At 41.1% G+C, this 140004-nt stretch overlaps 11 protein-coding genes and 1 long non-coding RNA gene across 22 annotated transcripts in view; 4 read left to right on the top strand and 8 right to left on the bottom strand.

The window, feature by feature from the left end:
* LOC146553902 (polyamine-transporting ATPase 13A3-like) overlaps window positions 1-34623 on the bottom strand; it is a 36825-nt gene extending 2202 nt beyond the window's left edge. Inside the window, exons 1-33 of one of the 3 annotated variants that reach the window (XM_085255230.1) lie at window positions 34276-34623; window positions 31319-31388; window positions 23707-23880; window positions 23394-23573; window positions 23206-23276; window positions 22377-22460; window positions 22188-22257; window positions 21965-22099; window positions 21776-21848; window positions 21536-21667; window positions 18008-18175; window positions 17735-17892; window positions 17473-17661; window positions 16604-16665; window positions 14377-14527; window positions 14102-14224; window positions 13993-14010; window positions 13599-13776; window positions 13318-13438; window positions 12551-12675; window positions 12296-12459; window positions 9170-9298; window positions 8995-9074; window positions 8876-8918; window positions 8311-8420; window positions 8111-8207; window positions 7704-7776; window positions 7425-7602; window positions 6916-7097; window positions 6657-6745; window positions 6401-6481; window positions 6048-6143; window positions 1-5432 (exon numbers count right to left, since the gene is read on the bottom strand). The exon at window positions 1-5432 is cut by the window's left edge and continues 2202 nt beyond it. In XM_085255230.1, coding sequence (XP_085111356.1) covers window positions 5193-5432; window positions 6048-6143; window positions 6401-6481; window positions 6657-6745; window positions 6916-7097; window positions 7425-7602; window positions 7704-7776; window positions 8111-8207; window positions 8311-8420; window positions 8876-8918; window positions 8995-9074; window positions 9170-9298; window positions 12296-12459; window positions 12551-12675; window positions 13318-13438; window positions 13599-13776; window positions 13993-14010; window positions 14102-14224; window positions 14377-14527; window positions 16604-16665; window positions 17473-17661; window positions 17735-17892; window positions 18008-18175; window positions 21536-21667; window positions 21776-21848; window positions 21965-22099; window positions 22188-22257; window positions 22377-22460; window positions 23206-23276; window positions 23394-23573; window positions 23707-23880; window positions 31319-31388; window positions 34276-34334 — 3903 coding nt within the window. In that variant the 5' untranslated portion in view covers window positions 34335-34623 and the 3' untranslated portion in view covers window positions 1-5192. The remainder of the gene's footprint in view (window positions 5433-6047; window positions 6144-6400; window positions 6482-6656; window positions 6746-6915; window positions 7098-7424; window positions 7603-7703; window positions 7777-8110; window positions 8208-8310; window positions 8421-8875; window positions 8919-8994; window positions 9075-9169; window positions 9299-12295; window positions 12460-12550; window positions 12676-13317; window positions 13439-13598; window positions 13777-13992; window positions 14011-14101; window positions 14225-14376; window positions 14528-16603; window positions 16666-17472; window positions 17662-17734; window positions 17893-18007; window positions 18176-21535; window positions 21668-21775; window positions 21849-21964; window positions 22100-22187; window positions 22258-22376; window positions 22461-23205; window positions 23277-23393; window positions 23574-23706; window positions 23881-31318; window positions 31389-34275) is intronic. The other 2 variants (XM_085255231.1, XM_085255232.1) reach the window with 2 other exon arrangements.
* LOC146553901 (uncharacterized) lies at window positions 34134-37257 on the top strand. Its single transcript, XR_014889563.1, has 3 exons — window positions 34134-34493; window positions 34693-34813; window positions 35059-37257. It is a non-coding gene; the product is annotated as an uncharacterized LOC146553901 (long non-coding RNA).
* On the bottom strand, window positions 37187-47232 carry LOC146553900 (nucleolin-like). The gene is made up of 14 exons (XM_085255235.1): window positions 47090-47232; window positions 45778-45835; window positions 43255-43407; window positions 42522-42584; window positions 42311-42434; window positions 41440-41597; window positions 39884-39955; window positions 39674-39797; window positions 39412-39569; window positions 38982-39108; window positions 38304-38464; window positions 38132-38221; window positions 37891-38014; window positions 37187-37796 (listed from the first exon to the last, which is right to left on the bottom strand). The coding sequence occupies exons 1-14, from the start codon at window positions 47108-47110 to the stop codon at window positions 37661-37663; spliced, it is 1569 nt and encodes a 522-aa protein (XP_085111361.1). The 5' UTR covers window positions 47111-47232; the 3' UTR covers window positions 37187-37660.
* gk5 (glycerol kinase 5) lies at window positions 46302-59409 on the top strand. 2 transcript variants are annotated; one of them, XM_085255234.1, is made up of 17 exons: window positions 46302-46423; window positions 46752-47049; window positions 47136-47229; window positions 49432-49507; window positions 49615-49708; window positions 49899-50030; window positions 51962-52037; window positions 52432-52493; window positions 52584-52657; window positions 53683-53743; window positions 53976-54102; window positions 54173-54277; window positions 54435-54529; window positions 54904-55007; window positions 56462-56521; window positions 56816-56949; window positions 57542-59409. In XM_085255234.1, the coding sequence occupies exons 2-17, from the start codon at window positions 46924-46926 to the stop codon at window positions 57712-57714; spliced, it is 1593 nt and encodes a 530-aa protein (XP_085111360.1). In that variant the 5' UTR covers window positions 46302-46423; window positions 46752-46923; the 3' UTR covers window positions 57715-59409. The 2 variants fall into 2 exon arrangements, with proteins under 2 accessions (XP_085111360.1, XP_085111359.1); XM_085255233.1 differs by lacking the exon at window positions 46302-46423 and having other exon boundaries at window positions 46438-47049.
* Window positions 59410-67433: 8024 nt separating this feature from the next.
* Window positions 67434-73987, top strand: atp1b3a (ATPase Na+/K+ transporting subunit beta 3a). 2 transcript variants are annotated; one of them, XM_085254508.1, is made up of 8 exons: window positions 67434-67795; window positions 69015-69143; window positions 70980-71078; window positions 71237-71427; window positions 71604-71654; window positions 72198-72284; window positions 72375-72524; window positions 73142-73987. In XM_085254508.1, the coding sequence occupies exons 1-8, from the start codon at window positions 67684-67686 to the stop codon at window positions 73211-73213; spliced, it is 891 nt and encodes a 296-aa protein (XP_085110634.1). In that variant the 5' UTR covers window positions 67434-67683; the 3' UTR covers window positions 73214-73987. The 2 variants fall into 2 exon arrangements, with proteins under 2 accessions (XP_085110634.1, XP_085110633.1); XM_085254507.1 differs by having other exon boundaries at window positions 67440-67795; window positions 72375-73987.
* Window positions 73988-76510: 2523 nt separating this feature from the next.
* Window positions 76511-83443, bottom strand: grk7a (G protein-coupled receptor kinase 7a). Its single transcript, XM_085254602.1, has 4 exons — window positions 82689-83443; window positions 80766-81221; window positions 78241-78521; window positions 76511-78086 (listed from the first exon to the last, which is right to left on the bottom strand). The coding sequence occupies exons 1-4, from the start codon at window positions 83283-83285 to the stop codon at window positions 77747-77749; spliced, it is 1674 nt and encodes a 557-aa protein (XP_085110728.1). The 5' UTR covers window positions 83286-83443; the 3' UTR covers window positions 76511-77746.
* Window positions 83444-88151: 4708 nt separating this feature from the next.
* fbxo36b (F-box protein 36b) lies at window positions 88152-91226 on the bottom strand. The gene is given in 5 exon segments (XM_085254530.1): window positions 88152-88343; window positions 88346-88469; window positions 89115-89287; window positions 89998-90106; window positions 91065-91226. Coding segments are annotated over 5 exon segments (555 nt in total). The 5' UTR covers window positions 91161-91226; the 3' UTR covers window positions 88152-88290.
* A 208-nt stretch (window positions 91227-91434) lies between these two features.
* On the bottom strand, window positions 91435-102182 carry agfg1b (ArfGAP with FG repeats 1b). 4 transcript variants are annotated; one of them, XM_085254526.1, is made up of 12 exons: window positions 101781-102181; window positions 98595-98688; window positions 98214-98329; window positions 97419-97557; window positions 97109-97262; window positions 96805-96915; window positions 94589-94733; window positions 94242-94321; window positions 94045-94137; window positions 93684-93842; window positions 93042-93136; window positions 91435-92922 (listed from the first exon to the last, which is right to left on the bottom strand). In XM_085254526.1, the coding sequence occupies exons 1-12, from the start codon at window positions 102155-102157 to the stop codon at window positions 92863-92865; spliced, it is 1623 nt and encodes a 540-aa protein (XP_085110652.1). In that variant the 5' UTR covers window positions 102158-102181; the 3' UTR covers window positions 91435-92862. The 4 variants fall into 4 exon arrangements, with proteins under 4 accessions (XP_085110652.1, XP_085110653.1, XP_085110655.1 ...); XM_085254527.1 differs by having other exon boundaries at window positions 96805-96912; XM_085254529.1 differs by lacking the exon at window positions 93684-93842 and having other exon boundaries at window positions 101781-102182.
* A 126-nt stretch (window positions 102183-102308) lies between these two features.
* LOC146553894 (putative flap endonuclease 1 homolog) lies at window positions 102309-107917 on the bottom strand. Of its 2 annotated transcripts, none has more exons than XM_085253393.1 (11): window positions 107630-107917; window positions 106834-106900; window positions 105914-106016; window positions 105668-105722; window positions 105496-105557; window positions 105262-105398; window positions 103950-104010; window positions 103693-103779; window positions 103460-103605; window positions 103185-103329; window positions 102309-103075 (listed from the first exon to the last, which is right to left on the bottom strand). In XM_085253393.1, the coding sequence occupies exons 1-11, from the start codon at window positions 107709-107711 to the stop codon at window positions 103019-103021; spliced, it is 1002 nt and encodes a 333-aa protein (XP_085109519.1). In that variant the 5' UTR covers window positions 107712-107917; the 3' UTR covers window positions 102309-103018. The 2 variants fall into 2 exon arrangements, with proteins under 2 accessions (XP_085109519.1, XP_085109518.1); XM_085253392.1 differs by having other exon boundaries at window positions 103693-103824; window positions 107630-107914.
* A 56-nt stretch (window positions 107918-107973) lies between these two features.
* Window positions 107974-119362, bottom strand: LOC146553893 (mitochondrial fission factor homolog A-like). 2 transcript variants are annotated; one of them, XM_085253394.1, is made up of 7 exons: window positions 119206-119362; window positions 118392-118612; window positions 118123-118301; window positions 115562-115653; window positions 115256-115426; window positions 109816-109891; window positions 107974-109374 (listed from the first exon to the last, which is right to left on the bottom strand). In XM_085253394.1, the coding sequence occupies exons 2-7, from the start codon at window positions 118606-118608 to the stop codon at window positions 109243-109245; spliced, it is 867 nt and encodes a 288-aa protein (XP_085109520.1). In that variant the 5' UTR covers window positions 118609-118612; window positions 119206-119362; the 3' UTR covers window positions 107974-109242. The 2 variants fall into 2 exon arrangements, with proteins under 2 accessions (XP_085109520.1, XP_085109521.1); XM_085253395.1 differs by having other exon boundaries at window positions 118392-118574; window positions 119206-119347.
* A 1143-nt stretch (window positions 119363-120505) lies between these two features.
* Window positions 120506-126172, top strand: stk25b (serine/threonine kinase 25b). The gene is made up of 11 exons (XM_085253391.1): window positions 120506-120935; window positions 121640-121870; window positions 121969-122025; window positions 122142-122250; window positions 123572-123729; window positions 123856-124041; window positions 124458-124603; window positions 124717-124822; window positions 124903-124974; window positions 125600-125736; window positions 125831-126172. Exons 1-11 carry the CDS (start codon window positions 120906-120908, stop codon window positions 125868-125870), a joined length of 1272 nt encoding a protein of 423 aa, XP_085109517.1. The 5' UTR covers window positions 120506-120905; the 3' UTR covers window positions 125871-126172.
* A 3678-nt stretch (window positions 126173-129850) lies between these two features.
* Window positions 129851-138733, bottom strand: septin2 (septin 2). Of its 2 annotated transcripts, none has more exons than XM_085253792.1 (13): window positions 138596-138733; window positions 137753-137795; window positions 136966-137080; window positions 134759-134845; window positions 134540-134663; window positions 134216-134350; window positions 133978-134095; window positions 133616-133717; window positions 132927-133072; window positions 132642-132764; window positions 131567-131627; window positions 131077-131171; window positions 129851-130945 (listed from the first exon to the last, which is right to left on the bottom strand). In XM_085253792.1, the coding sequence occupies exons 2-12, from the start codon at window positions 137774-137776 to the stop codon at window positions 131085-131087; spliced, it is 1122 nt and encodes a 373-aa protein (XP_085109918.1). In that variant the 5' UTR covers window positions 137777-137795; window positions 138596-138733; the 3' UTR covers window positions 129851-130945; window positions 131077-131084. The 2 variants fall into 2 exon arrangements, with proteins under 2 accessions (XP_085109918.1, XP_085109919.1); XM_085253793.1 differs by having other exon boundaries at window positions 132681-132764; window positions 138596-138732.
* Window positions 138734-140004: the final 1271 nt, after the last annotated feature.

Below are 140004 nucleotides of genomic sequence, written 5' to 3'. Positions count from 1 at the left end.
GCGGCTTCTCCGGGATGGGAAATAACCGGTTGTCATGGTGATGTGCTGAATCAAAAATATGGCTGAATTTAGCAGATTTAGCAGAGGCAGAGATGTAAAAAGAGGGAGAGGGCATCAGATTAAACCCTGCGTGAGATAAGAGAAGGCTGCAAACAGAGGTTTAGTTTTTTTGGTGTATTCAGCCCTGTTTATACGGCAATAAAGAGCAGATAAAGGACCAGGAGATTAGCAGACTCATCTAGGCTCATGTTTGTCAACAACAACCTGAGCAGTTTCAAGTCAGCTTATTCCAAGTCAGTACACCAGCTTCTGATGGGATGCTTAGCTATGGCAAGTGAAGCTGCGGAGGAAAAGGGGGAGCATAGCAACTGGTATTTCAGCACAACAACCTGCCATCTGTTACCTAACATAGGGTTTCTTCTTCTTCTCATAAAAGAAAAAGGCATCATTTAGATCTTCAACTTGAAGCCAAAGGCAAGGAGACTGAAGTCTTATTGAAATCTGGGTCTCCCCCTTTGAAAGGGAAACCCAGTCATCGCCTTATCCCTCATCAAATTGAAAACCGCTTTGAGAAATTCTAAGAGAGGCCTCACATTTAATTTTTAAAACCCAGACATGAAAGTGTTGCCTAAACCACATTCAGCAGTGGAAACTCTTTAAAGCGCTAGTTAGCATGTAGATTATATGCATTTCAGTGCATTGTCAAAGTATCTAAGTGTATTTACATGTTAATATGTTCAGGGATACCACCGTCTTGAAAAGGTACTGGGGGTAGATTGGTGAACTGTTTTCTCTCCGTGGAATCTTTGGGAATGTGATTTCTTTGTGCCATCATGGTTCAAACACATTCCTGTAAGGCCATTGATATGATGAGCGCTGATTCGCTGCAGTAAAGCAACTTGTGAACCTTCTGATCCTGCCTAGAAAAAGAGCGTCTTGTCTATAAATATACCGTAAAATAAACTTAGCTAGGGGTTAAACTGGATCTTTTTTTGTTCTGTTTGTGTGTTGAGTGATCTGTTCTTTTAATATTTGCAACAATCAAAAAGCGTCCCTCAAGAAGAGCCCTGATGATGTCCCACCATGTGGCGCTTATCCTCACCCAAGCTTAGTCTATATCCATGAGTGTGTTTGTGTTGGGATTTATGAATGTGAAGATGCCCCATTCTTGCCACTCAAGATGACTCACAAGACCAGCGTTTTGGCCACTTATGCTGTGAAAGCAGCCTGGGGGATGCCCTTTCAGCACTCGAGGACCTCTGGCTGAGTCCCCTTCACACAGCAGATCAGCCTCACTTGGCAAAAAAAAAGTCCCTGCTCTTTACAGAGGGAGCCGTCCTGAGGGATGGCCCGCTCCTTGTCCCCGGGCCTCCCTTCTTCACCTGCCGGCTTAGCACTCATCACTTATGCACATAATCCCTGGTTAGTGCATGTGATCCACCAGCCCAGGCCCAGGCCCCTGGCCCCCGAGTCTCCCCTGCTCACATGCTTGCTGGGTGGCTCCTGGGTGGCCATGGCAACTCTCATCTTCTCATGACAGTTAGGCCTCAGTCATGCCTCTAAGTCCCTCTTCAGTCACAGTGCGTCTTTTTCTGTCCACTGTTTTCTGTCTCCTAAAGCCCTCCACTGTTTGTGTCTTGCTCCATCTATGGCTCTCTGTCTCCCTTTTCTCCCGTTTGTGTCTGTTCCCATGCTTCGGCCCAGCTGAGCCTGAGAAAACGGCCATAACTCAGCAACACTGTGGCACCTTCAGGGGCCACTGAAATGCATTGGTTCCATTCTAGTCCAAATTTAAATAGTTTCACCGTAAATGAAGGCCTGACCTCTTTTTGCTCTCAGTCAGATCTGTAAATGGAGATTGTAAGATACACTTGTGCGCTCCTTTTCAGTTTGGCCACCGCAGGCCTCCGAGTGCAGATCATCTTACCCCAGTGCAACTCTGCAGCCTCTAACCATTAGTTTGTTTAAAGCGCCCTCAGGGAGAGCAACCCCGGCAAATGTTGTGCGGCCTCACTCTAACAAGTGTCGCAGTGATCCGAACCGGTCCTCCCCCTGTGTGAAGGCCATGTGAGAGGCGGCTCCATCCATGCCCCTGCCACCTCCGCACAAGGCCCTCCATTGACTTCTAACCTGATGAGAGACCACAGGAGACAAAGGGCCGTGGGGCGGGGCCCTTCCCTCCGACAAGCCTGTGAACAAACGTTAACACGGCTGCAACTGTCCACCCCCTGAATCACTGAATTTATTGACCAACCACAGAGCCCATTCAGGCCTGGAAGGACTGATAAAGGAAGGGGGGACAGGAACGCCACCAAGGCCCAGTGAGGGAACCCATGCTTAGGTGACATGAGGGAGGAGAAGGGCTTTGTGACCGTCTGGTGGGTCACGGACCTTTTACCGAACATGGGAGCCTTTGTGTCATCTGTAAAATGAGGCCAGGCGTAAGTAAGCGAGCATCAGGTTGGCCTTGTGTCCCGAGTATTAATCAAGGGTCTTAAGGGGGGTCCAACAACGTTGAAGAAGCTGCAGGACAGTGATGTGCAAAAACATGCGTAACACCTAAAAGAACAACGTATGGTGGAGAAAAGTGTGCCTTTGGGGGCCGTTACTATGCAAAATATCCTGAGCAGACACTGTTACAATCAGCAGACAGACTGTGCACCACGGGCCCACGTCTTGGAAATACACAACACCAAAAGAAAAAGAAAAAAAAAACCAAAACATGTGGGCGGGGGGGGGGGAGAAAAAGTCTAAAATGCTTGAAATAGCGCACGTCTGAGTGCAAGCTTGAGAAAACCTTTTTCAGCGAGTAGCTAGCTGTGAGGAAGAAAGACTGTGTGTTTTAGCTTCTTTATGTCCTTCTACCACTCTCCATCTGTTCCTCTACTGATACAAAAGGAATACAGCAGAGAGTACACAAAAACCCATATTGCTTTGTGGAGAGGCAACACTATCCACGAAACTACATCGCAAACACAGACAGAAAGCACGACATCCTGGCTCTGTGGACATCGTGTTTACCGAAAAGATGATCCGCGGGATTCACAGACACACATGAATTCATGATGCCTCCTCATCCTCATCATGAATATTCCCAAAAAGGCTCTTCCCCTGATCTGTGGGAGATTCTTTTCTCTTTTTTTTTGGTACAAGCGAGGACCCCCTTCTCTCATTCACAGTCTCCTCTAAATCCACCCATTCACTGCCTATAGGCCCTGATCTCCACATGAAATGATACCCCTCTTTCTCCTCCACTCTGGCGCCTTTAAGCACCCATATGCCAGGCAGCGAGGAGGCTGGGAAAGCCCATAATTGATCAGTAAGTCTAGGCTGAAAAAGTGTGACCAAGGTCAGCCCCCCACGAAGCACGCAAGAGTGGCTTCAGATACAGATTTATTGCAAATTGAAATGGAAGTTCTGCAGAGCAAACACAAAACTTTTTTTTTTTTTTGCATGATCCAGATAAGAAAGAAAGCACAAACATGTTACAGTTTCTGTTAAAAATGTTCTGTTTTGCATTAAGAAAGAACATTTCATCACATAATTTAAAATTACATTTTAAAACTGCTTAAAATATATATATTTGTTTACAAAATTAGACATTAAAATTAGCTGTTAAAACATTTTATAGCAGCAAGTGTTTTAATGATTGGGTTTGATTAATTAATCAAAACATTATTACTCTTCAGTACCTTTGTGATGTTAAATGGTGAAATGCGCAATAAAAAGAATTTCAACTGATATTTTTCTGCTTTTCACTTCCACAGGAAGAAATTCAGGCAAAGCAACTAAAAAAAAAAAAAAAAAAAAGACTAAGAATCCAACAGTGGAATGTTTTCTGCCTCAGAAATCGGAAAGTACCATTTACGCCCATGAACAGGCGTTAAATCTCTCACGTTTCTTTGAAAGTTTCTTTGAATTTGTACAGCTTTGAAGTTCTACCAGCAGCAATGTAACTGAATGGTAAAAACAGCAGGAGGGCAGTGTATCCATGTGATAGAGCTGATCTTTTGTTCAGTGTCAGACTTTCAGATATTTCAAAGAGTGGGGCATAATGAAAAAACTCAAAACAATGGAAAGATTAATCTGACCATTCCCAGTGTCTAGTGTCCAGAGCAGTACTTGATTTTCTTTTAAGCTACTAACGGTTGGCACTACAAGACAATACCAGTACCATGCCTGCACAGCAACCAGCAATTAATATTAGCTTAACACCAAGTGTAGCAACAAGAGGGAATGCCTATTAGAGCCTAGCTTTGCACAGAGACAGGATGCCCAACAAAAAAATGCCACCATGTGAGTCCATAGTGGGCAGATTTGAGTGAACTGTGCTGTGTGGGCAGGAAAAACCACACATGCATGTTTTGAGCTTCCTTAAAGAAAGCCTAAGTGCAGCCCATAGCAGTTTTCCCTTTTGGGTCTCCATAAGGGTCTTCTCTGGTAACACATAGCCCATATAAAACTCTGGTAGTTCAAAGGCAAAATTGCAATGGCTGGATGTTGTTGATATGGAATGGACTTCAGGAAAGTCGTGTAAAAATCTGCCAAATTAAATATGAGCAGCTGCCTGTTGTGGTGACCCCCTAAGTAGTTTGTTGTTTTTTGTTTGAGTGACATTCTGGTCCACTCTTCACTCCAGTTTGATGCATGTGAGGTGGAAAATATGTACTCAATGAGCTATAATTATATCATATCTCAGTATCTGATAGAGCACATAGGGGCCCAGTTTTGCAGCCTACCTTGGGACTCACACGAAATGCATGGCTTAAACCTGCACTGTCAGGTACAGTTAGGCCCCAGTGGGGCAGCCAGTACTATGTGCAGAGAGGAACCAACTGTGTGGCCCATTACAGGCCTGCAGTGAGTAAGCCCACACTCTGCTCTACAGTTCGGGGCCCCGATGCGTCCTACATTTCATACTGGTTCTCAGACACTGTGGCCCATGTGACTGCCCACAGTAACCCCTCATGGGGCCCAAGGTAGCATGTTTGCTAAGGTAGCTATTCCCCCCAGTTTCCAGGCTTGGTGCTAGGCTAAATTTAATGAGACATTGAACATTGACCGAGAAAACAAATAATGCCAAGCTTTTCCTTTAATAATCCTCTGGCTCAAGTTTCAGTAGCGAGATACGACAGTACGGCTACGATAGAAGTACAGGGTGTTTGCCCATTTTGAGGAGGTGAATTAAACCATCATACAAGCTTTAGGGAAGCTTCAGGTTTAGCCTGTGTTGAGTTTTGGTTGGCAGTCACATTGAGGTCAGAGATGCTGGATTTTAGGTCACTGGCATAGGTGACAGCGGAGGGTTGGGGGGGCCACTCACTGCCTTCCTGCAGCTCCAGAGCCAGCTGCATATACAGCGCCCTTGGTGCCTTGTGTCTCCGACAGAACAACCAGGAGAGGACGGACGAAGCCCAGCGGTCATTGGCCACCTGAACATGTAAGGTGGAAAATATGGTAAATGGTAAATGGCCTGCATTTGTATAGCGCTTTTCTAGTCCATAGGACCCCAAAGCGCTTTACACTACATTCAGTCATTCACCCATTCACACACACATTCACACACTGGTGATGGCAAGCTACATTGTAGCCACAGCTGCCCTGGGGCACACTGACAGAGGCGAGGCTGCCGGACACTGGCGCCACCGGGCCCTCTGACCACCACCATCTCCAATGCGTCATTTTCTGTCACTTTTTTGTGAATTTATGGATTTAATCATGGATTAAAATTGTTGTTTTTGGCTGTTTGAATATTACCAACACTCCCAGCCCCATATTTATGTATCTAAGCCTACAATGGCCCCAATAAGACATTATAACCATTGGTGACTGAAAAAAAGAGCTTGAAGCTGATGGGTTCATAGAATGAGCTAGACTTGGTCATTCATGACCTGCTCAATGGTGTAAATGTTAACTTTTTTTTGGCTATGTAATCCGTGTTATTGTTGTAAAATGAGAAGAAAAAAAGCAGGAGAATCGAGGTTAAGGATAACATGCTACTGTCTACACAGTGAAAGAACAGAAAGTGTAGTGAAAAGCTTCCCAACCTGCGGCGTGTGAGCAGAGGAGGACTCTGCGGGGCGACTTGCCCTGTGATTGCCTCTGAAAACTAGCCTCCACAAGATGATGTCAAGGATCAAAATCTATGGAAGATTTCAGGAACTTGAGAATCAGCTGATTATGAAAATCAGAAAGTCGAAAACATCTTAAATTGAGAAAAAAATGATTCACTGATTTCATTACTTAGCAGTGATGCACCACCGACACTTACTCGGTAAGAAAGAAAGCAAGAAATCACATGCAAAATAAACTAAATTAAAGCATGCAAATCACAGTTTGCAATTTTAAAAGGAGCTCAATCACAGCAAGCAGGCAGGGTGTGGTGGTTTCTGAGCCGTACCTCCAACAAGAAAGAAGCAGCCGCATTCCCGATCATAATGATCACCAGAGTGACACGCCAGTCATGGGGAACACACACGATCTGGGGAGGCAGGAGAGGATGGAGAGCGGTGAGTGCGGCACCTCTGAGCCAATGCAACATCTCAGATATTCACGCTTTTGCGCAGATGTTTCTCTTTTTCGGTCCCAACACGAGGCAACTTAAAGCCTGTGGTGTGACAGTAACACGCGGAGAAAATGAGAGAAACAACGTTTACCTGCAGGAAGTTGTCAACAGCAGGGAAGGGATGCAGCATGATGAGGAGGAGAAAAGTGTACAGACCGATGCAGGTCAGCATGAACAGCCCTCGTGGAAGAAAAGTTACAATCTTTATCAATTTATATGTGGGATACGGGGAAATTCCTAAGTTGTGACTGTTTTTACACTCCTTTTCTGTCTTTTTAAAGCTTAAAAGTGTATTTGTGTTTCCTTAAAATTTGAAACACGCATCGCTGACAAAACAGTCTTAGCCTTACAGTTCTTGTAGCTTGGTTGTCTGAAGGGTTTTCCCTTGGAAAAAACGATCGCCACAGCTAAATACTGGAAGGTGGAGATGTAGAAGAGGGACGTGTTCTCATAGTTCCTGATGTTTTTATGGTTTTGAGGATCAGTTACGTTAACTCCGAGAGAGAAGATGGACCTGGAAACATTACAAGCGCTGCAGGAAAAGAGAAAAATGCAGAAAATGAGGACAAATGTCTCCTTTTACAAACAAAGAATGCAAAAATCAAACACGATAAAGGCAAGTGAAAAGCAAACGTTTCAAACGTCTCTGTTCTTTTACTGATATTAAACAGCACGCCGCCAACTTGAGCAGTAAATAAAGAGCTTCACATAACAACTGTTAGAGAAATCGGTTTATGTTTAGTGTGTCTGAAAGAAATATTGGGCAGATTTTTTCTTTTTAAGCACGTGCCATCACCACATTAATAATCCTAACAGACCACAGATATGTTAAAAAAATAAATAAATCTACATCACTCACTCTGACTCAGGCGTCCATGTCTCGTACCAGCTCTGCTGTCGTACCAGGAGAAAAGCCAGGACCTGGAAGACCAGGCAGGTGAGGATCTGGGTCAGGACTGAGCAGAGGAGCTGGCCTGAGATCAGACTGGACGGCGGGCGACGCCACACCAGCTCCTTCCAGGCTGGGTTCAGACTCACTGACAGAGAGGATATAGTCATTAGAGAGCTGTTTTTTGAACACTGACTGGAAAAAAAATATTTTTTTTTAAAAATTGGTGCTCGTCGCCACGCTGCTCACTTGTAAAGGCAATGGTGAGAATGATGATGAGGTCAATGAAGAGAAACTGGAAGTCTCCCAAGTTGCTGAGAACCTAAAATATCAAAAGATCACACAGCGACAAATTAATGGCTCTATAATCTCAGCTGACACTCGCTGACTTTAGAGCTAACCTACATTCCTGTGTCACACTGTGTCATTGTCATCCTTTTCCCAGCAGCGGCGCGTCACTTTGCTGTCACGTTCCTTTGTTTCACCTAAACTTCTTTTTAAAGACGCAACTTGTGGGAACCGTATCAAAGTTTGATATGGTATACATTCCTATTTGGGACCCTTCCCCCCATTTTATTCATGGTGTCTCAAATGACACAATGTTTTCCCAGCAGGTGACAAAGAGAAAAAATTTGGAAGGACAAATATCTATTCACCGAGTAGAGCAGGATGACACTGATGAACTGGATGATGCTGTAGAGAGCCATGAACTTAAACACGCAGAACGATGTTATGAGGGCGGCCCGTCCCTCCCTTTAGAAGGAAACACAGGATTTAGAGTTCAAATCAAAGCTGTTCTCAGCTGAAGATGCTCTCGGAGTGTGAATAAAGCTGTGAGATACATTTACTCCTTTACCTGATTAGGTTGGGGACGCAGGAGATGTTTGAGGTAGAGGAGGTGAAGGGTGACGCAACTGACGCCTCCAGCTCTGACAGAGAAATCCCGCTGTGAGCTCTCTTCAGCGCCTGAGAGGGAGAGAGGACTAAATTAATATAACTCACTTTGGGTTTGAGTAACGCTGCAAAACCAGAGGTAAAACACTCAGTTTGATAAGAGTAACTTATTCATCAATACATCAAATAGATCAATTACTGTTTGTCAGTACATAAAATATTTAAGGAAACTACAGCTGTGGGCACCGAGGGAACAGAGAAAAAAAAAAAAAAAAAAAAAAAACACCACAAAGTCAAAAGGAACCATGACTGCAAGTAAAATGTAAACCTACATAAATGCTTTTAAAGCATGCATACATGTGGTTTACTTTACACTTAGTCCAAGTATGTGATATGCAGGTTGCTTTATACCACCTGTAGCCTCTTGTTCAGCTTTAAGAGGCTACAGTGTTTCAGTTTGTTTTTGCAAAAAAGCATAAGAGACGATGAAAAATATCATTTTTATTATAAAGCTGACTCAGACTTACTCCACAGTCATTAGCACCATCACCACACATCCCAACGGTGTAACTGGAAGATAAATAAAACACGTGAAGACACATGAAACGGATTAAACGCAAAACCACAAAACAGAGGAGCGACTCACTCCATGCTCTGCAGGACTTCCACCAGCTGAGTCTTCTGGTCTGGAGCCATGCGAGCAAACACGGTGGCTCTCAGCACAAGCTGCAGTGCCACCATGAGGGGAAAAGGAGAATTACACAGCTTTACACATGTTCAAAGCTAACGTGGACCAAGTAACAGACAAAGAGTACGTGTACCTTCTTGACCAGCTGGGGAAAGTATTCAATAATGACAGCGAAGGCCTTGCCGCTTACAGCGAAGTGATAACTTTGCTCCTGAGAAACCTCCCCATCCCAGGTCCCTTCATCCAGCTCGATCTCCACAATCTGAAGGAGTAAAGATGAGCCAGTCATACCATGGTACTATTTTATGTGGAGAATAAAATATCAGATTTAAGCCAAACAAACCTTTTTACTCCCCCTTTTTTTTTTTTTTTTTTTTTTTACCTAAAGTGATTCATGCAACTGAACGACTGAAAAATATATAAATGTATAAAACGAGCTGTGCACTGACAAATGCTTCAGTTCTTGCATTCTATATGAACTCAAAGGCAAAAATACTGTAAAAGTAAAGAGATGCCTCAACATGTAGGTGTCAAACCTACTGCAAACAGCAGAGTGGTTGAACAGGATTTGGAACAGTATTTAAAAACCAGCCTTAACAAGAGAAGGTAAATCATCTGTCCAGGCATGTGTTGTTTTCCTTGAATTACAGTACCATGAAAGTGTCTCGACACACACGTCAATGCTTTTAATGGTTGCTTCCAAGGAGCCAGACCTTCCTGTAATATTCGTATCTTGAGGCACTTTGTTACCAACAGCCTGTCACAAAAACACATTTGTTCCCATTTCTTGTGTTCAATCTATGAAAAATGCCAACGAAAACACAGTTTGACAGGCGTAAAATTGTATTTTTGCACTAACCAAAAATGAATGCCAAAGAGCTAATAGCTGAAAGCTTTTAATGTCTCAGAATGGTGTGCAGTGTGTCCCTAAAACAGGGGTGTCAACATAAGGCCTGGGGGCCAGAATCAGCCCAGCAAAGCCTTCAGCCGGCCCTCTGGAAGGCTTTGGAAAAGTAGTTAAGGATAAAAAGATACTTTCCTACTATATAAATGTGTTAAAAACTTAAAACTTAACTTATATTAAAATATCTAAAATACATTATATATAAATACATACATTTTGTCACATTATAGCCACAAACATGAATCAGTTTTATTGGAATTCCACGTGAAAGACCAACACAAAGTGGTGCACACGTGAGAAGTAGAACCAAAATCATACATGATACCAAACATTTTTTACAAATAAATAACTGAAAAGTGGGGTGTGCCTAATTATTCAGCCCCCTGAGTCAATGCTTTGTAGAACCACCTTTTGCTGCAATTACAGCTGCCTGTCTTTTAGGGTCGGTCTCTACCAGCTTTGACTCGGCCATTCTAACACATGGATATGTTTTGTTTTAAAACAAACCATTGTTGCCCTGGCTTTATGTTTAGGGTCGTTGTCCTGCTGGAAGGTGAACCTCCGCCCCAGTCTCAAGTCTTTTGCAGACTCCAAGAGGTTTTCTTCCAAGATTGCCCTGTATTTGGCTCCATCCATCTTCCCATCAACTTCCCTGTCCCTGCTGAAGAGAAGCACCCCCAGAGCATGATGCTGCCACCACCATATTTGACAGTGGGGATGGTGTGTTCAGAGTGATGTGCAGTGTTAGTTTTCCACCACACATAGCATTTTGCATTTTGGCCAAAAAGTTCCATTTTGGTCTCATCTGACCAGAGCACCTTCTTCCACATGTTTGCTGTGTCCCCCACATGGCTTGTGGCAAACTGCAAACAGGACTTCTTATGGGTTTCTGTTAACAATGGCTTTCTTCTTGCCAATCTTCCATAAAGGCCAACTTTGTGCAGTGCACGGCTAATAGTTGTCCTATGGACAGATTCCCCCACCTGAGCTGTAGATCTCTGCAGCTCGTCCAGAGTCACCATGGGCCTCTTGGCTGCATTTCTGATCAGCGCTCTCCTTGTTCAGCCTGTGAGTTTAGGTGGACGTCCTTGTCTTGGTAGGTTTACAGTTGTGCCATACTCCTTCCATTTCTGAATGATCGCTTGAACAGTGCTCCGTGGGATGTTCAAGGCTTGGGAAATCTCTTTGTAGCCTAAGCCTGCTTTAAATTTCTCAATAACTTTATCCCTGACCTGTCTGGTGTCTAAATCCAATTGAGAATCTGTGGCAAGATCTGAAAACTACTGTTCACAAACGCTGAAGAATGGGCAAGGACTTCAGTCTCTAGATGTGCAAAGCTGGTAGAGACATACCCTAAAAGAAGACTGGCAGCTGTAATTGCAGCAAAAGGTGGTTCTACAAAGTATTGACTCAGGGGGCTGAATAATTACGCACACCCCACTTTTCAGTTATTTATTTGTAAAAAATGTTTGGTATCATGTATGATTTTTGCTCCACTTCTCACATGTACACCACTTTGTGTTGGTCTTTCACGTGGAATTCCAATAAAACTGATTCATGTTTGTGGCTGTAATGTGACAAAATGTGGAAAAGTTCAAGGGGGCCGAATACTTTTGCAAGCAGCTGTCTTTACACAGACAGAAAGGGCAGTTTTACTGGTCTAGACCACATAAGATGGGCTGTATGTAAATGAGTTTGATATTCCTGCCTTAAGATTTGAGGAAAGAGAAGAAGAAATAGCAGCAATCAACATATCTGATGGAGAGATCATTCAAACTTTAATGAAGCAGAGAAAGGAACAAAAGGCAGTCAACATCCAACGAAGAGCTCTGGAACATCCTTCAAGAAGTCTGGAGAACTACAAGGGCTGGCTCAAACCTTCTTCCTTTGTTTTCCTTTAGGGGTTTGAAGATGAAGGATAATTATATACCTTGTTTAAGATTCGGAATTTAAGAAAGCATGGTTTTATTTAATTATTCTATACCTATTTATGGTAAATGGCCTGTATTTGTATAGCGCTTTACTAGTCCCTAAGGCGCTTTACACATCCAGTCATCCACCCATTCACACACACTGGTGATGGCAAGCTACATTGTAGCCACAGCCACCCTGGGGCGCACTGACAGAGGCGAGGCTGCCGGACACTGGTGCCACCGGGCCCTCTGACCACCACCAGTAGGAAACGGGTCAAGTGTCTTGCCCAAGGACACAACAACCGATACTGTCCAAGCCGGGGCTCGAACCGGCAACCGTCCGATTACAAGGCGAACTCCCAACTCTTGAGCCACGATCGCCCACGATCAAACCTTCTTCCCAGTACCGTCCACTAACCGGGGATTACTCGGTGGTTCTTACCTCGTTGTCCTTAACAGCCTGAGCTTGGTTTTCAGTGTAATGCCACGTGATACTCGCAGGCTGGAAATCTTTGGGAGGCCCAGCATCTGCTATTATGACCTTCTCGCATGGACGGACCATTCCACAGTCTCGAGCCACCGATATGGCCGTCAACATATTGTCGCCTATAAGATACAGAGGAGAAGAGGGAAATGAGAGGCACAAACATTTGAATTTGCGTCGCAAATAAAAGACAAATTGACTGAGCTGCATTACCCGTGACCATCAATGTGCGTATGTTGGCTCGCTGTAATTCACATAAAACACCAGCAGTCTCTGGTTTGATTTTGTTCTGCATAATGATCAGACCGAGGAACTCCATGTTGGTCTCTATTACGTCCCTATGAGAGAAAAATCATAGACTTCTATAAATTGTGCTGCCATTTTTTAAGGAATCCACAAAAAGTCACATTTAGAGAAAAACAGATATCAGGATGAATCTGGGACACACGGTGACTTCTGACTTTTAGACATCATAAATCTGAGGTTATCGCTGCATCAAAGCAGTTTAAGAGCTCAGCTCACTTACATAACATTCTTCCTGTTTTTAAGTTTAGTTAATGATTTCCTACTTTTATCACACTGACCCCAAACACCCGGAAACAAACACTAATATGCTGCTGTACAGCGAGCACGTCTTTGAGCATAGAGTCACTTAATAAATCATTCATATTGCAGTCGCCTCAAACAGTTTTGTGCCTTTTGGCAGCACGACATTGTGGCAGATGACAAAACTGCTAGTCATTTCAAATACTTCCAATATAAAAGCTCTCAAACAAGCCTTCCTCCTCATGTTTCACTTAGCAAGGACATTTTCTGCCCTGCAATAGAAGGACTTTGAGCTAAGTTACTCTAAGAGCAGCTTCGAGCTTCTAAAAGCGTCATCAGCAAGATAAGAAACCACATTACAAGCATTTTCTTCAGGGTGGGAGTATCCACATGCACTGTGGGCAGTATTATCTGAGGATACGGGCGTACAGTACCTGCTGAGGCTCTGGACTTTGTGCCAGGAGAGTTTGGACTCTAGCTGACGATGTGCCAGGGCAATAACCCTGAAGCCCTGCCTGGTGTAGGCCTCCAGAGTCTCTGTGAACGTCTGTGGGACTAAACAGAAGGTCAGAGCTATGTTGGTGTGACCTTATTATATAACATGAGACAAGATAAGAAATGATTTTGTGGGACAGGGAGGACATATTTTATTCATTTGTATTTCTTTACAGCAAAGTCAAATTAAAAGGGAGGAAATAACCATCCCATGTCTGACTTGTGTGCTGTCTGCAGAGGCTGGCCACCACCTCCGGTGCCCCTTTTAAGAAGGCGTCCATGTGTTTTGCCCCAAGCCTCCTGACCACCACACTCATCCTCTGCAGCGCCGAGGAGAAGGGGAACTGACGCACAATGCCCATCTCACAGGCCTGAGGAGCAAAAGTCACATGTTTGAACTGGGGGGGGAAAAAAAAAAAAAAAAATTGCTCCGATTCTAAAAATGTGTTGATTTATTCTCTTCATAACAAGTGATTCAAAGACAGTTTGACAGCTGCTTCCAGGCTTCATGCTAGGCTATAATTTTCAGTTAGCTACGTCAGATTTACAAGATTTAACACTGAGTAACAAAGTGAATACAAAAACATTGATGTTTTCATGAAGTGGCAACTTACAGATAATTCAGAAAGCTCCTGAAAAAGAAAAAACAAAACAAAATGTGTCATATTAGGAAAATCCGGCATTGATTTATAGTCATCAATGAACATACGGAGGTCACGGTACCATGCTCTGAGGTAGTGGATTGCTCTGATGGGCTTCAGGGGCGATGTGCTTTGGAGGGCGTACTACTGTGGGCATTATGGGATTGTGGAGCGCGGTTTCTTCCTCTGTGGGTTCTTCTACGATCTAAAACAAAAACATCACCTTTCTGCCTTGAATCACTGAGTCAAGGCTGCTGTAAATAAAGGTATTTTTTTTTCCCTGGAGCTTGGAGCTGGAGATTTCACTTACAGGCTATCAGTAACTAACCACGCTAAACACTCAAAATCTCTGCTTACCCAGCCTGTAGCGCTGAACATCTTGAGGTCCAAAGGGTCTCCAGAGAGCTCTCCTTCTATTTTGGTCAGTGAGTGGCAGGTTGCCATGCAGGCCACGAATGTAGTGTTTACAAGACTGACTTTAGCAGCCTCAGACTCAGGTGAACAAAAGCTGCAGTGAAGAGAGAAGGTCTGACTCAACGACTCGATTCTTTGTAGGTGCGAAAGAAGCAAATCGTGACTCTATATAACTGTGTGAGAAAACAACCCAAAGTTTCTGTGACATTTCCAAATCTGTTAATAGAAGCCCTGATAGTAAAGGTCTAAATTTCTCTGTCCAGTGTTTCATAGAGGCAAAGTTAAAGACTGTACATAAAAGATGGAACTATTGGTTCACAGGCTACTAATGTAAGCGCGGACGTTGTTTGGTTGGTTTTCTGAAATCAGAAGAAATTAGCATCGAGTGGATTCAACCGAGAAACAGTCCTCAGGATGTTTACTGTAGCAACATGTTAGCCACACCCTAAAGCATACGCGGCTTTACTCCAAAGAAAGATTTTCTAAAAAAAAAAAACAAAAACAAAAAAACAACAAAAAAAAAAAAAAAAAAACAGACTTTTTATATATTTAACAAGATTTAAAATAATTGACTTTGCCCATAAACTCATCAACAAAAGATTGGGCAAGGTCAAAATCAAAAGTGAGTACGACTGTCACGACTGTGAGTACGAAAGCCTCAGACTTTCACGATCAGATACGCCCTCTGCTTGCCATCTACTATGTACAGTTTGGGGTGATCGTGGCTCAAGAGTTGGGCGTTCGCCTTGTAATTGAAAGGTTGCCGGTTTGAGCCCCGGCTTGGACAGTCTCGGTCGTTGTGTCCTTGGGCAAGACACTTCACCCGTTGCCTACTGGTGGTGGTCAGAGGGCCCGGTGGCACCAGTGTCCGGCAGCCTCACCTCTGTCAGTGCGCCCCAGGGTGGCTGTGGCTACAATGTAGCTGCCATCACCAGTGTGTGAATGTGTGTGTGGATGGTTCAAGGTTCAAGGTTCTTTATTTGTCACATGCATAGTTATACAAGTATAACACACAGTGAAATGTAACCGGAGCGGAGCGGTCAGGAAGGCGTCTGGACGTGGCCGCGCCATCTTGTTATCATGGGTGGATGACTGGATATTGTTACGGATTCAATATATTGGGGATGGATACAAGAGGAAAAGCCAAAAGAACAACACTGGTCCAGCCGGGTTGAGTCAAACGATGATTTTAATGATCACACGCGTGGGAGATGGACACCGTACGCAGACAGCATCAGATCTCAAAATGGTGGAGCATTGATCAAACTCTTATAGCCTCTAGTGGCCCCCACCTAATCATAAAAGCCTAAACATTCACATTCTTTCTCTCACACAGCGCCTAAGCTACGACCTTGGCTCCCTGTTTATCTGCTCCTGCTGAGATGGGGCAGAAAACTCCAGTATGTTCTGTTCTCTTCTAATCAGACAAATAAGGCGATGACTTTCTGCGAACAGTATTTCTTATAACTCAGCAGTATAATGCATCATAAAACAATATCATTCATTCACAATAAATCAGCAGTCTAATGTAATGCAAATCAGTTTAACAAATGCAATAGTTATCACCTTCTTCTAATTCAGGAGAATAATGCAAACTAAAACTACATAATAATTCACAATCTTTAATTAGGGGTCTAACATGGCATAAAATAATATTATAATCCCACAATATGTAAAGCGCTTTGGGATCCTTAGGGACTAGTAAAGCGCTATATAAATACAGGCCATTTACCATTTTACAGTCTATGACCAAAGAAGACACAATTACTTTTCCTTCAGATGTGTCAGGACAAAATTATTAGAGAAACTGTTAGCGGACAGCAGTAAAATACAGATGCATTCTTTGTTATTCAATAAATCAACAAGCCGCTAAATGAAGCATTTTAAAGCTATGATGCAGTGATGCAATACCGTTTTGTATGTGCCGTCTTTATTTTGAGAGAACTTTACAGAGACTAGACAGTAAAGCATGGATGGAGTGGGGGGGAGCAATATGCAGGAAATGACTGAGGGGCAAGTTGAACTAAGGCACCTGCAGTTGCCTTTGGCATATTTGCTACTTGCACAAAGAGGTGAGCTATAGCAGTTCCTATTTGTTTCTGGTTATACTCGGAGATCTGATCTTAATATGCACACGAATGGCAATAAACCCAAAGTTGCCACTTCCTACCTGCCATCCTCAGCCCTGTGAATGGCCCACAGGTCCAAACCGTCCTCGGTCAGAGTACCAGTCTGAGGGAAAACAAAAACTGCACATTATTACGAAGCTACCAACTCAGGCCTCGTACATCTCATCAGCAAGAGCAGGAAATCAATCTGAACAGCCCATAATTCTAGACAGTGGAACGGAACAAGACTAAGCAGCTTCCTCAAAGGACAAAACAAGGACAAAGATGTGACCCAGCATGTCTGTGTGGAAGCATTTAGCTGTTTAGTACATAATCTTTCTACCAACTGAGGTCAGTGTTAAAAATAAATAAATAAAACCAACAACAACAACCTTTAGCTCCTTTACAACCAAACAAACTATGAATAAAGTCTGTGTCTTTTTATTTTCAGAACTGATGAATTTGTTCCTTCTCTTAATGAATTATACAATCTAGAAAATGTTGGAAAATGCCTGGAAAAACAGACTTCACTGAATAATGAATCAAATTTATCAACTTTGAATGCTTTACTCAAACTAACAACATTACAACCCGTTTCTCATTGTGCTCACTGGGTGCTCGTGATAACAAAAGGAAAATTACATGTCAAGCACAGCCTGCTTAGATACGTCTAAGTCCTTATAAACTTGTACAGCATCACTCTTTTGAGTGCATAAAGCTCGGTGCTATGAACAAACAGCATATTTGCACGACCACAGCTCTGCCTCGAGACATTTACGGTCATTAAATCATGCACTCACTCTCAAAAAAAGAACTTGTGCTTGAACTGGAAGTGGGTTTGAATGTGTTGAAAACCAATTTCCATGCATTTTGTCTGAGGACTGATTTCTGAGCTACTTCAGATCCTCAGCTTCTACATTTTCTAACTCACCTTGTCAAAGCAAACCACGTTAAGCTGACCGCACATGTTGATCCTCTGTGGACTGATGCAGAAGATGCCGACGCGCTTCAGACGCCGCTGTGCGTAAACGATGCCGGCCGTCATGGCGGCCGGTAAGGCCGGGGGCACGGTAATGGTCACGATGTCCAGAGATTCAATAATGATGGTTTTAGCTGGGACCTGGAGAGAACAGACAGCAACTGTGATTCAGCTCACTGAAGACCTTCATAAGCCTCTTAAAGAGCAGTAATACCTTGTTCATGATGCTCAGGACGATGGTATAGATGAAGCCGATGCCTGCCACCCCAACAAGACACAACAGGAACAGGTATGCGTCGTGGTACAGCTTGAAGTCAGTGGGTTTAGGGTAAAGAATAGAACGCACAAGTTGGCCTTTCTCTGTGCTAAAGCCTGTGGAGACACACAAGTAATACTCTCTGATTATTTTCTTCCTTTTGAGGGTGCTCAGTCTAAAGCAGAAGCTAAACCACCACAGTGGGTCCCAGTCCGTCTCTCTCCAGTTTACCTGTTCTCACCACAACAGCTTTCACCAGTTCTCCGGTGTAGAAGCGGGTCTGGATGACGTGGGTACCACAGTAGAGGGTGTGTTTTTTATGCTCATCTATATTGTAGCTCCTGGCTCCTTCCTCGCCAGCACTGGGCAGACTGGTCTTGGTGACTGGCACACTCTCTCCTAAAAGAGATTTTTTTTATAATCAAAAGAAAATATCAAAAAGAACAGATGCAGAAATGAAGACCAGAACACCAGAATGGCTTTTACTGAAATATTGCAGAAGAATCCCAGCAAAATATTTATTCAATTAACCACCAGGGCATCACATATTGTGACCTACAGGAGGGGAAAAAACAAATGGTGCCAAAAACCATGGCTACCAGGACATCACAATATGTGGACAGGATCCAGCTTTCAACATACAGTCACGTGAAAAACAAAGTCTGCATTTCACCTTGTCTGGTGCATATCAGCACAGAGAGCTCAAACAAACTGTCAACCACGGCGGTAGAGGCGTGATGATTCGGGTTTGTTTTACATCCACACGACCTGGCACCCTGCAGTTATTGAGTCGACCATAAACTCGTGATAAGTCAAATGTGATATCATCTGTCTAACAACTAGTCATTGAACAGGACAACGATCCCAAACACAGCAGCAAATCTGCATCAAGATGTCTTAAAAAGAAGAGAATTGGGGTGTTGCGAATGCCTTGGCAAAGTCCAGACCGCAAACTTACTGAAATGCTGCGGCAGGACTTTAACAGGAGAACTGTGCATATCTCGATGCCCAAAAACGTTAAAAAGCTAAACACTGTGAAATAAGTGGCCCAAAATCCCCCATAATGATGTAAGACACACGTGTCATACATAAGTTATTGCTGCCAAAAGTGGTTCTACAGGCTAATGAATCATAGTGTATTCTTAGTTTTTCAAAGGACCGTTTACAGTCATGTGAAAAACGTTCTTCACATGACTGTACTTAATTACATGGGATATTTACTTATGACAAATAGTCATAAAACAAAAACAACACCTAGCAATACAACGAGGCAGACATAAATAAAAGGAACAAACGTCAAATATAAAAATTCTATGATGTAAAAAATGTTATTATCAGATGATAGGCAAACAGATGACTGCCCTCACGCAGCTCCAGCTATTTCTTGACAATAACAATCTCTATGAGAAGTTCCAGTCTGGTTTTAGAGCTCGGCATAGCACAGAAACCGCCCTTCTGAGAGTTTTTAATGATTTGCTTTTAACTGTTGACTCTGGTTGTGCTGCTGTCTTAGTAACCCTGGACCTGACAGCAGCCTTCGACACTGTTGATCACAACATACTGCTATCCCGCCTTCAACATTGTGTCGGTTTAAAGGGCACTGTCTTAAAGTTTTTCCAGTCCTATTTGAATAATAGGAGTTTTTCTGTTCACCTTGGTGAACTGTCATCTCCCAGAGCTCCTTTAACCTGTGGCGTACCTCAGGGGTCCATACTAGGCCCCCTGTTGTTTATTCTGTACTTGCTCCCTCTGGGCGATGTGCTCCGTAAACATAATGTGTCCTTCCACATCTTTGCCGATGATATTCAGATCTACCTCCCTCTGAGGTTGAACTGCAATGTTTCTTTGCAGCCGCTACTCTCCTGCTTGTCTGACATTAAGACTTGGATGACTCTTAACTTCTTACACCTTAATGAAAGCAAAACTGAAGTCATTGTGTTTGGGCTTCCTAAAGATCCCAACTTCTCTCTTGACTTTTTGGGACCCCTAACCTCCGATTGCACTTCTTCCATTAAGAGTCTTGGTGTTATTTTTGACAATGCTTTTAAACTTGATAAACAAATCAGCTCTGTAGTTAAGGGATCTTTTTATCATTTGCGGATTTTAGCCAAAGTCAAGTCTTACCTTTGCAGGAACGATCTAGAAAGAGTGGTCCATGCTTTTATTACTTCACGGCTAGACTACTGCAATTCCCTCTATGCTGGCCTAGATCGTTCCTGTCTACATCGCCTTCAACTGGTGCAGAACGCTGCCGCTCGCCTGTTGACCGGTTCAAAAAAAAGAGACCACATCACTCCGGTTCTCTGCTCTCTCCACTGGCTCCCAGTTGCCTTTAGGATTGATTTTAAAATCTTATTGCTGGCTTTTAAGGTTTTAAATGGCACTGCACCTTCTTACCTGTCAGAACTCCTTAGAACTTATCGCCCCAGGAGATCTTTGAGGTCAGCCGACCTGATGCTTTTAGATGTTCCCAGGTATAAATTAAAGACAAAGGGAGAGAGGGCGTTTGCTGTGGCTGCACCCAGACTGTGGAACAGTTTACCTCCTCACGTCAGACTCTCCAAAAGCCTAGAAACTTTTAAAACCGCTCTTAAAACTCACCTCTTTTCATTGGCTTTTAGAAAGGTTTAATTTATTTGTTTTATATATTTTTATTTTATTTTTATCAGCGAGGTGTTATTACGAAATTGTGTTCTATTGTATTTTTATCTGTATTTACTGTACAGCACTTTGGTCAGCCTTGGTTGTTTTTAAATGTGCTCTATAAATAAACTTGACTTGACTTTTAAAATGAGAACACTAGAGATGCAGAAAATAAAACATCTCAGAGCTCGCATCATTCCCATTCACATATAGGCAGGCTTCAGCGTCCACCTGGCTTCAAGTCACCTCGCTGGACAGCTTTGGAAAATGTGAAGAAGGAAGGCATTTTGAACTTTTGTAATTTTTCCAAACCATGAATCGTAGCGCTAATTAAAGACTGGACGATGCTTTTAGTTTACTCACTGGTTGGGGTGGAAAAAGTCCAATTTCAAAGTATATTAGCGTGTTTTCCTTTAGTTGGTAAACAATAATGTGCAAATGTTAGAAGATGCTTGCCTTGGATCCAGGTACATCTGGGTCCATGTTTTCAGGACGAGCTTCTACGTTCTAATGTGACTACTGCAAAGCCCCGCCCACATGCTCTTAAAAACCTCCTGTTTGTGAACGCCAGCCAATCAGAGTAAAATTATCTTAAACTGAGCAAAGTGTGAGGTGCCTTAACAGCTTTCTAACTGAGAGCAAAAGGTCAGAGAAGGATATGATGTCCAAATCTATGGATTCATTCAAGGAAAGCAGATGAACTTTGCATAAGTTAGAGCCTGCTGAACTTGTTTTAAAGGACCAGTGATGATACAATAAAGTAATGTATGACAATGTGGGCAAAAAAAAAAAAGAAGAAAAAAAAAAATGTAATGATGACATAATAGCTCATCAGGTTATTCCCTGTAAAGTGACAAATGTGACCTAAGTTCTTCTGAACTGTGGACGGGCAAAGAACGCCTCGCCGTGGCATAAGCTAATCAGTCCTTCAGCTAGACGAGCTAAAAATCAAAGCCAGCTTAATCTTTGATATATTGTAGCAGTGACGGAAGTACCAGCTGCCTCTCACGAACAGTCATAAAGTGTAAAGAGATAAGTGACGAGAGATAACCACTGATTCCTGGAAGAACGGTAGTAACTTTTCTCCACGGCGAGCGCGGCGAAGAGCAGTCTCACCTGTCAGCATGCTCTCGTTCACAATGCAGGTTCCGCAGACGAGCACTGCGTCGCACGGCATTATCATCCCATTCGCTGGAATGGCGATGACATCGCCGGGCACGAGCTCCGTTGACATGGCCTGTTCAATATCTGTGGTCAAGATCATGAAAGAAGACTTTGGATACACACTGTCTCTGTAGCCAGTCACAAGGCAAAGCAGCTATTAGCTGTGTGTCATGATCAGAGATGAAAACATGCCTTTATTCCCTCTGCACACAGAAACACGAACCACGCTGTGGGCTGCCACCATGTCGTGCAGCATGACGTATTGCTGAAAGGAGAAGAAAAACAGCTCTTGAAAGGCACCAGAACATTACAACCAGTCACCAGTCGGTCACCAGTTGAAAACGGGTGACCGAGAGCAGAGCCGTCTCAGGCATGACCCACCTTTTTAATGGTGTACAGTGAGGTAGCGATAGAAATGATGGACATTAAAACAATGGCTGAGGCATAATAATAATAATCTTCAAAGCTCCAGAGAATAATGCTGAAGAGCTGGAAGATGTAAAATGGGTTCAAGACCTGAAAAAAAAACATGCAAACAGGGGGAATTAGAAGAAATGATAGATGTGCTGTAAGAAAATATGTTATGCAAGAGCTTGAAACTCACCTCCTTTACCAGAAGCTTTAACAGAGAGGGCACTCTCACTGCAATCTCATTCTCCCCAAAAAACAGCCTCCTGATAAAGAAGAATCCAATTTGTCCATCATGAAAAATCCATCTGCTGCTTCTTCATTTTTTTTTTTTAAATGAGCAAATAACTTAAGAAAACAGCCTGTAAGAAAGCCCAGCATGTACCTGTAGTCTTGTAATGTTTTAGAAAGCCCAGAGCTGTGCTCAGAGTGAAGGCTTGCACAGCTCACATTCACATCCTCCAGGCCTCTAGAAAATGAATACAATTCATGTCAACTGCAGCTGAGCAGAGCAACACACACACCGACCGGGCATAACATTATGAGCACTGACAGGTGAAGTGAATAACACTGATTATCTCTTCATCGTGGCAGCTGTGAGTGGGTGGGATGTATTAGGAAGCAAGTGAACATTTTGTCCTCAAAGGTGATGTGTTACAAGCTGGAAAATCTGGGAAGTGTGAAGATTTAAGAGTCTGACGAGGGCCAAATTGTGATGGCTGGGCAACTGAGTCAGAGCATCTCCAAAGCTGCAGCTATCGTGGGGCGTTCTCGGTCTGCAGGGGTCACTGCTTCATGTATGCAGGATGTGCAGGAGAAACAAGTCGGACCCATGGACACCCCACCTCCTAACTTACATGACCTAAAGGATCCATTGTTTGGTGGGGGCTGTTTTGGCAGCAAAAGGGGGACCAACACAATATTAGGCAGGTGGTCATAATGTTATGCCTTATCGGTGTGTATCTGATCATGCAGAACCTGGCAAAAACTATGCAATCAACAAAAAAAACTATTCTGTTACACCTCCTCACGCTTTTACGTTTAAAGCATATATAATATATATAGCATATATAATTTATATATATATATAAATTTATATATTCATATAATTTAACTGAATTTGTAAAAAAAAAAAAAAAAAAGCTGTAATACATGTAGCACATCAAATATTCTGAACACAAGACTACAGCACACATACTCAGTGGGATGCTTACTTGTATAATTCAAAGTTCTGCATCACATCATTCCAGTAGTATCGAGCGCTGTGGTGGACGAAATAGTGAACCTGAGAGGGGGAGAGGGGAGAATCCAAACACTTAGTCTGTGAAACAGATTTGTTTAAAATGGGTTAGTTAGAAAACTATCAAATGGTAACAGGAGACACGGCTTCATACTAAAGTACCTGAACCAGCTGCCTGTGAGAAAACTGTCCGTAGCAGTCTTCGTGTACAGCGCTGACACCAAGGTCTCCGTCTCCATTTGTTACCTGGCTTTCAGGCTGGGAAGCCAAACTGTCAAAGGGCTTCTTCCCAGGAGCCAACATCACATGCACTTTGGCTCGAAACCACTGTCTGAACTCATCCTGAGGTAACAATATAAAGCAGCACAGTTTTCCTGTTCGTGAGGCCACACCAAATTTATCAGACACAGTATGGAACAGTATGTGTGCCACAGAAATAAAATGCTTCATTTCAATATTAAACTACAGCACATACCGTTGTCCTGAGCAGCACTGTGTGTGCGTCCTTCAGCGTGGTGTGAGTACAGGTGCTCTTCACACCCCACTCAGGTAACCAGTAGAGGAGCAGCAGCAGGAGACCACCAGAGCAAATAACACCTGCGCCCACCAGGATCATCTTCCACAGACAGGGTCTGTAACCCGACACCTCCTGCACAGATACGCTAACATGTTAACATGGCTGCGTAGTTGTCTCTTGTCTGTAAAACACCTGGTAATATGCTGGATTCAAGGACTTATTTCAGCCACAGATTAATTAATAGACAAGTGATTCTCTACTAAGTATTTCCCAAAGCAGGTGGATGGTGTGCACTGGAATGCATCAGGAATGGCATCCTTCTTGCAATCCACCCTTTTATCTGTGATTGGGACCGGCACAAGGAGCTCGCTAGCTTGTGACCCCCCCCCCCCTGAAGCTGGTGCCTCCCCCCAGTCTCAAACCAGGGATGGACGGACAAAACCTGCATTATTTCATCTAACTGAAACTGAATTTGAAATCAAAGATATTCAGTGTAATAAATACTAAGAGAATTGGAAAAACATATTAGTGACTTATCCTAATCTGGAGTCTAACACCGATTTACATCTTATATGTTAATGCACAGCTAGCTAGAGGTGGGACTCAGTAGACAACCCACAATACAATATTACTGTGATTATTAACATTGTGTGACCTGCTGAGCACTGCAGTGACATATGTTGTTCAACTACAAATTATGTCCTCAAAGTTAAACTTTATCAGTATCTGTTTTGTTGCAATACGATAACGTTATCTCACGTCAGTTATTTTTTGGCTGCAAAATGAGATCATCAAGCATACCAACACTGTCCTTAAAACCTGCTTTAAATGTAAGACAGTCTGCTATCAGTCTGTGAATGAATGGTAATTACGTGCAATCTGTTTCTGATAATACACCAATTAACTGCGACAAATCACTGAAAAAAAAAAAAAAAAAAAAAGAACATCAATGCTGTCTACATAAAAAGAAATTCACATTTAACAGTAATTCATACACTCAACAAAAATATAAACGCAACACCTTTGTTACTGCTCCCATTCCCCATGGGATGGACGTAGAGACCTAAAATTCATTCCAGATACACAATATAACCATCCCTCCCAAACAGTGGTCACAAATCAGTCCAAATGTGTGGTAGTGGGCACATCTGCCATATTGAGATAATCCATCCCACCTCACAGGTGTGCCACATCAGGATGCTGATCTGACATCATGAGTAGTGCACAGGTGTACCTCAGACTGCCCACAACAAAAGGCCACCCTGGAATGTGCAGTTTTGTCTCACAGCAAAATGCCACAGATGCCACAAGCAATGAGGGAGCGTGCAATTGGCATGCTGACAGCAGGAATGTCAACCAGATCTGTCGCCCGTGCATTGAATGTTCATTTCTCAACCATAAGCCGTCTCCACAGGCGTTTCAGAGAATATGGCAGCACATCCAACCGGCCTCACAACCGCAGACCTCGTGTAACCACACCAGCCCAGGACCTCCACATCCAGCAGGTTCACCTCCAAGATCGTCTGAGACCAGCCACCCAGACAGCTGCTGGAACAATTGGTTTGCACAACCAAACAATTTCTGCACAAACTGTCAGAAACCGTCTCAGGGACGCTCAACTGCATGCCCGTCGTCCTCATCGGGGTCTTGACCTGACTCCAGCTCGTCGCCGTAACAGACTTGTGTGGGCAAATGCTCACATTCGATGGCGTCCACAGGCCACAATTGACAATCTGATAGACTCCATGCGACGATGTGTTGCACTGCATGAGGCAAATGGTGGTCACACCAGATACTGACCGGTTCTGGGTCCCCAGACCCCCAATAGCGCAAAAAAACTGCACATTCCAGGGTGGCCTTTTGTTGTGGGCAGTCTGAGGTACACCTGTGCACTACTCATGATGTCAGATCAGCATCCTGATGTGGCACACCTGTGAGGTGGGATGGATTATCTCAATATAGCAGATGTGCCCACTACCACACATTTGGACTGATTTGTGGCCACTGTTTGGGAGGGATGGTTATATTGTGTATCTGGAATGAATTTTAGGTCTCTACGTCCATCCCATGGGGAATGGGAGCAGTAACAAAGGTGTTGCGTTTATATTTTTGTTGAGTGTGTTTAATTATCAGAGTTTAAGTTTGTAGTTTTTCCATCGTATTTTAATTAATTTAACAAAAAAAAAAATTTTTGGTGTCTATATCGATACAATATCGCAACACAAAATGCAGCTATGCTGTATCAATTACCCCCCACCCCATTACTAGTTACCTTTTTTAAGAAGGATGCATACTTAATTGCTCCCAGTATAAAGAAATTGTTAATACTACCGTAATCATAGGGGTGGGAAGTAACGAAGTACAAATACTTTTTAAGTGTACTTAAGTAGAAATTTCAGGTATCTATGGAAGCCCATTTCCGCAAGTAAAAAAAAAATAAATAAATAAATAAATAAATAAATCCATAACTTGAAATTTTGAGTTATTTTTTAAAATTTCAACTTATTAACTCAAAATTTTGAGAAAAGTAACTCGAAATTTCAAGTTAGCTCTGCCAATCAGTAATCTATGTGAATGATGTCATTTCCTTGTTACCCGGAAGCTGAAACCTTCAGCTACAAATGCTACAGCTAAGCTACCAGTATTACATCCAGTCATGAATCCACAGATTGCTGAGTATTTTCAGCGTGGCTTCAAAAATGATGAAATCCTTGTGTTATTAGCTGAATCACATGGCGTTACTATCAGCAAACGTACTCGCGAAAGAGCCAATTTGTTGCGATCCGGTTATAGTGCGCGTTACTCTGCGCCATATGCTTCCAGGTAACAAGAAAGTGACCTCATTCACCTAGATTACTGATTGGCAGAGCTAACACGAAATTTCGAGAAAATAACTCGAAATTTTGACCTATGGATACTTGTTTTTTTTGGGGGGGGGGGGGGGGGGGGGTTTAGTGGCGGAAACGGGCTTCCATAGGTATCTGTACTTTACTTGAGTTTTTTTTTTTTTTTTAAACAACTTTTTATTTTTACGCTCTACGTTTTTAAACAAATATCTGTACTTTCTAATCCTTATATTTTCAAAACAGACTCATTACCTTAGGTTTAAGGCATTTGAGGAGAGTTATTATTTCATGACTTTCAGATATCAAACCGACTTGAGCCTAAACAGTAACACATGAAAGGCCATCCTGTTCCAGTACTATTCGGCAAGTGATGTGCCATAAAAAGAGATTAAAGATGTAAAAAAAACTGCCTGGTAAAGTTAAAGGGATTAAAGTGAGGCGTGTTTTCTTTTTTTTTTGGTACAGTACCAGAATGACTGCAGGTGTCCAGAAGTTGCAGTACTTCAGCATCTAGCTAGCCCCACGAAAGATGAGCGAGCATAAAGGCAGTAATGTTTTGTAAATGGCAGCTAATTTCAAATACAGCATTTCTATCAGCAAACACACAAACAGTTTGTGTGCAGTTTATCTGCTAACTAAAGGTCGAGCTGCTGGTTTTCACAAGGAGAGAAAAGAAAGAGAGCCAACTTCACTCAGAGATGGAGAAAGATGACAAAGACAGGAAAGGAAGAGAGGTTAGATTTAAAGGTAAGGATGGCTCATTGGTGTTTGACTAACTGGAAATGTAAATCTTACATGTAAGTCCCCTTTTTTAAATCAGATACTGGGTCTGTACATGTCACATTATGATGTTTTGCAGCAGGTTGCACAATATGAAAAACAAACTGAGGTAGACTAACTGTGCTATTTAAAGGATACACGAAAATCCTCTGCAAGTTAGCACAGGATAAACAGGTTTGTTTGCTGCACTGTGATGAGTTTAAAGTAAAGAACAGTGTGTGACCGGTGCACAGTGGCTAAGGTTTCATGGTCAGAGTTAGGTTACATGAAGGGTGGCAGAGATGATGATGCTGAGATCCATTCACTGAATTCACCTTCATACCAACTTTATAGTGTCTAATATAAAGACAGCATAAACTGTGTACTGTATCGAGGATGGAAATCAGTAACATCTGCTGACATCTGGTTGAATAAAGTTGTGTATTTTGAATTTATTGTGGTTGTGGTTAAATTCATATTCTATTAAACAGATTCAGGCTGACTACAATTAGAACTACAAAAATTTGCATTTCCTGCGAAAATGCTGTGTGGATGCCTTAATGCTGAAAAAAAGCTGAAAAGGTTGAAAAGTTGCAAAAAGTTGCATGGCGGTGAAGAAACTGAAAATTCTGCTGAAAACAGGTGAAGAAGCAGAAATGTTTTGCTGAAAAGTGGTGAAAATCAAAAAATTCTACTGAAAGGGGTAAAGACGGAGAAATTTTTTCTGAAAAGTGTTGAAATTTTTTTTTTGCCGTGAGCAGGATTCGAACCTGGCCCTTCTGGTCTCACGGCAGCTACTCAGCTCACTGAGCCAAACTCATTCTCACAAAGAAGAGGTGGAGAGACTGACAATTCTGCTGAAATGAGCAGAAGCTGCTGAGATTTGTGCTGATAAGAGGTGAAAAGGCTAAAAATTTTGCTGAAAAGAGTTTAATGAGCAGAATTTCTGCAGAAAAGATGGAAAGAAGCAGAACGTTGCGCTGAAAAGAGGTGAATGAGCAGAATTTCTGCTGAAAAGTGTTTAAAAAAAAAGTTTAACTGTTAACTGAAAGAAATGTTGCCATAAGCGGGATTTGAACCCGGGCCTCGCAGTCTGAGAACGGCTGCTCATCTCACTGAGCTAAAACACAGCTCAAACCGGCAAGGAAAATCAGTGACCACACTGATAATGTGGAAGAAATGGGCAAAAAATAAAAATTAAACTGAAAACTTTGCATGAAACAGCTGGCAGAAAGGTTCTTCAAAGAGCTACTTTCTTACTCCGAGTACATTTCAGAGCCTGTACTTTTTCACTTATACTTGAGTAAAGAAGTTGAATCAGTACTTCAACTTTTACTAGAGTATTTTTAAACAGTATCTGTACTTCTACTTAAATACAAAATCTCTGTACTTTTGCCACCTCTGCTAATCACTACATTCCTTTTGCATTACTCGCACTCTCACATAATTACCAGTTAACAACATAAGCTTTAGTTTCCAGTAGAGATGGACCGATCCGATATTATGTATCGGTATCGGTCCGATACTGACCTAAATTACTGGATCGGATATCGGAGAAAAATAAAAAATGTAATCCGATCCATTAAATATCACGAAAGCACCTCACAAAACTTGCAACACGCTGTAACTCACCTCAGAACGTTAGCACGTCGGAGCAGTATGCATCACGTGATAGAGCGGCTGTGGCATGCGGGACCTGTCGGTGGTCTGGATAGCATTTGGAGCTTCGCTAGCAACCCGGCATTTCATCTCCGACAAAGTTATCCCGAGAGAAGTAAAGCAAGTGTGTAAGTCCATCTCTGAATGTTTGTAAACCATTCCTGCGTTAAGCTTAACAAGCGATATATGGAGCGACTGCCTCTTCTCGCTGCTACTTCAATCATGAAACTGCTTAACTATCAGCTGATCGGCTTTTCTGTCGCGAGTTCGTCTCTCTTGTTTGCTTTTGGCCCACTTTGCACCAGAAAGAGGAAACCAGCGGCTGAACAACAGCAGCACGTTTAAGCTTGATCAGCTGTTGTTAGAATGTATTTAATATTACTTTCTACTCGAGGATCTTTTTCTACGTAGCTGACGCTGGTAACTGTGCAGGGGCGCATCTAGCAAAGTTTAGCCAGGGGGGCCGATAGGGCATGAACAGGGAAAAGGGGGCACAAAGACATACTTTTCTTTCTTATTCTCATTTAAAATGTCGAGCTTTTAATTATTTAATATTTATCTGAATCTTACACCCAAAGTTTTAATCTGATGTAAAATGTATAGAAGTCCATTACTGCATATAGTAACTGTTAAGTCTAATATACCCTAGTAAGCTATAGTACTTTTTCCTTTGGGAAGGTACCATCTGTGCAGTCTGCAATTTTGTTGAAGAAAGATGTTGAATCTATTTAATATTTCTTGAAAAATAATTGATTTCTGTGCATTTTTTTCACACTGCATCAAATTAAGGTTGATTACGTCGATTAAGCATCATGAGGTGGAGCGTGAGGGGTGGTTCCCTATTTTTTATTTATTTATTTTTGTTGTTGCTGGGAGTTGGAACCCTATTAGTTAGGTTGCTTAATATTTATGCTAAGTACTCTTTAAAATACCAGAATAGGGAGGATGGTGTAGGTTTAAGTTTATTAGATTGATCAGTATTGCTGAACTATGAAATTTTTTTTTTTGCATACAGGTTTAACAGAATAGCTTTAGTGTAGTTGTTGTTTTAAACTTGAGTATGAACTTGCAGCAAGATATTTAAAAAACAGTTTTGTTGATTAAAAAACACTATATTGGATTCATATCGATATCGGCAGATATCCAAACTTATGATATCGGTATCGGTATCGGACATAAAAAAAGTGGTATCGTGCCATCTCTAGTTTCCAGTCACACACACACACACACACACACACACGCGCACACGCACACGATCCTTGAACACAAAGCAATAATGTAAACCAGCCCAAAGAATCTTGAAAGCGATCACTATGGTGATTCTACCTCAGAAACACGTACAGGTAGGAATGGATGCTACATTTATATTTCAAAAATAGCGATAATCACTGCTTTTGTTACCTGTTGAGGTTCAGGCGGCTGCTGGTTTTGGCGTAGGCAAACATTCAGCGTTAACACTCTGGGTTCTTAGCTAGCTCTGTGTTAGCATGCTGTCTAATGTTTGCAAGGAGCTGATGATGTCAGTATAATGCGACTGTTTCTGCATCGTGTTCTTGTTCCCTCATGCAAAGAAAAAAGGTAATGCCCAAATTTCCACTCTTTAAATGTTGTACACCACTCCGGTTTTCCAGCTCTCTGCACATTAACTGAAATCAGCTGACTGTAGCCCAGCAGACAAAAATGATACACAAAATATGCCGTTTTAGTTCTACCTGCCTGACGTGCAGATAACTGGAGAGCCTTTGTAATTTAAGTACCGGCATAATTGCAACTTTAATACAGTAATCACATTGCATTCAGTTAGTGCATTACCAAAAAACATGTTACTTTGTAGCGAGTTACAACTATCAGTATATTGGATTAATGCAATGGCCTGCCAAATAATACTGTCTGCTTAGTGGTTCAGACCATCCAAGTATTTATTGGTCTGTTACTGAACGCCAGTTAGCCATGTCCATGCGTTTTGCCCATAGTTTATGGCTTCCTAGTGTTAGGTGATAACTTAGCTCTCCACCCACATGTCTAAATATTATAACTTCTGGATCTAGTAAACCAACGGGCCAACAGTAACACAGTTGAGGCTTTAACACGCCAAGTCCACAGACCATTGGCTGATGTCCATCTGTAGTAAACACAACCTGCTTCCTTTAGAACAACAACAACAACAAAAAACAAAAAACAGTTGTACCCATCTGACTGAAACTCACTCTTCTTTTACACAATACTTACACACACTGGTGCATTTACATGCCAAAAGTAGATGATATGAGAAAACCAAAAAGTGAAATAACTGAAATGATACTCACCATCTCATCCTCCAGGCCTGGGCTGATGAGCTTCACCTCGTTCGCCTTCATTTTCTCAGAAGTCCCGAAACTACGAAGAAATGCAAAAAAGTATAACTTGTCACCACTGTATACCCCGCAGGTGTGTCATCACTAGTGGAAGCTCTTCAGCTATCAAGGATCTCTTCAACTCTGTGTAGTCGATAAAGGTCCTTCAATAGCAGTCAAGGGCATAAAATGACTTCATTTTATAGTCTCTCAAGAGATAGCAACCTAAACTAATAATGAAGTCAGCCATTTATTATTTATTTATTTTTTCCTATTTGGCTTTTCATCATTGGAGATGAAAATAAAGTTAGATACAAGTCAAACAACATCACGACAAGGACAAAAATCTTATCCGTGAGATAACCGATGAGGTGTCTGTGTGGAAGAAAGATCTGTCACCGAACCCGCCTGAACTGAAAAATGCTCCAACGTATTCCAAGCCTCTTGTGATTCTTCTGCAAACATCTACCTTCATTAAGTCCTGACAGTTCATTCTTAATGTTGCCGATTTTCAAGTTTGCCGGAACAGTATTGTTGATGCACTCAATATGACTCGAAGCACTTTATACACTTGCTTTATTTATCTATCAAATCAATAATCAGGAATGTAATAAAAACAGACAGTGTGTAATCTGCACATCATAATCCTACTCACTCTGCATGACCCCAGTCCAAACACATCTGTTAATTACTTATAATAAATATAAGAATAATATTAAGCAACAATCAGTGCATGATAGGCCGCAATATACACAGAAACCTTTGCACTATTGTTAAGTTCAAAAACAGTCACAGCTGCAGTTTTGTGTGCGTCATCCGCCTGACCTGGCCCATCAAGAGCTCCATGTCTGTAATACGGTACTTAATATTTAAAATGTACTTTTTCATTTAGCACTCTTTGCAATTTTGATTTAAAGGTTTAACATTAAAGTGCATTTTTTATTCCATGGAAAATTTTAATTAAAAAAAAAAAAAAAAAGGAAAACAAATAGACCTCAGCTTTGATCAGCTCTGATCAGATGCATCTCAAAAACTCACAATATCTTTGGAAAAATTCAAAGTTTTCTCTCAGTTATTTAAGAAAGTGAAATTGTTACGTATTCTAGACTCGCTATACAGAAACTGCAATGTGATAACTCAGAGTTTACAGCTCAAAGAATTATTGAATGAAAAGTATTCAAAGATTTCATTTGGGGTTTGGGTGAATAATACTGTGTACCTCTTGGTCTAATTCAGTACACGCAACCACAATCATGGGGAAGCCGGCTGACTTCCCAGTTGCCCAGATGATGATCATCAACATCCTCCACGAGCAGGGTGAACCACAGGAGGTCACAGCTGAAAAGGCTGGCTGTTCTCAGAGTGCGGTATAGAAGCACATCAACAGAAAGCTGACTGGAAGGGAAAAGGCGCACAAGCACCTTCAGCCTTAAGGTGACTGTGAAGAAAAGTTAATTCAAGAACTTGGGAGAGCTTCAAGAGGAGTGAACTTAGACTGGTGTCTGCATCTACAGCCACCGGGAACAGAGGTCCTCAGGAAAGGAGCGACGAGAGTCATAATAGGAAGCCACACCTGAACCAGGGATTCAGAAATGTCTTACCTGAGCTAACGAGAAAACGAACTGCTCAGCGGTCCAAAATCCTCTTTTAAAACAGAAGTAAATTTGGCATAGAGTCTGGATGAAGAGCAGAGAGGCAAAGAACCCGAGGTGTTTGTAATCCAGTGTAAAGTTTCTGCAGTCTGTGATCTGCTGGCATCGGTGGTGGTTGGTCCACTTTATTTTTTATCAGATTCAAGGTCAACACAGCCATCTACTATTAGAGCTTGATTGGCCAGCCAACTCACCTGATTCAAACACCACAAAGAATCTATAGAAGAAGGTGAGACAACCCAAAAACAAGGGGAGCTGGAGCCCACTATCAAAGCAACCTGGGCTTCAGTAACACCTCAGCACTGCCACAGACTGAACTCACACATGCACAAATTCATGGTAAAGGAGCAGAAACCAAGTAGAGTGCATAAATGAAGACGATAAGAGATGAGATTGGTCTCTTCCAGATTTGATAAGGATAGAAATCATAAACTACACCCTTCATAGTTATCAGATCTGATATGAGACAATATCTTTTAGCTAAAGTTGTTAATTCCTCCAGTGGAGCTTGTGGACAACCAGCAGATGTGCATAAAAGCAGTTCTGTCCAAACACCTTACCAACAGCCTTTATATTGGCTTTTCCTTTAACTTTCCCTTTATCTGTATATAAAACCACTTTATCACCATTAAAAAGTCACTAAAAGTGAACACACGGTGCTTCTCTGTGCCAGGAAAACTTGTAGGGGCAGATATGAAATAAATAAAACTGAAACACTGCTGCACTCTGCAAGAATCTGACACTCTATGTAAGCAATGGCTTCCCAACAGCTTGATCTTAAATATATTGGAGTGTCCAAATCAAATCAAAGACAGTCCTGAATGTGTAGCAGGGATTTAGCCAAGCTGTTCAAGTACACATGTGCAACATGACAGCTTAAACCCTTCAGCACATGCAGGCCACACAGACCCAGGTGTGTGAATCCTCTAAAAGGTGTCTCCACCACATGCCAGCCCCACTTGAGCCATATTTAACAAATCCGACAACCAAAGCGATAAACGCGCTGCTTTAAATGCGAAAATTTCAACTGTTGATGTTTGAGTGTAAGAGCAGAAAAAACACAGATTTCCACGGTTTTAATCACAGCCTATCGGGCATGATCAGTGGACGCAAAGCACTTTCCAGTCTCTCTAACTTTCACCAACATGGCTCAAAGTCGTCAAAAAGTTTCGCAAGCTGTCGCTAAACTGAGATTTGGCGCATTTTTTGCTGAAAGCGTCCAAAAACGTTACAATCATCGCGTAAACGAGCGTGGATTCATGCGAGCTGCCGACTTACCGATGCCTCCACTCTCTCTGCTGGATCAGATCAGCCCCTGCATGGTGGAGCTGCTGCATTAAAGTTTGCTTGGATGCCCTCTGCAGCCCGCAAACACTGCGGATCGTGCAGCGAGTGTCTGGAGAAACGCGCGGTGGACACAGCAAGAGATCCACGCTGCGAGGCGACCCGGACCGTCCCAAACCGGTCCATTTACAAGGAAGTGGGGAAAACAGGATGTGAGGTCACTGAAGGACACCGCTTTTGGGGCGAATTTCTGCAAGTTGCAACGAATCGTGTGCAAGGCTGACTCGCAGTATTCAGACTGGTTATTCGTGGTTTGATATTGGGGCACGTTTAGCCGTGAGGGTGGTGTTGTTTCAGGACGGAGGCCGCTAAGAAGTTTCACCAAGTTAACCTTTTATCTCTTTATTGCAGATGTTAAAAATAAAACACACCCGCTTCACACCCTGGAGGACGGGGCTGTGGCCCCCCCACACTCCCTAGCTGATCATTACATGGAGAAACCTTTGGAATGCAAGCATGCTGATCCACACAGGTATGCACACATGGGTATTCACAGACGCGGACTAAAGCTTTCTTGGCTGCTGCCTCAAAGCACACTGTGCGCTGTCTATCTTGCGTGCTGCACAATATCGTTTATTACTTAGTAAATACTGATATCTATGACTAGCTAGTTTATTGTGATGGTGCTTTGTTTTCTCTATTATTATGTTGCTCTTTGTTGTTTGCTGTCTCCTCTGTTTGTTTTTTTTGTTTGTTTGTTTTTTTTTCTCCATACAGGTGACCCAGGAGTTCTTTTTTTTTCTCTCTCTTCCCCCCCCCTTCTCACCGTCTCTTCTCCCCTTTGGTTTTCTTTCTTTCTCTCCCCCTCTTTCTCTCATTCATTCCCCCTGTCCTATTTATTAAAAAAAAAAAAAAAAAAAAATGACAAAGGATGAACTGAAGCTCTGCCATCACGTAATGTCGCATACTGCTGTTTCTGATGTCATTTAGAAAAAATAAATAAATAAATAAAAAAATAAAAAATAAAACACACACACAAAAAAACTTGGTTTTGTTTCAAAAATCTATTTCATCATCTTATCAAATCGTAATAAACGTTTTGACATGAAGTCAAAGGAGCTTGGAAAGAAGCTCCTTTGCTTGGAAATAGCTCCTTTGACTACGATGACCTGGATGACTGAGAACCTTCACAGACGTTTTGACATGAAATGACGTTACATGAGTGCCAACAAGGCGGGCTTCTTTCATGAGTTTTTATATATTTATAAGATGAACGGTTTAAAGTGCAAAATATGACAACTGAATTTAAAGCTGTCAGATGCACGAGTATTGACCATTTTACAGAAACACACAGGCTTCACATTAAATCAAGAGAAAAGAAGTCATATATGCAAAGTTCAGCATCCTGCGATCCACCTCTGCGTCCTTTTCCTGAAACAAACATATACATTAACTTAGTTTCCATTTGATCTGAATCAAAGCTAAATAGCCAATTAAAATTTAGGTCAAAGCACAAAATGATAAAAAAGTAAACTCCAAATTAAATCCTTATCTGGACAGGTTTTAGTTTAAGTTTAATAATAGCTGAATTAAATAGCTGAATAGCTGAACAGTCTTAGTCTGTTGTCTTGAATATATCTACATATGATTCTGCAGATTTGTAGTACTGCAAGCTTTCCATTTGTAGTCTGGCACATGTTGTGCAATGTCATTTTTCACTGTGCCACAGCAGTCTGTCCCAGCACCAAGCAAAGTGCAAGCTAGGCACAGCTCAGTCATGTAGCTTGTTGCGGGTCAGCAATGTGTGTAAACAGCTTAAATTTGTTAGTGTTACTCCAAAAAGCTCTGCAGATCTACTAAAGCTCTGCCTGCTTTGCTCTATTCTTCCCTCAGAATGCCGAACCCAGCAGCAGTTAAAACCTGCAAAAGTCATGTCTAAAAATGATTGTCTAAAACAAAGTCGGTCCATAGTGAGCACCAAGTGCAAAATGATGTCATTTTGAGTTTTATGGGAGTTTTATGTTTTAAAAGCGTTGGAACAGGGCAACAAGAGGCTAAAAGATTAAGCGGTACTAAAAAGAAACACCTGGAGGAACAATTTAAAATGAATTGTGTTAATCAGCAGCAGGTCAGTAACGTGATTTGGTTTAAAAAGAGTATCTTAGAGAGGCAGAAGTTCTCAGACGTAAAGACGGGCAGAGGTTCACCGTTCTGAAATTCTCTATTCTTTAAATATCTCATCATCTACAGTACATAATATCTTCAAAATAATCTGGAGAAATCTGTGTGTGTGCAAACTATAATACACCATCTGCGAATGGACCTCAGGCGGCACTACTGTCGTCTTCTCTCAGCTAAGTTCAGCTCTGATGGTATGGGGGTGCATTAGTGCTCTGGAACTGCCAGATTGCACATCAGGAAAAGCACCATCAATGCTGAAAGCTATATACAGGTATTAGAGCAACATATGCTCCAATCCAGAAGACGTGTTTTTCAGGGAAAGTCTTGCATACTTAAGCAGGATAATGTTAAAGCGCGTGCTGCATCTATTACAGCAGCGCAGCTCCATAGTGACGATCTGGACTGGCCTGTTGAGCAGCTACAATCACCGAGACAACAATAGGACGACATTCTTCTCCCAAATTCAGCAGCTGGTCTCCTCAGTTCCCAGATGTTTATGCGCTGTTGCTTAAAGAAGACGGGATGCTACACAGTGGTAAACACGAACATGTCACGTTGCTGCCGTCAAACTCAAACAGATTTTTCTTTCTTAAAATGATAAATGTCTTCAGTTTAAATATTTGACAGGTTTTCTATGTTCTTTTTCTGTGTTGTTATTTGGCGATATATAAAAATAAAAATGAACTGAATTGTTCTACTCTGAATAAAATATAGATTTACGAGATTTGAAAATCACTGGATTTTATTTTTTTGCTTACATTTTACACAGTGGCCCAACTTTTTTGGTACTGGAATTGAATTAGGTACATTATTCTTTACATACTTTTCATGTCGGTGTAGAAAATCTAACCCAAAGTGAAGATAGCATCATCAAGTTGTACTCACTAACAAACAAGAAGAAAAACTCTGTGGACTACAGTGGATTTAATTCAGGGTTTGAGCAAAGAAGCAAAACAAAAACAAAACAATGAAGTAAAAGACAGTAAAGCGCTACAGTGAAGCTAAAGGGGACTTCATCCCTCTGTGTGTGATCACACAGTCTACACTATAGTCTGCTGACCTCTCCATAATGAGCATTTTATGAGGCAGTAGGTTACGTCTTTCCTCCTGTCCTCGCTCTTCCACCTGTCAACTTTCTTCCTTCTTTGCCAGCTTACAGACCTGCAGACTTTCCATCGGGATCCCCCTCCAAGCCTCCTTAGGCTCGCCGACTTTTTTTACCCTTGGGATATGCATAAGCGATAGTCACTTTGCAGCCATCTAGCTCGCAGTCCTCCATAGCCTCTTTAGCAGCTTTGCAACTTTCATCGCTGCCAAAGTTCACAAAGCCGAACCTGACGAAAATGAAATGTAAAATGCATCCAAGTGAGAATCGTGAACTCAGTTTAAGCAGTTAACACAGTAAAGAGACAGCTTCGCACTACAGACCTCTTTGAAACGTCTTTCTTATTTACAGTGACTCTTGCGTTGACGGCTCCTTCAAAGACACTTTTGAGCATCTCTGGACTCGTCTTCTCAGCGAGGCCCATGACGATCAGTGTTTTTGACAGGACTAGAAAAGAAACATTTAATAATTTAACGCCGCTGTTTTACTCAAACTGACATCACAAACGCCACACTTCTGTAATCAAGCAGCCAATCTGAAAACATCAAGATAATGAGATGATACCCTTTGCTTTCTCTGGCTTTTCACACGATTCTTCTTTGGCTTCTTTTTTGCCGGCCTCAATATTTTGGGATGACTGCAAGGCCTTTTTATCTGTAAGGAGGTCAGAACATGCAAAGTCCACATTAAATTTACTAAAAAAGAATATTCAAACAGCTTCACTGATTTCACTTACCTTTTTTCCTTTTGTTTTCCACATCAGCTTTAGTGACTCTACAAGCACCTTTTTCTCCTACACAGTTCAAAATCAAAACCCTCTTTTGGATCGTCACTCCTTGTTTTTGCTTCTGTACCTTCCTAGCAATGCTTGTGTTTTTGAACTCCAAAAAGGCAATTCTGTTGAAAAATAAAGACATTTCACTTGTTATAAACAATCTTTAAAAATGCACCTATTATATTAATTTTCAGCTTAATATCTTTAATGTTATCTCTTTGAACTCTCGTAGAAAGCTTTGCCTGATTCCCTTTTAAAAATACCATTAATGATCTAATACTAAGCCTTAGCGCATTCACTAACAGCCTTTATGCTAACCTGGTTCTGATTGGCTCTTCGTCATAAACAAAAGGATTAAACAGCAGGTGGGTGGGGCTTTTGCCATAGCCATTGCAAGAGGACCATATAAGGATATCCCCTCTTGGTGGCGTCATCATACTACGAGTTTAAAGCAGATTCAAGCTTCAACTTTTAGCTCACAGGGATTACTTGTACACATTATGACCTCATCATTAGAATCTCAGCTTTAATATAAACTTCCACCATTCTAACATGAAAGCATAATAGGTCCCCCTTTCAAAGCATAAACAAGTAATGAATGACTTCCTCATCTGACAACTTCCTGTTCAAAACTCTCACCCTTGGGTTGGGCCTTCAGTTCCACCAGGAAACCGGATGGCGATGGCCTTGTGGAAGACCTTCAGAATGTCTTCCTTCGTTACGTTGTAAGGCAAGTTCTTTACAAACAAACATCTGGCATCTCTGGCTGCAAAAATACAGGAAAGTTCCACTTTTTTTAAATATATAAAGCTTATATTACTATTTTGATCCTCACAATGTTTTATATTTTAAACTCACTAAGAAAGTGTTTACAAAGGTTCCTGCTAATGACCATTGCCACAGATTCCTATAGGACTGGAAGGCTCAAGGAACTTCCACATTGGTTTTTCACTACCAGAGGCCAGATCCATCTCTTATACTATGTGACAAATGCACATTCTTAAAGTTCGATAAGAAGTTCATTAATTTAATCAACGCACATTAAACAAATCTATTTGGTCATTTTTACCTTGCTTTTTTAGTTCAGGAGATTTCACCTTCACTTTTTTTGCACTTTTGATCTTTGCTTTGGCGATCTTCATTGGTTTATCGAGCAGCACCTCCCCATTTGATGTCAAGGCTTTAGTCAGGTCCATTTCTGAGAGCAAATCTACAAATGCATGTTTCCTGTAACAGCAGAAAATCACTTTATGTACTTTATGTAGCAGCAATAAATAAATAAATAAAATGAAAATAAAAAAATAAAGCATAAATTAAGAAAACATACTCACCTGGATTGGTCCAATCTGATGTCTTTGAACAGAAGATTTTGTGACATGAGATATTTTTCTAGTGACTCTTTCAGTTCTTCAGAATTTTTAGAGCTGTTGAGGTTTCCAACGAAAAGACAAAATCCTAAAGAGGAATAAAGCAGCGAGATGTGTAAAGGCGTCTTCAGGATCACTGGATATCTTACAAGACAAGCAGTAATGAGTTCATACCATCATTGATGCGCTTTGCTTTCTTTGATGGGGAATCCTCAATGACAGTTTCTGCCTTCCTTTTACCATTTACTGCAAGAGATAGAAAATGTGGTAACCGCCATCGTCCTGGGTTTTGGTCAAGGTTTTTCAGCTTATGGACTTTGTATTCTTGTTTATTTATTTTTTCATCTTCTATTCCTTTAGTAATTTGAGTCCTGATTTTTGGATTAAGTTTACTTTTTTCTTTGATGGAATTTGTGAGGATGTTGTCATTTTCTTTGGACAACCCACCTCACCAATACAGCGGTGCTTTCTTTTTACTAAGGCTACGTCCACACGTACACGGGTATTTTTGAAAACGGAGATTTTCTGTTTTCGTTTTAAAAAATAATCCTGTCCACACGTAAACGCAGAAATGAAGGAAAACGCTGCTAGGAACATGCCAAAGCAGCAGGTGGCGCTATATTCCTATCCGTGTAGAAATGTTGGCCAATCAGAAGTCAATAAGCCTGGGTGGGAAAGCGTAAACAAAGATGGCGCATAGAAGCAGAATGTGTATGCATATGTAAGCATTTAAACACTGCAGAGAGTAAAATTAACTGTATTTTGTCTACGTCCGCCATTGTATATATTCATTTCACCGAAACAATAACGTGACGCACAGTGTGACGTCAAAAAATGCGCACACCTTTGACGCTGCGTTTTCTCCATTTACCTCGTCCACACGTAAATGCAAAAACTGGGTTTCGAAAATATCCACCCTGGCAGGAGTTTTTAAAAATCTCAGTTTTCAGTGACCGAAAACGCCGTTTACATGTGGACAGAAGGCGCAAACGCATAGAAAAATCTGCGTTTTCAAAAATAGCCGGGTATGTGTGGACGTAGCCTAAGTCTGTCTGCAGAGAGTGTATTTGAGTCCTCTCATTTAACGCTATATGGCACAATGAGACAACAAGCAACCAAGAGGAGAGAATAGAATAGAATAGAATAGAATAGAATAGCCTTTATTGTCATTGTACAGAGTACAACGAAATTGGAGTGCCACTCCCTTGGTGCAAGTTTCAATAATAAATATAAATGTAAAATATAAAAAGTACAAAAAAAAACAATCGTAAGTACTCAAACAATAGTATGTACAATATATACAGGATAGCAGCATTAATATAATGACAGAGAGAAACTATAAAAACACAGACAGTAATGAGGGAAAGGGGAACAGGAAGGCAACTAAACACAGCTGCAAATTATCAGGAATTTTTCAAAGGACGTAGATGCTAAACAAAAGAAGTGACTATCAAAAAGAAACAGGAAGTGAGAACTGTAACTAAACAGCAAAACAAAGACAACAGTAAACTTGACATAAAGGAAAGATGCAGAAGTCAGGCAAAGAGGAAATTATGAGACAATAAAACTCTTAATAAAAACAGCAAATTAAACCAACAACTAAGGAAATGTTGCAAGAAAAATTAAATAAACTAAATAAGAACCAAATGAAGATTATTTAAGAATAAACAACCATGAAAAACTCATGTCTGAAACGTCATGTCTGATATCAATTAACAGTACTATTTTACCTTTTTTGTCCAGTGAGCGTGCGTTCACCTTCGCCTTGTCCTCACTTGTGATCTTTACTTTGGTGATTTTCATTGGCTTATCGAGAAGGATCTCTCCATTTAACGCCAACGCTTTCGTCAAGTCCATTTCGGTGGCCAAATCTAGAAAAGCATGTTTCCTACAACAGCACACATTCATATCAGTTATTTCATCTAGCAGCAAAATTTACAAAACACAGAAAATATTTTTTAGGAGGGGCAAAGAAAAGGTTTTGATGTTTTTCTTGTGCATACTTTCATTTTCCACATTGCTAATTTTTGGGGGCTTTTATGAAGTGTTAAATATGCAACTTGTTAACCTGACAAGTTATAATGCACTCTCAACTGTCAGCCTGTCAAAGCAAACACCACATCTGTAGTGCTCTTTCTCAGCATGAAGCCATACTGCTGCTCACTGATCATCACCGCTCTCCTTGACACAGCTCAGGACGAACCGCCTTTCTCCTTATCCATGAACTTACAGCTTAGATTTAACACAGCAGCTACATGCTGAACATTTTTGTCTTTGTGATTTAACCAAAAAGTCGGCTCCTTTTATGAGCAATGTCCGTCAGCAAAACTGTTAAGTTACGTTAACACAAAAGATGAATATTGTGCAAATTTTAGGTCAGTTTTGAGAATGCAAATACGTTTCCAAGAAGTCACACAGGACTTTCACAGCAACCTAAAAATAACACTGGAATTTGTCCCACAGTGCAGGAGAAGACCGTTAAATTCAGATCAGGCACATTTGTTGCTTTCACAGGCAAAGAGGTTTTTCATCACACCTTTTAGAGGACTTAACATGAAAAAAACAAATCACATAAACAAAGAAACAAACAGAAACACTCACCTGGATTGGGCTAATTGAATGTCTTGAAACAGAAGGCTTTGCGACATGAAGTATTTTTCTAGTGACACGTTGACTTCTTGATAGGTTTTAGTTTTGTTCAGGTTGCCAACACAAATACGAAATCCTAAAGAAGAATAAAGGGATGAAACATGTGAAGGCGAAGCCTCTCCAGGAATACGAGGTAATGTACAAGATAAAGATGAGTCCTCACCATCGTTGTTCACCTTAGATTTCTTGGATGGGCGATTCTTAACTGCTTTTTGTTTCCCATTTACTGCACAGGACAGAAAGTATTACAGATGTTAAATGGACTTTTCTACTTTAACTGCACTCTAAGAACATTTTTTACCAAAAGCCTCATTCACCCAGTAACACACACACGGTTACTGGGTGAATGGATGCAGTGTGGGCTACTTAGGGTTCAGTATCCAACCCAAGGACACTTCCGACATGAAAACCAGAGGAGGCAGGCAGTGAACCGCCAACTTTATGATTAGCAGACGACCCGCTTTACCTCCTGAGCCACAGCCAATAAAACACAACTACTTCTGCCAGCTAAGGCTTCATGGTCTCTGGAGGGTTTGGTCTTAAACGCCTGTTATCACAATTTTATAGCATGCAATAGCTTTTATCATTTGAAGAATAATATTTATGTCTTTGAAAATACTTTGACAAAGGCTGGGGTCGATTGAGGTCTCTTCATCTAGTAAAAGCAGACCTGCCATCATTTAAAGATGCTGTAAATTAACTGTTGTGACTGGATCTTTTGTGACATCAGTGGAAGGGGTTCGTGTTTCATATCGGAAGCAGCGCTCTAAAAATCTTGTATGAAATGCAACAGATAGACTTTATTATTTTATATTATTACACATGCACACTTCAGAGGAGAAAGGATATTGAAAGATTTTGGTCATGCAGCAGTAACATCCAGTGAACATCCTTACCACAACCAGTCATCTTTTCGGCAGTCATCTGATCGCTTGCATCAAGTGTCGTTTGTGTGTCATCATCCTCTCCTTCCTCATTCTTCTTCTTCCAGGATACAGTTACTGTGGGGGCATTTCCTTTAACTTTTATCACAGTGTCCGTCTGACGATCTGAAAAGATATTTTAATTACTCACACAGCTCAAGTGCAGACACCCTGTGTGACAGTAACTCACCGGCCACCTCAGTGGGTACACCTGCCCAACTGTCCACTAAATATCTAATCAAATATTACATGGCAGCACCGCTGTTGAATTTAGGCAGGTGGACATGATCCAGATGTCCTGCTGAAATGGTAAATGGCCTGTATTTATATAGCGCTTTACTAGTCCCTAAGGACCCCAAAGCGCTTTACATATTGTGGGATTATAATATTATTTTATGCCATGTTAGACCCCTAATTAAAGATTGTGAATTATTATGTAGTTTTAGTTTGCATTATTCTCCTGAATTAGAAGAAGGTGATAACTATTGCATTTGTTAAACTGATTTGCATTACATTAGACTGCTGATTTATTGTGAATGAATGATATTGTTTTATGATGCATTATACTGCTGAGTTATAAGAAATACTGTTCGCAGAAAGTCATCGCCTTATTTGTCTGATTAGAAGAGAACAGAACATACTGGAGTTTTCTGCCCCATCTCAGCAGGAGCAGATAAACAGGGAGCCAAGGTCGTAGCTTAGGCGCTGTGTGAGAGAAAGAATGTGAATGTTTAGGCTTTTATGATTAGGTGGGGGCCACTAGAGGCTATAAGAGTTTGATCAATGCTCCACCATTTTGAGATCTGATGCTGTCTGCGTACGGTGTCCATCTCCCACGCGTGTGATCATTAAAATCATCGTTTGACTCAACCCGGCTGGACCAGTGTTGTTCTTTTGGCTTTTCCTCTTGTATCCATCCCCAATATATTGAATCCGTAACAATATCCAGTCATCCACCCATGATAACAAGATGGCGCGGCCACGTCCAGACGCCTTCCTGACCGCTCCGCTCCGGTTACATTTCACTGTGTGTTATACTTGTATAACTATGCATGTGACAAATAAAGAACCTTGAACCTTGAACCATCCACACACACATTCACACACTGGTGATGGCAGCTACATTGTAGCCACAGCCACCCTGGGGCGCACTGACAGAGGCGAGGCTGCCGGACACTGGTGCCACCGGGCCCTCTGACCACCACCAGTAGGCAATGGGTGAAGTGTCTTGCCCAAGGACACAACGACCGAGACTGTCCAAGCCGGGGCTCAAACCGGCAACCTTCCGATTACAAGGCGAACTCCCAACTCTTGAGCCACGATCGCCCTCAAATTCAAACCGAGCACCAGAATTGGGAAACGTAAAGTCATCTTAACTTGAAGTTTAAGTGACTTTGAATGTCGCATGATTGCTCATGCCAGATGGGTGGATCTGAGTGGAAACTGCTGATTAATTATTAATTTCCCACATAATCATCACTATGATTACAGAAAATGGTCTGAAAAAGAAAATATCTGTAGGCGGCAGTTCTCTGCGTCAAAATTCCTTGTTGGGGTCAGAGGTCAGAGGAAAATGGCCAGACTGATTTAAGATAATAAGATGTCAACATTAACACAAATAGTCAGTTGTTATAACCAGGAAAATGCCGACGAGCACCTCTGAAAGCACAACATCTTGACACTTGGAGCAGATGGACTACAACAGCAGAAGACCACACTGGGTATCACTCCTGTCAGCTAACAACAGGAAACTGAGGCTACAAGCTCACCAAAAATGAAAAATAGAAGTAAGAAAAACATTGCCTGGTCTGATGAATCTCTATTTCTGCAGCAACAGTTAGGTGGAAAGGACGGAGTTTGACATAAACAACATGAAAGCATGGCTCCATCCTCCCTTGTATCAACAATTTCCGGCTGCGGGTGGTAGTTTAATGTTGTTGGGGATAATTTCTTGGCACACTTTGGTACCAGTACCAGAGGACTGTTTAAACACCACAGCCTACTTGAATATTGTTCTGGTCATGTCCATCTCTTTATGACCACAGTGTATCCATCTTTTGATGGCTGCTGTCAGCAGCATAACAAACCATGTCACAAAGCTCAAATCATCTCAAACTGCTTTCTTAAACATGACAGTAATTTCATTGCACTCCCCAAATGGCCTCCACAGTCACCAGATCTCAATCCAAAAGAGCATCTTTGGGATGTTGTAGAACAGGAGATTCACATCAACTGTGCAACTAACAAATCTGCAGCAACTGCGTGATGCTGTCATATCAATATGGACTAAAATCTCTGAGCAATGTATCTATCGCCTTGTTGGATCTGTGCCACAAAACAGTAAGTTAGTTGTGCAGGCAAAACTATACGCCAGTTGTACCTTATAAAGTGTCCGCTGAGATCATAAAGATTGAAGGACTTATAGTTACTAACATTATTCAGCTCAAACAGTTATGTTTACTGTGAATTTCTACATATTAATAGGGATTTACTTGCCAGTGTCAGCTGTGTCCTCTTGTACAACTTTGCTCTGTTTTTTTCTCCGTCTCGTAGCCTGAAACAAACACAACAGTTTCAGTGAACGATTTACCATTTACGTTTACCAAAAACCCAACTTGAAGTCTGTAAATTCCTTTGCGATGTCTGACAAAACACTGTGCTAACGGCAGAGATGTTCGTGTTACTTTTAGCATTTTTATCATTAAAGACAGAAAAATTAACTCTTCCCTAAATAGCTGGCCTTTCTAATGTAATAACGGTATTATATCCGAGTACTCGACTATAATCAGACTCATGTTTTGTACAATTTTAATTATGATAATTCACAAGTTAACCGACTGCTAGCTCCTGAGTTCGCACTGACCCCAAAAAACAACGTGATATAAACGCTTAACACAATGCATTATTATCACATCAAAGCCTGTTTGTGTAAGTTGCACAAATGCGGTATAACTCTTACGTCTGTTTTTGCCATATTAAACCTTTAAATAGCACAAAATCACAGGCTGAAACAATTGTAGCGTCAGTCAGAACCATACACGCGTGCTAGGATGAAAACATCCACATGCTACCGGACTTGAGTACCGTACTGCGCATGCGTACGATGTACTCTACGGATGCCCGCACAGAAACACGCTTTCGGGTAAGTTTACGCGGTTTTACGACTACTACTTTCGTTATTCCTTGCTGATAATTAGACTACCGTTTGCGCTACCGCACGGTGAGGGGAGTAGATCCCGGAAACAGAGGTTAGAATAAAGCGGTTAGACAGATTTGGGGAAGCTAATTACTATTTAAATGTCTTCTAGCCAGTTAGCCCTAGCTTAACTTTTGAGTTTGGTGAACTTGTGAAAAGCATTTCGGCTCCAGCCAAACTTTGGACCCATTTTCACTTTTAGCTACAAAAATTTGTGATGCGAATGTTTGCTCTACTGGAAAATCATGCTGTAGCAATCTGTTGACTCAAACAGGCTGAACTGGAACCCGAGTCCAAAGGTGGAGTTACAGTCCCAACACGAAACCCGGTGCAGTTAAGCTACTATCGGATTAAACGAGCAATTCAGGTTGTACACAAGACCACAATGAGTTGATCACAAATGGCGTGGGACAGCACTGAGACAAAATAGGACACACTTTCCCACAATGGGGAGCCACAGGAACGGTTTCAAGAAGGAAAGCTACATTTTGTCGGTGGACGTGGGCACAACGTCAATCAGATGCCACGTCTATGACAAGGAGGCAAAGATCCGAGGATCATGCTCTACAAAGGTATTCATCTGTTCTGCCTTTTTAATTCCTCACCACCTACTTGGTAAATTAAATGCAGCATCCACACAAACTTGATCTTTCCCCAGGTTGTGCTCCTCTATCCAGAGGTAGGACATGTGGAGATGGACCCAGATGACCTGTGGAAAGGGTTTATCTCTGTGGTTAAAGGAGCCGTGCAAGGTACATCTGCTCCAATTCCTACTTTTATGTCAATCCGGAGATGTGCCATGAAAAAGTGTTTGTCCCCTTCCTGATTTCTAAGGTTTTTTGTATATTGGTCACACTTGAATCTAAAGATAAACTCTTTTATTTGCCATTGTTGCACTAGGTCAGGGTACCTTGGAAATCTCGTGGATAATGGCTATCACTGTGGTTCAGTGAGTCCCAAAGCCTTAGAAATGGCTTTGTAACCATTTCTAGGCATGTTGTAATACAAGCATAATAGATAAAACCAGAGGTGTGGACTCGAGTCACATGACTTGGACTTGAGTCAGACTCGAGTCATTAATTTTATGACTTTAGACCTGACCTTAAAAAATGTTCTAAGACTTGTGACTTGACTTGGACTTTTACACCAATGACTTGGGACTTGAATTGGACTTGAACCGGTTTACTTGAAAAGACTTGATATTTTACCCCAAATATAAAATTTAACATGCATATTATATAGAGATTGAAAATGTGACGTCATTCACGGGTAGAACCGCAAAGGATTCTGGGAACTCGTGGCAAGCGGTACTAGCGCACGCAGGCTTTCAATTGAAATCAGTTATACAGCGATAAAAAGAAACACAAAAATGTCAAGAAGCCGTTGTATTGTTAACTGCAATAGCCGGTCGCATGACAGCCACGAGAAGCTGACGGGTAAAGAGATCGGTTGTTATCGGATTACGTCGTTGAAGAGAAATTGTTCAAGCCATGTTTCCGAAGTAACAAAGACGCGACGGATGGCCTGGATTGCTGCCATTCAAAGATCAAATATAACGTCCCAGAACACTCCAGCTCACAGGTTAGTCTGCTCCAAGCATTTACACAAAGGTCAGTCTGCTGTTGTAGTTAATACGTCATTTTCATAACATAATTGGTGATATAGGTTACAAGCAAGTCTGGCGCTGAACAGAAATTGTCGCGCTATGCTCCTTTATTTATTGTGCATAAATAGTGAATTATCCTGACACAATATTGCGTTTCGCTTCTGTTATTATGGTACATTGACAAAAACATATACTTTTATTCACAGGATAAAACAGGTTTTTTGTATCACTAATTGCCCAGTACGATTACAGCATACAATATTATTGTCACTGCTACATTTCTGTGATGGGTACCAGAAATTATTTCCACTACTAATTAATTACCGTTGAGCTCAAAGGTTATATTAATAAACGGTTAAGGAATGTATATTTATGACGACGATTTGTGAGACTGGTAAACTTATGATACGTACGATGGTCTTTCGTTCTACACGGTGCATTTCAAGGTCCTGCACCCATCCGTCGGTAAACTGTACCTGGGCTTGTTGCAGTGACCTGAAGTTACTAAACTTCATGAGTGTATGCACTCACTCCAAGAACCGTATGATTATAAATATGCATATAAATATGCTAAGATGAGATAGCTGACTTCATCTAACTAGCAAATGTTGTCCAGGCTACGTTGGTGATACAGTTTTTTTTAATGTGTATATTTTTGTCATGCGATTTTAAAGCTGGTCCTACAACCGCATCCAAGAATAACATGCAGCTTATCTCAGAACTGTCGGTGAAAATTATTCTTGGAGCTAGGTTTAATTGAGCTGCATTTTAAAGAGGTGCAGTTTCACAATTTGTGTATATTTTCTAAGTTCACTATTTTGTATGTGTTGAGAAAAACACAGATTTTAAAATTACATGGTCTAATATTTACATTTAGCATAACTGCAACATTATTTTTTCTTTTTTTTTTTTAAAGACTCGAAAGGACTTGAAATTCAAAGTTTCAGACTTGAGACTTGACTCGGACTTTTACACCAGTGACTTGAGACTCGACTCTGACTTGCCTGACATTACTTGAGACTTGACTTGAGACTTGAGGATAAAGACTTGAGACTTACTTGAGACTTGCAAAACAATGACTTGGTCCCACCTCTGGATAAAACACTACCGAAGTTTCCCATAGTTCATTTAGTTTTGTTGTCAAAGAGAAAATTGCGTGCGAAAGATCATATACTGATATTCCAGTTAAGCACACTTGGCTTTTAGATTTTTTTTAATTGTTCTTTTTTTTTAATCATTTACTGCAATGTGAATGTCTTATGTTGGAATTTTTTTAGAAAAACGATCCTTGTCCTTCTTTTTCTCTGCCTAACCGTTTTGTGCTCGTGTTGCTGTCCTGATCATATAGATGCAGGAATACAAATGCACCAGGTAGAGGCCCTTGGGATCTCCACTCAGCGCAGTACCTTCACAACATGGGACAGGTGAATAGCTTTGCTCACATACCTACTTTAGCACATCTTTGAATAATTCATGCCCTACGCTGGCTTTTCCTCTAGCTTGTTTCTCATCTCCTCTTCCGCTTTGACAGGAGAACTGGGGTTCCTTTCCACAACTTCATCAGCTGGCAGGATCAGAGAGCTGCAGACCTGGTGAAGTCCTGGAACAGATCCTGCACCATGAAAGTGAGGCTGCTCCCCATTTCTATCTTTCATGATCTTTAGTCAATAGATTGGACTTTAAAAGGCAAAGGCAGGAAAAAATTTCAAATAAATATGATGTTCCCATGTAAACTCAAAATTCTTTTCAACCAGTGCTGGATGTGCTTTTTGTTTATCCATCTTATTTGTTTGTTTGTTTTTACAAAAATCTCAGGCAATCCATGGTGCAATGAAGGTCCTCTACTTTGTTACCAGGCAGAAACGGTTGCTTGCAGCAAGTCTCATCGTCTTCTCCACTCAGCATGTCACTTTTCGCCTCGTCTGGGTCTTGACACATTACAAACAGGTGCGTGGAAGGGTTAACTAACGGGCTTGTGCTCAAAAGTAGAGTAACACAGTTGCACACATTTGCATGCATAACAACTGGGAACAATGTGGGCCACTGTTTAATTGCAATCAAACAATTCGTTTATGTGTGAAAAATCACAACTAAACGATGAATTCAGGAACAGTGAATGCACTGAAAAGTTGAAGTTCCCTCATATTTGACGGAATATAACAAATCATTCATTACTATTAAGGGTTAGGGTTAGACTCTTACAGTTGTTACCATCAGTATAAGAGAATAAATAACTATTTACCATTTGTAAAGGATTTTCCAACCACTAGTCTGTATGTATTTTTAATACATATTCAAAGTAGATTTGTGGAGTAATAATCAGCTATCTCCTGTGCATGGATAACATCAAGCTGTACAACCGGCATGAGTGAGACATTGACTCATTGATCCTCAGCCTGAATAAGTGTGACTCAGTGGTGTCAGAGTGTGGGAAGGTGATCCACACCAAAAGGTTTTCGAGAATGCAGGATGACAAGCACATAGAACAGCTACAAGTACCCACAGTCCTTTGGGTTCCACAATGAAGATCTAAGACAAGTCATTTAATACTCAACTGTAATATTAAACAGGAGGAGATACACTGATATGTCAAGACACAAAAAACCTGCTCACAATGGACGGAGGTCTCCACCCAAAATCTGACACCCTGAGGCTGTGCAAGTAGCGGAAAGAGGTGAGGCAAGGATTAGACGGTGACGGAGGATGCATGAGTAGGTTAGGAAGATGGTTCCACTTGAGATGAAGAATACTTCAGGCAGTTGAAGAAAGATGATGGTGAGGGAAAGGAGGAGGAAGCATTGTAAAAGACCAAAAGCCTGCATTGGGATGTACCATCGACAGGTAGAGGAAGTGGCTGACATCAAGAAATCCCAGCAGGGGCTAGAAAAATGTTGGCTTTAAGGACAGCACAGAAGCTCTGATAATGGTGGCAGAAGAGCAAACCCTAAGCACCAGATTCTGAGATAAACAGAGAAGTGCCAGTGGCTGAAGGAACAACTGGACCAGATGTGGAAGATACAGTTCAAAATGGTCCCAGTGGTAACACCAGCATCAGGAGCTATAACCCTAAAAGTGGATGAGTGGCTCCAGCAGATTGAGGACACATCAGAGATTTCTGTCCAGAAGAGTAAAGTCCGAGGACAGCTCGGCTAAAGCGGAATTTATGCTTTGCATGTTCACAGTCCACCGCCAATCAGGGGATGGCCCGTCTACCTACAGAGAACTCTGTTGTTAATGGAGGCAGAATACAAAGTATGTGGTATAACTGGTTTGTGGGCTGATTGCTGTGTGCTGTTTGTGGTCCGTCAGCCACCTGCAGGGAAGAGCAAGGTTCAAATATACAAAGCGCTGAAGTCAAACAAAGAGTCCACTGCAGCCACTCTCAAAGCTTCTGTATTATTATTTTTTTTACGTTTTTTTGTGTGTTTGTTCGTTTGGTTGTTTTTTTTATGCTTCTCCTGTTCCCGGTGTACTCCGCTTTCCTGCTCTGGCCCACTTATCAACCAATCAGCATTCAGCATCCAGCGACATGCAGTTAGGATTTTGGAGGACTGCATGGGAGCACGGCTGTGATGGGAGAAAAGCCTTCAGGTCTCGCTGTCCGAACAGAAACGTGTACGCAGACTGACACATTTACAGGAACATAAATTACGCTTGAGATGCTGCGCAGAACCCTCGCTCCCAGCTTGTCCCTCTTAAGAAACACAAACATGCTACGCCCCAGGAGGGAGGTTTTTATTTATGTAAAAATAAACTTGTGTTGATGCCCTTATGAACCAAAGAGTTGATTAATAAAAAAGGAAAGGAGAAGCCTCAGTATTAGATGGCCCACAGCATTCTTCTGTTTTCAGCCTCGTCGTGTTTCTTTCTTCTTTCAGGTTTGTCAAGCAATAGATGAAGGTTACTGCTGCTTTGGGACAATAGACAGCTGGCTCCTGTTTAAACTCACAAAAGGTGGGTTTGCATTGTTTAGCTTGGTTTCCCAGACATCGAGTAAGCCTAGACTAAAAACACTTTTTCTTTTTTTCTTTCCTTTCAGGGGAGAGGTTTTTTTCTAGCTATTCTCGTTTAGTCTCTTGAACTCAGTGACATCTAAAACAAGTTCAGTAATATAAGATTTGTGCAGTGAACTGTGATTTTTGTACAGTTCCTAACAGGATAATAATCCCCAGACAGAATGTCCTTTGTCTTATCAATCCTACTGAGTCACTGATTGGCTGAAATTCCTCAGGAATGTTTCGGCTCACTCCTGGGGAGGAGATTTGGAAAAGTGACAAGCAGCTCGAGTTTTTTGTTAATTAACCTTTCTTTTAGAGAATGATTATATGCATCTCCTAATCTGTTTCAGGACACCTGCATGCCACCGATTACTCTAATGCCAGTTCAACAGGGATTTTCGACTCTTATCAGGTCTGGTGTCAGTCATAATTATTTACTGTTTATTCTGTGGTTGGTTTGAGTTTGTCTTTTTATATCCCTGTAATGTGACTTGTTTCATAGATGTGCTGGAGTGGGTTTCTTTCCTCTCTTGTGTCCCTGCCGCTCTCTATTTTCCCCAAAGTAGAAAATACAGGGTGAGTGGACCATTCGCTTCCAGTTTGTTCATGTTTTAGCAAAAGTCGCTCATATTAATAAACATGATCACATTTGTCTTTGTATTCTATGTTTTTTTTATGTCCCTGCTGAGTCTGAGACATGCTTGTTTTTGTTATTGTTTGTCTTTTTGTTTGATTCAAAGTCTATCTGTCTAAATTTAATGAAACTTTGTGGAGACAGTGAGTATCAATAAAGGAAGAACCTATCAATGTTTAATGCGGTTCCATATGAGACGCTGACTTTGGCAGAGAATCCAAGAGTCCTTCTTTTTATACCTATTTATATATAGATCAATGGGTCCCAACTTTTATCCATGCACAGTGTTATAATATGCAAGGAAGTGGGGGAAAAGAGATTGTGTTCATTTTGTTTCTGTTTTTTCTCTAAAAGATTTTTCTTGAGAAACACTGAGTGTGTGCCACAATCCCACATGATCACATTTAATGTGACTCACATGTTTGCTTTCTTGCAGCTGGTGGAAGCAAACGTGTGTGCATAAGAAAAATGTATACATTAAAGTTCAAATGCACTGACTGAAAATGTACACTGTCAACAGTCACTTCAATATGTTAGTTAGAGAGTTATAATTAAAGACTCAATTAAACCCAACCTTTGCAATATACAGTAAGCATAAAGCGGAGCATCTCGTTATGTCCTTTGCCTTCAGTTTGCCTTTAGAGTAAAGCTCTGAAAGAGACTGTGAGACGATTCAATTCAATTTGATTTAAATCACAACAACAGTCACCTCAGGGTGATTTATATTGTAAGGTAGACCCTACAATAGTACATAGAGAGAAAACCCCAGCAATCATATGACCCCTCCCCCCATGAGCAAGCATTTTAGAGACAGTGGGAAGGGAAAACTCCTTTCTAACGAGAAGAAACCTCCAGCAGAGCCAGGCTCAGGGAGGGGCGGCCCCAGCCACGACCGCTTGGGGTGAGAGAAGGAAGCATCGTGATGCATTGTGTCTGATTTCTCCGGTTTCTTGTCTTGACACCACAGCCATGACTTTGGTTCCACAGACCCATCCATCTTTGGCGTGCCCATTCCTATCATGTCAGTGGTGAGTCAACATCTGACCGTCACACAATCTCTTGTCTGCATTGCAAACCTCTAACTGCTTAAACCTGGGATTTCACCACCATTATGTTGTAACAAAGATGTCTTGCAAAGTTAGCTAATCAGCAGCTGATTGCACGTCATCCCTGCACTCTACTTCACTTCCCTTAATTGCAAGTTTTCAACATTCATTGTCATCAAAACTTTCAATTATCTCCTCTGTCCATGTGCCTTAGATGGCAGACCAACAGGCAGCCATGTTTGGAGAGTGCTGCTTTGATGTTGGTGATGTGAAGATCACCATGGGAACAGGCACCTTCATGGACATAAACACTGGGAGCAAACCACATACATCTGTAGCAGGTAAAGAGTCCACACATACATTCATATTCACCCATTCAGGCTAATCATAACCTCTGACCTCTCTTTACAGGTCTGTATCCTCTTGTGGGGTGGAAGATCGGCTCAGAGGTGGTGTACCTGGCAGAGGGAAATGCAGCCGACACAGGGACCGCCATCAAATGGGCACAGAAGCTGGGTGAGCAGTGAGGCGTATAGTGTGAAAACACCACGCAGGACTAATTCATCCATCTTTAAATCATAGTCGGTTTTCCTCTTCCACACTGAACACTGAGCGTGGCAGTGACGGACAGAACCAGGGATTGTGTGTGACACCTGTGTGTGTGCTGTTTCAGAGCTCTTCTCTGATGTCAGAGAGACCAGCACCATGGCTTACAGTGTCAGTGATTCAGATGGAGTGTGTTTTGTTCCTTCCTTCAGCGGCCTGCAGGTCTGTGCACTTTTTGTTTTTCTGCTGTAAGCGTGTGTTTCTTATTACGTGTAGTTTCTTTTAACTCAACACTCATTCATTTCTTTATTTTATTTATCTCTCTGTAACATGGTGTCTCTTTTTTTTTTTGCTGCCCTCCATTGTGAACTCGCCCTTGTAAGTGTTTATGCTGGATGCTAAATGCTTATAGTTAGACACGCAAAAGCTACTTTTCGACAGTAACCCTGCAGGAGCTGCGTAACAGCACGTCTGCTGACCAACAATTTTTGAGCTTGACTTTAAGACACAAAGACCGTTTAGAGACCTTTTTTTTCTTTCATCCTTTCTTTAACGACTGCAGTTTATTAACTGTTGGTGTAAATGTTTTATTAAAGGCTCCTCTGAATGATCCAAAAGCATGCGCTTCCTTCATGGGCCTAAAACCATCTACTACTAAACGCCACCTGGTCCGGGCCATTCTGGAGTCAGTCGCCTTCAGGTGAGGCATTTTCAAAAGATTAAATACTGTGCAAAAGACTTGAGCTATCACTCATTTGGTAAATATTTTTGCTTCCAAGAGCAAAGAGCAAGTTTCAAAGTTTTTTTTATTGAAAAACTTTGTTTTTTTTTAACTCCTTCTCAGTCCTGTCCTTGTACCCGACCATTTTTAGCCGTGTTTGGAGTTTTTGGTAAGCTGCTTAAAACTGATCTGTAAATCATTCAAGTATTAAAAAGGCACCTAACTCAAGGGAGGAACCAGTGTTGTGTCTACTCATAGCAGACAACTTTGTTAGTAGCAGCTGGTCACAAAAACGCGTAATCTTTTTCAATTTCTGTAGAAGAATCTATGAAAATGTTAAATAACACACTTCTTATATTGGCATCAAATATTTTTGCACCACACAATAACTCCCAAAGAGCTATTAGCTGAAACCTTGGCATATTTTGGAAGAGTGCGCAAGTATATCCTTAGAAATGTTGAGGAAACTGGATAAGTGGAGGACAGAATAAGAAATGTTCGACCTAATAACTATCTAGCAGATACAGTGTATCTGAAAGTCATGTCCTGAAGACATGAGAAAAAAATGTATTTTCAAAAAGGAAGAAAGGCTGAGGTAGGCCAAATTACACAAGTACTGGAGTAAAAATCAGCCACAACAGGTCCGATGGAGTGATGAATGCAAATTTGGCATTTTTGGTTCCAAATGTATGAAGGAGTTCAGGAGAGAGGTGAGTGTCCACAGCCATCTGTAAAACACAGGAGAGACTGTGTCATGGTTTGGGGCTGAATTTCAGACGGTGGAATTAGAGATCTTTAAAAATCTGGAAAGCCTCAGTGGCTTCATTTTCTAACCTGATAATGATCCTTAACACTTGGGAGTTCGCCTTGTAATCGGAAGGTTGCCGGTTCGAGCCCCGGCTTGGACAGTCTCGGTCGTTGTGTCCTTGGGCAAGACACTTCACCCGTTGCCTACTGGTGGTGGTCAGAGGGCTCGGTGGCGCCAGCGTCCGGCAGCCTCGCCTCTGTCAGTCTGCCCCAGGGTGGCTGTGGCTACAATGTAGCTTGCCATCACCTGTGTGTGAATGTGTGTGTGAATGGGTGAATGACTGGATATGTAAAGCGCTTTGGGGTCCTTAGGGACTAGTAAAGTGCTATATAAATACAGGCCATTTACCATTTATTTATTTGTGGAGAACTGTTCCTGAAGAGTGTTTAAAGAGATTAAAAATTGTGTTGAAGATTAACGGTGGTCAGACTTGCAATCACGCTGGGATTGTACAAACTCTTCTTTTGCCTTAAGAGCTGTATTCTCATGTATGATTGCACCAATTTCCTAGTTTTCGAGTCCAACGTAGTGAAATGAGGGTGGCTCAAGACTATTGCACAGCACTCTAGTTTCCTTATTGCTTTACTGTTTATTCTCATTCATGCTTATTTACATTCTGTTCCAGAAATAAGCAGCTGTATGAGACAATGTTAAGAGAAACCTGTATTCCCATCACAAAGATAAGGTACAGTACTTCTTTTAACTCGTCAGTCTGAAGGTAGTAACTGTACATGCAATAAAAACTCTGTGTGTTGGCATTTAACTCATACAGAGACCAGACACCCGTTTGATATTTTATTTTAGTGTTTGTCTTTTAGCCAACAAACTGGGCGTAACAGAATAGACTCTTGTGTTCTCTGCCTCCACTCATGCAGTTAATTTCTTTATTGACTTTGCATTATGGCTTTATGTTTCCCTGATACTGTTACAGTAAAGTGAAGGAAAATCTAATTGAGTGCTCGGCTCCTTTCTCTCTCAGGGTGGACGGTGGTGTTTCCTCCAATGACTTCGTCATGCAGCTGACCTCAGACTTGTTTGGTAAAAAGATAGCCAGACCCCAGCACCATGAGATGTCATGTCTCGGGGCTGCTTTTGTCGCTGGACTTGAAGTCGGTATGGAAATAAATATTTAAACAGAACAAATATTTGCACTGTAGTCGAATGTTTTGAAGGAGCATTTGATTCACGGCCGTGTGAAGATAAGATGTCTTAGAAATGACGTTGAGCACAAACGGAGTGATCTATCATGCTCTGACACTCTGGTCTTACTTTCACTGTGGTTTTTCTCTAAAAATATTACAGCTCCTGACAGGCCCATTTGAAAAGTTTTGATCAAAAGTCCTATTTTTATTCCTGCTGACTCTGGCAGGAGAGGCAAAAAGCCTTGCTGTTTGTTACATAACCTGTTTTCCATTTAATTATTCACATTATGTAATTAGATTGTTATATATTAGTCAGCATTTAATCAAATCAACCAGAAAATATGGCTGATTTGTTGTGGCTGTTTCATAACAGGCCAGAAGCAGGTGGTGCTGACGACTGAAAAATAAAATGAATCATGAGGAACATGGCTTTTAAGTGGATCAGTCCACAGTGATGTAGATAATTAGATCATTTGTCCAGCATTTATTGCTCTTTTTGCACCACAGCGTACCTTATGCGGTGCTAGATTCTGCATTTATATTTGTGTCGGTGTTGTACGCAGGTTTCTGGAGGACGCGCGAGGAGCTGAAAAAGCTGCAGAGTGCAGACGATGAGTTTTTGCCCCGATGTGCAGACAAGGAGTGCACCGGCAGCCCAAACGGGGAGTACGTCCCCATCCTCCAGAGCTGGGAGAGAGCTCTGCGGCGCTCCATGAATTGGTACAACAAGCCTTGACACTTGAAGCACACACACGGAGAGTCCATGGGGTGACCATGAAGGATGGGGATGTCAGATCTGATGACATTTGAAAGTAAACCGATGATTTTTGTTAATTTTTTTTTTTTATGTAAGGAAAACATCGTTGCCAGCAGTTACTTAGTCGTCCTAGGGAACATGACAGCAGATTTTTTTTATTTTTCCAAGATCTGTTTTCACAGCCACTTGTTTGTCTGCAAGTTTGCACATAATCTACCTAGCTTCGTTTTTAGAAACTTGTTGAAGAGGTGTAGCACAGTTAAGGAAGGAAACCGTTCTGGACCGCAGCAGGGCATTGATCTTGTCATAGGATACACTCTCCAAGTGCCCCTCTAATGTAAAGCTAAAGGACAAATGCACTGACATGATGCTGCAGCACTGATTAATACAGTTGAAGGCACGCTTGTACTAACTTCACACAGCAGTGCAGGTCAGATCCAAGCCAAAGGATTCCCCAGCCACAGCCTTGAATTGCTGTCCACAAACAGGAGTTGCTGTTCCCTGACTTGATTTCCTCTTCTTGCACACAGCAGCTGGTTTACAAGCACATTTCATTCATTCCAGGATGGACGTCACTGGTGCTGCTTCATATTTCAGTCGGTATTTTTTTTTTTTTTTCCGCAGTGGAAATAAGATTTTTACATTTTCCCACATGGGGGTGCTGACGACCACCTTTTACAGCTTTTTAAAAATCATGAGGTCGCCATAGCAACCGCATGCCAAATGTTCATCAGCAGCTATAGAGTTAAAAGCGTTCATCCCAGATTCACACATGAGCCTCTGTTCATGACACCTCAGACTGCACAAAAGGAAGCCCAGATCCGATATGTGCAGCTTAATGTTTCACTTTTGCAGCAGCTGCCTCCCAATTTTAAATCTGAACGTTGACCTCGTAAAGTCATACATGATGCCTTTTTTTTATTTTTATTTTTTAAATTAATTACTGTGTGATCAACAAATTATATTCAGTGGCTGTATTCAGAGATTTAAATATGACTAGAACAAAAAACGAATTGTATGTGTTTGTTTTTCTGTATGTGGGAATTTGACTGGAGTTAAGTGTTTAATGTTAATTCTATGCTTCCAATTAGTCGATTATATACCTCTCGATTGGCAACAAGAGCTGGAAAAAGTATTAGATTTAACTGTAATAAACACAAAAATGTCTAATTTTGTACTGTTTGATGCTTTGATCTGTTATTTTGTTGCTGTGAGTGAGGTCATAAGGGGTTCAAACCAGTCCATGTCTCATGATTATTCTTTGTTAGTGTGGAGTACAACCATGGGGATGTCATATGATAATGTTTTGACTCGAGTCTTGATCTCGACTTGATGAACTCTGATGACATAGTTTAAAATTCTGATCGCATTATGATGAAGCCCAAATGACTAACTAGATCTAAACTGTGAATGTCTTTCCTGACTTGTTCTGCTCCCCCGTGTGATGATCTGTTCTCTTGCAAAGTGTAATACTGTGCCTAACCCTAAAGTTAACACCAGTTCACGTGTGTGACATGACTTGTACTTCATTCAGTTTCTGAATGGCACGTGTCATTCCAACATGCTAGGGCCTAGCAGATGAATACAATGTGTGTAATTGTAAAAAGATTTGGATGAGAAGCTCTAGCATTTTTGTTGCTGGGGATGGGCTTCTATTAAAAACCTGAATTATCAGCTGTTGTGGTCGTGGTGATTTGGGTGCCTTGCGCACTCAAGCTGCACAGGTGTCTGTGACACACGGTGAGTGAGTGAGCAGATGCTGCCCGAAAGTGTTTACCTCCACAAGGACTCTGGGGAAATGCTGCTGCCTCATGCCTGAGATTTGGGGGGGGGGGGGGGTTTATCAGAAACACAGGCTGCCGGATGAGTCTGGGGATTGAGTCCCATTGATGTGGGCAACCTCGCTGTGAGGGTTGCTATGGCAGCTTGGGGATGGAGTGACTGAGAGAACAAATGGAGTGTGTGTGTGTGTGTGCTCATGGTGCTGGTATGGCGAAGGGGGTGCTAATTGAGTGAGCACAAGGGGGATTTCCTAAACAATGGGAGGATTGTGTGTGTATGTGTGTGTTTGCCAGGAGGAAGAGCAGTCGTGAGTTTTTGTGTACATCATGCGGATCCATGGTCTGCATAACACCACAGCACTACAAATGCTTCTTCTACTGTAACTCGAGCTCAGCTTTCTCACTCAATTCTTATAATTTAATTGCCACTGTGCTTTTCTTGCAATCGAATGTGTGTGTGTGTGTGACAGAGGACTAGCATCAATCAGTGCTGCTATTCTTATAATTTAATTGCCACTGTGCTTTTCTTGCAATCGAATGTGTGTGTGTGTGTGACAGAGGACTAGCATCAATCAGTGCTGCTGGTGGCTCTCACGCTAATCAGTAAAGTGTGTGTGTGTGTGTGTGTGTGTGTGTGTGTTGTGCCTGAAATCCTGGTGCACCCTTTGCCTTGTAACAAATTCAAGCTGACAGCAGGAACTGTATGTAGTGCGACCACTACTCCAGTCCCCCTCCCCCAGCGTGAACTGAACCCTGCATCAAGGGTCATTATATAACTCCCTTTTTCTCTCCCTCCCTGTGACACACTGGGAGTGTTCAGCAGAGTGTCGGGGGGGCTGGAAGTTAAGCTTTCGGATTTTTGTTTGAGCCCCACTTCTCCCCTTATGCACAGGCATCTAACCTCCTTTCAGTCATCTTCTAGCAAAGCACGGACTCCCACAGGGCGCGAGGATTTTCCTTTTAATGACACAGAGACTGGTTGAGTATGGAACGCCAGGACTGCCATAATGAATTAATTAAATACACCATTAAATAATTAATTAAATGTGTCAATAATTAATTAAAATTGGAATTAATTAATTAAATAAATAGTTATGACACATGTAATTAATTAATTGTTGACACATTAAATTAATTATTTATGTATTTCACATTTTAATTAATTATTGACACATTTAATTAATTATTTAATGATATATTTATTTATTTCATTTTGGCAGTCATGGCGCCTGGCTCTCATCATGAAATAATTTTATCTGTCAGCCTCACCCATCAAACTCAGGGGGCGGGGTTAACGCGGCCCATGCAGCTTCTCTAACATTTGATTGGTTGCAGTGCAAAGTAAGTCAAAACAGGTCGATCCTAGATAATCGATTGCTTGTGTAGACTTGGGGCAGCCAGGTATCCCCGAATGCAGATCAAATCACAGGCAGCAATGGTGGTGGTGTAGTTTTAAAATACCCCGTTTTTCTGTCACCAGCTACACTTTTAACAGTGTTTTAGCCGCGAATGTCGCGCCGTATGTCTGGTCAGGTTGTCAACATAGAACATGTTTGCAAAAGTGCTCAGATTTTTTCAGAGATTTCACTAGCTCTGCTAACAGTTAGCATGCAGAGCGCACCGAGGGGGTTACGTTAACCGGTTTGTTTACATATTCCACTCTCCGTGTTCCACATGTTGCATTCGCAGATTCTCATTTTCACCGAACGATCGTCTCTTTCCGCCTGGTCTTGTGTCTCTGTGCTTCTGTAACATAAAGAACGAGCTGACATTTTTCTCACGAAACCAGCGATCAGCTCAACAGACCCTCAGTTTACCTGCATGCATCCTCCTCCTCATCTGTCAGCTGTTTAACACCTGCTGCTAATTCAAGAAACACGCCTAGTTACCTGGTGATAGTCACAGTTTAACCGGGCAGCCGGTGCTCGATATAACGCAATGTCAGCGCATTTTTCTGCACAAGATAAGTAAATATAGTGTTTTCCCCGAGCGCAGAGCTGCTGGAGCTTGTTTCCTTACAGAGCACTTTATAGGCGAGCCAGCTTTATCAGCGGCTGATGTCCAATCACCAGCACACAGCTTTCAAACCTCAGCTGAGTTTTAGCTCTCAGTGGTTAAACGCTGGACTTCATTCACTCAGGTTCTGTCTGTCGGGTCACGTTTACTTCGCTGTTTTATTTACAACTGAGCAAATCGGTTTGGCTGAGGTTAAAGTTACGTTTCATAACTGCATAGTTTCACAGACGTTTAATGGTTCACTGGCACATGTGTTAGACTGAACTATCATCTAAATATCATCTGTTTTTTAATAGTTATTCAACTGTATTCTAAGCACCAGCTGTCTGTTAGAATGCGATTTTTTTTCTGTCTGTTGGCAGAGGTATAAAAATGCGCAGGAAAATCTGACGTGCATGGCAAACTTCACCTACGATATTTAGGGAGGAATAAACACACATCAAACATAAATGAACCATTTGCCTGTCTCCATAATTGAGAGCATTTTCTCTTCTTATGTCAACTCTCTCTCTCTCTCTCTTTTTTTTTAGCTTTTTCGGTCATGTTATGTTTACCTGTCAAAGGCTTGTTACAAACTATGAAACACATGGTGCAGACTTCTGGATGTTAGAAGAAAACTAATACTGCTCATGAATGAGACTAAAGGCAGGAAGGTGTCCTTTAAAACTAAACATGTTAATAGGACCTCCCTATTTATATCATAGTTTATGATATAGCATGTGTATTTCAGTAATAGCCTGCTGATTTCAGTGTAGTGGTGAACAGTCGCACAGCTCACGTACACTGTAAAAAAAAAATCTGTCAAATTTACGGTAAAATACCGGCAGCTGTGGTTGCCAGGAATATACCGTGTAAAAAATGTGGAATCTGTAAAAGACAATACGGTATACTGGTTTTGTAACCCTAATTTTTAAGGTAGACAACGTATTATTTTACCAAAATCATGATAGAAAAAACCAAATATATTTGTCATATATGTCATATATACGAGGCACACTCGTATATTATACATAATATACGAGTTCAAAACTGTGTCCGTTAGCGAAGCCAACTTGAGTCTCCTGCATGAAAAAAAGAGCGGTTGGCACACAGCTCAGCAGCGCACCGCGCTATTGGTCATTTTCAGGTGACGTCATCCCGCAATGTAACGTCGCTCTTTGTTTCTTTAGGAGGTTCGAATTTGATCAGAAGTCACGTCTGCAGACCGCTGCAGCCACGTCTTACCTTGCTTCCCCTTTTTTTGGTGAAATGGTTCGCTCATACTGCACAATGTTGCTACCAGATTTTTTTTCTCTGCAATTCGAACGTAAAACGTCTGTACACAGTTTACCAGCAGTTTAGCTACCAATCAACAGCGATCACACAAATTCAAAATTTAAGGCCGACCCACTTAAGGTGGTCTGATAATATGGCGTGAAACACAACAACATAAAGTTGTTTTAAAATAATAATTAAAAAAGATTATTGAAATCAATTTTATTCACAACCATAAACTTTATTTTTAACATCTTCTTTTGCTGTTGATTTTTTTATCAGAAGGTTAACAATGATATACTGCAGGCCTAACTTTTAATCTGTATATCAGTATCTGAATTTTAAAATAAAAAAATACTATCAGTTTTATTGTCTTTCACTGCTGATATTTGCTTTTTTTTTAATGGTATGTACTGGTTGTATTATTACGGTGGACCCTATTTTTTAACATCTTGTTTCTGTAAAAATGAATGTTTTTGTTTGCTTAAAAATCTACAGCTTTATACTGTGAATTCCAATGTGCACAACCCCAAAATATGTAGTTTTACTCAAATAATACCGTAAAATCTAAGTTTTTCAGACATTTTCAACATTACAATATGTAATTGTAAAATGTATGCATATTTATTTGTTTTCACAGAAAATATTTATAATTTCATCATTTTATTACAGTAAAAAACAAAGTTTTATCCAGTCTCACAATTAACGGTTATTCAATCTATTTAATACAGTAAAAGGAAGTTTTTGGTTTTACGCTCCATTACCGTTGGAATTTGACGGTGTTTTGCTGTATATTTTACTGACTTTTTTTTACAGTGTAGGCGTTATCTGTGATATTCCTTAACTATAATTTATCCAAGTTAACTTCAGTTAACCATTCAGACAGTTCTTTTGCAATGAAAAACATAAACACCCATGCTGCGGTAGGTTTCCTCAGTGCCAGCTGTTAACATTATAGCTGCTTATGCAGTAACCATGGTAACCACGGACTCTGAGTGGCTGGATCGACGGAGGTCAGACAACAATTTTACATGTATGATCTTAAAACAGGACACAGCCACTATACGTGCTGGCCTCATATCAAATGTGAAGGCAGACTGAGTCTATGTTTGACGTTTGTTTATATCTAATCTTCCTTTTCAAACATTTAAACAGCAGCGAGTCTGCAGCTGAGGGAATACAAACTCAAATTGTCGGAACAGGTTTGCTCGTTTCTTGGATTCATTTGGTGATTTATTAAATCTATAACTGTTATTCTAATCTGCTGCTGGGTCTCTTACACTTTTCTTTATGCTGTATATTTTCATGTCTCTGGAATAGTTGGCAGTTAGATAGTCAGCTGGGAAACTCTGTGTTAACTCATGGAGCTGAGGATATAGTGGATATGCTGACCTCGCTCCGTGGTGTACAGGGCCGTTTACCCTCATGATTAATATTCACAATAAAAATATTAGCCGAACATCATGAAGTCTGTATGTGTTTCATAGTGTCGAACAACCTTTGTACAGTTAAAGCCAGCAGTTACTACATGACGGAAACACCAACGTTATCTCTTTTATGTGTTTATACACAGGTCAGGCTGATTACTGAACAAAAACCCAAAGATCAGATGTTAAACAGATTTTTTTGCTCTCTCTCCTCCTTAAACATGTTTTTAATGTTAGTCATAATTCAGAATTGGCGACTGGGCGAAACACGTAGGACACATAAGAACTTCAGGAAATAAAACACCGATAAATATAACCTCAGTAAAAGAAGTCAGCGGGGGTTACTACAGCTGTGTACCGGGTAGTGATGGGTCGTTCGCGAACGAAATGGCTCTTGGAGCCGACTCTTTGACGTGAACGACGCGAGCCGGCTCCTTATCGCGAGCCGTCACGTGTTTTTTTTTTTTTCCTTTCTCTCAGCCTCTCTCTCGCACTTTTTTTCCGCTTCACTCTGCACGCGAGCCTTGTGCTTTACGCTGGGCAGAGGGGGGAGGGGCGGTAGTTACACTCAGTAGCACAGGAACAGAGCCAGAGAGAGAGAAAGAGAGGCAGGGACAACAACATTAGAAAGGTATAGTAATCATCCACAACTATTTTCGGTTGCAGATGATAAAGGATTGAGAAAGTTTATTCATGCAGGTCCATATGACAGAGAATATGCATGTTCTTTTAGTTTTCATATTATAATTTATATTTAATTGTGTTGTGGTTTGCAGGTGTTCTTTTCACTTTAAATTTGTGAAAGGAAAAAGCTGAAAATTTAAATAGTTAAAACTTGAAATGTGAATAGTTGATTTTTGTATTATATGATTTATTTATTACATTTTATGTGGAGTGAATAAATAAAAGTATATTTACGGTGGCCCCTAGAGACAAAGCACATACAAACTTCAAATCACGTACGAACTCTGAAGCATGTACAAACTCCAAAACACGTAAAAACACGTACAAACTCCAAAACACGTAAAAACACGTACAAACTCCGAAGCACGTAAAAACTCAGAAGCATATAAAAACTCAGAAGCACATAAAAACTCAAAACACGTACAAAAGACAACAGAAGTGCTCCAGGATGCTGGGCGCAGTGTTGAGCCTTTGTTATCTTGTGGCTACACAAGCCAGCAAGTACCAACGACCGGATTTGGTGTGTGGTAATAACAGGTAAATGAACTTTTTTTTAAATTATTTGAATATATATATGAGTGCCTGTGTATAAATACACAAACAATACACACATGCTTTCAATTGTGTAATTTAAGTGATCTAGTAGCTCTGCTTTGGAAGTTCAGTTCATGCTAGAAATGTGTTTTGGAGTTTGTACGTGTTTTGTCTCTAGGGGCCACCGCATATATTTATATATAAACATATATAAATAAAACCACTTGTTTTTACGTTAGTAATTCCTTTTGTGCATAATTTTATATTATTGTTAATAATAAATTAATTAAAGCAACAAAACAACCTGAAGAGCCGGTTCGGAGCCGAAAGAGCCGGCTCTTTTTAGTGAGCCGAACCGAAAGAGCCGGATCTCTAAAAAGAGCCGGAAATCCCATCACTAGTACCGGGGCCTGCGCTTTGTCGGTGGGATTGCTTGCGAGGCGAGCGGGTCTATCCCACGCTTTGCCGTGAGACTGGGCAGAAATCTCCGAAATCATCGAAGCACTTTTGCAAAGAGGCTGTATCTTGACAAACCGACCAGACACATGAAGATTAAACCACTACATTCTCGGCTAAAAAATATTAAAACGGTATTTGGTGACACACAAACAGGGTTTTTCAAAGCTCAGTTCTGTTAGCTTCCACATGCAGGTTGTTGTGTGCTAGAAACAATGGCCACCAGGCCAAAGCAATGGTTTTGACTCGATCAGCGTTAACCCCGCCCCCTGAGTTTGATGGGTGAGGCTGACAGATAAAATTATTTCATGATGAGAGCCAGGCACCAGGACTGCCAAAATGAAATAAATAAATATATCATTAAATAATTAATTAAATGTGTCAATGATTAATTAAATGTGTCAATAATTAATTAAAATGTGAAATACATAAATATTTAATTAAATGTGTCAATAATTAATTAATTAAATGTGTCAATAATTAATTAAAATGTGAAACACATAAATAATTAATTAAAATGTGAAACACATAAATAATTAATTAAATGTGGCAATAATTAATTAATTACATGTGCCATAACTATTTATTTAATTAATTAATTCCAATTTTAATTAATTATTGACACATTTAATTAATTATTTAATGGTGTATTTAATTAATTCATTATGGCAGTCCTGGCGTTCCATAGATATGGTTGAAGCTATGATAGGATGGCATCCTTGCCTCAGTCTGCGGTGGAAAAAAGCGTTTCTTTGTTAAATAGGGCACATCTGTTTACAATCACGCACTCTGAATCTTCTTGTCCTCCTCCTTCGCTTTTTCACACATACACGCACACACGCAGTCTATTTTGCCATAGCAACAAGGGTTAGCAAATGAGGCAAATATCTGTAGGGGGGAATTGGTCGCAAATCGCATCCCGATCGGCTTCTGGTCTTTTGATCACTCGCTCACACGCTCCTACATATTTATGCGAACGAGCGTGATCGTCCAGAGCTTTCTGAGTGATTAGCAGCGCGCCCCGTGCTGCTCGAACACACCTCATCCCGATTGGTTATTGGTTTGGTGACTCACCGCGTACGACTTGTGTGCAGAAGAGCGGTAATTCATCTATAATAGGTCCGAATACTTTCGTAATAAAGCAAAAGATGCACGTTATTTTTAACACTACTGTGATTTTAGGGTTTCCACAGACGCACTTTGTGCCCAACAATCCGTAATCAGTGCGCCATTTTTTGCGCTTTTCTCGTGTTAGCTATAATAATAATAATAATAATAATCATAATAATAATTATAATAAAAGATCTCTCACTTAATAAATGGAGATCCCAGGCTCTTCTTTAGTTGGCACTGCCATTAAGGTGCATAATAAAAACGAGAGATTAAGTATGATGGCGCGTGCTCCATTTATAATTAGTGCGCGTAACGCTGCGTCTCCGTGCGTCTCCCCGTGATTAGCCAATCTGCATCCATCTGCTCGTACTGCATCAGCTGCCACGTTAGGCCCAGTGTGGACGTCACAGATTTTTTTCCCCTCTTTCCTCACCTTTTTTTCCTGTTCCACCAGAGCATCTCTCTCTCTCTCTCTCTCTCTCTCTCTCTCTCTCTCTCCTTCTGCTCTCCCTCTCTTTCTACACCGCCCACTCCTTCCCCAATCATTGATCCGACCACTCACTGCCGCCTCGCCGGCTTCTTTTGCCTCATTACATCGCCCGCTGCGCTTTCTGCATTTTTTTAGGGAGGAGAAACGGAACATTTTGGGACCAAGAAAAAAGAAAAAGAAAAAACACATCACCATGGCGAGCACCGAGGATAAAGCGGCCAACAAGGAGAACGTGTCCAGCTGGAAGGACTCCATCTACAACCCGAGAACCGGGGAGCTGTTGGGTCGTACTGCCAGCAGCTGGGGTAAGGATCCCCGTTACACAGCAGTCAATTAGTGGCCGCGCTTTGACATTCACGGAGCTTATACCTAATCTTATATTCATTTTCAAAGCATTTATAGCCACGTGTCTCTTCGGTATAAAGCCTCCTATAAATGTCTTTGTGTGGATGGATTTAAATGAGTGCCACATAGATGGCTGAGAAGCCATCACGGGCCTGTGTGAAGGTGTTAAAGGAGAAGCCTGTACCAAGAGGCTCGCCAAGATAAATGATGCTATCAGAGGTGTGCAGCAGTCTGTCTCTGCTGCATAGGGGAAAACAGCCAAGCAGGCGATAATCAGTCACAGCAGCCTTGTACATTTTTAAAAAAAAATATATATATATAATTTAATGAATGATCAGCATCTGCATTAACAGAGTTATCCGGGACCTGCACTGACACAGCAGAGCCCAGCTGAGAAAGATGCTCATCATAGCTGAGGAATGTGCCACAGGCACAATCAATATCTGATCAGGCCATACATTTTATGTAATAATCCCCCAGTTATTTCCAGAGTAAGGTAGTAACAGGGGTACCCTCCCTCCAGCAGCCGGCTCCTATAGGCTAGCGCAGATTGTCAGGCTGCCTGCGCCCCTGTGCTGCTGTGCAGTGGGATGCTCCATTGCAGTTGCATGGCCGCCCACATTAGCATGCCTGTCAAGGTCAAATGGGATTCCCTCTCTCCTCTTTCTCTCTCTTTTATGCACCAGGCAGGTGCATTGTGGGATACTGTTGGAGTGGAATGAGGGAGGGGGGGGGTGTACAGCGGGAAGCTGAGGGGTCCACCCCCCACCCCCCGTTTTTGGCAACTTAGAGGGCATCCGTGCTGTGCAGGCTGGATGATGGTGAACCATTTTGAGTCAGATGTTCCCATAAATGCAGCTTTTTCTCTCCCTGCAGTTATATAAATGAGACAGCAGATGCCCCGAGAAACTGCAGCAATCTTTGAATCACGTTTGGGCTGAAAAGAAGTGAAATGGGGCCTCACGTTTGTTAGCAGCCGGTGAAATTTCCTCCCATATTCAAAATGGTTTCCCTCGAAGGGACAGTTCATTCAAATGACCTGAAGACGAGGGGAAATGTAAAGCAATCAAGCGTAAGGCTATGGCTAAAATGTGCAGTTAATCACAGTGAATCCCTTTTTATCTCATCACCGTCTTCTTTCTCTTTCTCTCATGTGTTTCCTCCCGTGACATCCTCCAGCACTCATCCTCTTGTTCTACTTGGTCTTCTACTGCTTCTTGGCCGGCATGTTCGCTCTGACCATGTGGGTGATGCTGCTCACTCTGGATGACTATGTGCCGAGGTACAGAGACCGCGTTCCAGAGCCAGGTTAGTATCTCTCAAGATTAAAATACACAGGCGTAACTGGACTTTTCCTTTTCTGTTCCTGGCAGCATCAATCATCCAGGCATTCATTATTAATGCCTGCACCAATAAGATGCTGTCACAATAAAGCGCTGCATAACAGCTGCTTTTTACATCGATCTATTTTGAAGACTCTTCCTGTGTGATATCACCAGTGGATGCTGTTGGCTGAGTGTTTTCTTTCCGAGCGTATAAAGAGGGGAAAGAGGTTCTACAGCCCACAGACGATCAAAGATAACCAAAAGTCGCAATGTTTTTCCCCCCTTTCTCGTTCACAGTGAACTCCCTGCCCTGTTCCCCCCCACAACCAATCAGCATCTTCATCTACTTTGAACTAGGTGTTGTTGATTTTGGAGGACTGCTTGGCAGGAACCCATGGTTCCACACTGAATACCAACCCAAACAGACACAACCTTGTAGCATAAATTCACCATGATTATTTCTATATCTGCGTATTAGGACATCATTCACCTCCACCTTTAATGACGAGTTTTGATAACTCTGCATAGGCGTGGTTTGATGACCATTAGAATAGTTTCCAGGTTTTTCCAAGGGTAGACAGGAAGAGACCACCCTCACTAACTTCTGAGCTTTAAAGGTTAATCCTGGTAGGCTTGGGGTAAAGAGTTAACAGCAGATGTAATGGATCTAAGGTTACTTGGGTTCAGTTGATCTGCCTGCCCACAGTGCAGTCACCACACCTGTAAGCAGGAGTGCAGCATGAAGATGGCCATGCAGAAGTGAATTTCAGATTTCCAAATGAATCCTTTTAATAGATTATCAGAATCAGCAATGTTCTACTACAGTACTCATGGTGACAGCCCAACTATGCTACTTGCTATTTCTTCGCTGACAAACAGAAGGCTAACATTTATTACCAGATGGACATCAATGCCATGATGAAGGGCTTCAGGGCGAATCCTGAAAATGTACTTTTTAAACTCTCAGCTGTACGCAGAACCAATTTTTTTTTATGCTCTGCCAACATACCGTCAGCATAAATGACACTTAATAACAGGGTGATTGTTATTCATAACCGCTGATGCAGACCTGCTGCTGGACAGTGTGGTTGTATAAAATGTGGCGTACTTGTTACGAGATCATCGATGGCTTTGGCAGGACATAACAGTGTTTGAAAGATAAAAATTGAGGTGCAGGCGCTGTGTTTTTGGTGTCATCTCTGACAGTAATCAATGCTGATTGCTGTTGATAGTTTCGATTTTTGTGTTGATGTTCAATGTGTAAATCTGGCTTCCTCTGAGTTGATGGCTGTGTCTGGTTTGTGTTTCCAGTCATTTTTATTAGATGATTGATTGTATTGTGGTGATTCATCTTGGATTGGAGGAGTTAACAGAGCTTTCAGAGACCAACATTATTCTTTATTTAAAAGTTCACAATCATATTAGATTATAAAACATTCATAAATGATCTCAATTTTGCAGCAAATATTATTGTCGTTTTGGCTTCAGTGCTCCGTAGTATGGTGGTTTACACATTGGCCTAACGAGTGAAAGCTTCCCAGCTTGATCCCGGGAGGGACACAAATCCCTTTGGGGTTGTGTCAGGAAGGGCATCAAGCGTAAAAAAATCTGCCAAATCAAATAAGCGGAGCTACCTGCTGTGGCGACCCCGTGTGAATAAGGGAGCAGCTGAAAGTGGCTTTTTATTTGGCTCAAGTGCTGAGAGGGCCTGTCCAACTCACAGTGCCATCCCCACAGCACCACCTACCTGAAACGCATTCAGGGCGTGTGTGAGTATGTGTTCACCGCTTTCCTTCGTTTACCTTATGTCTCGTTACAGGGTTGGTGATTCGTCCAAATTCACTGGACATTACTTTCAACAAATCTGACTCAAAAAACTACAAAACCTATGTCAACCATCTGGAATCCTTCCTGCAAAGTAAGTGCACTTTGCTCTAATGCACAGATAAATTAAACAGATTGAAAGCGAGCTGTAATAAAATGAATACCACTCTCCCTCTCTCCGATCTTTTTCCACTGACTCTTGCCAAATATCTGAATACGCTGTACCTCAATCCATCTCTGTCTCTGCATCAGGATACAACGATTCGATGCAGGAGAACAACGAGGAGTGCATTCCGGGAGAGTATTACATGCAGGATGGCGGTGAGATGACAAAGAAAGTTTGTCCCTTCAGGAGGACCTCCCTGAGTTTGTGCTCTGGCCTTTCCGACACCGACTTTGGATATCAAGAAGGAAAACCCTGTGTGCTGCTGAAGATGAACAGGGTAACACTCGCTATTTCTCACAGATCCAGGGAAACACGCGTCCTTTTCCTGTTTTCCGCACAGCCTCTATTCTCCACTTATTTGTTCCCAAAAATAAATGATTTCTAATTCTGGACCCACGCAAGCAGCAGCCATGCACAGTTTCAACCTCTCTTCCTGTTTCTCTCCTTTCGTAGATTATTGGCCTGAAGCCAATTGGGGATCCCTACATCAACTGCACGGTCAAAGTAAAGCATTTTCTCTACATTACACTTGTCCTGCTGGCTTGTATGTGTATTTTTTGTCTTTTTTATTTCTTTCATACAAAAACATAACAGTTTCACTGTTTTCTTTCTGTTGATCTCGCTTTCATTTCTTCCTTCTTTTTGTTTGTGTTGTGTCTGATATCTTCCTGCATGCTGTCACTGATGGCTTTAGGGTAAGATAAACATGTAAATTTTACAGGATAAGGCCAGTAGGGGTGTTAACACATTTTCATTATGTAACATGCCGTTATGCAGGTGACTCTAAACCAGTCTTAGTGCCATTCTAAAGTCTATTTTAATCTATTCGGTGTACGTTTTCTGCCAGAAATGTCACTTTTTTGGATTGAGCGGAACGCATCGTGTTTTCCACTTCATTTAAACCTCCTCGCTGACAGCAGAGAGTCCTCACTTTTCTGTCTTGTTCCGTCCCGTTTCATGTGGTCTCGGAATATGTCTCATTAATTCGACATTAAATGAATTCCTTCATTGTAAAATCTTTACTCTGAGACGTGTCCTGCCTTGCAGAAAGACCACCCGGTCCAAATGCACTACTTCCCAAGTGAGGGCCGCATTGATAAGATGTATTTCCCCTACTACGGCAAGAAAGCCCATGTAAGTATTTAACTACAGCCGGACAGTATCCACTAACCTGCCCAATAAGTGATGTGTTACTAATAAATGATCGCCTCGGTCCTGATGCAGGAGAACTACATGCAGCCCCTGGTGGCTGTGAAGCTGCTGCTCACCAAGGAGGACTACAACAAGGAGCTGGCCGTGGAGTGCAGGGTAGAGGGCACCAACCTGCGCAACAACGACGAGCGGGATAAATTCCTGGGCCGCGTAACGTTCAGGGTTAAGGTGGTGGAGTAAAAGGCAAATATACAGCCTGTGAAAGGAAATCTAATTGAAGCTGCCCACTAAGGATTTATCTTTATTTTATTTTATTTTTTTAAGAAAAAGAAGGAATCGTCAAAACGTCACAAAGGCGGCATTTTGGGATGTGGCACAACACAGTCAGCGAGACAGTGGTACCACATGCTGCTTTCATGACATTTCTGACTTTTCTTTTCTTAACGATTCCTCGCTGACCTCCTCAAAGACCCTCATAACAAAGCACAGGCTCCGCTCGTGAGTCCGTCCATCCACACGCCCTCCCTCCCCTTTCCCCCTCTTCCCCCCCTTCCCCATTCACCTATTGCACTGTTCATCCTCCGCTCAGTTACGTTTGTTGTTGTTGTTTTTTTCTTTATTTGTATTGACGTGATTCGATAACTTATAGCCATTGCAACCAAGCCATTTGGAGCTGTTGTGTAATTGTTGATGAAACAATTTTGTTTAAATTTGTTTTTAGAGCTTCCCGCTGCCAGGGAAGAGAGTGTTGCTTTCATCTCTTAAACTGTATGGATTCAGTATTATCATCAGTGTGGAGAGGATTTTTATCTTGCTGTATAGTATAACTGAGAAAGTAGAACATCTCCAGAGTATTATTCGTCGCACATCACAAAGACTTCATGGAAACATACCGTGATAATCAAGTATAGCCACTGTATCCCTGTATATGAAATGCCAATTACAAAGTCCCTTTCTACTATAAATACATTGTGATGCTATAACATATTTAGGGGAATTATAGATAGATCTTTGTCTTGTGGTCCGCGTAGCCACAACCCAGTCTTGTGCTGTGTGTCCGTCTGTCTGCATGTCCGTCTGTCTGTCTGCCCGTCTTCCTGTTTACTCACCTCTCCACTGCAATAGCAAACACGTGGGTGAGCCCTCCGGGACTTGAGACCACCTCGCGGGGCAGGGGGCGGGGGGTGCCGTCGTGTCGACTGTGGTTCAAGGCGACACGGGCGCGCACTCACTCGCGAGAAGGTACGGTGTAAAAATTAGCTTTTAAGGCGGAGAGGCGCTGGAAGAAGCGTTGTTGCAAAACTCAAAAGTTCACTGTAACTATGTACTGTATATCTATACGTGATCTGTATATCTATCTGGGTCTCAAAGATTGTTAGTTTTTCTCTCTTCTTCAGCCTGTTGATCTGATTGTCTGCCGATCTATTACTCTTCAATGTATATATATATAAACTATCTTACCATATTTACTTAATTCACACTGTATTTTTGTCACAAAAACACAATGTCTGTGCACTGTAAAGAAATAATTTAAACAAAGATTTACAGGAAAATATCTTATTCAAAGCTATGTTTACACAGTCTTAAAAGGAACCCGCATTTGAACAAACAACTTGTAACATCTCTTCAGGGTGCCTTAAGACCTGATGAAATAAATTGTGGGATAAGTGATTTTGAAGAAAAAATGGAGTCCTGTGTTGTGTTTTGTTTTCCTTCATTCAAATTCTACCTTAAATTCTGTCAGCATCCAAGTCAAACTTCACTGATTCTGATTCTTTACAACAACTTGCTTTTTTGCACCAATATCTAATATAGTAAACTCTGTGCAGACATGGAGGATGACCTGCTGAAGTTCTGATTACGGAGCGTCAGAATGGAGAAGAAAGGCATGGTTGTTGGTGGCAGATGTGCTCGTTTGAGCTGATTACTCTGAATCATCTCTTTACAGAGAATAGTCTGAAAAAGAGAAAATATAAGAGAACAGCAGTTCTCTGGAAGAAAATGCCTTTTTGATGCCAGAGGACAGAAGAGAATTGTCAGATTCCTAAAGGTAATAAGAAGGTAACAGCTATTTAAATAGCTCATTACAACCAGTGTATGCAGAAGACCATCTCTGAATGTGCAACATGTCAAACCTTGAAGCAGAAGACCTGAGAACAGGAGACGGAAGCTAATATTTGCACAGAGTCACCAAAACTGGAGAAAGAGAAGATTTGGATAAACGCTGTCCAATCTGCTGAGTCACATTCAGATGGTAGGGCCAGAATTTAAATGAGATGAAATCATGGATCCATCCTTCCTTGTATCAACAGTTCAGCCACCTGCCGCATTTTCTTGCTGCACTTAATGCCACACTTTGATCGTCAAAATTACCAGCTGAGTATCGTTTAAACACCGCAGCCTACCCGAGCATTGTTGCTGACCACAGTTTGTGTTTGTGACTGCACCCAGCAGGATAGTGCACCATGTCACAAAGCACAAATGATGTCAAACTGGGCTCTTGAACATGACAGTGAGTTCGCTGTACTCAAACCGCCATAGTCACCAGATCTCAGTCCAACAGAGCACCTTTGGGATGCAGTGAAATGGGAGATTTTTGAAAACAGAAGCAGCTTTTCTTCCTCTTGTGAAATAACAATGATCTGACCTCTTTTGTCCAGGGACAGTTACATAAATGAAGCCATGTGTAAAGATGGAGGGGGATTCTGTGTTTGGAGGAACTGATAACAACTCAGACACCTGATGCCCAGAGCCAAACCCAGACACCATTGTTGTAATGGGTCACAACCCCCCCCCAAAAGGCCTCGAAACACTTATTTAATCTTTAACAAGGACATGTTTTCATACATGTATCAATTCATTTTTAGGGCACATCTTGATTTCGCCCATTATGTGACTGAACAAAGGAATGTTTAATTGTATTTTTGGATGCATCATAAAATTACATAATTGTACTTGTTTAAATTCCCAATTCTGCTTCATACCTCTGGGACTGGAAAGAGAGCTAATGAGGGACCGCAGTTGTTTATTGAAGCCTGGGATTGTTTATCTTCAGCCTCTAAGTACTCTCACCGCAGTTGCAGCACATATTTGCTGGCACACGAGGGAGCCAGAAGCAAGAATAGTTTAGGCGTGCGCGTGGCACTAACACAGTGCTGCTTGTTGGATGACGAACTGCAAGGGAGCAGGTCTTGGTGTGGCATTTGAACTTAGCAGGTACATGCTTAAATAAAATCTAAACAATCATTAGTCTGTAAAGATTTGTTCATCTTTATAACCTCAACAGTCTTTTCCTCATTTCTCAGAAACCTAGTCTAGCCTGGTATTTGTGCAAAAGGCCAGACCTGCAACTGAGTCTGAAATGGCTGTAGAGGTCAGAATACACACACCTGTCCACTCTAATTTCACAGCGCCTTCATCTGCCCGGCTCCTGCAGCGCCCCTGGGCTGCAGCAGCTCAGTTCTTTCGTTGTCAACAGCAGTTTGAACCCAAGTCCTGCTACATGAGATAATCTGTCGGGGTTTAGCTGCAGCAAGAATCCACCTTAAGTTCTGCTAAGCTCTTACCGTCCTTGAGTTGGGCTGAACAACTGGTACTGGAGACAAAAGAAAGTACACTTCTTCAGCTGTATGGACGAAGGAGGTGGGCAAACGTAAAATAAACCGCTCTGACATGAAGAACTCACACATAAATGAGTGTTTCATGTGTTAGTGTCTTCCATAATCATTTCATATTTTCCCCTTCTAGCCATCACAGCCACCCGATACATTTAAAGGTTGACTTTTAATTTCATTCATATTTCACTAAAAAAGGAGAGACCAAACGTGATGAAGCTGTGAAATGTTTTACAGTTCTGAGATGCTACAGAACTTGAAGGGATTTGAAGCTGATTTGAGCAAAGAAGGCGCAAGGATAACACTGGTTATCGCCTTATCAGCTATGAGCTAAACCTGCCAGTTTGGAGCACAGCCTGAATGTAGTCAGCATCCTAAAGGGATTAATGCGACTGATATTTTTAGGTTTTACTCCAGAGTTCTCCGCAGCACTTTCCCTGTGGTTATATTTAGCCCAGAGAACATGCGCGGCATGACTCGATTTGGGCCGCTCTCTGACGCTGGTGGTGGAAATGTTCAGGCTTCAAGGTGACAACAAATGACAAACACATGAATATTCATGAGTGAAGAAAGACACTTTTTAAAAGACATTTTAATTTATTCAAATGAGTCACGATTCAAGGAAACGTCTGCTGTGCTGTACTTCATCTAGTGTAGCAATTCCTCTCATTTTATATTTACATGCATCGTGTACTTATTAAAATTACCTGTATAAACTGACCTCTGCACAAGATCTGGAAATTTAAAAACTCTCTAGAGTCTCTAGACTCAGCCCAACAACCTCAAACTAAGAAAGGAGCCCCTAGTTAGCGTTTCAGGGCCAGTATAAAGCAACCTGTGCATTCCTGGTTCAGCAATTTATTGCTCAATCTGTCTAAATTTTAATCTTTTATGTGCAGCAATGAGCTGCTTTTTCAGCGCTCATCTCTCCCCCAAAATCCCAGAGCGAGAGTCTCCATTTCTCACTACAAGCAGAGGCTCACAGCACCAACAGCAGAGGGACTCACTGAAGAGGTTTTTGGTATTCTTCACTCTCTTTCATTTAATTCTATATTATAAATTACTTACATACAATATTTTCCTTTCTCTCTGTGCATAGATATATATATATATATATATTTCTTTATATACAATACATACAATTGTAACAGTTGATCTTATAAAACTAAAACATTCAGTGTAAATGCAATCCTAATTGTCAGATTTAGGATCACAACAGGTGACTAAAAAAACACAATTATGTCCTCCACATGGTGTTAGATAAAAAGCACTTTCGTCGTAGAAACAGCGTGATCTGATGACAGCAAGGAAAGTGCTCTGAAATTCTACAGTTCGCTACCAATGAACCTCCTCCAATTCTGTTGAATGTCTACATGTGTGGTTGTTCCTGTTTGCTTGTAACACAACACTGCTTCAGCTGGTAAAACCACACTCACTGAACCTCTTAGACAGGAACTTTATAAGGTAGTTCTGGCACAAACATATTGCGTTAACTTGCCCCTCTTACTCCTCTAATGTGTGTCATTAATGAAAACTTTAGTAACACTTTCTCCTAGCAGTCATTTATGGTCAAAGTCGTTGCAAAGCTACAACATTAGAAAAGAAAAAGAAGCTGTGAACCTGAGCGACAGTGCTCGAAACACATTGTCAAATCCTTCATACTTTACTGCTTCCCTATGCCATGGACATCCTTACAAGAGAGGGACGGTGCGCCTTTCTCGACAGACACACTCGTGTTCGCCTCTCGTAAAACCTTTTTTCTTTTTTACACGAGTTTAGAAAACAAAATACTGAATGTTAACACGGTTGTTTCGTATCAAATGTGGCTGCTCACAGCAATGTACACGTGCCAGACTTCTTGTCATCATCGAGACCTCCTCCACCTTCTTTCCTGTTGGGATCATTGAGTTCATCAAATAGTCCAGTGTCGATCATCTCCTGCTGCCATGGGATGGGTACAGCGCCTGTGCTGAACTCCTTGAAGAATTTCTCGTCATTGGCGTCGAACTCGATGCCCTTGATCTCAGAGAACTCGGCGATGTCACCAGTGTCCTTGGCATAGACAACGTTGGGCTTGGGGACCCATGGAGGGTCAACCAGCCCTGCCTCCAGGCGGGGAAAGTTGATGGTCTTGAACCACTCGTGTTTCCTGGGATCCTCCATGTTGTTCCTAATGAAAAGACAAAAAATACACTTCTCCATCAGAGTTTGTGAATTGCAATGTCCGATCCATGTGGCAACTCAAGGGCAGCGTTTAGACATCCATTATACTAGCATTAAGTTCACAAATGGCAATAAACTTCTTGGATAAAAGAGCCACTTACCTCATGCCCAGACGCTCATCCATTTTCTTCTTGAGGAACAGCTGGATGATGTCCTTGGTTGGTGCATCAAAGCACTTGTGCTCCCACTTTGGCTCCTCATTTTGGATGCGCCTCTGCACCTCTTCCTTCTCAACCTTCTCCTTTTTGCTCTCAGGGCCTTTAAAAGGTGTGTAGCCAGCCACCATCTCATAGATACTGCAGCCCAGGGCCCACCAGTCCACTGATGTCCTGTATGGGGTTTTGGTCAGGAGCTCAGGGGCCATGTAGGCTCCAGTACCAGCCTGGATAAAGGATGAATATGAGATTCAAATACAAAAAACACTTCATTAGATATTCTGACCTAATGGAAGGTGCTTCATATTTATTACGAAACTTGAAACTTGTAAGACCATTTAAGGAGGAAGCACTTAACACCAAGCAAAAAGTAGGTATAGTATTATACAGCATGTGGCCATACCCCTCAACAGAAGAAGAGAGCTAAAAATCTTTATAAAGTCTTCACATCTTGTCTCTAACTTTCACCTGTCACTCTATTCCCTACTTTCTTCCTGCCCTTCTGCTCCCATGTCATCCTTGCTTTCCCTATATGACCCCACATGTAGCCTCGGACCAGGAGCTTAATCCTATTGCTAAGCCTACTACCTGTCAAGAGTTGTGTATGTCTACGCACTGACAGAGCTGTCCGGCCTCTTATATAAGGGACAGCCATTTTTGGATACTATAGCTACCAGCAGAAATAATACCAGACAGCACATAGCCATGAATTACTAATGGACATATACAGTAAACTGATATAAAACTTAAAAAGCTACTGCAAGCAAACAGTAGGAACTACAGGATTCACTGTCCTGCTATAGTGACACCAAAAATGCATTTACTATGTACTGAAAGTATTCTGTGTGGAGCTAGGATGTCCTCCACGTATACCCAGGTGCTCCACCTACAGTCCAAAGATAGAAAGACTAGGTGAATGGAAACTAAAGTATTGCCTGTTACATGTCGGCCCTGTGACTGACTGGCACGCTATATACTGTTTAAACATTAATTATGTATTTTATATTACAAGACACCAAGCATGCAAAACTAGTAAAATGCATTCATTTTCCAATTTGTTCCCTGTGCAACTTTAAAAAAAACAAACATGTATGACCACTCATGTCATAAATTGAAATCAAAGTTCATCTGGTTTTAGTGTGTTTTTAGTGTTTTTAAAGAACCATTCCAGACGTGTTTGCAAACTAGCACATCTAAACATATTCAGCGTACATTTTACCTGGATCTGTCAATCTAATCTGGGACAGACTTGTGTAATTCCACTAAGAGGATTAGGGGTCCAAAGCCAGCCTTGCCTGTAAAGGTTAGCCTAGTCACTTTGGCTGGCTGAGGAGCATCAGAGTACATGATAATGAGCTTACTGGACTTTCATATAGCCAAGAGCTTACTCTTTGCTGCAGCAAGTAAGTCCTAAAGAAACCCTGGTCCTTAGATGTGTACAGTGGGGTATAATTTAGTGTTAGCATTACCTACCGTTTGTCAAAAACATGTTTTTGTCAGGAAATCACAATTATTATTATCATTTTAATTAATTATGCAACTACTGGTGTGGCATCGTGAACTCAGTGAGAACATTGTATCTCTATTTCCTTTTCTTGGGAGTAAAGCAAGAGACTGATATGCTATGTATGTGCTGTTGAAAGACAGTGCAGCACAGCTAAGGTGTCAGAAATAACTAAATCCCTGTGACCAGATTCTTCAGGGAGACCTTCTTACACTTAGCAAGCAGTACTTTTAAAAGCACTGCACCTGCAAGATCTCTAACATAACCACAGCACAAAATGGTGGCCTATAAATAGCCCAGCTATAATCTGACCGCTAAAGGATCAAATGACTTATATAATCGATTCAGAGACTCTCATCGCACAGATCCTTAAGGGATCCAGTAATCCCTGTCCGGATTTAAAGTAAATGCCAAACCAGGACTGACATCTGCCCAGTATCTTACCTCCACCTGTCTTCGGATAATTTAAAAAGACGTAGTGGAAATCAAAGCTTGTGTATGTATATGTGTGGTTTATGATGAGTTGACAAAAATATGTCTATAAGAGCGTGAGTCAGCACAGGATATTTTGTGAGCAGCAAAATATGCCTTATGCTAACAGCCCATTTATGGTAGATATTTTCTACCGTACTTTGACTGCCCACTCATTCACAAGGAGTCACCACAGTGGGTAGTTCCACATGTTTGAGTTTTTACACCGGATGCTGCTCCTGATGCAATCCTCCTGGAATTAAACCAGGGGTCTTTTGCTTGTTAGGGAAATGTGTAAACCACTACACTGTGGAGCTACTATGAAATCCTATAATCAGTCCTGGCATCATATAGCTGTGGCTCTAAAGCTAACAGATTTCTAAGAGCTTAAGAGTGAAACTCAGTGTACTTGTTGTTCTGCATCTTGTTAAAAGTGGAAAAGAAAAACCTGCCATCTAAATTTATAACATCACTGTCGTGTGGGACATCTACTCACCATCTGGGTGACAGTCTTCTCTGGAATGAGTTCTATGGCCAGACCCAAATCTGAAAGTCGGCACTGGCCTTGGCTATCAAGCAACACGTTCTCTGGTTTCATGTCACGATATATTATATTCATGTCGTGCAGGTGTAGAATGCCAGTGGTGATCTGCGCTGTGTAGTGGATGATGCGTTTCATCTCAATGCCCTTGTCCACACCCTTGCCATCATAGCCTATGTTGTAAATGTGGTACTTGAGGTCTCCTCCATTCATCAGGGTCATGACAAGGCACAGGTGGGTGTTGTTGGCATAAGCATACGCCAAGTTGACCAGGAACAGGCTGTTAACCTTCTCTAAGATTTTCTTCTCCAACAGGGCCATCTTCTCACCTCCCTTCTTCTTCAGACGCTTTTTACACAACTTCTTGCAGGCATACATCTGGCCCGTGTTCTTGACCTGAACAGCACATACCTGGAGGAAAACACGTTACTTAAGATAAGATAAGATAAGATAGAACTTTATTAATCCCTCGGGTGGGTTCCTCTGGGAAATTCGACTTCCAAAAAAAGCACAGCAACGACCAAAGTTACAGTTACAGAACTGTTATATATATACACACACACACACACACACACACACACACACACACACACACACACACACACACACACACACACACACATATATATAAATACAGAGACAAATATAAATAAAATATCCAAAGGGGATAAATAGAATAAATAGGAATAAAAAATAAAAATACAAGTGAATTGCACATTTCAAGTATTGAGTCTATTGCACTGTTGACTATTTACAAAAAGTATTGCACAAGGTATTGTACAGTGAGGTGCAGAGGCACTTTCTCTGCCACTGTCACCAGAGTGTCCAGCTTCATGCCGACCACAGAGCTAGCCCTCCTGATCAGTTTCTCCAGCCTGGATGAGTCCCTCTTTGCTGTGCTGCTCCCCCAGCACACCACAGCATAGAAAAGTACTCCAGCAACCACTGACCAGCAACCAGCAAATGTTAGGAATGTTAGCTTCCAGATGTTAATCAAATCATTTAAATTTATTTTACTACAAAAAAAAAGCCTGGTCTCTTGGTAGCTTACTGACTGATCGGATAGCTCCCACTCTCTACTTTAGTATTAACAAAATGTACACAAGAAAATAGATGTGACTTATCCTTTAAAACTTAAATGTTCCTATTTCAGAATTTCACACTAAATATGATCATAAATAATTTTTAATCCAGAGAGTGGTGCAGGACTTAATGTTTAAGATGATAATCTAGCTTGACCCTTGCCAGTGATGCCTTGACAAATCTGACACCTCTCTTGCAGTCAAGGCCCACTATCTGAAAAGTCACTTCACTTATCATTGTTTATAATTCAAAGGTGATTTCTACTTTACTAGCTAAATGAAAAGACTGAACTCATTGCTTAACTCTCAACCACTGTGTATGCTGATTTAGCACAAAGCAATAACAGTCACAGCAAATCTTCACCAGGTTATCGCCAATTTCATACTGCTCTCCACTAATCCACTAATATAATTACTGCTCAGTTAATATGCTTACACAGCAGTTTTTTTTCTTTAAAAATATAATATTTTAAATTAAAGTGCACTTTCAGTTACTGGGTTGAAAGCTTTCATATGTTCTTTAATCCTCAGGTGTTTTGAAAAGACACAATCCCTAAACCAATTAAACAAAGTAATACCTTGTGAAACGCAAGACAAAATTTAAGCTGTAATGCCTGTGTGGTATATGACTTCAGTCTCAGACATGTTAAAACTTAAAGATGTGATTTACTTATATGTGTAATTATGTGTAGAGCACACCTCTACAGCTTAGTTTAGCTTTATCCATACTCTATGGTCATAATGGGATGACTCTTGCAACTCAAATAAATTAATTGAGATGTATTTGCATGCTTACCTCTCCAAAGCCTCCTTTTCCTAGAGTTCTGAACTCATAGAAGTATTTGTCATTGACGGGCTGTTTCTCGTACTCCTTCCACTGGAGGAATTTGTCAAAGAACGGGCTGGCCTGATAATCTGTGAAGGGTTTTCCTTTCAGAAATTCTCTTACACCGTCCTGGACCTTGCCTTTCATCACCTCCTCGAAATTGGCATTGGTGACAGATTTGCATTTGTCAGCAGCCTCTCCAGTAAGAAATGTCAGAAAGCTCTTGGAGTCAGCCTTACAATACTTGGTCATGATGTTTTGGCATGCCTTGTCTTTTGTTGCTCCTTCAGCCAGATCCCAGTCATACAACTCATCCAAGAACTCTGCGGCAAGCTTAAACTCATTGTTACTTGCAAGGAACTCGCGGAAAAACTTTTTGCCAATAGGCTGCCTTTCACAAAGCAATGTAAAGTCCTTTTCAATGGTAGCTCGTACTGACGTGCACGCCTCAGGTTTGGGGAGAGACAAGCTGCGACGCCGCTTTTTCATCTCCTTGTCATCGCCACCCTGAGCTTTTAGGTAGGCCGTGTTGGCCACCAGGTTATCCAGTCCCCCCATGTCACACATCTTGACAGCTGTATGTTGTCTGTCCCCTCTGAGAAACTGGGTTCTTCAGTGGGTGCCGATGGATACCCTGACACTTTCAGAATGTGTGTCTGTGTGATGGCGCAATTTGCTCAAAAGCCACCGTGCAAATGAGCTTCCTTACCCAGTCTACCTGCAAACCTAAGACACACTGACACACCCAGTAATTACTCATTTAGAATTAAATACCAGGGAGGGATTTTGGCTTAAGGATCTTTGTGTGGTCTATTCAAGGATGCTGAGCACGGAAAGGGAATCGTAAGCGGGCTCTGTGGTAAGAGGCTTTGTAGCCCTATATATTTATTCATGGTGTTCAGTAGTCTTTGAGTAGTTCAGTGAGTTCTGTTGACTATGCATTTAATGTTGAGGTAGTAAAAGATCAGAAATAAGCATAAAGTACTCTGGGAAGAGTGTGTCACGATCAAGCAATGTAGTTCATCAGCATCCTACTTTTTTCTCTTTCCCCTCATCCAGACTCAACAGAGCAGATACATTAGAGAGCTTGCTGCTAATCTGTCTGCTTCTTTTTTTGCCCTCACACTTTCATTCTCATGATTCACCTCATTCATCACTGATCAGCACGTCACAATGACACCTACTGAGGACATTCAAGAGAACGCTTACCACAAGACTCTATTTTCTTAGACAACAGCCAAATGTTTACTTAGTTCATGTTTAGGGTGTTATCATTTATCCACAATACGATTGTATAGCTCACTGATCTGAGGAGCTGTTGAACAGACATGTGGAGCAGACCATCATAAATTAATCTGTTGCATGTGAAGGCTAGAGTTTTGAATCTTGGAAATTATAGCATGCATTATATTTGCTGTATATAATGTAAAATGCAAATTACTTTTTGTATGAGTAAAAGTCAACAGAGAGAAAAACATACATCAGCAGTGGTCCCATCTTTGGAAGTGTACACGTGTCAAAGAAACATACAGGATTGGATTAGTGTGGCTCCAGTAGCTCGGTAGTGATCACGTTATAAAAGCCTGACAAATACGACCTTAATCGTGTGAGCGACTTGGCTACTGCCTAACAGAGAGACAACAAAGGAAAGGCCAAATATGTATATTAGCCAACCACTGATATTTTTCTAATTGCGATAAATTTGCTATATTAGGGTACATTCCAGTGCACACACATAGATATGTATATACAACACAGATGAATATATAATTTATACCATAAAATAATATGCATATGTTATAAATGGTATAATAAATGTATTAATTCAACATTTTAATTTAATTATTGCAACTTTTTCTTGAAATTAAAGAAAAGTTTTGTATTTTCCTTTTGTTACTGTTGGCAGGAGTCCTACCAGCCAGCTATGATAATGCAGGCTAATTCAGTACAATAAACCTTGGATAATATTAGCTAATCCTTTCTCAAATGGCCTCAAGCTCTCAGTGCCCCACAGAAGATCAAGAGCTTTGCTTAGTGTTTGAAATCTCCAATCTTTAAACTTTTGTTTTTCAAAAAGACCACAAAGAGCAAGCAGTGTGGCAGGGCAGGAAATCTCACAGCGAAAACAGTAGTTTCCTTAGCGAAATTTCAATTTGCTGTATTTGCCATCTAAATTTGTATGCAGTTACAATGAGGAAAGACCTTAATTAGACTTAGATCTTGTTCACTGGTAATTCACTAAACTCTAACTAAAAATAATCATATTGGGATCCACCTGCTGAAGACAAGTTCAGCAAGTCAAAAGTCAATCATCTTGTAAATGGATCAGTGTCACTGAAGTACTTTAAGCCTCCTGAGGGGATGAAAAGAGACCAAAGGTTTCATCTTTTACTAGGTCAGAGAAGTCAGAGTAAGGTAAGCTGAAAGATCTACGGCCACTCTGTAGGTTCCCACTTACTTTACAAACGATCTCTCCTGATCCAGCCAACTGTCACGGAGCTCATGACCTCATTTAGACAAACATATGTATGGCACCAGCCATAACCAAGTATGCAAGTGAGATTAAAAATAAAGCAGAAGAACATACATTCTTCTATTTTGTATGTTTTGTATTGTATTGAACATACAATTTTTACTATTTTCATTACTCTACTTTTGAAATTCTCTGGTTTACATAATTAATCTCTGAGCAGCCTGCTCCTTGAACCTTAGGATGATTAGCCTGGCCTCAGGTAGTAAAGGTTAAGATAGGCAGAGCATTCTCATCCTGTCTCCCACATGGTCCATTATGTGGTTTTTACGTGGTCTGACTCAATCCTCTTACCGCCTTTTCAAACCACTCCACAAAAAGAGGAAGTGGATAGATAATATTCCCAGAACAGCAGGTTGGAATACCATAAAACAAAGATGCTATACAGGGGGAGGGAATTTATTTTCATAATCAGAATACTTTATTAATCCCTAAAGAAATTATGTGGTTACATGTGGTTTTCTGGGACAGCTTACACATGAAGTATATAGAAAACCCTAAAATATTAAGACTTCATGGTCTATTGTCCTCTCTGTTCCTTCTTAGAAAGCTTCAAGACCAAAAACCAAAAGCTGAGGTGTAGATGCTTTAGATGGAGACTCTATAGGCAGCCTGATGTAGAGGTAATGGCACATGAAAGCCCCTATAAAGAGTGACCACTTCTTATAGAAGAGGGAACGGACTTTGGATGATGGTGGTGAAGTTTGCTTAAGCCTTTTGATTTCACAGAAATTTGAAAACATCAACTGTGATCCAGTCAAAATATATAGATATATATGTGTGTGACTGAAACAAATAACTACCCTATCAAACATGCAGCATAAACTGCATCATCAGTTGTGAACAAAGACACAGATAGACAGGTGCAAAAATCACAGAGGAGGTGTCTTTCCTATTAAACGTCTGCGCCCACCATCCATATTTAGTGCATTGAATTGGAGTGTCTCTGACACAAGTCTGTGCAGTCACAAAAACAGACAGCCATGCAAACATCTGCAAAGACCCTGGCAGTCACCAGCTAACAAAGAATTTTGCCTACTCAGGCACACTCACTTCATGTGAACCAAAGGTTTGAATTTGCTGGTGAAGAGAGGAAATGAGTTCACCACCAGATTACCATCTGGCAGCGCGTCAGCTCACACGGGTGACTTTGTGATTCTGATTGTTTATCATGATTTTATCAGGAAGACTAAAGAAAGCAAAACAATCAGAGCGCTCATCTGCAAACCGAGGAATTTTAAAACAAAACTGTCTGAATGACATCATGAACTCAAGACTCAATGGGAAGATTACTAAATAAGAGTTCTAACTTTTATGACCTGAAACCTTGATTGTAGCAAAATGAGTTATAGATTCCCTTCTGTAATCACGCATCCATCAGACAGTAGAGTCACTTGGAAAAACCCCATAAGATGATGAACGTGACTTCTAGAAGCTGTAAGTCAGAGTCAAAAGGACTCAGAGACTTGGAAAATCACCAGCAGAGACAAGAGAACAGACACAGTAGTGTCCCTTTAAGAAGACACATTGCAGGTCAGAAGCACAGGTGGTTGATACTTCCTTCTGGCTAATCCCTGCCCACAGTTTCCTGCCCAAAAACAATTCAAGTTTTAGTTACAAATACAGGCATCCATCTGCACAGATGTATTTGGGAAAGTTGCTAAATTATTGCCCTCTTGCTTTTGGTTCATTTGCAACTTGACCCAAAAGCTGCAGAAACAGTCCTGTTTTGTCATGTGACTAATCTAGTCAACCTTACATGACAAGGTAGAGAAGAACAATGCCCAAAATGAACCCAGAATGGACCATTAGCTTTAACAGCCTGTGTCCCTTTAATTAAAAAAGAAAGAAAAAAAAGGACTAGCATGATTGGACAGATACTTGAGTACCTGACAAGGATTTCATAGCTCCTCCCTTTTACAGTGTTGTAGGCCCCAACCAATAGGAGAGCAACAAGTAAACATCTCCTGGCTAGCTGGATAACACCACGTGACCTCACAGGGGCTGAAGCAACTCTTCCTTGTTAAGAATGTAACACTGACAGGATAAACATTAATATATAATGTGATGTTCACAGTAAAACTGAAGTACAACAGAATCCAGTTGATGTCAGCTGATAAAATCAGGCTCATTTATTTCCTAGATTACTGCTAACCTATGATAATTGCTAACTTAACTGCATTGTCAAAGAAATGTTTGAATCACCTGCAAAATGGTACAAAATAAGGTGTTAGTTTTTCTCAGTGACAGCATCTACCCCAGTTAAAGTTAAAACTCATATTGCTTTGTTACCAGATATGAATAATTGTGTAATTACCTCATCATTACTTAACACGTCTCTCTGAGCAAAGCTGATCCTTATCCTAACAAAGCAGCAAGTTTATTCTGAGACTCAAAATTAAATGACAGTCAGACAATTGAACTGCATGTTTTAGATTAAATTTATTTCTATTTTCAACCTACAATGTTTTACATTAGCTACACACTTCCACAATGTATTTTACAGCAATTTTGGACTATGCTCAATTGCTAAGTGAGAAAAGTTATGGAACAACAAACTGCAGATGATAAAACAAGCACAAATTAGTTTACATTTTATCAATGAAAGAAAACATCTTTAGATAAACTACACACAACTAATTTTATGGACGCTGAATATGCAGAGACAGCATATTACTTTAACAGTAAACCTAAACCACATGACTAGGGGACATCTGATAAAAGGATTAACTCAGTATCTTGTCTGGATCTGTACTGTAGTCTCCTACTCCACTGCTCAGTACTCTGCTCTGAGTAAGGGTTTCAACCTGATACCTTGTGCCCTCCAAGAACTGGTCAGTCACAGAGTTGCTTGAATCAGAGCCAGACTGTGGTTCAGAACCAGGATCAGGGTCAACATCACAGCGAGAGCTGGAATCCAAGCCACTGCCAGTGCCAGTGCCAGGTTTAAGACTGCAGATGTCAAGGTCAGACTCCTCAGAACAGAATGCCTGATTTGTCTCCAAGCTTTCGCCAGGAGATTCTTCTTCTTTCGTGTCTGAGTCAGGAGTCTGCCCCTTGGTCTTGAGCCTCCTGCGGCTGATCAACTTCTGCAACTGTAACTTGTTGGTGAAGAAAATAGTACGCCACCCCACTTCTACTGCCAGAGATGCCACCTCAGCCGAAACGGTGTTGCAATGCCGATGCACCGCCTGTTCCCAAAACTCCTCTGATCCACACAGCTGAAGACCAGGCATAACAAAATATGTTGTGTGTTGAGCATAAGAGACAGTAAAAACAATAGAGGCAGGGGTGCACATAAGTGGTCCGCAGGTGCGCATTCCCTGTCAAAATAAAAGACGTGCACCAGATAAGAAGTTGCAACGCGCGTTTAATGTTCAGACATTTGTTTAGTACTCTTAAAGATGTCGAAAAAGCAAACTCCTTTAAGCAATTACTTTGGTGTTCCTCCACCTCCAAAGAAATGTCAGAAGGAGTCCGAACCGGAAAAGAAGCGTGTATTCTCGGAAAAGTGGTTGCAGGAGGTGAGCTGGCTTCAAACAAATGATGAACGCGCAGAGATGTGGTGCAGAATGTGGCGTGAAAATCCCACTCTAGCGGACAAAAACAGTGCCTTTTACATGTACACGAACGCGCGTTGCAACTTCTTATCTAGTGCGTGTCTTTTATTTTGACAGCGAATGTGCACCTGCGGACCACTTATGTGCACCCCTGAATATAGGAATAAAATGCAACATCAGTTTAAGACCTGATGATTTATTACAGCAGAAGACAAAATGTGCAAGGGTAAACAGATGTCACATTTAATATCCAATGATGCAGTTTATTTTTGGCAGCAAGTTTATTTGCATGTTTATTAAACTCACCTTTCTGAACCTGCGTGATGTTCGTCCCAGCTGACCCACATCCTCAAGCTCCAGATAATTTATTATCCGCAGAAGTAAGGAATCAGACAAGTGCTCCAGATAATCATAATGGCCTCGGCACAAAGCTGTGGTGTACTCTAAGATTCGAAGGCCGAAAACCATGCGGACCTCACCTAGAAAGAAGCCTCTATTTGTCATCCATATACAAGCATTAAGGTTGTTTTCACATACAGTAAATACAGTGTATGATATATATTTGCTTATGTTGGTAAACAGGCTATAGACAACAGGATTTACAAAAGGGTTACATATAAAACAGAGAAATTACCTGTTTTTATAACTACTCTGCGTTCCACATTATAATCAATCCAGTTCTTTTGGGACACTCACACAAATATCTTTTTAGAACTGTTCTGTTATTTGTTATGAGCAATTTCTTCTGCCCTCTTGAAAAAAACAAGACTTTTTTCTTTTTTTTTCTTTTGGCAGACAATCGCTTTTGTGGCACAACACCATCATCCTGGTGTTGCTGACTGACTGAGCCAATGTTAACAAATTTGCTTGGCCTGTGCTGTTCCTGCAATGATAATTCAAACACGCAAAAAATCTCTAGTAACCCTAACTACAAAAACTCCCTGTAGGAAAAGCACCATTACCATCTGTTGTGTTTAAGTTCTAACCTGTCAGTATGGCAACAACTTTTTTTTACACCTGTGTGTGTGTCTTTTTTTTCCCACTGTTAAAAGTCTTTAATGAACATGACCAAGTTCAGTCATAAGATGCATATTTTCCATTGTGTTTACCTTTCTTTACTTAAGGAAAAAGCTAATAGGTTAGCTATATTTATGTGATGTACTTTATGATTTATGTGATCAGGCCTTACTGTGCAGCCAAGTGTCATCCAAGAAGTCCTCATGGGATTGCTTCAGCTCCCCTGGCTTGGAGTACCTGTCTACAATTCTTGGAGATATCTTCCACCATCTCCATATCACCTGGGAATAGCAGGTCAAAGTATGACTTATGATCGTGATATTTACAACCACCATTTTTCCATTTTTATAGACATACAACTCTACGGTATTTACATATAATAAGTAAAACAATTTGAGTAAAACAATTCAGAAACACATACTGAACAGTTAGGTGAGGGGCCCATGGGCCAGTTCTGCTGTAAAGAGGGATAATCCTTTTTCTATTGTACTGTATACTATTATGTCCCGAGTAGAAAAGCAAAGCAATGCAGTAAAAACAACACCTATTCAGACATCTGTACATTTTAATGCAGGAGTGTCGTGTTTTACATTGTGAGCCACATACAGTGCACTTTGATTTTGATCTTGATCGGCCGGACCAGTGAAACTCCCCTTTCAGTCATTGTAAATAAATTTAACTTCATATTTAATCCCTGGGATACGTTAATACAAGAAGAATACGTGCAATTTCAACAGTACATCTCGGTTAACACAATATTTTTTCAGAAATTAATTAAATAACAAAAAAAAAAAACAAAAACGGGAACATTGCTGTTGGACTAGAAGGGCTTTATCAGGAGAAATAGAAAAAGTTGTAAACGTATGCAAATTAAGTCAAAAGTCCAACATGTATGTGTCCCTTCACTTATTCCAAAGCTGTCCAGTGGGCCTAATTTGAGTTTTCGTCTTGGCCGATTCTGGTCTCCGGTCCTTATGTTTGACATCCCTGTTTTACCTTGTAGGTTGTAACTTGCTGTTAATAAGTAGCAAACAGGTGAGGATGCTAAACCGATAGAGTTGCTAATGTTAATTTAAGTTTATTGGCTACAGCTAAGTTAGCTAACCGTCGTTATAACCTTAACTGAACGTTTATTCTTGCCACGAAGTCGCTACATGGGCGCAAACGGCTTCTTAGAAAATAGAAAATTAAGCAAAATTTTAATGAGCATTAGCCCTTATCAAAGCTGACATTACTTACATCTGACTTAGTGACAGAAAAATGATAAAAGCTCTGAATGGGTGCAGGTCCCCGTCCAGAGACTTCAAACAAGGGGTCTGTTAGAAGGGACGCCATGTCAGTTTATATGTTGGCATGGCAACGGAACTTTGCCAAACGGTCTAAGCAACCGAGAGCAAAAAAGCGTTTCGCTTCATGTTAAACAAAATTTAAATGACTTAAAGAAACCTTAGTATAAACTTAGCTGCTTAAACATTTTTGCTCAAAAAAACTAAAACTAAAAACTGGACTTTATTACACTCTACAAACAAGAAATTAGTAAATCATCAAAGGTTTCAGAGACTTATTAAAACAGTCCTACATGTTTTAGTATCAAATAAATAAGACACAATTTCTAGTTAAAAATCTTTTTAATTTATTTATACATATATTTATATATGTACACATATACTTACCTAGTCTTGTAAAAACAAGAAACACATTGTCAAATTCATTGTTAGTCATAAGCAGTACAACTGAGACCCTCCAGAGTCGCAGTAATGATCCAGTAATGTAGTAGTCCCTGATTTAATGTTCTTTTCTTTTGCCTCATTCCAAAGCAAACTTGGTCACTTATATCCTTATTAATCTCCTTATTCTGTCCTTCTCTCCAAAAGCTTTTCAAAAAACAAGGCAAAGAAGAGGACAGATACTGAGGGAGTGCGCTGAATAGCTTACAGGGTTGTTTTTTTTTACTTTGTATATTGTATATGTTTGCCTAGGCAGGCTCTGGTAAACCTGTCAATAGGACAAGTCATCTATGTTCATGTGAACAACTCTGTTTTGTTTTTTGAGGTAACCATTCTGGATCACACCCACACGCCAAAGCTTTCATTAACAGTCTTTCTTTTTCTCTTTACAATATTCCTAAAATATAATATCTGAAGCATCTCCTCTGACATATTCCACCTGCGGTAGTGAGGTTGCGAGAGTATACTAAATATTTTATCAATTAGGTAAAGTAACAGAAACAAGAAGTACTTAATTAAAGGCCTTTTGTGCTCTAGCAGACATGCCTGTCTTTTTATCCTTTCAGCTGTAAACATCTTGAGTTGTCTGCCGGCCCAATTAACTAAAGACTTGCACTTAGTTTCAAACTAAAATTTAGGCCATACTTTTGACTAATAGTGTAGGATCACTGCTGTGCCCCATTAACCTGTGTGAGATGTTACTTTAAATTAAAAAGACGCTGCTGCTCTGGGTATACAGGCAACATTTGTTTCTTACGGACTGCACTCTGGATCTGCATGTTAAAAGGAAACACCTTAGTGCCAGTATAGTAGCAGTAAGCTAGAATAAAGAGATATCCCTTTTGAAAAAGAAGCACCTGCATCAAGTACAGATCATGGACTTAAATGGAACCCTGTTAATAGTCTTAAAATGTATACCCTTACCTTACCCTACATAGATAGTGTGTAGTGGGTTTTTTTTTTTGTTTTTTTCCACAAGGTGTCTGTATACTCACCTTTGTTAATTCAGTCCTTGTTATACATATACATGTACTTAATTGTGATTACAAATGGTGATATGCACAGAGCGTACAGTTATAAACAAAAAAATAAAATCATATAATGTATATAATCAAACAGTACATTTGCCCTCATAACAGTCCCTTAGTCTTCAATAAAGTCCTTTGCAGTCCTTCATAGTGTTGTAAACTTTTTTTATAAAGAAAAAAAAATGTAAGTCTTTTTTAGAAATGTACTGCCACTTGTGACTGAACGGGTGCCTTGAATATGTGCTGCATGCTGCCCTCTGGTGGAGAGGACCAGGAGCTGTGCTACAGGAAAGGGTTGGTGGATGAACCCCCTGAAGGGAATGGCCCGGCTGGTGCTCCTGCCTGAAATATGAGAGAGTCCAAAAACATTGCTGATTTGAGAAAATTGAGTCTTTCAGAAAAACCAATCAGGCCATTTTTAATTAGTGTGACAGCTTTTTGAGAACGCAATACATGCTCACCACAAATGGGTTATTGGACATGCCAGGGACAGCTATGGGCTGCCCAAATGGTGTGATCGAGGGCTTGTTCTGACCGTAGACTGGGTATCCAGGGCCTGGGGGAATACAAAAGGTAAAGGGGTTTAAATGTGTTTGGGACTGCTCTGTCCAGCACTCTGCAGAGCCAGTATTTTCCTTTTATTTTATTACAACAGTTATATCATCATGCCATAAAGATAAGAACATAAAGACATAAAGACAACCACTTTACAATGACTTAATGACAAGAGTCAAACCTTTAAAAATTCTACGGGAGTCTAAAAAAATTAAATTGCAAAGAAAGCCGCGGCCTGGCATGCTGGATTGCATTCAGGTGTAAACAGAGCCTTATGACTTTTATTTATTGTCATCATTCTGGACTACAGCAGACCTTAAAGCTTTGTACACTAAATGCAATCTTTTATCACTGTGCAGTAGCTGCCACTGCTAGGCTGCACTTTAATTTGAGGCAGCAAGGCTTCAACTTAATTCTTAATGCAGAGAGCTGTTATGTAAATAAGAACAAAAAAAGAAAAGCATGCAAAAAAAAAACCTTTAAATTAATGGCCGCCACTGCACAGACGCTTAGGGTAAGAGGACGGAGGGATGTGGAAGACCACTAACCATTAGACTGAGGGTGATAGGCCCCTGGCTGAGAGTAAGGGATGGGGGCCTGACCAGGGAATTGCTGCTGGAAGTTTCCGCTGAAACTGGTGGGGAGGCAGTAGGAAGACGCATTCCCAAAGCCTGCAGGCATGCTCATAGAGCCAGTACCAAACGAGGCTACGAGACACACACAGCATGTGTGCACGGTCAGTGTACACGCATACCCACAACACACACACACAAGGAGTAAATTCTAGATACTTTGGCAAATCACAAAGCTAATAGGCAATGTAACTGAGTTACATCAAAGTAACACAAATGTCTAAGTAAAACAGAAACATTTATAGTGAAGTACGTTAAACTCTAAGTGCGTACACACCTGCAGCTGGAGCTCTGCCATTGGTCTGGAAAGGGTTGGTGGCCATTTCTGGAGGAATGGCTCCAGCAACGAAAGGATTTGTGGATGGGACGGCTAGATGGAAAACAGCCATAAAATGAGTGTTTAAGCTAAATGAACAAGACGTAAATGTTTTTTATTTCTGTATGCATCATTGTAGTAGTGAGCACCATGAGCACCTCCAAAGCCAGGTTGCATACTGGGTAACACAGGCGGGTTTTGAGCTGGCGATGAACCCAGTGCTGGTCCAAATATGTTCCTGTAAAAAACATGATGCCACTGAATGTTTAATAAAGGATACGAAAGGCATTACCAGCCTTTTTAACATACACTTGTGCATCCGCATCAAGTGTTCATCACACTGATAAATACACTTATCAAATTAATGTATACTCTTCTAATACTTTTCAGAGTGTTTTCAGCTTAGCAGAGAGGCCACATGAACAAATTCACTGTTCCTGGTAAATCTCACTGTGTGTGTGTGTGTGTGTGTGTGTGTGTGTGTGTGTGTGTGTCACTTTCTCACCCTTGCACATTGCTGCTTGTGGAGGCAGAGAAGCTGAGCTCGTTGTCTAACTCAGCCAGAGCAGCATAGCGGTCCTCTCTTTGGCTCCCTGTCTGACACTGGGCAGTGGCAGCACTAGACACTGACGGAATTGGCACTCCTCCCCCTTTCAACAAATATTAACATCAATAAAAGAACTAATCAAACATCAAGTGCCACATGCATAAACACACACACCCAAATAATTAAAAGGATCAAGAGCAATTCTCTCGCTAGGAACCTCCCTTCGCTGTCCTTAAGGGATGTCATAAGGCGCACTGTTGATTTTTGAGAAAATGAAAGGATTTTAGGCCGTCATGTCGTTAGCACGGTTAGCTCGTTAACACGTTAACACATTGACGCCGTCCAGCCCCACGCACGGGGCGATCCGCGGTAACTCGTTAACGGAGATTTGCCGTGTCCATCTTGTCGTTGCCTGCAGGTGAAGCGATGGGGGAGGGGGAGTTGTGTTCAGTGAAGGAGAGGCGAGGCCCAATAACGTTGCATAGAGACAAAAGTGGACGAAAGCGAGGCAAACTTGTGGCTCCACAAGTATAATTATAACGTAACATATATATACTATATCGATATAAACGATATTGTCACATCTTATATCTCGTATGAAAATATATCGATATTTTTTAAAAACTCGATATATCGCCCAGTCCTACTACCACCTATGCAAGAATCACATGAAAGAGTATGGACAGAGTTTACGGATGAGAAGCAAAAAAAGAGCTGTCATGTGCTCAAAATAAACCTTAGATTCAAACGTTAGAACAGCCTTTTCCCCACAGCACACTGTGCGATATGACCAAAATCTCATATCCCGATATAAAACATCTATGTCCGATAACGATATAAATCACTAAAATTTAACATTTTCTGTAAATTCTGTGAATCTCGGGTAGCTGAAGTCTTTCTAGCTGGGCGTCGTGTATCTGGAGTCGAGTGTTTTACCGATGCATGAAACTACACATTTTCAGACATAGGTTGTAACGGCCGCCGTTTTCTTTGCGGCGTGCTGCAGGTTAAAGCCTGTTCTAACGTTTGAGTCTAAGGTTTATTTTTTAGCACCTGACGGCTCTTTTTTGCTTCTCGTCGGTAAATGTGCGTCCGTTACAACTTAAATCTAAAAATATATAGTTTCATGCATCAGTCAAAACACTCGACTCCAGGTACGCCACGCTCAGCTGAAAACACTTCACACAAGTCAAGTTGCCCGAGATTCAGAGAATTTACAGAAAAAGCACTATTTTGTGATATATATCATTATCGGGATGAGAAATGTCTCATATTGGGATATGAGACTTTGGTCCTAGTGGACAATAAGGGACATCGTTTTAAGTCTGGGGGGAAAACGGGCTATATTCTTGTCTAATAACATGTCATCTTGAATAAAAACTGAGGTTGTTTCTGGGACACCTCGCATTATACCAACCTGAACACTAAGATGTTAGAAGCTCGTCAACAACAGTTCTGTCTCTTCTGTGAGGTTAAACAACACAAGCTCTCCACAAACTGTTTAGTTTTTTCTGCCCCTCAGCTGTGATGTTGCCAGTTTTTCTGGCTGGAACGCTCACATGGAGCAGACAGACGGTATTTTACATACCCGCCCGTCTGTTTACATTCTCTGAATCCTGCCAGCCTGCAGCCTGGTTCCCGATGATATCACACACTTGGTGAAGTGTGTCCAGCAAGCACGACACGAGAAAGGGTTAAGGAAAGGTAGGATTTTATGAGTTTGTAACTCCCTAAGCTGAAACGATGGCCATGGTAGGAGAGAAAAATATTGTGCAGTCTGAGCCCAGCGTTATACTTTACACACTGGCAATGGTCTGCTAGCGTCCACACGTTGTGCACTATTGTCAGCAAAGGATGGATGCAAGCTCTGTGCAGATGTCATGTACCCTCCAGTTTAGGCTGACCGTTACACTATAGGGCACTGCCTGTGCACGCATCCTCTAAATGGCCTCCAAGCAGACCAGAAAGCAGTACAATAAATACAACTGCTCATCCGAGATAACCATAGCAACAGTAACAAAGACCAACAAAAACCTCGAGCATCCAGAGTGCATTCCTGCATACAGCAGGCTGGCCCAGAGGACACAGCAGGTGAGAGATGAATAAAGAAAAACTGTAGTAAGGGTGCATACATGTGGATAAGATGGAGGGGAAAATGGCAGGGAGGGTGGTACCTGATGAAAAGGACTTTGAGGGAGGTGATGTGCTCTGATGGGATGGAATTGCAGTGTTTCCAAATGCGTCAAAGTTGGCAAAGTTGGTATTTGAATTACCCTGAGGTGCTGCTGCCATACACAAGGGAAAATTAACAACAGACAATGAATGTGGGAATAAAAACAATGGCAGGAGAAAAATGTAAGGGACAATGACAAAACGCAGTGTTCGCATATCTGTATATACTAGTTGGATGTCAATTAAAAAAAACAACAACAACGACAATAACAGTACATGTTATGAGAATCATGAAAGACATCTTACCTGACTGGTTTGGAAAATGTGCAAAGTTGGCAAAGTTGGTAGGGGTGGCAGTTTGAGTGGGTGGAGCAGCAAAAATGTCACCCAGGTCTGAGAGCAAGTCAAATTTCTTCTCCTGAGCAGCGCTCTGAGCTTGGGAACGAGCTAGCCCTGGAGACTGGGTGGTGCAGTCAGGAAAAAATTGTAAAAAAAAAAAAAAAAAAAAAAAATCACACACACAAAAAAAACAAGACTTTTCTTCAGCTGAAAATTGAATGAGAAAGGAAAAGAGTGGCCGATGGGTTGAAAGAAGCTCTGTGTGCATTCGTCTCACCTGGCGCAGAGGGGTCTTATTGAGCTGCAGGGTTTTGAGGGGTTGGACTTCTGGTGTGCTGCCAGTGCTGCTTGCTGAGGAGCCGGACACAGAAGCCTGAACATTTGCTACTACCCTTGCCTGGTCAGGAGGAACATACCTAAAAATCCAGGGAAGAGCACCAGCACGAAACAAAAGCCATGTTTAGTCCCAGCACACACAGCTTTGATAACATGATGGTCATACTGAAGAGCTATTGGAACATATCATTTTAGGTCTCAAACGAAGCATATGGTCTGATGATTTTCACATATATGGTTTCTGTTACCTTAATTTACTTAGTTATCGTGCTGGATAAATGGTAGGGTTGATGACCCTTGTGACACTAAGTTGGGTAAGTGTTTGAGACAAAGGCAGAAGGACAGTATTTCAAAAGAAGATAAAATTGACCCCGCGCTTTGTACATGAGTATTTGAGAGTTGTGCTTGAAATCCAAAAATTCTGCAGAAGAAGCAGCAAAATGATACAGAAAAAGAAAGCCTTAGACAATGAAGAATGTGCTGCCAAACTCAAACATATGGTTAACCAAGTCCACAGCAACAAAATGGTTTTTGGCAAAGGTAAAGCTCAGCAATCATTTTCTTTGCTGACAGTAACAAGCAAGGACTGAACAAGAACTTTGTGAATTCTTAGCACTCTAAAGTATTTACTACCCAATGTTTGCACACAGTTAAAAAAAAGATATATATAAAAGTGAAATAAAGTATGCAAATATCACTGCTCAAACCTGATAAAACAAATAAAAGGTTATGTTACCATCTCTTCTTTTCATATTTTTCCTGGAGGAACTCTTTTACTTTCTGCGGTTCTCTGAAATCTGGAACGACTGATGTTCTGTCGTCATAGAGGCCCAACCAGATGTGTTTACAGACCTACAGGGGGGCACAGGAATGAAGGGAGTGGGAGGCAAGGAGAGGATAGTGGTGGGGGTGGTGGCACAGCCATGAACGAGGTGAGGGAGAGTAAAGGGAAAAGGGGGGAAGGGGTGGAGAGAAATGTGAGTATATAAAAAAGAGAAAGGAATGCCAATAACTTGAATAAAGAAGGCTACTGCTAAATTAGGACATGATTATCAAAATAATGCTCGACAGTGTAAATGACAGTGCTGAGCGCTTTGCTGTAAAGTGTGCGCGATACCTCGTTGCTGTGTTTCTGTAGGAACTCGATTTCCTGCTGTGTGAATGTGGTCATAGAGATGGACTTCACTCTGTGTGGGGGATTCAGTCCTCGCCTGTGGGTGGAGGAGGTATATGTTGTTAGCTAAAGAACAAAAGAAGCAGGATGCCAACCAGTGCTGTTCGTTTACAAAGAAAAAGCAAACAGAAACACAAACCACAGATGCCTCATTACATCTTCTTGTCAGAGTGAACGCACCCTTGAGTACTTTATAGCCATTTTCACACATGCACAACAGCAGCCCTGGGCTTTTCATATCATTAATAGATGCAGAACACACGTCCCGTGGAGCCAGACATTAAATGCCTTTTAACCCCTCAGCTCCCTGTGCAAAGTCTGTGTGATTTCTCACAGTGCTGATTTACACCAGCGTGAGAAAAGCTGCGCGGAAATGTCCAGTGAAATCACAGGGAGACAGAGTGGTCATCGTGTCTCCTGTCTCTAAGAAGAGCATTTCCAACGCATCTGAAAATGATTTTCTTAGAGACAGGAGGTACATGTAAGGACAACTTTAGAAAGCAGCTTTGTTTGGGACCTGCCAAGCACATCAGACAGACGTTTCTAAAATACAGAACAACAACAAAAAAAGTATGTTTGCACTTAGTATAGTTTTAGGTTCAAATATTAGGATTATAATTGTAAATTCGCTGATATCCTAAACATTACTGACATAGTTTAATTACACGTGACATATATTTATTAGGGATTTCTAGCAGATGCAATAATATCAACATATCAACAAATAATCTGTGTGTAGTCGGCACGTTCTCCCTCTCTGAAATCACTCCAGCTTCCCCCCCACAGTCAGAAGTGATGCAGGAGTTTGTTAATCAGCAATGTTAAACCGTCCATAGGTGTGAATGTGAGTGTGAATGGTTGCTTCTCTCTCTGTATTAGCTCTGTTGCAGACTGGTGACTTGTCTAGGTTGCACCACACCTTTCGCCCCATGACAGCTGGAACTGGCTCCAGCCCACCCTGCCAGCCTGATTTGTTTAAAGGAAAGAATATGGATGGATGGATGGATGAAAAATTAACTGATGGATGGATAATCTGTAAACCCAAACTTACTTTTGGTTTAATGTTTTGAAACAAGAAAGTCCCTGTCCATATTTACCATGGACACATGGAAAAAAAAAGTTCAAACAAATCTCGATCAGCTGATCTGAATCAAGTGCAAAAATCAGTGCAAAATAACTGTGTAGTAACACTAGTGAGTATTCAGGGATTGCGACACATAAATCCAAATGTAAGTTTGTACAAACTGGTTTGTGAACTTTAGCATAAAGAGTAAACATGACCAAAAAAATGTCGTGATTTATTGATTGATTGTGTAGGACAAAGATCACACATTTAAATGCTAAGAGAGAATATATGCACACACACACACACACACACACACACACAATATCAACATAAAAGGAGTAAAACAAGGCTACATTAAAAAAAATACATCCAAATCTGCCTCAAGCAGAACGTCCTCAAACCCAAACTATTGCTGAAGAAAAACAAAATTCATTTAAAACAAACTGAATTCACGTCAACAAAGAGACACTGTCATTGGAAACCAGGATTGATGTAAAAATTGATGTAAACTGCAACTTGACAGACCTTCAACACTTTGTCTAAACATGGGGAAAAGTACAGTAGTTAGTATTTGGTCTGCACATACCAAATCATTGTATAGACCTGTCCACATAGAACAAAGCTCATTTTGAGAAACTGATTATTCATCTAATTATTTCCAGTTGCCAGAAAAAAAAAATGTGAATACCAAGATTTCTTACAGCGACTCCTCATAAATTGTGTTCTTCTGAGTCACAATCATCTACACTCACAATCTGACTAAACTATTAACTCACGAACACATATTTACTCAACACAATGATTCATCACTTGAAGTGCAGACTGTACAAAAAAATTACATGACAAACTCTATAACGAGCAGCAACAACTTCCAACGAACATTTCCTGTAGCTGCTTAACCCTAACCCTAACACAACTACCATATGGCAAAAGGTGGGAGTACACCCTATACAAGTCCCCAGTCTTTTGATATCACTTTTTAGTTGGTGTGCTAATACTTTAACATATTTAAAATCCCATCCGCATTTTGTTTGTTTGTTTGCTTGTTTTTTCCATTTTGGGATGCATATGATGTCAGAGAAACCAGATATACGGTAATATGGTCAGGACAATGTGTGAGTATAGAAGCCCCACCCACCTGCTGTCCAAACCTTCTGTTTGTGAGGAGCTGCCAATTAAAAGAAAATTAGCTTTAAACTTGTTTTAGACAGACTTGTTATAAACTGAAGCCTGGCATAAGACAGACAAGCTTTATGCTGAACTGTCAATCATGCAGAGCTACTCTAATAGAATTTAATAATTGAATACAGGGCTAAAAACTATCATGTCCAATTTAAAGGGTAAGCAGTGGCTGGCAACACCTTGTCTTAAGTAATTACCATGCTGTATACTGATAGCAGGATACGCAGAAATGTTTCCTCAGTATCAGCAACTTAATGGGTGTGGGGGGACAGCATATTGCGCTGATCCGGTTTATTGCCTGAATTGCGATTTCACAATGATTTGACATTATGAGGAAGATGTGGTTCAGTCGCAGTTGCAGGCGACCCACTGGCCCAGCTGCTCTTCAGTTACTTTCCAACTTCAGAGACTCACCCTGCTTCTGCTTATCTGGATGTGTGTGTGTTCTTGCGACAAGCCTTCTCAGAGGTCCAGCTAAAGTTCAACTAGAGGAGGTTCCCCTCCATGACGTGCCGTTTTTGAACCCGGTGGTGAAATATTTGACTGTCAGCCAAAGTTACGAACCCAGCGTTAGGCGTGCTACCCTAGACACACACACACAATCAAGCCACTGACACAGCCCCCTCACTCACCCTGTGTGTTTTGTAATAGCACGTTATCACACTAAAGCAGCGATGTAAACAATCTAATCTGCTAACACCGCCCATCCCAGCCCGACAGCTCCGGGCTGAACCGAAGGTAACGTCTGCGTTACCTGTCCTCACTTTAACACTAGCTAACTAGCTAACGGTACCGCCAAGTCAGCGCCGGTGTCCCCACCGCCGTCCAACCGTGGGACACTAAAGAATAAATACAACACTTTGGCCCAAAAGGACACTCACAAGATCCCGGAGCAGGTGGTACAGACGAAGGAGCCCACTGTCATGTTGACATAGGTCGGGCCGCGTTGGTCGCAGTCGAAGCATTTCCTATTCGCGGGCAGGCTAGTCATTTCCCGGAGCATCTTCAGATGAGTCTCCTCCTGCTTACGCTTCGCACTCGTCGCCATGACCGAAAAACTAAAACGGCTTGTTTTACCTAGGGATGGGGGGAGTTTGGTCAAGGGACGCGGGGCAGGACGGGTGTCTTCAGGACAAACTTGCCGCGTACTACGGCGGTAACTGTGGTCTGAGAGACACCTTGCTGTGAGAGGTCTACGGACCGACTGGCACACTTCTTCTCCTACACGCGAAAAAAGTGAGCCCCAGCAGCTCCTCATCCACCGGCGCCATCTGTTGGTTTGGAATGACGCCTCGTATTGTGGTTTAAAATTAACACTTGCCTTTGGAAGTGCTTCAGAAAATAATGTGCTATGAAAACACAGCACTTTTACAGTGTCCATCCGCTCATAAGCACATCGCGCAACAAAACACAGTCAAAGATTGCTTTAATTTAAAAAGGCAAACTGAAACTGATATAAAAATACAAAACAAAGAGCATGAACATAAATTCTACACATTTTTCCATTTATTCAAACACTTCAGTGTCTCTTTTAGACATGATACCACTTGTACATGTTTTAATATTCAAGTCTTTGGTCCCTGCCTTGGCACACTTTACACAACAGGTGCTCATTGAATATCTAGAGATGAGACATCCGCTGTCTCCAGTTTTGGCCTCCCTGACAGTGATCACACTGTTCCCTTTCATAGCCATCCACCTCCTGCTCTGCTTTTCTTGGTGGCTTTGCAGGAAACTGCTGGACACACTGAAGAACTACCCAGTGATTTCCATTGTTGTGGATCATACTGTTCACATGAGATCACTTTACTGTACTGTCAGAGGAGCTGTCTTGTGTGATGCCTATTTTGAGTTCTTCTTAAAAAGTAAAAGGCACTTTGATGAGATAAATCCTGTAAAAAAAGATTTTTTTCCTATAAAAATATTTACATTTGTAAAAATATTACCGTAACCCAAGATCAAATGAACAGAATAACATTTCTCTTATGGTGCATATTCAAGATTGGGACGACAGATAAGCCGCATGTTGAAATGGTCCATAATTTTTTGAGATGTCCAGACAGAGATGAACTGAGAGATGAACACTCCCATCCTTGTGGCGTAGACAACTGGCACATGCTTATTTTGACTTTGGTCTCTTTCTGTTGCTGGTTGGGGAGCTTGCATTGTCCACAGGCTAGAGGTAAAGTAAGAAAAGCTAATTTTATTCAAGTTATTTTTACCATTTTATTCCTAAAAACGCACACATTTTGATTTATATTTGCAACACTGTTTTCTGAGCTCACCTGCACTCGCTTTCTGGTAACCCTAAAGAAGTCCTTAATGCAAGTCTGCTTCCCACCACCCTCTGCCTTTTCCTTTTCCCTCTCCTCCCGTTTATTTTCCCGCATCATACGGAACTTCACCATTCGATTACGGATCCTCTCCTCCCTAAAATCAAACAAAGATGACTTTCAATTTTCATATGTATAGTTTCATTCATTCTATATATACATACACATACATATATATACACACACACTATAAGAAGAACAATAGAAAAGCTCAATAAAAAACGTACTTAATTCGTTTGGTGTGACAGAGGAACTCAACCAAGGCCTCCTCATTTGGCTCGGTCCAGATGAGCTCGGGAGCTGAGCTTTGTGGTCCATCCAAGAAAATCTTCCTTGCTTCTCTGTATTTCCACATATTTGGAACAGGATGGGTCTAAAGGCCAGATATCACTGGCTTGTTAGACGTCACATGTTCTTTTGTAAGAGAGGTAAAGCCAAAGCAACAAAGACCATCTGATACCTTTCTGTTGATATGCAAAACCACATCCTCTATGGTACGGTGCTTCTGGATCAGGGTCAGAGCTCTCTTAGGACCCAAACCGGGTATCTTTTTACAGTAGTCGCAGCCGAGCAAAATACACAAGTCAACAAACTGGCAGACAAATACAAAATAAGAGAATAAGACAGCTAAAGTGCATTTCTATAGCAGTATGTCCAATACAGATATATTATAATAAATTACATACTTTCAGAGAAATCTAAATGTTTCAATCTTACCTCCTTATGACCAATTTGGAGTTTTTCTAATAGTTTAGGTAAGGAGTATTCAATGACTTTACTGTAAAAAAAAAAAAAAAAAAAAAAAAGAGCGTAAATAAAACATTAAGTTCAACTAGATCAACTAGTTCACAACTAGATGTCACAATCTAAAACCAAAACAAAGACGAGCAGAAATAATACATTAAGAATAAGTAACCAAACAAAAGACATGAAAATGAATGTTTCATATACAATGATAACGTCTCTTATATTTTTAACCCTATATTTTTAAACATTTTAGCGAAATACACAACTATTCCATACATGTAACATATATAGATTTTTAAAAAATAATAATATTTGCTTTTATCAAACATGCCATTTGTTCTCAGTTGATACTGTATCTCTCTGAGTACAGTTTAAAAGTAGATTATTTTGTGCTTTGTATGTTATCAGCAAAGTGAGTGATCAACGATATCAGAAAACCTTAAGACGTGTAGTAGTTCATCCATTTATAAAGCTTTCAGCTTTCTTGTGTAGCAAATTCAGTGGATTAATGTTTGTTATCTCTGCCAAGGTCATGTTTTTGGTAGCATTTGCGTGCGCGATATTCTGTCTGTAAAAACGATAACTCGAAATGTCTTGAATGAATAAAACTATGTAGGGGTGTAGAGTGGAGTCATTTCAACAATCCATTATCCACTGGCTACTCCTACATAATGTTTTATGTATCTACACCAGCTGTTTTTAACCAGTCTTTTGCTGCAGCAGTGCTAATTTTTCTAAAAGATTTTGCTAGCATGAAGTTTCAACATTATATATTTACCCATTTTGAAATTAATATCATACTTATAAGAATTCCAAATGTTTTCTTTCTATTTTTATTTATATTTTACACCACATCTCAACTTGGCTTAGAAACTGAGTGTAAACTACCTGCTAATGAGCTGCGAGCAGCCCTTTTCTGTCTGACAGTCCACTGCTGTCTGCAAGAAAAAGTAAGGAGCAGATTTCCTTTTCTTTTCTTGTGAGACTTGTGGCTGTGGTTTAAAATAGTTCACCACCTGCTGCCAGAAAGTACAGTCATTATGGAGCTCCGTCTCATCTACTATAAATACAGAAAATTAGTGCAAGTGAGCAGGTTATTACAATAACTTGAGATTCTAATCATTTGACATAATAATTTACGTAAAAACACGTATGAGAGCCTCATAAAGCTTTGGATCTGATCATGAACACTAAATTAATGCAACAACCATTGCAAACCTTTGAAATATTTCTTATTTTTAAATATAAACAAATTTAGTAAAGTGAGCTGCACAGTTTCTACCTGTCCTTCTTTGCATTCAGCTGACGAATAAGAATATTGGCTCCAAACGGCAGCGTGTCCATGTCCTCTGAGGCCACAGCGTGCACAGTTCCCTCTCTCACCAGCTGAGCGCACAGTGCCTCAGCGTCCCCTGGAGCCTGAGAGACAAAAGTGACATGCATGAAGAGAAATCTGCAGAGGAGGAAGAAGAGATGAAATATTGCACAAACATTTTCATTACTTAGCAGGTCGTACCTGGATAACAGGTACACCAAGATACTTCAGGAGCTGAAGACATTCTTTAGTCTGTAATGACGCTGCAGTGAGCACAGAGGAAAAACACATCAAAATAATATTCCCAGTAGATCACCCCTGTTCTACAACCACTGAAAACTCAAGTCTTTGTGCATTTTCTGCACAGACCTACCTGTGCCCGTCCAGTTTGAGTAATTCCTACCTGCTGTCTGGGCTCGCTTCTCAAGCTGCAGAAACAACAATTTTCAATCAGTCACAGCCGTCTGTATCTCTGTTATCTGGCAGTGATCAAATTTACCTACACGTTGAAAATATTTACTGTAGACTAGTCTCTCTGACCTAAAGTGTTCTTAAACATGCCAGGAAATGTTTAGTATCATGTTAAGTCAAAAACTATACATGCAGGTTTGTGTCTTACAACAGCCTTCTTTTCTCCAGGAGGCTTTCCATCAAACACAAAGACCGGTTTTATGCCATGTTCCAGGAAAGTGAGTGTGCGAAAGAAGAGACCTGTGAGGGGGCTGAAGAAGAGAAATCAAGAGCATTTCACAAATATACACAGACAAATAAGAATAGAAAGACTTTTTCCTGCACAGCTACCTCGAGGGTTTATAGAGAATGGTCTGAAAAAGAGAAAATATCCAAAAAGCAGTAGCTCTCTGGGTGAAAACGCCTTATTTATGCCAGAGGCCAGAGAAGGATGGCCAGACTGCTTCCCATAGGAAAGCAACATTAACTCAAATAATCATTTGTTAAAACCAAGGTATGCAGAAGAACATATCTGAGCATGACACGCTGAACCTTAAAGAAGATAGGCAGAAGACCACACAAGGTGCCGCTCCTGTCAGCAAGCCTCTGAGGAATGTTTCTAGCCCCTTCTTTAATCTATGCAACAAAGAATTAAGGTTTTTCTGAAGATAAACATGGGTTCAACCCAATACTGGCAAGGTGTACCTAACAATGTGACCAGTGAGTGTATTTTACTGGTGTCAGTGAGGTCTTGTTTACACTAATTGGCTGTATAGTTGCAGGATGTGGTGATTTTTGTAAGCCCTTTCTAATATTTTTAATCTCATGCACTGATAACACAGTGCAACCTTTAAAAGAACAAATTAAGTGAAATGAATGAAAGAAAAAAAATTAAAATCTTTAGAAATGTTATTGCAGGATTATTTTAATTCAAATGTCTACTATTCTACAAGTGTTTGTATTTTTCTAGGCACCCAGTGTACCAGGTTTGATATAAGGAATTAATACACCATGATAAACAGTAAAGAGATAGAAAAAATAACGTTTACTTCAGTTTAACAGAACAGAACAGCATCACATCATGCTTACCTCAGTGTAGGCATTGCTGCACGGAACTGATTTACAACAATAAAGGTATCGAGTGCGATTACTTTTCCTGTGGAGTATAGTAATACAACAGCAGCGTGAATACACAACAGTTTAAATTTGCCCTTAGACATTAATTACTTTTCAGTAACATCCACTCAAATTACACTTGATTAAATTCACCTAAACGCACTTGAAATGATCTACACTATTAAGCCAAGTCAAATACTGTACTCCGTTTACTTGTCAGGAATTTGTGCAGCGCTGATTTGTACTGTATAAATTGCTTGTAGGATTAGCTTTGCCTATTCTTTTATGGCTTTTCTCAGCAGTAAACAGAGCTGGACTATGGACAACTTCATATACAGTTCAGATAACATTTGATTCCTTGTGTCATGGTGCTCAAAGTGTGAGGCGAATAGTATTAATAACACAGTTGTCACGCAATGCTGTGTGTGTTTTCGGCACTAATAAAGTTACATTGAATTAAAATAAATACTAAGATACAGATGTTTTGATTGGACTGCCGAGTTAGCTGATTAACATAAGAGAAATAGTGCGGACGCGGGTAAGTTATTAATTACTACCTCGGAAAGCCTGATTATTATAGCAGTAGCTTTTAATTCGTGGTACGTGGACTGGTAATACTTAAAAAAAAACGTTTCTTTAATGTCAGGTGCTATAATTACAGCTAGCGATGCTAGTAGCTAGGGGGAGAGTGCTAACATTAGCGGCTAGCAGCTGACCTCCTTAACAGAGTCAGACCTGCTGCTGAAACCATCACCGATCGTGTCTGTACCTGTGTAGTCACTGATATCCTTATACGATATGGCATCAGGAGCATCTGAGCGTATTAAATCAGCCAGTTTAGTGATCCCCATTGTGCCGTCACCACCGACAGTTTCCTCTTCGTGTTCCAGGAAAAAAGGCGAAAAAGTGATTTAAAGTGAGTTAAGTCGAGTTTCCCAGATAATTAGAGCAGGATCCCTTGGATAGTAGATTGTCGATAAAGTTTTAATTGAAGACGTCTCTCAAGTTATGCCTTTCAAGTTAAAACACATCATCATCTTCTTCTTCTTCCTGGTGCTGCATGCCTGCCACCTAATGGAGAGTGTTGGAGTCAGCGCTGAACACACACACGGCTGAAACTGACATCCATCTTTTATTACAGCAAACATATTTACAAACATCAAGTGTATTCTTATATTACAAAATAATTTAAAGTTTTTAACTCCAACATCCAGCTTTAAGTGAGACATGTAGGTACAGACTTCAAAGAAAAACTAACAGCAACTCTTTGCTGACACCTCAGTAGTATATGTGATAAATAAACCTGCGTTAAATACATATTTATATTACTATCAAAATAAAATGGGTTTTTTTTTGTTTTTTTAATAATTTCAACCAGATCGACCTCTTCTCATTGGACGATCACACACACACTGGCTCTTTGTATCACACTAAATTATGTATAAAATGTCATATTCCATGTTTTAATATTGCAGGTGACTTAGTGGGAACAAAGATGAGTTAACAGCATGGAAAAACAGCACTTCACAGTACCCTACCCTTGTTACTTTGGTTAGCAAATAATCAAGATGACACAACCCCTAGACAAAAACGTTAAAATAAATAACATTAAAGACAGATTAGACAGGCTTTTCAAATGCTGTAATGTACACAAGAAGTTTTTCCAGTAACGAAGGGTCAGCGTTATGGCATCTTTAGAGTCAATCGGTTCAGTTTGACACTTCTGGAAGAATGGTAGTTTATGACCTGCTTTCAACAGAAAAGTCAGGTTCAGTTTTGCAACTATGGTTCCCAAAACATTTGTCACTTATCTAATAATTTGTTCAGGTTAAAAGATTTCATTTACACAACTGTAACACCAGTTCATTATGTGCAATGGATTTGTCAAGTTTAGAGGTGCAAACAGTAATATTTGCATAAACTATTTATCAGTAGGAGCTGACAGTTGTTTGTGTAATTTGTACCGTATTTCATTTACGGCTGATCCAAACCAACCAAAAATATAGGTTTGACAGTGGAGTAAACTTCACAAATAGGACACATGCTGGAGATAGCATTACCTTAACTGAAGTGGTTGTTGTTGCTGCTAAATCGTTCAGCTGCATTGTCATTGTGCTTTAGCTTTCCAGTCATTCGGCAGTTTATAAAAAAATCATTTACTTCTAATTTTAGTGCTGCGAGACACTAGGCCCACGATTACTGTGAAATTCTGTCACATCGACTTGACAAACAGAAAACAATGTTTTTCTGCCTCATGTTTTACCTCATGAGTGCCGAGACTGACCTGTTTAGGATAAACCTCCATACAGAATTTGCTATAAATCAGTGATCACGTCTTTAACAGGGAACTGCTTTGGTTTCCAGTGTTTTGGGAGACTCCATCTAGCGACGGAACCAGATCCAGGTGTTAATGAGCCAGAAAGCTACGGTGGCAGAATACAGGATCACCTCTCGCTTTGAGCGTTCTTTGTTTTCTTCCTCCAACAGCTGCAGACGCCGATTCAACTTCACAATCTGAAAAAAAACATTTTTTTAAAAAAACATTTTAAAAAAGGCGAAACACTCCCTGTACTGGGCCTAACTAAGATTTACTGAAACATGCGCAGAGAAATCTCCACATTTGGCTGTGTTTCATTGCAGTGCACAGAGAAATATAGCCACTAACAATTAAACAATACTCTCACTCTCAAATAAAATCTCTGTATACCTTTTTACTTCTTCAGTTAGTATTTGTGTTCCTTATTTTTGTTTATTTAGAGTCGAGGGTCTAATAACTGTAACTGAACACTTGCTGCGTGCAGCTCTGTCGGCATCCTTCAAAAGGAGCCATATCTATACATTATATCAGAGTTTACCGTAAACCTGAAAGTAAGATAAATACATTGGGACAATACATAAATTATGCATCACCTGCCCCTTTTCATTCATGCAGAAAGCAAGCATATGAGACATTACCTGTCGTCTCAGTGAGGAGGCATCCACTAAGCCGGACTCATCAGGGTTTAAATCCAGGGCCAGATCCAGGTGTGTCCTGTGGAGATGAACACATCTTCATTCAGGCCCTTAATGAGGGATTCGATGATTTTGTGACCAGTATTCAACTTGATGCCTACTCACTATATACCCGCAGATCACATTCACCTATGACTACTGGCCTCAGCCATAGGTGAATGTGCTCAGCTTCATATGTTAATCTGATTGAATTTGTGCTTAAAACAGTGTGGTAAAGGGCTCACAGACTTTGAAACAATGACACACAACAACAACAAACAGCTATGATCAAATTGTTCTTTTAAAAGTTGGTTCATCCCTGGTAATAACATTTATATTTGACTTCTTTCTCAGCTCAGAAACTGAACACATTACAAAGATGTTCTTGTATTAAAACTTTAACCCCAATTCCAAAAGGCTGGGACGCTGTGTAAAATATAAAGCAAAGTGCAATGATTTGCAAATCCCAGAAAACCATTTTTTATTCACAACAGAACATAGAAAACATGTCAAATGTTCCAACAAACTCATTTAAAAAAAAAAAACTGGCTCAGTTTGTGTTCGACGGCAGCAACACATCCTAATAAAGTTGAGACAGCGTCAACAAAAGGCTGGAAATGTAAGTGGTACTAAACAGAAACCGTTGGAGGAACTACTCATTATCATTTTAAAAAATCTGACATTCTGACAAAAATCTCCAATCAAGTCAAACAGCTGAAAATCAATACAGAATTTCAGGCAGCACTGCATTAAAAACAGACATGTCATGGGAATCACAGCTTGGGCTCAGGAACACTTAAAATCACTGTGTGTAATTCACCATTACATTCACAAAAGTAACTTAAGGCAGAAGTGGAAACCTGTGATCAGGTGAAAAACTTGAAATTCCACTTGGAAAACAAGGATGCCACCTCCACTGGACTAAAGAGGAGAGGGACCAACTGGCTTATCATCAACTTTCAGTTTACAAGCCTGCATCTCTGATGGTATGGAGTTGCATCAGTGCCTATGGAACTGGCAGCTTGCACATGTGGAAAGGCACAGTTACAGCTAAAAGGTATATACAGGTATTTGGGCAACATATGCTCCCATCCAGATAATATCTTTTTCAGAGAATGCTTGTTTACTTCAGCAAGACGATGCTAAACCAGTGTTGAACTGACTGGAAACATTTGGAGCATCATGAAATGAAAAATGTGACACAGGAGACCCAGGACTGCTGAGCAACTAGAATCCTCTATCAGACAAGAATGGGACAACTTTCCTCTCCCAAAAGTGCAGTAACTGCTGTCCTCAATCACCAGAAATTTACATGCTGTTATTAAGAGAAGAGGGATGCTACACAGTGATAAACATAACCCTGTCTCAACCGTTTGGTTTTTTTTAACGTGTCGCTGCCATCAAATTCAAAATGAACTAATTGTGGCGGAGGTGTGGTTCCCCCTGGCTCAGCTGCAGGGAAGGCATGGTGCAGTGAGCTCAAGGGGCAGTACCAGAGAGGTTGGAGGGACAGGTAAAGGTTATTAATCTAATGAGGTCTTCCCTTCTTTATAGTGATGTCAAAGACCAGAAGGAGAGACGCGTGTGTGAGGTCAGGTGAAAAGCTGACCGTGCTGAGACACTGGTGCCACACTTAAACACTAGGGGTGCAACGATACTCGTATCGATATTGAACCGTTCGATACAGTGCTTTCGGTTCGGTACGCATATGTATCGAACAATACAAAATTTTTAATTTATTTTATCAACTTTCCTTCTGACGATGCTGTCTGTGTTGAGCGCTCAGTGGATCTGCGCTCGACAGTGCAGCCTAGGCGGAGTAGTCGAACGCACATTCACTGAGCGCAGGGCAAGCTAGCAAGACAGAAGTTAAGCTCTCCTTGCAACATGGCAAAAAAATGGCAACCTCCCCCACCCTCATTCAGATCTGGCGTTTGGAATTATTTTGGTTTTCATGTGACGTATGACCCTGAAGGTTAGCGCGTCATGGACTAAAGTAAAACAGTATGTTGGATGTGCCACGCAATGCTCAATTACATGGGTGGGAACTAGTGTGTTAGCGCAGTTAGCTCGTTAACGTGTTGGCCGTCCAGCCCCATGCACGGGGCGATCCGCGGTAGCTCGTTAACGGAGATTTGCCGTGTTGTGGCATTAACGTCATTTCAACGAGATTTACGCTGACAGCACTAGTGGGAACAAAACGAATATGACTGCACATTTACTCCGACATCATCCTAGTGCAAAGACAAGTGGAAGCAGACAAAAACATCAAGGATGCATGCTACAAATTTACCCGAGTCATTTAGACAGCCGTTAGCACTTGATTCTCCTTATGGGGACCTGATATGTTTAATATGCTGCTGAGAATATAGCCCAGAAGAAGCATATAGTATAGCTTTTATTTTGGAAAGAGCCATTTCTCTGTAATAAACTCTCTTTTCCAAAGATGAGTGATTCCTCAATCAGATATAGGGCTCGCAAAATCGCTAGTAGGGCTGAACGATTATGGAAAATAATCTAATTGCGATTTTTTGCCCCAATATTGCGATTGCGATGCGATATGCGATTATTTTTTAAGGTCTTTGTCTTCTGTATTATTAAACAAAGACAAGCAATACATCATATAGTATGGCCAATACTATATTACATTAATTTTAAACTGTTCTTTCCTGGAAGACAGACCTCTGTTATGATGACATGAGGTGATGCATGAATTGATGACTGACATTTTTATTTAACTTCTTCAATCACAACAGTATATTTGAACATACACAATAGTTTATTTTTAGCTTACAAACATCTGAGCATAAAGTGCTGACAAGGAACCCTGGTGTAAACATTAAAATGAAAGTCAGTACAATGTGCAGATTGCAGAAATATACATAAACAAAATCAGTGGCTTTACCACACTCAGTTTTTCGACATCTGTGAACTACTAGACAGTCATTCAATTAAAAAATAATATTAAATAAATAAAACTAATAAATAAAAAATACACACATCTTACTGATCTTTGCAGTCAGTAACATTACACATAAAGTGCAAACATAATAGCAATTGTATAAACACACACACACACACGCCTTTAAAATTTAAAGGCGTGAAATTGGACGGTCTAGTTCTGATTAGCGTCACCGCTGTCTCGGTGGAGTTTAATAAACTCGGCCGTCTGCTTCTTGCTATCTAAAATATAACCAGACACTGGTGTAAATTCTCGACTGTCTCATACTTCTGTTTAATAAGTTTTCTGTTTGACGTTTAGTCAGCTGTGTGAAAACCAAGGAGGAACCCACCCGGGGGATTAATAAAGTTTTATTTTATCTAATCTAATAACTTTAATCTCAGCCAAACCGATTTACTCACGAACAAACAAAACACTGAAAAAAGCCCAACAATAACATTTTTAGGTTGTCTAAGTGACTTATATATTACGTTTAACCCGAGCAGCGAAACTCCGCGGTGATCTGAAAATGATGTGCCGGGAGTTGTGCCGTTCTCGGCCGCATCAGTAACCCTCGAGCTCCCGGCTAGCTGTCGAGCTGGTGGGTAGCAGACGCCTCTGAAAACGTCGAAGCACTTTTGCAAATATGGGATATCTTGATAAACCGAGCAGATATTTGATGTTTACACAACTACTTTCTCGCCTGAAAATATGTTAAAAGTTTATTTTGTGACCCAGAAAGATTAGTATGAGTAATTTTAAAACTTAGTAGCGGCCGCCATTGCTGGAAACTGGAGTTTGGCTGGGCCGCGCTATGAATTCTGGGATATGGTAGTAATTTGGACAGCCTTCGGCACGTCGCTGTGACGTAATCGGTCTACAAATGCGGCCTCAGGAGGATGCAGCCCATGAATTTGGACATGTCCAGAGTATAATCGCAGCCTTTGCGGTTAGAAAATTGCACTTGATCATGTCGCGATATTATCGCAAATGCGATATATCGTTCAGCCCTAATCGCTAGCCCGACGTCCCGGGGCTAGCGATTTTTCCAGTCGGGCTACCAAAATCTATCTCTGCCCTGCCCGTCAGGCTATTGTAGGAAGGAAAATATATGTCAATGCTTTTGCATTCTTTCAGAAATGTAGCTGGGTAATTATGTCATTGGCATCGGTGAGCCACTGTCAATATGTGACATATTGAAATTGCGTTTGAATTTGCGCTTGTTTTTTGCTTTCACTTTGCAATCGCACGAACTGTGTTAGAGAGCAACAGCACTGATTGGTGAGTGATGATAATTTGCGCACCAATTCCTCTGACATCGTCTTATTAATCGTTAGCTTACTATGCAAGCATGACAAGTGAAATCTCCCGCAGCTTAAACATGTGAGAGGTTGATCGCGCAGAGAATCGCTGAGCTTATGTGAGTGCGTGTGTAAAAGCAGCAGGATATATATTTTAGTTCTGCTGAGCCAAATAAGACAGGTCAGGGTGAAGAAGTGACAGCCAAAGAAAAGCTTACCAAATCAGACTATAAGGCAAAAAGAAAGTGCAGCTTTATGGTTTCATGGACAAAAGAATTTCTGTGGCTGCAATATGATGAGCTATATAACCAGGGCTGCACATAAGTGGTCCGCAGGTGCGCATTCACTATCAAAATAAAAAACACGCACAAGATAAGAAGTTAACATTATATAATTATACAATATTATACTTTAATGTATAATATTGTAAAGGAAACAAAACAGGAAACAAAACATCAATCAAAAAATTGCTCTCTTTTTTATTTGGGCTACTTAAATTTTTTTTGGGCTACCAAAAACTGAAGAGTCCCTGCCTGAAGGGCTAACAGGGATTTTGAAATTTTGCGAGCCCTGAGATATATTTATTTTATTACTTTTTTGTTTCAGCAACATTAAATTTAAAAACTGTACTTTTGAGTTAAAATATATATTTATAATTTTAATAAATAACAAATTAAAAAGGCATGAACATTTTTTTTGTATCGAAAAAATATCGAACCGTGACACCAAAGTATCGAACCGAACCGAGCCGTGAATTTTGTGTATCGTTGCACCCCTATTAAACACACATGTTTGAGATTTTCAAGTCATTGCATTCGATTTATTTATTTATTTAGCAGTGACCCAACTTTTTTGGAATTGGGCTTGTATTTGCTATTTGCTGAAGTCACGTTAAGGAAAAATAATTATTATTTCTTTCTTGTGAACTAAAGTCGTCAAACATGTAAGTTACACATTGAACAAAGGGGGATGTACACAAGTCAGGACGTCAGGAGTGTGACGTATGAGAGTTTTAAATGTCACTTCTTTTAATAAGAAACTCATGCTCATGACTTTTTCCTGAATTTCCCCACAACAATCATCTGTTTCTTTAACAATCTTTCTTAGTGCAAAGATTTGTAATAAATTCAGCCAAAAAGAAATGAATAAAGAAAAAACATACCTGCGATGGCTGTCATCGAGGACCTCAAGGACCTGCTGGTAAGCACGGCGTGTTGTTGACTGGATGTACGACAGGAGCCCAGCAGCTGTAAACAGGTTGATGTTTGCATCCTCGGGGGAACAGAGGGGAGGACACAAACGGACTGGGGGGGCAGAAGGGGAAGGGGTTACACTGGCAGGGAGATAGGTGGGGAGAAACATTAAAAGAAAGAAGACATTTTTATAAATCAACCAAGAGTGAAAGAAAGCTTTACATTGGAAAGGCAGCGGTGGGGAAGCAGCGTTTCAAACGTGGCTGTGGTCGTACCTTACATCGCCTCTGCTGATCTGACTGCTGTGACGGCCGGATACGTTCTCACTCGCGCTGCGCTCCCTTCGAGGCCGACCATGAAAGCTGGCCTGTTGTTAAATACAAATTTGAAATAACATTAAGCTCAGTTTGCAGCAACGCATGATTGCTGATTGATGAACCACACTTAGTTCAGCCAAACTGACTGGAAAAATAATTTTTGGCCACCTGATTGACGTTTTTCCTACAGAAGAATGTGTGATTATTAATGACTCTTCACCAATTACCAATGCATTATTTTTCTATTGTGTCTTAAGAACCACAAACCATATTCCATGGAGAAATCAAAATGGGAAGAAGTGCAGCATAGCACAAAGACAGTCCTTAAAGCTAAAAAATTAATAAATAATCACGTTCAGTTTTCATTGCGTCTCATAAATCCCACGACTCCAGGCAGTTTTTGTAAAAAAATGTCAGCAACACCTTCAAGACCACCATCAAGGAATATCTAAACTGATATTACTAATAAAGTAGAAATAATGCTGTGGGGGGGGGAAATCTTTCACTTTAGATGTGTAATATATGGTACTGCAACCATGTCCATTTGCATAAACATTTCCCTAAAGTTGGGATTTGCAGGACTATTTGACTAGACAACTACTCTTCGCTATTATCACACGTACTAGTAGTGTAATCTAAATTGTTTTAAATTTTGATTGAAGCCAAATGCAGGTAAATTGCTATGCAGCCACCTGCCATCAGATGGCGCATCGTTGTTGAGAAAGGCCATAAATCTGCTCATCTCGGCCTGATCTCTTTGTTAACACTATTACTGTTTTTTTAAAGGCAAAAGAATGAGATTGCTGATACAAGCAGTGAAAATGTGCCTTCTCCAAAAGGTCAGTGGGCACTTCCTTAGCAATAGAATGAGGAGTTCAGTCATTTGGGAGGGGCTCAGAGTAGAGCCGCTGCTCCTCCACATCAAAAGCATCCAGCTGAGGAGGACGCCTCCTGGGTAAGGTGCTCTGCTGGTCATTTCCTAATGGGAGGAGGCCCGGGGGTAGAACCAGGACCTGCTGTACAGACTATAATCACCTGGCCTGGGAGGGGGGTGGCTGGATTATTTGTTGTTTTGTTATTTTAGATTTTAACTTTTATTAAAATTCATGACAACCACTGTCATGAATTTTTGAACAGCGTGCATCATTCATAATGATCGACAAAATGCACCACATTTTTCTGTTTAACTCATTGGTTTTTCTGCTGTTAATTTGTCACATTTTAATAATACGTGAACTTGCTTTTGTAGTAATGCATTTATATATTATATTTAACATAGGTTTAAGTGTTTTTCCTTCTTCGTAGTCTGGAGTGTAACATGTAACGTTGATAATGCACGATGCGAGGTGCCGTACAATTAAGCAGCATGATTCATAAATCCATCCATCCACCCATTCGCTTCCACTTATCCTTTTCAGGGTCGCGGGGGGCGCTGGAGCCTATTCCAGCTGTCATAGGGCGAAAGGCGGGGTACACCCTGGACAGGTCGCCAGTCTGTCGCAGGGCTAACACACAGGGACAGACAACCATTCACACTCACTCTCACATTCACACCTAGTGGCAATTTGGATTATCCAATTAACCTATCCCCACAAGCTGCATGTCTTTGGACGGTGGGAGGAAGCCGGAGTACCCGGAGAGAACCCACGCAAACACGGGGAGAACATGCAAACTCCACACAGAAAGACCCCAGCCTGATGGTGGAATTGAACTCAGGACCACCTTGCTGTGCGGCAACAGTGCTAACCACCGTGCTGATTCATAAATCAAGAATCGGATTTATGATTTAAAACTCTTTTGTTTAGAGTTTTAGACCTTATACAGTTCTCAAATATAACTTGATATCTGAGTTTTAGACGAGTCAGTTAATCACATTTTTATCCCCTGTTCATTTGACTAAGAAATTAGTTACCAGGACTATCCCTACGCTATAAATAGTGTGCAAACATGTTTATGTGCCGTCTTCCAAAATCCCAATTGCATTAGTCAAATGCTGATTGACTGACAAGTGGGCTGGAACAGGGAAGGGAGCGGCAATGGAGTTCACTAGGAATGGGAGGATTGTGAGGAAAAAAATTAAAAATTAAAAAAAAAAAAAAAAAAAAAAAAAAATCACAGACCAAAAGATAGCGCATGAGAAGTACAGACAGTGGGTGCAGTTAATACTTTACATTGTTTAACACTCAGTACCACTTCAGCTCTTTGTAGATTATAACTTCACGCTTCTCAGCAGCTGACTGACATACCAACAACAGCACAAGCAAAAGTAGCCCGCAGACCGGTTGTACCACATATTTTGTACAGTGCCTCAATCGACAATAGACACTCTCTGCAAGTAGACAAGCCAATGGAGTGCCAGCATAGTCCCAATGCACTAACACGGCTGAACCATAATTTCAGCATAAGGCAAATATAGTATACCACTACATTATGGATCCACTTAAAGTTTTGAATATAATGAGAGAAGAAAATTCAATATTCTGAGAAGGAAGCTGAGATTACTCTGAAAGAAAACGTACCGCTTGGCTGGGATTGCGCTGCGAGTTGACAGTTTGGTCTGTTTCAAGCGAATCCAGAGGCTGCTCGGTAAGGGTGAGGACACGTGGAGGGGCCTTCATGTTCAGGAGGTCCACAGGAGGAATGGACTGAATCAGATCCAAGTCTCTTGGACATGCAAATCGAGGATCCCCTTCATCCCCTACAGAAAAATTGGCCATGAAATTTTTATACAGCATATACATGTTTTAAACATAATACCTCAAACATGACTGCCAACTGTCATCCTCACCTGCAACAACAATCCTCTCAGGAACCTGCATCAGAGCTGTGTGAGTGGGCAAAGGCTGCTGAAGTGGTATGGATCCCGCTTGGCTCTCTGGGGCCACTTTGAGGGTCTCTGGGATTCGCATGCGCTGGCTGATGCCCTCTGTATACTCCAGCTCAAAATGGATGCGATTCATCTCAGCCACCTCTGCAGAGGGGGTATTGAAAGTTGCCCCACTCATCCAGCTGATAACCCACAAAATGGGAAACAAATGAAACGCACAGATACTAACCAAACAGTGTGGGTGTGACTGCAGCTAAGAGTTCAAAAATATAAGCTCAACTTAATGCCCCATTTTAAATAACACATCAAGGCTCATATCTTGCCTGACCTTTTTATTACATGCCAATTTACAATAAAACACATGCTGCAGTTAACCCTGAATTTAGCCAATTAGCTCAGTAGCAAATGGTGCTACCTAAACTTTAAACACGATCATTAGCCCGTGCAAAAAGCATCTGCTCCAGACGGTGTAAGGTAGTGGGTTTAGGTCCAAGCTAATGAGTACACTACGAGAAATAGCATTTCATGTTACGTCGTTACATAACAGCGACATGAGGTGAAGCTGTTGCTGGCACGTCGCTTCAATGTCACTGAGTGAAAATCCACATAAGACGCCATGTCTAGCTTGTATGTTAGCAATCTAGCTTGTCGCTATGCTTGAAAAGCGTTAACAGACGACGCTATCGATTTTAGCTTATTAAACGCTGCGCTGTAAGCCGCTGACTGTCTGCACTGACATGCTGGTTAGCCAGAGGTCTGTCCTGTCAATACTCACCGTTATGGTTTTACCACCTGGGTTTAAACTGACATGCGCCAACACGCTGTTCGGGCTGTCATACAAATAGCATCAGGGGCTCCTCAAAGGACCAACCGAGACGGACTCAGCGAAAGCTCTCAACGCTTCTAGTTAGTGTGGGTGTAGCTGTTAACGCTACCCCGCGTGACCGCCGGGGCGGTTACTATGAAGTGCACCGAGAGCCGCAGGAGTTGGTGAAAACCAATGGACATTTAAAATTGGCAGTTTAACCTGCTTTATTTACGTAAGTTGGTCGTCTCTTATTTATTTTTATTGTCACATAAGTTAATTTGTCTGAACTGCAAAAATAAAATGTATTTCAAATAAAAGTAGCCAACGTCACGGGAAAAAAAGAAAACAGGGTGGTCAGGGTGACCACATCCCAACAAAGTGTGTGGGGTAAATAGTCTGTGTGTGGGTCACACTAGGGCCGATTAAGATGCGGGACTTTGCTTCAATGTCTGGGTTAAAAATGCACCAACCGGCCAGTTGTTACTGGGGTGTTTTGGTGGCTAGATGGTTTACTTCGAGTGCAGGTTTAAAGTCTGATGGAAATGAAACTTGCATTTTAATGAAGCTGGACCTTTTGTATTGTAGATAGATATTGTAGATTGTCAGCAGTTTCTGGATGATGTCTTTAGGTATGGTGTCTATGTATGACAGCTCGTGCATAAAGGTTTGATTAAATAAATAAAAGCAAAACAAAATATAAACATTCATCCATTCAAAAGATATTACTCAGTCTTGTTAATATGTGTGTTGTCGTCTTTGTCCACACTATCCACTGTGCTCAAATTTATACTATTATATCTTCATCACAGAGACAAACACAAAGATTTACTCCCACATAACACTTGTCTGCATATGGTTAATTTGATTTGCCCTAATTTGAATTTCCAGTTCATCTGCTATCAATCATACGCAGAAAACACACACAATAATTTCCACAAAATGTAATTTAAACTTATTTCAGCTTTAAATTGAATTGAACTTGTTCATTTTCTATTTTTGTATGTAATGAATCCTCAGTGGTGTTCTAATGCTGTCTGGCAGCTTGTATGGTATTATGTGAGATATATATATGGGACTTTGGTTAGATCTGAACGTAGGTAAAAACCATTTTCCAAGAGATCACGTGTTGTAGTTTTTTAAATTAAAATTGTGAATGTAGTTTTATCTTATTTTAATTTTTGCCGTGTACCGTGTTAAGAAAAAAAACTTGAAAGGTTTGAAGAAGCGTGTCTCTGAAGCATGGAGAAATACAACTCCCACAATTCCAACGAATTTAAGAAAAAAACGCGCATGCGTTCTCGAGCTGGGCCATTATTTTGTCCTCCTCAAGCTTCAATTGAACAACGGGCTAAGCGCTCCTTGAAATGAATTAATTATTAATTCACGGAAAGAGCTATTTTTCTCCTCTATTTCGGACCACCGACACTCATGGAGTCTCTCGGTCAGTAGCTCGGCTGCTCAGTCCTCCGTTTTACCCGGAGGCCGAAAACAGTGCGCGGAGTGACAGCCCCGTTAAAGCCTGCAGACTGGCTGTTTATCTAGTTGGCTAGCCAGCCTAGCTAGCTTCCTAGACAGATACGAGGGGAGAAAAAACCCGAAAGGACAATTTATTGACTTTTGAAAGACAGGACTGTGGCCGTCCCTGTCCCGTCCAACCAGCCGAGGGGATGGCACACCTTCGAGACATGCAGAACCAGGTAAAGAAATGATCTTTTCTTCAACTGTCACCTCCCTGCTTCTTAACCAAGACCAGCCGAACCCCCATGGCTTTTCAGGCTTTCCATGAATAACCCGGGTGGTGGGCTAGGCCATAAAAGCAAGTGTTAATATGCACAGATGTGAATTTATGTATATATAATGTTCTTGTCGGTGTCACAGTCAGGTGTACAATTGACTGCCATCAACAAATGACAAATATGTAATAATAATCTCTGATCTTGTATGAGTGTGTAATGACATTTTATTTTTTCAGAGTTGGGCGTTTAGAGTTAAGTCTTTATTAAGATAATATTTTTTGCACTTAGTGACTTCTTTGAAGGCGTTTTTGTTCGCAAATCATTGCTCATTTCCTGCTGTTATGGAGAGACAAAACCACTGAACTTTCAGGAGTCACACTTCTTAAATTACATCCTGGCACAAAGCTCGATCTAGAGTCTAGTTAATTGTATAGGGATGTGACTGAATAGATGGGCACTGACATAGATAAGAAGGTTAATTCTAAATCATATTTTATATTTGGGCAGCGCATGCAAACACTATAATATGGAGATAAGGGACAACTGTGAACATGGCTTCTGTGTTGAGACTCGCCCACTCATAAGCACACACATTAAACTACAGGGGGTTGTCACTGTGGTATATACTCTGTACTTAAATCCCTCTTTTGCTCTCACTGGGCCAGAATACTCGGTTGGACCCTGAGGAGTACTTCACCAAGCAGGAGCGGATCGGCAAGGGTTCGTTTGGAGAGGTCTACAAAGGCATCAACAACCGCACAAAGGAGGTGGTGGCCATTAAAATTATAGACCTGGAGGAGGCAGAGGACGAGATAGAAGACATTCAGCAGGAGATCACGGTGCTGAGCCAGTGCGACAGTCCTTATGTTACAAAGTATTATGGCTCATATCTGAAGGTGAGATAATGTAAATACTGAAGTGATACTTGCCCAGATGCTTAAATATACAAACACATACAGTGGTTTGTTCCTTCAATTGTTTCCTCCTCCCACAGGGAACAAAGCTGTGGATTATCATGGAGTATTTAGGTGGAGGATCTGCTCTGGATCTAGTAAGTAGATTTCTATTTTTATGCAGCTTACAAAGTTTTAGACAACTCCTCCAATAGTGCACTTTTCATACTCGAGAGGGAAAACTCATCTTTTTGTCACACTGTCACCATCCTAGCTCCGTCCAGGACCTCTTGAAGAAACTTACATTGCTACTATACTGAGGGAAATACTAAAGGGGCTGGAGTATCTGCACTCTGAAAGGAAGATTCACAGAGATATCAAAGGTAATGAGCACTCACTTCGATCTTTACGGTGTTCGGTCCTTTTAAATCAAACTCTGGTTCATTTTCCTCCTTGGTGCTGTTTGTTTGTGCAGATGTGAACCCAGTTATCACACTTGGGCACAGACCAAAACAGCCACACAGAGACCCTTTGGAAGAGGTTGTCTTGGTGCAGTTCTAAATGAACTCCAGAATAGTTTATTTATGATGTGAATATGTTCCTGGTAGTTGACCCAAACAAACTACCAGGTTACAAGTTTGAGATTTAAAAAAAAAAAAAAAAAAAACTTCCTGTAGGCACGTATGCTTTGTTTTCAGAGATACAGCAAGGTACTAGAGATGTGCAAAGGTCTGTATGGGCTAGCAGCTATCCGTGAAATGAAAGTAAATTCTGTATATTCTCTAATAGTCCAGGACACAGCACCTTCTTTCTATATTTACACATCTGTCCAGTGAGCGGACTGAACATCCTGACGTGTTTTTTTTTTTTTTTCTCTTTGTGAAAAGATACCAAATCATAGGGAAGAACTCAAAGTTTACAAACTCACCAACTATACCAGAAAAAACAAACTATAGGTGTGAACTCACCCAAAGAGTCTCATAGGTGTCAGCTAACAGCTAACATAGTTGTCAAGTTCTGCGCTGGTACAAACTCGGGTATAATTCAGAGCTGTTTTGTAGTGTACGCTGTTGTGAGTACAAGACTCAATGCTGTGATCCAACGTTTTATGTCAACAACTGAACGCTGTGATAGAGAGCTGCTGCACAGCCGGCCTTAACCAGATGCTGCAGAGAAGAAGTGCACACACTGAAATATGCCAACGAGCTGTGTACATTTTTAACACCATCTGTGAGCTTGAAATCTCACAACATGCTGCGTGTGCGAATTGTATACACTTTTACATATTTTGTGTGTGGAGCCTTTTCTGCTCTGTTCTTTCCTTGTTATAAAAAAATGTAACACTTTGTAATTAAGTAATCGCACAAATAAGGAGTTTAAAACTTTGGTGTATTACTCGGTGGGGTGGATTTATTCTCCGTATTATTTGTGTTCTTGTGCTCCTTTTATCTACAGTTGCTTGTGAAATTAAATGCAGCACTCCAGTCTCCAAAATCCAAAATTAATTATTATGATTTTGGATTTCAAAAGTGAGAGTTGGCCTGAATAAGCTGTAACAACATTGTTACTCATTATCTCAGATGTTCTGGCCTCATCTTATTTTTAGCACGTTATATTAACCAGACTGCTGTAACAGATACAAAAAGCAGACCCAGATACTTTAGGTTGTATTTTAACGGTCTGTCTTTTCTGCCTTTCTCCCAGCTGCCAATGTGCTCTTGTCAGAGCAGGGTGATGTGAAGCTGGCAGATTTTGGGGTGGCGGGGCAGCTGACAGACACTCAGATCAAGAGGAACACATTTGTCGGCACGCCTTTCTGGATGGCCCCGGAGGTCATTAAGCAGTCAGCCTACGACTTTAAGGTGAGGCAAACGTTTGTGAACAAGCTGTGTGTACACTGAGAGCATGAAGAGACATCATTTTGTTGTTAACCAACGGGAACTGAATTTTGATGCCTTAAACAGCTCTTTATGTCTTTACCCACTCAGGCTGATATCTGGTCTCTGGGAATCACCGCCATTGAGTTGGCCAAAGGGGAACCCCCCAACTCTGATCTACACCCCATGAGAGTCCTCTTCCTAATCCCCAAAAACACTCCACCCACATTGGAAGGCCCTTACAGCAAACCCTTTAAAGAATTTGTAGAGGCTTGTCTAAATAAAGACCCCCGTTTTGTGAGTAAAACACCAACATACATGAGTATCATACATCTGGTAATAACTGCTGCACTGAGAGAAACTGAACATGAATTCTTTATCCTACCAAGTATTTTGGATTAGCATGTCCGGTCCTTAATAGGAATTAGAGATTGTTCTGGTTGTTTCTCAAATATTCCAACATGATCCAAAGTGCGCTCTTGAAAGGCGCCAAAACCTTTCCAAGTAATTTGACACTGAAGCTTGCTTTAGCATGTGTTTGTAGACAACAGCACTCCAACTTGTATGGGCTGAGTGATATTACCCTTGGTTGTACATTTTTATGCTCCTCATGTTTTTATTCACTACAATATAAAGCACCTTGAGGCAACAGTTGTTGTGATTTGACGCTGTATAAATGGAATTGAATCGAACTGAATTTCTTCTCTGCACAGAGACCAACAGCCAAAGAGCTTCTGAAACACAAGTTTATCACACGTTACACCAAGAAGACAGCTTATCTGACAGAGCTGATTGACCGCTACCGCCGCTGGAAATCAGAGGGACACGGGGAGGAGTCCAGCTCTGACGACTCGGACATGTTAGTCTCAAGAACATCACACTTATTTGCATTAACAATCAGGGTGTATCTGTCAGGGGTATGTTTACTCGTCCTTTCAATCTTCTTCCTCTTCCTGTCCCCGCTTCTTTCAGGGATGCTGATGGTGATGTAGATCAGTGTCCCATGTGGACCTTCCCCACAGTCAGGCCCACTTCTATGAACAAGTTACAGAAGGGCTACACGCACACAGATTCAGAGGTAAGGCAGACTGAGCAGAGACGGAAACACCAGGTCGAATCTTTTTTCCTTTCTTCTTACGCTCTGTTTTCTCTTTGCAGTCAGGAGATTCTGTGAAAAGGCAACCAAAGTCACAGTGCTTGTCTGCTTTGGTAACACCCACCTTCAGAGAGGTAGGCCATACTGCTGCTTTTTATACAATCTCAGATTCATTTAGATAAAATGTAGTAGTCGGAATATTTGCTTGACAATTGAAAGGTCATTAGGGTCCAAAAAGAAGGGCATCCAATGTAAGACTGCCAAATCAAACACGCAGCATTACCTAGTGTGGCGACCCCTTGTGGCAATTAAGCAGCCGACAGCAGCGTTTAGATTCATTTAGACTGGGCGTCGGCAACCTTCAGCATCAAGAGGCATTTTAGCTCCTGCTAGCAAACAGTTGGATAAAAAAAGAAGCACACGTGGGTAACGGGGCACAAACAGGCGGATGAAATTGGGAGAGGATAAATCAATATATATATATAGTAATTGTAACCTGTGACTAACGCGAGCCACAGGTTGCTGACCTCTGATTTAGACAAAGGGCCAACATCATGACACCGTGAATCTCTGCCTTCTTTTTTACCATTAACAGGTAAGAGTGAAGTGGGTCTTGTTATGATATTAATAAAAAGCTTGCCCCCACATAACCTGTTTCATTATATTTACTCTAAACAGAAGGATTTTTTTTTCTTTTTTTAAGTTTCTCACTGCACGGCATACTAAATCGTTCCTGTTTGATTTTTCCTTTACCACCAGTTGAAGGAGAAGCGGCGGGCAAGTGGCGGCGGAGTAGGAGCCATTGAGGAACTGGAGAATGCCTTCAACCTGGCAGAGGAGTCCTGTCCGGGCATCTCTGACCGTCTCGTTACACATGTGATGGAGAGAGTGTGCAGGTGATGTACCGCCGTCTCAGCCGGGCTGTTTAATATTAAACAGCAAATACACACTTATCTTATTCTGACCTGCTGCTTCATGTCGTTCTTTTAGGTTTTCTTTAAATGGCAACACCACCCCGTCTTCGCGGTGAAAGCCTCGCTGGATGTAACGTGACCCTTCGACCCTTTTTCAGTCCCCCCCAAATCCACACAGCTTCTCAGATAAGGACCACAGACGAATCCCCACCCACCTCCATCCCCTCATACCTGTACACCCTTCCAAGTCCAGCCCCTGAAGAGATCTTTTAATTAGTTATAATTAAATATTTTTACAGTTTTTCTTTATGAGCGGAGAGTATTTAAGACAAAAAAGCCATGACAGTTAGAGCGTTGTGTATCCATGTTAGTGGAAAAAAAACCAACTATAATAAATTCTATGAAAAATGTTCCATTATCTTTGCTGTCATATGTCATTAATTTAACTACTGGCTCGTGTTTCTTTTTTATAGAGGACCTATAATACTTTCCTTTATTTTCTCTCATGTATATGCTGTTACATGCTTGATGCTCAGATTACACTTGGCCAAAGTTTAAGTTTACTGCTCAAAAAGGAACACTTAGTCCTCGCAGTATAACACCAACTCATGTCAGGAGTATCAACCTGGCCAGGCTGGAACCTCAAACCACTGTGAATTCATTTTGTGTGCTTTTAGAAATGAAAATGATAGCGTGATGCTGAGCTTCTGGGCAGTATTTGAGTATTTGGCTGCTTCACCAGCATAAAGTCCAACAGTGGCTCTGGGGATTTCATTCCTGTACTATTCTGTGTTATACTGGGATCATTAAAGGTTACCTTCATTGTTTTGAGCAGTGTAATTACATCAGTGAGCTAAAAAGAGCCCAGACTTAAGACTGCTATCAGTTTCAGACGTTTTTTTCCTACTCTTGATTCTGTATGGTGCATTGCGATATCCTTATTATGGTCTTTTCAGGTACATACATTTAGCTGTCAGCACAGAAGCCCCACCCATGTGCCATACAAGCCTGTGTATGAGAACGATATTGAGAGGAAAGCTGGTTTTAGGGGAGGGTGAAGGAAACGAAGAGGTTGTTTTAAATACAAGATGGTTGAGGATTATTTGTAACAATGATTTCCAAAGATATTGGAATAATGGTCTAAGATGAAAGTATGGACCTAGAAACATAATAGGTTAATTTTAAATACAGTGCAAAAGTCTTGAGTCACCCCTCTTTTCTTTATATTTTGCTCCCAAGGAGCCAGACTTTTGTAATTTCAAAAGTGCTATTGAGCAGTAGTTCTCAAGGACGTCTTTCAAAAACATATTTTGGACCTTGGCTGCTTTTTCAGTCCAGTCCTTGCACCTGTTCATTGCCAGTGGAACGTTTTCTTTTTTTTTTTTTAACGACCAGCACCAATGAACCATTCAAGGGCTGCATTTCAACCAGCAGCAATGGGATTGTGTCATAAATGATGGAATTATAAACCAGGAAAAGTCCGATTTTGTTCCAACATGTAACCCTATCTAAAAAGCATAAAGAAGAATAAAGGTACATATTACATTTCATCTTTCAGACTTGCTAGAACTGTTTTTTGCCTTATTGTGTTAATAAAAATGTGTTGCACCTTTTTCTAGTTTTCCTAGAAAACCATGAAGAAATGAGGGGTGGCTCAAGACTTCTGCCAAGTATCAGTATCAGCTTTAACCTAGCCTATACAGGGAGTGCAGAATTATTAGGCAAATTAGTATTTTGTCCACATCATCCTCTTCATGCATGTTGTCTTACTCCAAGCTGTATAGGCTTGAAAGCCTACTACCAATTAAGCATGTTAGGTGATGTTCATCTCTGTAATGAGAAGGGGTGTGGTCTAATGACATCAACACCGTATATCAGGTGTGCATAATTATTAGGCAACTTCCTTTCCTTTGGCAAAATGGGTCAAAAGAAGGACTTGACAGGCTCAGAAAAGTCAAAAATAGTGAGATATCTTGCAGAGGGATGCAGCAGTCTCAAAATTGCAAAGCTTCTGAAGCGTGATCATCAAACAATCAAGCGTTTCATTCAAAATAGTCAACAGGGTCGCAAGAAGCGTGTGGAAAAACCAAGGCGCAAAATAACTGCCCATGAACTGAGAAAAGTCAAGCGTGCAGCTGCCAAGATGCCACTTGCCACCAGTTTGGCCATATTTCAGAGCTGCAACATCACTGGAGTGCCCAAAAGCACAAGGTGTGCAATACTCAGAGACATGGCCAAGGTAAGAAAGGCTGAAAGACGACCACCACTGAATAAGACACACAAGCTGAAACGTCAAGACTGGGCCAAGAAATATCTCAAGACTGGTTTTTCTAAGGTTTTATGGACTGATGACATGAGAGTGAGTCTTGATGGGCCAGATGGATGGGCCCGTGGCTGGATTGGTAAAGGGCAGAGAGCTCCAGTCCGACTCAGACGCCAGCAAGGTGGAGGTGGAGTACTGGTTTGGGCTGGTATCATCAAAGATGAGCTTGTGGGGCCTTTTCGGGTTGAGGATGGAGTCAAGCTCAACTCCCAGTCCTACTGCCAGTTTCTGGAAGACACCTTCTTCAAGCAGTGGTACAGGAAGAAGCCTGCATCCTTCAAGAAAAACATGATTTTCATGCAGGACAATGCTCCATCACACGCGTCCAAGTACTCCACAGCGTGGCTGGCAAGAAAGGGTATAAAAGAAGAAAAACTAATGACATGGCCTCCTTGTTCACCTGATCTGAACCCCATTGAGAACCTGTGGTCCATCATCAAATGTGAGATTTACAAGGAGGGAAAACAGTACACCTCTCTGAACAGTGTCTGGGAGGCTGTGGTTGCTGCTGCACGCAATGTTGATGGTGAACAGATCAAAACACTGACAGAATCCATGGATGGCAGGCTTTTGAGTGTCCTTGCAAAGAAAGGTGGCTATATTGGTCGCTGATTTGTTTTTGTTTTGTTTTTGAATGTCAGAAATGTATATTTGTGAATGTGGAGATGTTATATTGGTTTCACTGGTAAAAATAGATAATTGAAATGGGTATATATTTGTTTTTTGTGAAGTTGCCTAATAATTATGCACAGTAATAGTCACCTGCACACACAGATATCCCCTAAAATAGCTAAAACTAAAAACAAACTAAAAACTACTTCCACAAACATTCAGCTTTGGGTTTGGGTTCATTGAGAACATGGTTGTTGTTCAATAATAAAATTATTCCTCAAAAATACAACTTGCCTAATAATTCTGCACTCCCTGTAGGTTCACATTAGTCCAGTGCTGCAGATGCTTCATTAATGTTTTAAAAGTAATCTTCTATTTAAAAAAAATGTTGTTACACTATCATTTGATCCAGTTTCCACGCCTCTTGCTGCACATGGGAATATAAGCTTGAAGGTTTGGTAATTAACCTCTATATCTCACAGTATCTCAGTAATTAGTGACACCCTGTTACTGTGAGGGCAGAATCACGGTGGTTCTTTCAGAGGTAATTAATCTCACTGAAATAAAACACGTAGCAGAGCATCACCTGATGTGCATGACGAGCAGCTTCGGGCTCCTCTAATTTTATAAAGTTTATGGTCTAACTGAACACCAGCAGGCACTGATTAGGTTTCAATGGGAAGTGTTGCCTGTCTAAGATCCAGTGTATCATACACCCAGAATCAGTAATCAGCAGAGTTGTGTTGCTTCTGAGGCATACCTTTCTTTATGAATTTAGAAAAATTAATTGCATGACCAATCGCTCTGTGGCTCATGGCTGCTTTCGTCTAGTCATAGTCTGTAAATGGGATCTGGCAAAATGCTTTAACACGAGCAGCTTAAATTCAGCCAACGGTAATCAGGCAGTCACCTGATTTTCCCTAACACTGCAAACTTACCTGGTAAGTTATTCTCACAGACGTTAAATCTTGCACAAAAATGATTGAAACTGTGTCCATTGTCTTTCCGTATACACACAAACGCAGTGATTACAAACACCCACATTTCTTTCTGTTATTTAAATCTTATTATTTGAACTGTTCTCCCTTAGAAATAAAACAAAAAAACAAAAAAGGTAGGGGGGAAATGTTAAAAAAAAAAAAAAAAAGCAGACTAAAAAAAATGTTTGATACTTAAAACTTTTATTACAATATATGTATCAAGAACAAAATCTGTCAGGTACAAACAGCACAAAGGAATGTCAGAACTCACATCTCGGCTGGTGAGGGGATCGTTGGCTACACTGACCTCATCAGGTCGCCTTTAAACTGGTAGAAGTATCAACTTCTTAAATCTCACTGTACCAATAAATTCGCTCACTGCTCCTGTCACATGATTTCACTTTACACCGAGGACGACACACGTGAAGGACTAAATGCATTTAGTTAAGTGAAAGCACCAAAGAGGCCTCGCGCCTCATTTGTCTGGCGTATGGGGAAGACTATAAAAGGTTCTGGATCACAGTTTAATTCATATCAAAAGGAGCTTAACCACACTCGAAGGCAGTTGAACATACTGAGAAAAGCACAAATGGATGAAACGCTGCCCTAAAATTTATCATAATTTTTTTTTATGGGTTGAGAATCGCATGCACATGAGCGGGTTAACATCAATACTGAGCAGGACAGGTTCCATTTAATGGCAAGCATGTATGGTGAACTCATAAATTGTTAAATAATGTTTTCTCCTGACAGGAATAACATTGAAACAGTCATGTAACAATGGAATAAAAGAGGTTTTTCAGCTACGTCTGCTACTACAGTTCTCTCTCTCTCAATGACACTCCTTCACAGAGCATGTGTTAGCATGTGCTCCGACAGACGCTTCAGCACTAAAGTCTTCGCATAGAAGCAGCAATACTTTGGTTTTCTGAACAGCAAACAAAAGGAAAAAAAATTAACTATCTCCCAATATAAAATATGCAAGCATTTTAAAATATTGGTCATATGACTTCATTTCAGTAAACGATTTCTTCTAAAGTGGTACAATTAAAAAAAAAAAAAAAAATGGAACCGTGTGTGAATATATAAATGTAACACTGTTGAATATACTTTACTGTATGCATTTAAAAAAAAAAAAAAAAGACTCCAGATCCCATGTGGAGCTGAAATTACAAAAATAATAATAATAAAATAGTGGCAAGCAAGAGGAGTCATGACCAGGCAGCTTTACACCTTTTCCATCTCTCTGGTCAAACTCGAGCAGTGGCTCAAATATCTAATCCGGAAAAAAAAGAAAAGTAAGAATATTAATATTTGGACATCTGAAGAAATCTAGCACGCTGTAAAATAACTGATAATGCGTCTGCAGCAGAATTGCCCTCGGGTCTCCACAGGTCTGCCTCTTACCATCAGTTTCACACATGTTGGCCTTCTCCCTCTCCGTCTCCTTGTTTCTGCATCTGGGCCTGCATCTTGGCAATCATCTCCTGCATTCGCCTCAGCTGAACGACACAGAACATCAAAAGGTGTGAATCAGGACACTCATGGCTGCGACTTTGAAGTGACATAAGGCATTTTGGGGGGATTTTCTATAGAGTCTATCATATAATATTGTTTGTTGTTTCTGCAAGGTTGTCTACTTATTTGTTTTAAACTGGACCTTGGTGCACACCCTCACTCCATCCCCTGTCTGAAATATGCCGTTTCATCTCCTCTCCCTTTAAAACCTGCCTCCTTGTTCGCAACAGTCAACAAATCTTCTGACTGGCTGCCCGTCGCAAACACAAGCAATAAATGTGCCTCATCTTTATCTTGGCCCAAAAACTTTCTTTAGGAAACCTAAACAACACATTTCTTTGAAAACAACGCTTGTAGTCTAGTGTCTGAAATATCTCACCTCAGCCTCCTTCTCCTGCAGGATCATATCCTTGTCCATTTCCTCCGGCTCAGGTCCCTTTCTGCTTTACAGACACAACTATAGTTACTGCAATGCTGTGCGCTGCAAAAATCAATGACTTAATTATGCAGGACACAATTAAAAAGATAATCATTAAAGCAAATACACAACTGGAGAGGTTATAAATGCTCTTGTAGTGATTTTTGAAGCATGATTATTTAGTCAGCAGAGAAACTGTGTTTTCTCTGCATGAGAGAGTGTTGCCATTTTAAGCAGCGTTAAGCAAACACGACAAAAGCCACACTGAGGAAGTAGAAAAGCGGGTCAGTGGGTTAGTTTTGTCTGCAGGGACAAGGTTTGTCAGCGAAGAGTTGGCAGCTACAACAAATAACTACACAGAGGTGAAAGCATGAAGATTCAAGAGAGAAGCAGTGGGTGCAAAGGTCAGGGGAAGAGCAGGACCTCCCCCAAACTAAGAAAATCCAAAAATAAAACAGTACCTCCATCAGTCCACTCACTGGGAATAAGGCAATTCAACACCAAACACCATCTTTGGACAGATGGCACGGCAAATATGAAGACAGTAAAACCACTCCCTTATTCTGTGTTGCCTTTAGAAGAAAAGTCTAAAAACAGTCCTTTGGGTCAACGTTAGGGGTTAAATAATGAGCTACCCACACTATGTTAAATGCTACACACACAGTAATCTTGTTTCTAACCTGCACAGATTTGCTACACACAAGATAAAACAACCCACTAAAGCAAACAGCACTAAATTCACCTCCAACTACCTCTACCTCTACCTATTACAGTTCACATGCAAAAATCACGGGTTAGAGTTACTGTACTACAGAACTGATACTGGAAAAAAGGAAATGAATGACCGGAATACCCAATAAACAGGAATAACTCTTTATTTTTCCTTTTCTGGTTGGTTTAGCTGGGTTTTGTTAAGTTTCACCTCGTGTGTGTGTGTTTTTTCCACAATACTGGATGTAAATGTACACACAGCTCAGAGATTTGCTGTTTGAGGAGGGGGAGGTGCAGAAAAGCAAGCAGACAGGGAAGTACGTACGCAGGAGACATAGGCAGAATGTAACCATGGGAGGACAACCTGCCACCCCGTTTGAGGCGCTCCGAACGGAAGTTCTCATAGTGCAGGTCCTGGGTTACTTCCTGGAGATCCTGCATGTGGGTTCTGTGGGATTGAGGAAAAGTCAAACAATAAACAGATTTGCAGAGAGCTCAGGCACCGCCATACTCCCTCCAAAGGCAGGCGGAGGCCGTCTGGTTACAGCAGTTTCAAAATGAGACTACGTTATCTACACAGTTTTGTCAACTCACAAACTTCACCACTCACATCAGCATGATCCGCAGTTTGAGGAAATCATTGTGCTCCGGGTTCTCCACCTCCACCACTCCCCAAGGGTACAGACGACCTCTGACCTTTTTCCCTTTGGCCTCAATCTGCTGGTTGGAACCTACCACTGCAAATGGGATGCTAGCCTGGAGAAGAGGAGCAGTAGCTCATATTTATCATGTTTCAACCACACACCATGGATAATTATGATACTTAAAACCAATCCCTAAATTGATAGTTGGAAGTTTAACAAAAGCAGAGCTGTCCCAAACGAGTACCAAAGCTTCTAAAGTGAATAATCAAAGCTTCACAAGATGACCAGGAGAGTAGGATTGGGTTGTCTACCACCTCACCCTAACTAACCAACCAACTAAACCAGCAAATCCTGCATTTATGACATATAAACTAACTGTTTTTACAAAAAATTAATATTTGTTGGAAAGGGCTGTCTGATAGCTTTCCTCTTTGCTTTTGTGGTCTGCACCGGCTAACACACTGAACCTTGACCCAGAGTTTATTTTGATGCGTTTGTTTGTAAGCACACGTGCCATCTCACAAGTTGACTCACAGAAAACACTGAGATAGAAACTGGGTTTTGTTCAAATCTCCCATCGCTATTTGCGTAGGAAGAAGACAGAAAGAAACCTTTCTCCAAGGTTGAAATCGTGCACAGATAATGAAGTCAGTACCTTGAGGATCCTCGTCTGCTCTTTGAAATCTTCATCTTCATCTGACTCAGCATCGGGAAGATGGTAGATTTTGATGCCATGCTCGTCGATCTCATCGAGAATCTTGATAACACGAGAGTGTAAAACAACAGTTATTAGCAGTTATGTTAAACTGATGATGATCTTCTGCTTTCTTTTGATTCCAGACACGAGATAACGATCCTCAGAATCATTTCTCAGGATCAGCTGATACAGTAGTACCTGCAAAATTCTGATGCACCCGATGGATAAAGCAGTGAGTATGATAACATGATACTGTAACTACTCTTCAAGTCAGGAAATGGAAAAAGTCCCCGAACAATGGGTAACTCTGGCGTCCTCACCCTGCGCTTGAGCCTCTCCCTCTCTCTGAGGGTGAGTGTGTCGGCCTTAGCGATGACAGGAACCACATTGACCTTGTTGTGAATGGCCTTCATGAACTGGACGTCAAGTGGTTTCAGGCTGGGAGGGAAAGGAAACAGAGGGTCAACGAGAGACAAAGAATCTGCGTGAACAGAGGACCTTCACTGTAATGACTTAGGCCTATACAGTATTTGTGCAAGTGGGGATAGCAGTACGCACCCGTGGCCGAGTGGGGAGATGAAATAGAAGCAGCAGTGAACTCTATTGTCAACAATGTGTCTACGATTTAGGCCGCTCTCGTCGTGGAGGTAGCGTTCAAACTGGTCATCAATGTAGCTGATAATGGTGCTGAAACTGGATGGACAAAAAAAGAAAAAGTTAGAAATTATACTGAGCAAAGGCAACCACAAAGCCTGGCTAATAATAGATTCTCTCCTATCCTCTCCTATCATCACCACTCACAGATCACAGGAATAAGATAGCAATTCAAATCCAAAAATACCTCATCTACTCATCAGCCTCCACCCTACAATGATTTCTCACCAGTCTTGGCTGTTGATGGCGTCTCCGTATCCTGGTGTGTCAACCACAGTGAGGCGGAGCTTCACTCCTCGCTCCTCGATTTCTACAGTGGATGCCTCGATCTGAACTGTCCTTTCTATTTTTTCTACGAGAGGGAAAGATCAAATGCAGGTTTCTCAAACTGCTTCACAAAAAATTAATCATCAGTGTTTTCAGCGTGTAAATGTGTGTGTGTTTTACCTGCTGCTCCAGGAATGACTCTCTCAGGGTACAGGTCAGTGAGGAAGAGGCTGTTGATCAAGGTGGATTTTCCAAGTCCAGATTCACCTTTAGATAACAGGAAGGTAAAGCTGTCACAAGTAAATGAGGGCTGCATAATGGTTAAATGGTTAATGGCCTGTATTTGTATAGCGCATTACTAGTCCCTATGGCCCCCAAAGCGCTTTACACAACCAGTCATCCACCGATTCACACACACATTCACACACTGGTGGTAGCAGCTACATTGTAGCCACAGCCACACTGGGGCGCACTGACAGAGGCGAGGCTGCCGGACACTGGCGCCACCGGGCCCTCTGACCACCACGGCCCGTAATTATTAGCATTAACACAATGCTAATAATTACAAATGCACAGTCAGGCTCTGGTTAGTGCAAGGGCTCTTCTAATGCAGAGCTCAGTTTCAACCAAAAGAACAAAGACGTCCTCAGTGCGCCGCAGGAAACGCAGTGTGTAACACACACTGCATCTCACACAAGATAGAAATACACATCAACCAAACTCTAAATCTGACTTCAGCATTAATCTTTCCCCAGCCGTCAGGTGGCTGAAACCTTGTCAGAAGCTGGGAAGGATACGAGTTTGTTCATGAGTTAAGGGTAAGAACCTCAAATTGACCAGAGAGGTTACACAAAAGAGACCTGACATTCAAAAGCCAAATAGAAATCTACAGAATTCCAAATTTAGCAGGTTAAACAGGAAACATGACACCAATTGTGTGGTGAAATTTCCATTTTTCCATTTTCTTTATGACTTTTCAAATTCAGGGTCAGGTGGAAACTGGAGCCTATCCCAGCTGTTATGGGGAACAGGCAAGGTACACCCTGGACAGGTATCCAGTCTATCACAGGGGAAAGGACTGATGTGATTCTAAAACTATATTAGTCCAGCTCTTTAATAAAATAAACAAAGGGTAAACAAACTGTATTTAATGAGAATGACGTTATTTGAATGCTTCAGTCGATATAATTTATGAATGAACTACACATCAGTATCAATGTCTTTACAGGACAAAATTTAAACCATGCATCCAAATACCAATAGTAGGTGTTCCTCAAGTGAAAGACAATAGTAACTCAGTCTGATAATCAGGCCAAGAAAAACCTCCTGCACACCACACAAACATCTGATCTGATCTGCCGCATCGCTTCAGTCTAACACTCTGCCTGCTGTCTGGAAAAAAAGATTCAAAGCAACCGTAAAGACAAGAAACTACTGTTTAGTTTCTTGGTTACATCCAGCTAAAAACAGAAGTCGAGCACAGACACAGAGTCTTAAACAGCTGCTCTCGCCAGGCTGTGACAAAAGATTTACTGAGGTCTTCTTTAGTGGCAATTTGCCAGGAGGTCTTGTAAGGGAGCAAACTGACATATTTATTATGCACACTGCAAGTTCAAGTGCATGTGGGAAAGGAAGAGACTACAGAGATCAATGCTTTTCATTTTCATTGCAACATTATTATTTCTATACGTGGAGAAGAGCAGCATCTAGCCGCTCACCCAGGAAAACACTGATTTAATTTAATAACGGGGGGGGGGGGGGGGGGGGGGGGGGGGGTTTAAACAGAGGGTATATTACTGCATTACAAGAACCAGCAGGCCTCGCTGTCCACTGTTTGAATGGGTCCCTGGAGGCACACAGGCTACATTCCTCTCTGGTTTATTTTAAAGAAGAAGGATGAGCAGTGTTGAGGGGAGCTTCGACCCTCCCCCATTCCCAGCAAGCACAGGGGTTCACCCAGTCACAGGAACCAGAGTAAGAGTTTACACTGCTGCCAACATCAGCTGAGCAGCTTTACCGATGACTACGTCTGCGCAGAAAAAAAACTTCATGCACAGTAAGACAGTCAAGTGCAAGCCTACGAATTATAGAACAAAAAACAACCGGTGTGCTCGTGACACACAAACGAAAAAAATCTACGGAAGTCAAAAAGAGCTCAGACTGCAAAAACTGCATATTGTTCAAGCGAGCATCCAAGATCCCAACATGAATTTAACCCAATAACATGAGCGAAAAAAGACAAAATGCATTCCACAAAGTGGCCGTGTTTACTCTAGCTTTAACATTCTTATCACTGAGATACATTATCATTTTCCAGACTAAATAAAAAACAGCGTCACGTCACAGCAACATGAAAAATGTGGTGGGAAAAGCATTAGCGCACTCACCTACAACCATAAGGGTGAACTCAAAGCCCTTTTTTACAGATTTTCGATGAACCTGATTAGGCAGGTTGGCGAATCCAACATACCCCGGGGTCTCGGGGTTTGAGAACTGCCCCTGCTGTAGCGAAAAGGGAGGAAAAGTAAAAAGAAAGGAGTGTAAAATGATTATTACTTCCGATTAAACTGAGCAGGATAAATGTGAGGCGACAGCTAATTATATGCGAGCGAGCTTAAATCACTGAGCAGGCTTGACTGTGACGGGGTTATTTAAGAGGCTATTTCCAAAAGATCTCGCACCACCCCATTCATCCAGCATTTTCTACACGCAGCTCATCAAAAGGAAGCCATTTACCAATCCCTGCAGCTAGCCAGGCTGTATACCAGAAAATTCAAATGTAATACAAAGCAGCACCTTCTTTATTCAGTTTATAAGGTGGACAAAGCCTCCATTCCTTGTCCTTTCAGGAAGAAGGTCAAGATGAGCGAGCTTGATAAGCAGTGTGTTTTTACACTGCCCTTAGCCCTTTCAGTACAAAGAAAACTGCATGAGTGAGTCATGAGGATAATGAGCAGCACGCAGACAATGTACCCATTAACAGGACGGTAATATCAATGCCTAAAAAACAAGAAGTTTCAACTCAGTGGGCATATTGTGTTTCCTTTTCACTACCATTAAAGCTACTGCAATGGAGTAGGCAGTCACTGAAGTACAGGCAGGAATCTAGTATTACAGCATGCCTATTGGTTCAGATAGAAAAACTGGTTGGTTTGTTTGTTTGATATGATTTACCTTCATTTTGTCAGCTTGAGACATGTTTTCCTCCTTGTTTAGGCTGAAAGAGAAGACAAAAAACAGACAGATATAAACCAACCAACACAAAAAAATCTTTTCTCACCCTTCTTCTAAAATGGGGGTTGGACTCATGCAGTCACATACTCAGAGGCTTCAGAGTATGAGAGACAGGAAGTCTGTTTTTTGCTCGGAGTGGCTTGTGAGAGTGATGTGTCTCACCACAGAAAAAACTGCTTTCCTGCTCTAGGTGTCTGCATTACAGCTGCATCCCACTACAGCTCTATGATCTGAGGGAAGAGATGAAGCTTAAGCCTTCAAACCCAACCTTTCTGTAATTACCATCATATCGGTCTCTTTTGCTAGTTGTGTTGTAGGCTGTTGTATGTTATTCGAAACCCCCTGAATGAACTGAAACTGTGAGAAACACACCGACAGTACGAGGGAGAAGACGTTTTCTCTGCATATAACCGAGCATTTCTTTTCCGGTTAATTAACTAAATATGTTTCCGAGGTAGTTTAGTTGAGTTAGCATTACAAGTCAGCTGATTTTCCGATTTTCTAAATGTGACTGATATTACTTAATAAACCAGCTTCGGGTATTTTAAAATTTTGCTATAGTGGTAACAAACCTCCCGGTTATCGACGGTCAATTGAACGCTGTTTAACAAGCTAGCAGCCCGAGCTAGCAGCTCGGGACACTGTTAAGCTAAGCTTTAATTACTATTAACTAGCCGGGCAGGAAATCAAATAAGCTAATGTTAGCTTCGTCGTTTTAACAGCGACGGCGCCGACACACTCGGTGATAAATAACTGGTTAAATGCTGAAAAGTACACGGTTACCTTGCAGAGTAGATGGAAGTACAGGGAGCGATGAGCAGCAGACTTGGCGGACACCTCAAATTCTTCAGATTCCGCTGCAGCAGCTTCCTTTAGCACACAGACCACAATGCACTGGGCGAGAGGAGCGCAGCAGGCTCAGCCCTCAGCCGAGCCACTGAGACTGCTAACTAACTAAAACTAGGTGTCAAAAAGGTAAATCAAATAAAAACTAGACTTTAGAAAATATAGAAAACAGAATAATAAAAACAGAGAGGAACATTATTTTGTGTTTGTCAATATAGTTAAGTCATTGCTGCAGATGTTCAGTAAGAATAGGTTAATACAAGACTTAGCTGTAATACCTGATCTATTTTTTTTTTAAATTTTGCCCTTGAAAAATGTCCTCTATGATATAATAACAGGATTAAACTAACATTCGTATTAATGAAAACTACGGTGAATGTTTAACATGTTCAGACTTATAGAAACTAAACTGGAAAAAATAAACAGATTCTAACGAAAACTTAACTGAACCCGAAAACACTGAAGTCTGAAACTGACAAAAGAAAAAGAAAAAAAAGACTTTGCCCCTGTGAGTCAGCAGGAGCCTGTGTCATGTACAAGATCGGCCATTAGAAATGCATTATAAAAGATAAAAGCCCATCAGACAGAGCATGGGGGTTATTAACAGACTAGACTCCCAAAGGGGATATAATAAGTAGGAGCTACCCTGAATTATTAATATAGTCCAGTCTGTGATGCAGCTCAGATTGAGCCTTTATGGTAAGTTCAACATAGGGAAGTCTTTTTCTTCTTCCACCTGCACATATTGGGTGTCACCATACAGCTGATCATCTGCCTCCAGCTCACCCTATCTCTAGACTTCACTTATGTCACACCAATGTCTGCAGGTCCTCCTTGACTACACTCATGAACTGAGGCCTTTTGTCCGCTATACCTACTATTCCTCCTCTCCACTTGTCCAAACCATCCAAAGTTAATAAATCCAACGTAAATAAATTATAAAATATTTTACATTTTGTGAAACATCTACAATTTCATTAGCTGAGGTTTCATGAAGGTGGAAGATCTTGTGAGAGACAGGCTTTGTAGCAAGATATATTTTTGTGATGTTTTCAGATATTTATTCTTTCACACTCTAGTTCTCCCTCAATGGGGAGCAGCTTCAAGGAATCAGCATAACTTCTAGTTATTCCCACCGATGTTAATAATGGGATTAATATGCCGCTATTGTCTGCCCATCTCCTTATCTCAGTTATGTTACCTAACAGCAGACCCTCTAGACTGAGGAGACTGGGTAATGTAGGTTATTTTGAAGATAGGGGTGTAAACTGAGAAGCATTTCCATGTGTCAGCCTGTTTCAAATACTTGTCATTGCTGGTATGTTTTCCTCAATGATGCCAAACTA

The sequence above is a fragment of the Mchenga conophoros genome, linkage group LG18 (assembly GCF_057382185.1).
Source record: "Mchenga conophoros isolate Kocher_MC1m ecotype Shallow Benthic linkage group LG18, M_conophoros_male_GT1.1, whole genome shotgun sequence".
In the NCBI taxonomy this organism is placed as follows: domain Eukaryota; kingdom Metazoa; phylum Chordata; class Actinopteri; order Cichliformes; family Cichlidae; genus Mchenga; species Mchenga conophoros.
Note: the sequence above shows the minus strand (reverse complement) of the source record. Positions and strands in the feature narration are given on the sequence as shown.

Coding starts and splice junctions, on each gene's coding strand:
- stk25b (XM_085253391.1), top strand. CDS start 120,906: ATGGCACACCTTCGAGACATGCAGAACCAG. Junction 124,042..124,457: donor TAAATAAAGACCCCCGTTTT/GTGAGTAAAACA, acceptor TTCTCTGCACAG/AGACCAACAGCCAAAGAGCT. Junction 125,737..125,830: donor GTGATGGAGAGAGTGTGCAG/GTGATGTACCGC, acceptor TCGTTCTTTTAG/GTTTTCTTTAAATGGCAACA.
- gk5 (XM_085255234.1), top strand. CDS start 46,924: ATGGGGAGCCACAGGAACGGTTTCAAGAAGGAAAGCTACATTTTGTCG. Junction 52,038..52,431: donor CCTGTTTAAACTCACAAAAG/GTGGGTTTGCAT, acceptor AATCTGTTTCAG/GACACCTGCATGCCACCGAT. Junction 54,278..54,434: donor CAAATGGGCACAGAAGCTGG/GTGAGCAGTGAG, acceptor GTGCTGTTTCAG/AGCTCTTCTCTGATGTCAGA.
- agfg1b (XM_085254526.1), bottom strand. CDS start 102,157: ATGAGGAGCTGCTGGGGCTCACTTTTTTCGCGTGTAGGAGAAGAAGTG. Junction 96,916..97,108: donor ACATTTTCCAAACCAGTCAG/GTAAGATGTCTT, acceptor TGTGTATGGCAG/CAGCACCTCAGGGTAATTCA. Junction 94,138..94,241: donor TATGCAACCTGGCTTTGGAG/GTGCTCATGGTG, acceptor TTTTCCATCTAG/CCGTCCCATCCACAAATCCT.
- septin2 (XM_085253792.1), bottom strand. CDS start 137,776: ATGTCTCAAGCTGACAAAATGAAG. Junction 133,718..133,977: donor GGGAGAGGCTCAAGCGCAGG/GTGAGGACGCCA, acceptor CGTGTTATCAAG/ATTCTCGATGAGATCGACGA. Junction 131,172..131,566: donor TGCAGGAGAAGGAGGCTGAG/GTGAGATATTTC, acceptor TGTGTCGTTCAG/CTGAGGCGAATGCAGGAGAT.
- LOC146553894 (XM_085253392.1), bottom strand. CDS start 107,711: ATGGGGATCACTAAACTGGCTGATTTAATACGCTCAGATGCTCCTGAT. Junction 103,606..103,692: donor TTTTGCATATCAACAGAAAG/GTATCAGATGGT, acceptor TCTGGCCTTTAG/ACCCATCCTGTTCCAAATAT. Junction 103,076..103,184: donor TTACCAGAAAGCGAGTGCAG/GTGAGCTCAGAA, acceptor CTTTACCTCTAG/CCTGTGGACAATGCAAGCTC.
- grk7a (XM_085254602.1), bottom strand. CDS start 83,285: ATGTGTGACATGGGGGGACTGGATAACCTGGTGGCCAACACGGCCTAC. Junction 78,522..80,765: donor AGAAGACTGTCACCCAGATG/GTGAGTAGATGT, acceptor TCCTTTATCCAG/GCTGGTACTGGAGCCTACAT. Junction 78,087..78,240: donor GATGAGCGTCTGGGCATGAG/GTAAGTGGCTCT, acceptor TCTTTTCATTAG/GAACAACATGGAGGATCCCA.
- LOC146553893 (XM_085253394.1), bottom strand. CDS start 118,608: ATGAGTGGGGCAACTTTCAATACCCCCTCTGCAGAGGTGGCTGAGATG. Junction 115,654..118,122: donor AGCGCAATCCCAGCCAAGCG/GTACGTTTTCTT, acceptor ATTTAACAACAG/GCCAGCTTTCATGGTCGGCC. Junction 109,892..115,255: donor CTCGATGACAGCCATCGCAG/GTATGTTTTTTC, acceptor TCATCTCCACAG/GACACACCTGGATCTGGCCC.
- LOC146553900 (XM_085255235.1), bottom strand. CDS start 47,110: ATGCTGCATTTAATTTACCAA. Junction 43,408..45,777: donor AGAGGACACAGCTGACACTG/GCAAGTAAATCC, acceptor ATATCTTTTCAG/ATCGTCAGACGGACACTGTG. Junction 41,598..42,310: donor ATTCAATTAGCCCAATCCAG/GTGAGTGTTTCT, acceptor GTGCTGTTGTAG/GAAACATGCTTTTCTAGATT.
- atp1b3a (XM_085254508.1), top strand. CDS start 67,684: ATGGCGAGCACCGAGGATAAAGCGGCCAACAAGGAGAACGTGTCCAGC. Junction 67,796..69,014: donor TCGTACTGCCAGCAGCTGGG/GTAAGGATCCCC, acceptor GACATCCTCCAG/CACTCATCCTCTTGTTCTAC. Junction 71,428..71,603: donor TGCTGCTGAAGATGAACAGG/GTAACACTCGCT, acceptor CTCCTTTCGTAG/ATTATTGGCCTGAAGCCAAT.